General features: G+C 55.5%; 5 protein-coding genes and 1 long non-coding RNA gene across 11 annotated transcripts; 5 read left to right on the forward strand and 1 right to left on the reverse strand.

The window, feature by feature from the left end:
• The first annotated feature begins 1,063 nt into the window (after nt 1-1,063).
• Nucleotides 1,064-10,103, forward strand: LOC104639788 (AN1-type zinc finger protein 5). Of its 3 annotated transcripts, none has more exons than XM_075776413.1 (7): nt 1,064-1,223; nt 1,725-2,026; nt 3,159-3,332; nt 4,767-4,860; nt 5,602-5,720; nt 7,365-7,475; nt 9,309-10,103. In XM_075776413.1, exons 3-7 carry the CDS (start codon nt 3,182-3,184, stop codon nt 9,455-9,457), a joined length of 624 nt encoding a protein of 207 aa, XP_075632528.1. In that variant the 5' UTR covers nt 1,064-1,223; nt 1,725-2,026; nt 3,159-3,181; the 3' UTR covers nt 9,458-10,103. The 3 variants fall into 3 exon arrangements, with proteins under 3 accessions (XP_075632528.1, XP_075632530.1, XP_075632529.1); XM_075776415.1 differs by having other exon boundaries at nt 1,067-1,223; nt 1,634-2,026; XM_075776414.1 differs by having other exon boundaries at nt 1,079-1,223; nt 1,629-2,026.
• Nucleotides 10,104-12,460: 2,357 nt separating this feature from the next.
• ABHD17A (abhydrolase domain containing 17A, depalmitoylase) lies at nt 12,461-19,679 on the forward strand. The gene is made up of 5 exons (XM_075776461.1): nt 12,461-12,598; nt 14,342-14,857; nt 16,807-17,001; nt 17,627-17,806; nt 18,715-19,679. Exons 2-5 carry the CDS (start codon nt 14,544-14,546, stop codon nt 18,938-18,940), a joined length of 915 nt encoding a protein of 304 aa, XP_075632576.1. The 5' UTR covers nt 12,461-12,598; nt 14,342-14,543; the 3' UTR covers nt 18,941-19,679.
• Nucleotides 19,680-26,669: 6,990 nt separating this feature from the next.
• Nucleotides 26,670-67,751, forward strand: REXO1 (RNA exonuclease 1 homolog). Of its 4 annotated transcripts, none has more exons than XM_075736383.1 (16): nt 26,672-27,012; nt 40,211-41,994; nt 45,307-45,408; nt 47,819-48,020; nt 48,700-48,863; nt 50,724-50,861; nt 51,739-51,862; nt 52,954-53,067; nt 54,242-54,379; nt 56,312-56,425; nt 57,079-57,152; nt 60,599-60,709; nt 61,091-61,206; nt 61,347-61,485; nt 64,032-64,152; nt 64,855-67,751. In XM_075736383.1, exons 1-16 carry the CDS (start codon nt 26,811-26,813, stop codon nt 64,941-64,943), a joined length of 3,732 nt encoding a protein of 1,243 aa, XP_075592498.1. In that variant the 5' UTR covers nt 26,672-26,810; the 3' UTR covers nt 64,944-67,751. The 4 variants fall into 4 exon arrangements, with proteins under 4 accessions (XP_075592501.1, XP_075592500.1, XP_075592498.1 ...); XM_010311420.2 differs by lacking the exon at nt 26,672-27,012 and adding an exon at nt 32,889-33,017; XM_075736385.1 differs by lacking the exon at nt 64,032-64,152 and having other exon boundaries at nt 26,671-27,012.
• Nucleotides 67,752-69,795: 2,044 nt separating this feature from the next.
• On the forward strand, nt 69,796-94,360 carry ATP8B3 (ATPase phospholipid transporting 8B3). Its single transcript, XM_075776657.1, has 30 exons — nt 69,796-69,943; nt 71,039-71,694; nt 76,805-76,879; nt 77,509-77,600; nt 78,178-78,291; nt 78,764-78,862; nt 79,331-79,392; nt 80,000-80,072; nt 80,178-80,248; nt 80,810-80,892; nt 81,499-81,657; nt 82,173-82,261; nt 83,135-83,328; nt 84,007-84,215; nt 84,630-84,644; nt 85,571-85,593; nt 86,019-86,172; nt 86,573-86,761; nt 86,887-86,999; nt 87,376-87,540; nt 87,845-87,956; nt 88,286-88,361; nt 88,804-88,945; nt 89,372-89,639; nt 90,142-90,365; nt 90,967-91,050; nt 91,354-91,593; nt 91,804-91,942; nt 92,215-92,345; nt 92,993-94,360. The coding sequence occupies exons 2-30, from the start codon at nt 71,259-71,261 to the stop codon at nt 93,227-93,229; spliced, it is 4,068 nt and encodes a 1,355-aa protein (XP_075632772.1). The 5' UTR covers nt 69,796-69,943; nt 71,039-71,258; the 3' UTR covers nt 93,230-94,360.
• Nucleotides 94,361-98,406: 4,046 nt separating this feature from the next.
• Nucleotides 98,407-125,751, reverse strand: ONECUT3 (one cut homeobox 3). The gene is made up of 2 exons (XM_075776680.1): nt 124,692-125,751; nt 98,407-103,315 (listed from the first exon to the last, which is right to left on the reverse strand). Exons 1-2 carry the CDS (start codon nt 125,719-125,721, stop codon nt 103,023-103,025), a joined length of 1,323 nt encoding a protein of 440 aa, XP_075632795.1. The 5' UTR covers nt 125,722-125,751; the 3' UTR covers nt 98,407-103,022.
• A 3,772-nt stretch (nt 125,752-129,523) lies between these two features.
• On the forward strand, nt 129,524-133,690 carry LOC142605302 (uncharacterized). The gene is made up of 4 exons (XR_012838997.1): nt 129,524-129,890; nt 130,389-130,482; nt 132,776-132,877; nt 133,595-133,690. It is a non-coding gene; the product is annotated as an uncharacterized LOC142605302 (long non-coding RNA).
• The last annotated feature ends 2,951 nt before the right edge of the window (nt 133,691-136,641 follow it).

Raw genomic sequence — 136,641 nt, forward strand, 5'->3', positions numbered from 1 at the left:
TAAATCAAACTGCACCGGGAGGTGCCTTTGCGCAGCTAGAGACGGCCCCAAAAAGTGCTCCGAGAGCAGAGCCCTGCCTGTGCCTCTGCCGCAAACTCAAGCCAAGCAGAAACCCCGCTCCGACACCCTGCCCAGGGCTTAGGGCAAACTCACAAAGTGTTTAGTAGCCCCCCAGGCCGGGGAGAGGTTGAGGACACAACTGAGCAGAGCTCTGCAGTGGCTTCCCAGCAGTTTTGCTCCTGGGTGTTTCCCAAGCCCCAGCGCGGTCGGGACACGGGCGCTTTCCCTTGCGGTGATCTGCTGCGGGCATCCTACGATCGCCAGCCCTGGGCATGGGCACACGGGCTCGGAGGCGAATCAGCCCCATTGCAGGCTGGGTCATGACAACATCTGTGCAAAGCTTTGATTAAAAACAAGCCAAAACCATCACCCAGGGCTTGGAGAAGAGCAGCAGGAATGGTTTGCAGCCAGGAAGCCCTTCCAACCAGAGAGCTCCAGAGCATCCCACCCTCCCTTTCTGTTTGGGATGGCAAGGTTGACCCCTGGGGGGGGTCTCAGGGCTGCAGGGAAATGGTCTGGGGTGAGGCTGAGAATGAGTGTGCACTCGGGTCACTTCATGCTGTATCACAGCAGCAATGTACGGGGGGCACCCCTGCCTCCTGGCTCAGCCCCTATAGATGGGGCACAGCCCCGGCCCCGAGAGGTGGAGGCGGGGGGGGGAAGAGTGTTGCCCACCCTCTCCTCCAGTGGCTACAGATGGGGACATCCCCAGTCCTCTGCCCTACAGCTGGACTCCAGCCAATGTCTCAGCCCCTATAGCTGGGGAGGAAGGTCCCAGCTCCTTCCCCTATAGTCAAAGAATATCTTATGTCCCAGCCCCGACAGTGGGGGCTCCCAGATCCCTCCTCTATAGCAGAGGCTGGCTGTGTCCCACCCCTTATACTCGCAGGGGGGCTCAGCCCCCTGCCCTATAGCGGGGGCACACCTCTACCCCAGCCCCTATACCCAGGCCTCTCCGGCCCCGCCTGCAGGCGGTGGCCCCGTCCCGTCCCGTCCCCGCCGTCCCGCCCGGGCCGGGCCCTCCCCGGGGGAGGGCGCTCGGAGGCCGCGGTCCCGCCGGCAGCGCCCGCCATGTTTCCCGGCAGCCCGCCCTGTCCGCAGCCCGCCTGAGCCTCCCGGCGGCCGGCTCGGCCCGGCCCGGCGGCCGCCCGCCTCCGCCTTCGGTGAGTGGGGCCCGGCGGGGCCCAGCGGCCCGGCCCGGCCCGGCCCTAACCGCCGCCGCGCAGGCCGCAAAGCCTCGGCCTCGATTTCCACCGCGGGCGGGGAGCGGAGCGCGGAGCCCGGCCGCGGAGGGCGGGGGGAGTGTGGGCGGACACGGGGAGGCTTCCCCACCGGGGCAACGCCGGCCTTCGACCGGGCAGCGGCTAGGGCAGCTCGGCCGGAGGGTGACAAGGTGGGCGGGTGGCCTGTGGCTCTCCCTGGCCAAGCGGCGGGTTACGCGGCTGGCCCCGGCCTGCCCGGGCTGGGGGTGTGGGGCAGAGCAGCGGGAGAGGGAGCGGTTCGGTTTCCCCCGCGGATCATCATTTCAGCTGGTTTTGCGGTAAAGCCGTGTGCCGCTCGGCTCCCAGCGCAGGTCGCCCCGGGGCTGCTGGCTAAGGCTGCTGCTTCATGAGGGAGAGCTGAACTCGTCCAAAGTGGCAGCAGTCATCTCCTCCTCTCTCCAGGCACGCTCAAAATCAGAAGCAATTCCATCCGTGTGTGGCATTGGTTACCATCCAGTTACCTCCGTGGGGATTCAGCCTGCCAGGTCCATTCCCAGCGCGTAGGAGGCTCCCGTGGCTGCTGGTGCCGAAGGAGAGGTCGGCTTGGGCTGGGAAGGACTCCTGGTCTGGTAATGGGAACATTGGTCTGAGCTCTGCAAGGGGAGCCCCAAGTGCAGAGCAGAGATTTGTATCATCCAGCTGAGGACAAGGAAGAATAAACCAGAACTGATCCCCTTCCATCCCACGGGAGTGCTCCTGGGAGGGTAATTATTTCATGTTCCTGTTGTTTTATTCCCTTAGCGGAGCAAGTTTTGTAGGAGCATTAAAGAAAGCAGCAGAGTTAGCTGTGAAGTGGTGGATCTGCTGTGCTGGGAGAAGGGGATCGCTGCTGGGAACTCCTGGTAACGAGAGTCTTTGCGCCCGAGCTGGAGCCACCGGCACGGCTGTGGTCCCGCAAACATCCTGTCCCCTTGTCCTCTGCCAAAGCTGGACCGGTCGCAGCCGCGTTGTTCGCACACACATGAATCGGTGTTTGCTGGTGCTGGGAGTTTCTGCTTACAGTTCTGGTTTAAAGGAGTGCAGCGCAGTCTGGCCGCGTAAATGCTATGCCATGTGTGGCTGGAAGGGGCCAGTTCCTGGGTCTGGAGGCAACTGCACATGATCCAGAGTGAAATTATTAGGATTAATTTTAAAAATAGGTTTCACTGTGTCTGCTGTTTCCCCCAGGAAGGTGTTCCAGAATAGCATCGTACTGCTGGAAAGAAACCTTATTCTTATTTCCAGCCTAACTGTGCTAATGTTCCCCTTATCTGCCAGCATACGTCAGGAAATACACAAGTATGTCAAAACTGAGAGTCAATGGGTTCTTTTTGCATCACTTACATCATCTTCCTCAGAACTAAAAAAGTAAAACAGGCTTAAAATGAAAACAAACGCCACTAAGTGTAAAATGTAACTAATTAGGCGGGATGCCGGCCGTTTGAGTGCCGTTCTTTGTTTCAGTGTTTGCAGGAGTCATTAGTCGCGCCGTGATGGCACTTCTTGTTAGCGTTGGAGGGCGGATCGTTCAGGTCTTACGTGCATGTCTTTCACCAGGAGCTTAGGGAGCCTCGTGCGAGGGAGTACCAGCAGCCGGTTCCTGTTGGCTTTTCAGCCTGGCTCTGGGCAGCCTCCTGGCAGCTGAGCTCTGGATGGCCCAAAGCCCCAGGACCCGGATCCTGTGGCTGCTTACAAGCCCCGAGTATCGCTTGCTCAAGGGACTTGGATTGCGTTGTTGTGCACGTGCAGGGACCGGACTCTCTTGGGATCCTTTGTGCTCCTTCCTGATCAGCTGCAGCGTACAATGAGCGAGCACTCCGGCCCTAACGGCTGTCTCGTTTTTATTCCTGTTTGCAGCTTGGCGCCTTGGAGGAGAGAGGATGGCTCAGGAGACAAACCAAACCCAGGTGCCTCTGCTGTGTACCACAGGCTGTGGGTTTTATGGCAGCCCCCGGACCAACGGGATGTGCTCCGTTTGCTACAAGGAGTTTCTACAGAGACAGCAGAGCAGTGACCGGATAAGCCCCCCAGGTAGAGGATTTTTGTCCGAGAAATCTATTTTATGTGAGTGCCTGGATGCAAACTACGTTAGGGAACTGGAATAGAGCCTGGTACTGGCTGCCAGCAGATTTACTCCCTCCTAGAAAAGTGATGTCTTTCCCTTTTCATGTAGACTCAAGCCTCTAAATCAAAGACCCGAACCTTTGAGCACTTCTGTTCCCCGTAAGGAGTCAGTTGGTTCTTTCCCAGTCCTGGCTGTTTGTGACGCCCCATCCCAGTCAGCACTTTCCACTAAACCGTAAGACTTCACTTGCGCTAACAGTGGCCCAAATTTCTCGCTGTTTCCTGAGTTATGTGCTGACTGCTGGGAACCACGACAGACCCCTCAAATGAAATTTAACTTGGGAACAATTTGACCTTTTCAGTTTGCATAATTTTCTTAGCTTAACAGGGTTGACAATGAAAAGCAACAAAATAAAAGGTTTGTGGCTTGCAGCTAAACACAGCTAAACGTATCACTGAGCTGGGAGGCAGCTAGATGCACAGAAAGAAAGCTCTTTCCATCATTAGCAGGATTTTCTTTTGCTGAGATGCCCCACGTACAGGCTTCGCGATGCTGGTGAGAAATGCCTTCTAGAGATCTTTCGCAGTTTTGTTCCTGAGTGTAATAATGGCTTTGCTTGAATTACCCACCCAAAATATACATTGGGAACACAGCTCTTCCCAAGAAAGGGTTTTTCTGAATTAGATCCTTGGCTGACATAAAGCAACGTGTTTCTGTCAAAGCTAGTTCTTTTCAGCAGATGAGGATCTTGTTCTTTTACCTTGGAGAAGTTGCAAAGTAACGTTGGGTTCGAGGTATGTTGGTGACCACAGCGTTTTCCTTTGTACTGATAGGAGAATATTTATGCTGATGCAGAGTTTGCAGTGCTGAGGAAAAGAAGGGGAATCAAAGAATGATGGAGGTGGCATGGGTGCCTGAAGTCAGATTTTACCAGATGTTACAAAACCACACAGTAATGGAAGGCATTCAGCACATAACTTCTGCAGACAAACCCTCATCCCTCCAAAGGGAGCTTGCAGATCCTGAGGAGCTGAACAGGTCTCCCTAAACAAGGCCTGCAGTTCTCAGGAAGACGAGCAGATAATTTCAGAGGGATGTATATGATACAAGGAGTCGTTCCTGATCTCATGTAAGAATAGCTGCCCTGGGTCATCGTCAGGTCCATCCAGCCCTGAGGTGCTGTCCCCACAGAGACCTGTGCACAGATTTGGAGGGGAGAGTACAAGAATCAGGGATCTAGGCGTGATCCCAACTGGGGGGTGTTCTCCCAGCTCCTGGTAGGGAGCAGGAGGTTAAAGCCTGCTGAAAGTGCTCATCCTGCTTTCTCCTGGGCCGTCAAACACCCGAGGAACTTGCTGACGTTTTTAAGAGTTTACCAAGACTGTGATCTTGTTTTGTAGCACCCAGTGGTCCCAACAGCAGCCCCATGGCTTCAGATTCAATTGCAGGGCAGCGTGCAGAGGGAGACTCCACGCCTGAGGATGCGAAAGCCAGGTAGGGCCATAGTCTATGGGGGAATGGGGGGGGATCTACAGCCATGCTGAAAACCAACCCTGGGACACGAGGTATGCTCTCATCCTTCATACGGACAAGGGGATCTGTAGAATGGACTGGATCAAACACTGTTCATTGTCACCACAGTTTGTCTGGAAGATTGAGATGTCCCTGATAAGGATGACTGATGTCATCAGAGTAGAGCCAGGTACCAGAGGGTTGGTAGAAAATTAAAAGCTGTAGTAAACTACACGGCATCCTGGTTCTCATAGAGCCAGTGCACCTTGTCTGTCACTAGTTGCGTTAAACTCTTGGGTTTCAACTCAGTCCAAAGTGAAAGCACGTGCTGATGATCCAGTCTGGAAGCTGCAGCAGCAGGATTAGGGTCACGTTTGAAAGGAGGGAAGATACTACTGCATTGAGCTCTACCACTGCATCACAGTCCTGACTTGTAACTGTGTCCCTGGACTTCTTTGGATGGGCTGTTGCCTCGGCTTTGAGATATAATTGGGTTGAAAAGGAAACTGAGATCATCACAGATTCATTCCATTTGTGTCTATAAAGAACTTTGATCCCAAATCTCAAGGGGAATTGGCCTGCTGTGCTCCTGAGCTACCTGTGAGTACAATGAAATTCACTTTATGGACTGAAAAACTCTCCCACATAACTGTTCATCAAAAGAAAATACTTCTGTTTGCTCTATGGTTGGTTTGTTTGTTTGTTTGTTGCAAATGCTCCCAGTGCTCAGACTCCTGTGACCCATCAGATGACAGCCATGAGCATATCCAGAGAAGAAAACAGCAGTGAGACAGAAGAATTCATCAAGACAGAAGAAGCCTCATCAGCATCTTCCTCATCAGGTAGACCGATTGGTTTGGCCTTTGCACGAGTCTGAATGACACCGGTCTCGCAAGTCGGTTTGAGCAGCAAATACAGTACTGGCCAGTAACTCCAGGGGACAGTTGTTGCCTCCCGGCAGGAAAGGTACACCAGCAAGAGAGCTAAGGGGAAAACAGTTTGTTTCTGAAACAGGGAGGAGAGAAAATGCTGTGCCTGAGGGCAGGCCGATAGAGATTGCTTTGTGGGCTGAGGGCTGAGTAGCTGCCAGCCCTCGACTGGCTGGCAGGAGGATAATCTTCCATGACGCCTATCCTAGTGAATGGCAGAAAGCCCGGCGCGTCCCACAGCCTGCTGCACGGCTGTCGTTGGCTGCAGTTCCTGCCATCTCTGAGGCAGGAAAGGAGACGGATCCAGTGTAGTCTTGGGAGAGAAGAGACATGTTTGTGACGGTGCCCGAGGGGCAGCTGCTGGCCTGTGTGATGGGATGACACAGGATGTGTGTCCCTCAAAGGGGAGCGTTAACGCTGTCCCTTTGTGTGCAAAGCGGGTACCTTGAAGTGATAGCAGGGGTGTGGTGTCCCAGCAGGGTACAGAGTTAGAGGGTGAGCCGTCGTGTTGCAGTGGAGCTGTAACTGAGTGACACTGCATTGGAGATACCCTCCTTTAGCTCAACTGACACTTTGCTTGCACTCAAAGCTAAAAAAAAACCCCAAAACCCCCAAGAGTTGTTGGTTGCTAAAAACCCCATGAGTGTGCTTTTTGCATTTGGTAATCCGTGGCCTGCAAACCCAGGAGACAATTTACAACAGGCAGGTGAGAGACTATTTGGTGAAAGAGAGGCTTGGAAGAGCCTGCTGCTTTCTTCTGCTTGTGGGATTTTTAGAAATTTGTTTAGGGTCAGACCCACAAAGCTATATCTGCCTCTGACTGTTTGTCTCTTTAGCCTGATTTTCAGAGCAGCATGCACTGCAGGTGTGTATCTACTAGCAGTTGGAGCTCCTCCCTCCTGTTGACTTCTCTAACCTGCTTAGGTACTGTAGGAAATCCTGCTAAGCATCAGTGACCTTTAACAATCTGGCTTTCAGAGCTCAGTTTTCCTTTTGGTAGATTAGAGACAGTGATGAGTATCTGTGTAAAGCATTCTGAGACCTACATACGAGGAACAGTTACATAAGAGTCAGCAAAAATAATTAGTAGTACTTACAAGGGGTTAACTCCCTCCCCCCACAAAGATTAACTCTAGGCTCAGCTGTGCAGCTGTGTTACTGTGTATCAGCTAAGCTGCAGTGACTATCCAGACTCGTGCTTAACCTATGGCAAGCACCAGGGAATTTTACTTAGAATTACCTTTTCTCAGCAGGAGCTAAATGGCGTCACGTTAACTTACGTATGCCTTGGCTAAACCGTAGTATCTCCTTGGTGTTCCTGAGCCTTGGACTTAAGGAATTTGAAACAGAGAGAAAACATGAGACTCTGCGAGGTGGAGATCTCTGTGGAACAAGGCAAATCTCACAGTTTGGGGTATGTCAGCCAGGGCAACATGCACACAGAGGTGTCTGGCACAGACCCAGAATCGGTGGTAGGGCCCCAAGGAGCTCCTTAGTAAAACAAATGTGTTGCTTGGTTTATCAAGAAGGATAGCAAAACTCTTGCCTCTGTTTCAGGTACCCTGCTTGAAATATCCCAGAACACAGCTGAGGGCAAGACAGCTTCAGAAAAACCGAAACAGAAGAAGAATCGTTGCTTCACTTGCCGGAAGAAGATAGGGCTAACTGGTAAGAGCCTGGCTGTGGGGAAAACTTGCCTGTGGCCTAAGTAGTCTGGTTTCGTAGCCGTGCGAACAGATCTCCTTGCGCTGTGATGCTGCCTGGGTTCAGAGGGTCGCTGTGGGTCAGTGGTGGGAAGTACCCCTCCAAAAGGTACTTTACATCTGCAAGATGTGGTGCTGCAGGGGAGGAGGGAGGGGAACTCCGACCTGCGAGCAGTGCTGTCTGAGGCAGTACCCTGGAGAATCTGCTGCTCACTGTTGGGGTCCCTGCTAGACCTTGGACGCAGGATTGCAGAACTGGACGGAGCCGTGCCTCTCGAGTTATTTCTGCCACTTGGCAAAAGCTGCTTGTAGAAGCAAAGGCAGTGCTCACTTGGGATCTAATTCTGCTCCTATTCAAGTCAGCGGTAAAGCTTTCGTAATAGTGACATGAACTGAGCTAGACCCAAATTGAAAATCACGCTCCGGGACTCAGCCCATTTGTTAATGTTGCTTGACTTCTGCCGTTAGCTTCCTGAGAGCAGGATGGCACTCAGTGTTCAGCCTGTAAAGCTGAAGAGAGAGGTGCTTAGATTGCGTCAGGTGACTGGTATCAATGGCAAAACTGCCCCGGGAAAGGCAGTTCATGAAGCAATTAACTTGGCTGTGGTTTGTTAATAAAAACATCATTCCCCTGAATCGACTCTGGCATTTAGTTGTTTCCCTGGAAAAAGTTAACTCTAGAGCCATGCAGGTCTCGCTGTTCTAGTGAAGCGCTCGCCTCTTTAGGGTCCTCGGTGCGTTCAGCCAGGGACTGCACACACACTTCTGTTTTTATCGATGTTAGCTGCTTTGGCAGAATCTGGCCAGGAAGGTTTGCCCAGCACCTGGCACTGTGGAACCCGAGCTTGCCTGGAGATTTGAGGGGGCTGTCGTAGACTAAATGTGCGTTTATAAACCTGGGACTGGGCAGGGTACTCTGTGCCCAGCCTTCAGATCTGCAGGGAGGATTGTTTTCCTGCATGAGTGTTTTCTGAAGAGCTTCAAACTGTGAGAAGTTTCCTCTCCTTTAGGAATCAACTTGCAGAGAACTTCTGTGAATTCAGGGCGTTTAGGATAAAGTAAGTTTTCTCAAACAGGAGCAAACTGGTACCTCATAGCAAGATGTTTAAGGTCTTTACAGCCTGTAGTTGGAAAGACGTGAAAAGAAAGAGCTGATCTGCTGTCCTGCAGCAACCCCCCTTCCTGCTCCATGTCTCAGTTTCCCAGTGTGCTGTGATGACAATAGCTCTTCTGAACAGCATTGTCTCCAAGTGAAGTGACTATATTATGAATTTTGAAGCCTAAATAGCTCAAAAGTGATCCTGATGAGGTGAAGGTTTTGGGGCTCGTTGGCTTACTGCTGGTCAGTCCGGATGCTGCTGTGTGACGCCTGGGGAGCCAGGCTGGCTCGGAGGGCTCGGCTCCAGCTCAGGCTGCCTGCTCGCTGCCTGGGGAGCCTGGTCTGGATCAGCAACCTGGCACTCTGCAGTCTCCGGCGTGTCCCTTGTCCCCAGGGAGTGCGGAGAGCAGCTGCTCCGGGAGCGTTTCCCACTGCTGTGACAGCTGGGGCTGCCCAGAGCACGTGTGCGCTCGTGGGAGCGGCTAAGCCAGAGGAAACCAAAGAGCCACCCATGGTCTTCCCCCACATCGAGAGACCCTTTTGCCTCTCAGGGACAGTGGCCCCTCTCCCTCGTCTGCCCCCCTTTCTGCATTAGGGGAGTTTCCTGGCCTGGCAGGAACGTGCGGGGGCCCTGCTCCCTTCCCGTCCGGCTGGACAGGGACTAACGGATCTTTCTTTTTCTGCTCTTCCTCCTTTCAGGCTTTGACTGCCGCTGCGGGAACCTGTTCTGTGCCGTTCACCGGTACTCCGACATGCATGCCTGCCCCTACGACTACAAGGCAGAAGCTGCTGAGAAGATCCGTAAGGAGAACCCCATTGTTATTGCTGAGAAGATCCAGAAGTTGTGAAAGGGGCTGAGCAGCTGGAACTGCAGCCAGGTCACCTGGTGCTCTTCCCCTTCCTCCCAGCCTTCCTCCTCTTCCTCCCAGCCCCATTGGTGGTGCAATGGGGACTCCAGCAGCACACACGAACCAGCACCCGCACATGCAGACTCCTCACACTTCTTTGGCAGACAGTTGCCGTTCCTTCTCTCCCTTCCTGCCCCTCCGACGGCCACAGCTCAGCTGATCCGTTCTTGACCGTCTTCCCAAAGGAAAAGGGACTTTCCTGCCCCACTGCTGCAGTGCTAAGACCTTTGGACTTGTCTTCTGCCGGGGCGGTTTGCACGACATGGTCAGCTGGGCTCTGCCGGGCAACCTTTCCCTTCAGCCGGCAGCTCCGAGTCCTGCAAACCTCCCGGCACTCGCGGCCGGAGCCCCTGAGCTGCCGCTGGACTTTGTTCCCTCTGCCCCACTGTAAAAGCAGGACCTGGGGAATCCTGGCCGCACGGCTGCCCTCTGCTCTCCAAGAGGTGTTTGGTCTTGGTTGCAGAAGAGGATTCTGTAGTTTTAACACCCCAAATACCCCTCCCCTCCCTTTGAGACGCTGTTGTTGAAGCATGGGGATAGTTAACCAGCAGAGTACTCGCACAGTAAAGTTATTTTGTGGCTTGAAGTGATGTAGACGTGCTCCGGCTGCAGGCCGGGACCTTTAGGAAAGTACGGCTCGCTGCCTCATGCCTCCTGCTGCAGGGAGGGAGCCAGCCTGCCGGGCTTGCTCCATCCGGGGCCGTGGCTGGGCTGAGGGACGCCCTCGCACTGGCCTCCTGTGCTTCACCACCCCGAGTAACCGCTGGCCGCTTCACTAGCGAGGTTTGTTGTAACACAGCGGCACCTGCGCCTCTCCGCTCCCCGCCTTCTGCCTTAAACGATTCTTTCTCGTCAGGGTTGTGCACAAAGCTCAGGTTGCGCAGGGACCCGTCCTGCCCCGTGGGTCTTGCTGGTTGTTGCTGAGAGCCTTTCTGCCCTGTGAGTACCTTGCCTTGGGAAGCCCACCCAGTCACCCTGCTCTCCCACCTCGCTGCTTGTCCCTGTGGGACAAGAGGCAGGGCCAGATCCCCAGGAGAAGCTCCAAAAGCCAGACAGAGGGATCTGGGGCACAAGGAAAGGCACGTGGAGGGCTGCGGGGCGTGTGGAAAGGTGTGAGGGTCCTGGGGTGCCTAGAAACACATGTGAGGGCTTTCAGAAAAGCCCATGGGGTCCTGAGGAGCCACGAGAGGCACGTGGGGGGCTCTAGGCCCACTGAAAGACTTGTAGAGGTCTTGGGGGTGCTGGAAGACTCCAGGAGGGCTCTGGGGTGCAAGAAAAGGCAAAAGGAGAGCTTTGGGGTGCACTGAAAGCACTCAGAGGACTTGAGAACCCTCCAAGGCACCCACAGAGCTCTGGGGCACGCACAGATGTGGAGGGCTCTGGGGTGCAGGGAAAGCCAAATGCCGGGCTCGATAGCACTCAAAAAAAACCCCAACACGTGGAGCCTTTGGAGCTGTTAGAAAGGAAAATGTGGGGCTCAGGTACACAGCACAAGGCAGGCGGAGGCTTCTGGGGCATGTTGAAAGCTGTCTCCGCACCACGCAGGGTCTGCGCCCACCCCAGAGCGGCTCTTCCTCCCTGGGAATGCCGGGAGCAGGGCTGCAGCCACAGGGCTCTTGGCGGTCTCACAAACAGAGAAGCCTGGACGGGTCCCAGGGGAAAAGCAGCAGCCTCTGCCCCAGTTCTGGCCGTCCCACGCTTTGGAAGTGTTTCCCTCAGCATCGGCTCATACAGGGGTGTTGGAGAGCGGAGCCACGGGGGCTGAACCGACAGCCGGGAGCAATCACAGCGGCTCCTTCCAAGCGCTGGTTTCCTCCCAGTTACGGCAATTCTGCCCTGGTGATTGCAAGGGGATTGTTCCAAAGGCTTCATTTTTTCCTGGTGTCAGCCAGAGCAGCGTGTGCCCTGCGGCAGCTACTGTCATACGGCGTCGCCAGGAGGATTCAGACCTCCAAAAATGCTGTAAATCCCCCGCCAGCGTGGAGTGGAGGCGAGGCTGGCTCTTGACAGCCTTTTCCTCAGATTTTTTGCTTCTGGGCAGTACCAGCGTCATGTCTGGAGCATGTGAGTGGTGGCACGTTTTAGTGCCAGGATGCACCTGGGCCATAAGCGCGGTGCTGACGGTGTGGGGCGAGGCTGGGTTTCGCCATTGAGGTGTTGGCTGAGAATGAGCCATCGCTCTCAGGGGGAAGCCGTGAGAAATTGCAACCACCTCTCGCCTTTGCATTCGCGTGAAAGTCGCGAGCCCCTGGGGAGGCGAAGCAGCTCCCATGGATGCGACAGGAAAGCCCACACAGCAGAAGGGCAGCCGCCTGCTTCTCCATCACCTACCTTTTCCCTTTCGTGTCCTTCCTCTTCGTAAAGTGTAAATATTAATAGTTTTGTTTGCTTGGATGCTGCGGATGGTTCATTATGGGCACGGATGTGTCACGTGCCGGTGCCGGCTCAGCTCTGGGCTCTTCTGGGGTGGCTGTGGGGCTCTGGGCCTCGGTTTCCCCATGGACAATAACGAACGGTGCCCGGTGCTGGCAGCGGTTAGGAGCGCCCCACTCCAGGTTTCTCTTCCTGCCACCCCGGTACACAAACTGCGTCCTGGGGCCGTATCCGGCACCCCTAGGCGCTGGGAGTCTCGATTTCCCTTGGTGGGGGAGCTGCTTTCTCCACCCGCGTTCGCAGGGCTGGAGCTTGCGACCCGCGGAGGGGGTTTGGGCCTGGGCCTAGGACCCGCGTGGGACCGACCTCCGAGGTCCAAACCATCCTTCCCGGTGTTCATTTTGGGGGACCTAGGCTGGCTTTGTCATCTGGGGAGTGGGGAAATATCCTGGCCACGCGTGACCTCCGTGCGGGGGGACTCCTGTCCCCCGTCCGCCATGACAGGAGGCAGCTCTAGCGAAGGCCGCGCCGTTCCCTTGGTAACGAAGGCGGGCCGAGAGCGTCACTTCCTGGAGACGAGTGGGCGGGGCCAGCCCGTCGCCGTGCAGCGCCGCCCCCGCCTCGGAGGCCCGTCGCGGCCGCCCGTCCCTTGGCAGCCCCGAGCGCGGGGGGGGGGGGCCCGGCCGGGCCGCGGCGGAGCATGTCCGGGTACGGGGGGAACGGCTCTGTCTCGGCCGGGGAGTCGGGGGGAGGCACGAGTGGGGGGGGGGGGGGGCGTCGGGGGGGGGAGGGGGGGACGGGACACGAGTCCTGTGGCGGAAGGGGGGGGGGGTCCCACAGCGGTCAGTGGGGGCGGCACACGCGGGTCAGTGGGGTGGGGGTGTCCCACCGGTGGGTGTGTGTTTGGGGGGGGGGGGTCCCACACTGCTCAGTGCCGGGGGGGGGAGGCCCACGCCGGTCAGTGGAGGGGTCCCACGCGGGTCAGTGGGGGGGGGGCACACTGGTGAGCATGTGTGGGACCCCCCCCACCCATCAGTGTGTGTGGAGTGGGGGGTCCCACACCTGCCAGTGGCTGGGGAGGCCCACGCCGGTCAGCGGGGGTGGGGGGGGCACCCACCGGTCAGTGTGTGGGGGGGGTCCCACTCAGGTCAATGAGTGGGTGCAGCGTGGGTCCCCCACTCTGGCTGCGGGCGGAGTGTTTGTGGGTGTTGGTGGGGTCAGTGCGCGTGGATCCGGCCCCCGCGCCAGGCGTGGGGTGAGCGGGTGTGGGGTCAGGGCGGGTGTGTGTGGATCCGGCCCCTGTGCTGGCTGCGGAGCGAGGGCAGCCGGGTCGGCAGGGCTGCCTGCCCACGGGGTCCTGCCCGCGGGGTCCATGCCCACGGGGTCCTGCCCGCGGGGTCCTGCCCACGGGGTCCTGCCCGCGGGGTCCTGCCCGCGGGGTCCTGCCCACGGGGTCCTGCCCGTCCCCACCCGGGGCCGGGGTTTGGCCCGGCGCGAGCGTGACACATGGCACCTGCGCCGCCGGCAGCTGCCTGCCTCTGCCTGCGTGGACCCACGCCCTGACGTGCCCGTGCAGGTGTGCGGCCGCCGGACACCCTCGTCTGCTGTGGGTGCGTGTGGTCCCGCCGGCACGCAGGGTGCCAAACCCAAGGAGGGCCTGGGCTGCCATGTGCCGGGTGCTGTGCCGGCCCTGGCACTGCTGCGGGTGGCCGCTGGCCCGAGGGCAACCTGAGTTCGGCCCCAGCCCCTGAAGTGCGGGGCCTGCAGCCGGGCCGGACACGGGACATCCCTTCGCTCTGAATATTTGGGCGTATTTCGGCACCGCGTGCCTTCCCCTCCCGGCTGGCCGGGAAGCCTCCCCCCTCCACCCTTTCCTCCCCTTTCCCAGCCCTTCTGAAGCAGATGGAGTGAATTCCTCGGGGTGTGGGCTGGTTTGACATTCCTCAGCTCAAGCCTGTGCCCAAACTTGCAGAAAATAGTTGCTTCCCCCCCCCCCCCTTTCTCCCCCCTCCCCTTTTTCTTCAGGAGCTCGGTGTTCCCGCCACACACTTGTGTGGCCAGGCCTGTGCCGGCATCTGAGGGGGTTCCTGGAGGGGCTGTGTCCTTTGTACCGCCAGCCGCACGGCTGTTGTAGAGCATGTGTGTGTACGTGTGTACGCGCCCGCCGTCCTCGCCTCCTCAGCGTGGGCCTGCACGCGGGGGCTGCGGTGCGTGGTGTGGGAGTGTGCGGGCTGGGAAGTGTTGAAGGAGGCTCGGTTTGGGGGGGTGCGTGGGTTCAGTGCGAGCGTGGGGGCTGTAAGCGGCGGGCGTGTGTTGGAGGAGGTTGCGGTGAGTGTGTTCGCTGGCGTGTGGGTGTGCCGGGGAGGTGCGTGTTTGTCCCCGGCCGTGGGTCGCGCGTGTCTGTGGGGGTGCCCGTTGCAGAGCCCTCACTGCTGCCTGACCTGCCCGCAGGCCGCCGCTGCTGCCCGCAGACGGACGGATGGCAGCCGCCCCAGCCCCGACCAGTGTCCCGGCCCGCAGCGGACTGCCGGCAGCAGCCGTGCCGAGGGCTGGCTGAGGACGGGGCCTCTCCGGGCCGTCGTCGTTCCCAGCATCTGCCTGATTCGGATCCTCCCTCGCTCCGGGCACAGCTGCCTTTTGCCTCGCTACCGTCATGAACGGGCTGTCGATCAGCCAACTCTGCTGCCTCTTCTGCTGCCCTCCCTGCCCCAGCCGCATCGCTGCCAAACTGGCCTTCCTGCCCCCAGAGCCCACCTACGCCGTGGTCCCCGAGCTGGAGCCCGTGGGCAGCACCAGCACCGGCTCCCTGCGCGGCGGCGCTGCGGGGCGGTGGAAGCTGCACTTGAAGGACCGGGCGGATTTCCAGTACTCCCAGCGGGAGCTGGACAACATCGAGGTGTTTGTCACCAAAAGCAGCCGAGGGAACCGCGTCGGCTGCATGTATGTCCGCTGCGTGCCAGGTGCCAGGTGAGTCACCCGTGGACGTGCCGGCCCGATGCCGCTGCCGGCAGTTTGACACCGTCCTGCTCAATGTTGGGCCGGTGACGTGCTGGCAGGCATGGTGCCGTCCTGTCCCCTCCTCCCCTTCAGCTGGGTGCCACCTCCTTGCCCCGACCTGACCCAGCACCTCGCTGAAGGAGGTGGCCCTGCCACGGGGGTTTGAGACGTCCCGCAGGACGGGTGAGCGTGGCTGCCGGGACCGGTCTGGCTTGTGGCTGCGGCTGGAAATGGGGTTAAACATGGAGCGGAGGCAAAGCTGGAGGCTATAGGGACGTAAGGGATTCCCCGAGGCTGCCTGCAGATCCCCCCTGATGTCATGCTGGTGATGTAACGCTCCAGTTGTGAACTGAGCGTCTGTGCAAGGCTCTCGGTGAGCACTGGGGGTGCCTGCGCCGGCCGCTCGCCCTCTGTCCCCAGCCCTGCGGTGACCACATGGATGGTCAAGAGCCTGTGCCAGCCAGGAGAGGCCTGCGGCAAACCAGGTCTGCGCGTTTAGTCTAATTCGCGGGCGCATTTGATTCCTCAAGGAGAAGAGCGATAGGAGTGAAAGCCAGGAGGGGCTGAGGCACAACCTGCTGCTGGTCACCCCCGTGGGTCTGTGAACTGGGAAGCTGGAGAGGGGCAGCCCAGGGTGCGGGACCGAGACCCCCTCCCGGCTGCCGGTGGTTAGGCACGAGGGGATGGTGCGGGGACGGGAGGGGACTCGGCAGCTGCTCCCCGAGGCAGTGGCACAGCTTGGGGGTTGGGGTGCGGAGAGAGGCCAGGTCCCAAAGCCTGCAGCACCCCAGCTGACCCCACACACCGGTATCCGCCCGGGAGCAACGTGCCCTGCGAGGGACGGCATCCGCCGAGACCTCTGCGCGGGGGAACGCAGCCCAGATCTGCCCTCGGCTTGCTGAAGGCTTCGAAGCGAGCGGGTGGGCTTGGGGGGAAGGCTCTCGCGGGGATGGAAAGCTGCGTGACAGGAGGCCTCCGCATGCTGCCCGGTAGGGATGTCCGCTGTGTCCCTGCGTGCATTGCAGGTCCCCGAAGAGAGGAAACCATCGGCAGGATTGCGCTGTCTGCACATCCTCGTGTCCGTGCCCTGCTGCGGTGAGGCTCGGCGCTGGCCCTGCTCCCAGCCGGCCTGCGGGAGCGACCGTTTTGCCCAGGCTGCAGGGCTGGAGGGAAGGGCCTGGGCTGGGGGGGATTCGGCCCTCCCAAACCCCCTGGGGCATCAGGTCTGTCCTCCCTGCAGCTCGTCCTGCCACCGCCTTCCTGCCAGGGCTTTCTGGGGTGTCCAGGCTGGGACATGGAGGCTCAAACTGGCCGCAGACTCCTTGGACCAACTGTGGGGGCTCGGCAAGCAGCAGGTCTTGCTCCCCCCCTCTGGCAGAAGAGAGCCAAGCTTCCATCAATGCGCTATTAGTGTTAATTTTTATGATTAACATTGTTTTTCCCCTTATGGTGGAAATTTCTTGTGCCTTGTCATTCCCACAATTCACTTCTCTCCCCGCGTCTGGTGTCTTGCCAGACTCAGGAGACAAAAAAATCCGCTGTCAGAATTCTTACTTGAAATCCCCATTGGGCAAACGGCCCCAAATCCTGAGCTTTTTACCAAAAATAGACTCAAAAACTTGAACAGAATCGCTCTGCCTTCGGGCTGCCTGTTTCTGCTGGTAGCGAGCCCCTGGCCCCGGGCGGCAAGGAGGGTCTGGGCATCTCTGGGGTTGGACCGGGGGTGTCGCGAGGACTTTCCTTGGCGGCCAGAGTTGTGTTGGCCCTTTGCGTCCTGGAGTTTGGTTTTCGGCCTCTGAAGCAGACATCCTGGCTGGCACTGCCCAGGCGCGTCCGTCCCTGAGCCGCTGGGCAGCGTGATGGCACTGCGGCAGAGTCCCCGATTCACCTGCCACGTCTGTCTCTCCCCGGTGCTGCAGGTACACGGTGCTCTTTTCGCACGGCAACGCCGTGGACCTGGGGCAGATGAGCAGCTTCTACATCGGGCTGGGCACCCGCATCAACTGCAACATCTTCTCCTATGACTACTCAGGCTACGGTGTGAGCACGGGCAAGCCCTCGGAGAGGAACCTCTACTCCGACATCGATGCCGCGTGGCAGGCGCTGCGGACGCGGTGAGTGGGGCGCCAGGCAGGGGGAAGGGAGGACATCCAGGAAAATCCTGCAGGCGGGCAGTCTGGAAAACAGGAAATCTCCCGGAGAGGGAACCTGAGCCGCTTGTAACAGGAAGGTGTGGCTGGAAAGCAGCTGCTGGGGGAGCAGGCCGGGGGACCCGGAGGGGCAGGGATGCTGCGGGGGTATGACCTTGCTTGGGAGTGCTGGCACAAGCTGTGCTCCCCATCTTGCTCTTCCCAAGCTCTCCCCTGCCTGTGCTCAGCCCCGGTTCCCCAGCCGGGCTCGAGGAGCAGCCCCGTGACGGGCTCTGCCTCCTCTGCCCTGCCTGTGGCTGCGGTCCCGGGTCCGTGAACCCCCCTGTAACCCTGCTCCTGGCAAGGGTGAGCCTTGACACCCCCCAGCTCATCTGGCAGCTCAGCCCTGGCTGCTGCCTGGTCCTGCTGGGGGTGCAGGGCAACTGCTTTGGGCACAGCACGAGGAGCTGGGGGAAGGTGGGGGACAGAGTCCCATTCCCACCCCACCCCAGGAAACCTTGCAGGGCCAGAGCAGGGGGACCCCCTGGGCTGTATCTCCTGGTGATGTGACTCTGGTGCTTGGGCGCTGACCTGCCCTCTCCTCTCCCAGGTATGGGATCAGCCCGGAGAACATTATTTTATACGGACAAAGCATCGGCACGGTGCCCACAGTTGATCTGGCCTCCCGCTACGAGTGCGCTGCCATCGTGCTCCACTCCCCGCTCACCTCTGGCATGAGAGTCGCCTTCCCCGAGACCAAGAAGACCTACTGGTTCGATGCCTTCCCCAAGTGAGTGGCTTGAGGAGAAGGGACAGGGGTCAGCCGTGGAGGGGCAGTGCCCAGCCCAGCTCTGTCCTGAACACCAGCCCTGGCCACAAAGAGGGGTTATGGTGAAAACTATGGACCTGTGATAGAGTTAAACATGTCCTTGCCTTGCATTGGTCCCCTCTGGGGGACCGTAACCCTCCCTGGCGTCACTGTGCTCCCTCCTGAGGGCCATGCCATGTCTGCACCCCGTGTCCTCTGGTGGCATCACCTCCTGGCCATCCTGTCCCAGTGTCTTTGCCTGTCAGCTTTGGGGCTGTCCCACTGGCCCCTGGCCAGGTATCACAAGCCCCAGGGGTCCCCAGGACCCCTCTCTCCCTCAGGGATAATTTCTTGGACTGTTTCCCCCCCTCTGCAGAGGGCAGGGATGGTGGCACAGAAAGGCAGCGCTGAGGTGGGATGAGCTCTTCCTTCGCCTTTCCCTTGCAGTCGGGCCCAAGGGATGGTCCACGAGCCGGAAGCTGTGGCCGGGAGCCACCAGCCCACGCTCTGCATCCCGATGGCCTTGGGCGGCCTTTAGGGCCAGGCCGAGAACAGCCATGCTTCCCCTGCTCAAAGCCCGGCACGGCTGATCCCGACGCGGGGAGGGCCTGGGCTCACGCTGTCCTGCAGCACTTCCCGTCAGCCCTGCCCAGGTCCCACGGGGCTGTTGTCACTGCTGTCTGGTCCTTGTCTGTCACGCCAGGGAGATCTTGTCCCGGAGCTCATCCTTGGCAGAAGCTCTGTGTCCCCGTGCTCTGCTGCGATCAAAGAGCATTTCGTAGTCCCTCTCCCCGAGGGGATGTGTTTTGGGGGCAGGAGGAATGGGGGGGTGCCTTGATCCCTGTACTTACCCCCCTCTCTCATCTCTTCCCCACCCATCTTCTTGGCAGCATCGAGAAGATCTCCAAAATCACCTCTCCCGTCCTCATCATCCATGGCACGGAGGATGAAGTCATCGACTTCTCCCACGGTCTGGCGCTCTTTGAACGCTGCCCCAAGGCTGTGGAGCCGCTGTGGGTGGATGGGGCCGGGCACAACGACATTGAACTCTACAGCCAGTACCTCGAGCGCCTTCGGAAATTCATCTCCCAGGAGCTGGCCAGCCAACGCAACTAGCCGCGGGGCGGGGGGGACGGGCAGGGGGTTTCTGCCTGTTTGTCCACTTCTCCCAGTGCCCCTCCCCAGTCCCTGCTGCTGGAGGTGCAATGAGTTTGTACAGCCTCAGCTCCAGCCTCAGGAGAGAGCAGGAGGCCCTGGAGTGGACGGTGCATTTCCTCTTGGACACGAGCACAGCTCTCCTCCCTCCCAGTGCCAGCTCCGGCACTGCTGGCACCGCCGGCTGGGCTGGCAAGAGACGGCAGCTCCCTCCTTCCCCCTTCCCCAGAAAGACGAGAGCCCACCCTCTTGATGGCGAATCCTCGGCTTCAGACATGTCCTCGTCCCCTCTCCTAGCAGCGAACTCGTGAATTCCTCCTCACTGCTCTGCTGCTCTGACTATAGCAATAAGGCGAGTTGGAGAGGGGCTGGGGGCCCGGCTGCCTCCCCGACGTCGCTCCGAGGCCAAACAGAGGAGGTGGCAGCTCCTGCTCTCGACGGAGCTTTTCCGGGATCAGCGCCGGTGGTGGTGGGGTGCCTGGTGTTTGCAGAGCTGTGTCCCCAAGGGAAGTGTGGGGACGGTTGGAGGAGGTGCCCCCCTGCTCCACACCTCCTCCGGTCTGGCCCTGCTCTGCCTTCTCAGAGCACCCCTGTGTTCAGGTCACCCCTGGAACACCTCCTCCCTACCGCTCGCTCGCGGTGTGCTCGGGAAGCGGGGCGAGGAAACCAGGCACCCAATAAAGAGCAGAGGTTTAACGTTTCCCCCGTGTGCGCCCTTTTCCCTGGCTACGGCTGGGGCTGCCTCCCTGCCACCCAGCCAGGGGGACCAGCCCTAGCTCCCGGGGGGTCCGGCCCCTCGGCGTTCCCCGCTGGACAATGCCTCGGCTGAATTGCGCTTGTCACCTTCCTCCGGGGACCGGGCAGCCCTGAGGCACCAGCACGTGGGGAAGGAGCTGTTGGTCTGTCTCTTCGAATCGGGCCGTGGGGACAACAGGGGCCCGTTCCCCCACCAGCGCCTGTCCCGTTTCCTTCGGAGATCCCACGGGATCAGCCTCCACGGGGGGCTCAGGTGCACTGCAGGGAAGCGGGACGTCCCCAGGGCCTCCCAGCGTCATCGCGAGGAACGCAGCGTGGCCCTGGGGGGAGCAAATCCTATTTTTGACCTGCTGTGGTCCCAGCCGTGCTCCTGGCTGCAGGGAGACCTCTGCGATGCCTGGTGCGTGCAGGCCGTGGGGGCTGGCGTGTGGGGCACCCTGCTGTGCCCTCCTGCCGGCAGACGGGGTGTTCTGCGCCCCCAGAAAGGCAAACCGCTCGGGTTTGTGCTTTTTGGGTCAGCACCTGCTCTGACACCACCCCGGGAAGAGCTGTTCAAAGCGTCCATGTGTTTTCCTGCCCTGACCCAATCAGCAAAGCACCGTTCTGCCCCTTCCCCTGCCCACGGGGACCCTCGTGGGGCTCCCAGGCACTGGTTCCCCCCTCCACGTCCCTGTCACCCTCGTGTCCCCTCCTCCCCAGTGGGAGGCCATGGGGCCCGGCGGGCTCATGTGAGGAGCGATAATCTCCTTAGGCGGCTCTCGGAGGGGCTCAGGGGTCTCGTGGTGGGGCCTTGCTGCGGCCCCGCGCTCGGAACGCTCAAATGCACCTATTGTTTGGGGCTGGGAGCTGGGGAGGGCCGAGGCGGGGGCACGGGACCCCCTGTTCCCACATCCCTCGCCTCCCCCGGGACCAAGACAGGGTCCTCCAGCGGAGGAGACGGGACCCTCCCTCCCCTGGCTCTGCAGGAGCTAGAAGAGGATTTGGGTGTTTGGGCTCTGAGCGGTCTCCCCCTCTTTTCCGGGGGAGTTTGGGGTCCAGGAGCCGGGATGTCTGGGTTCCCCCCGAGCATTCCCCCAGCTCTCCCCTCCTTTCCCCAGCTGGCTGCACGCAGCTGCCGGGTGGTTTTAGAGTCTTTAGTTCACACGTGTGCTGGAAGCCAAAGCCACTGCGGTCGCCCAGCCCGGCCCCCCTCCAGCCCAGCCCCGATTAGCGGGTCTGGAGCAGCCCCCGGCGCCCTAATCCCGACACAGAGACGTTTTGTTTGCACCAAGGGTATTTTTATCCTCTTACTGCTGCTTGTTTCCTGTTGAGCTGCGGATGCTTTAGAGCGGCTCTGCATCACCAGCAAGACATCTCAGGGCCAGTAGTTGGGTTTGGGGGGATATCGGGGTGACTTAGTATTTACTGTGTCTCCATTTTAAAAAAAAAAAAGGCAAAAGGAGATAAAAGTTCAGCCTGATCCCTAAAATTTAGACCCAGCTTGGGTATATGGGATCCTGGTGAGGCAGATATCACCAGCTGCTGCCCCTGTGATGGGGACCTGTGGGTGTGACCCTTCGTCACTGGGGATCAGGGGGCTTTTTGGGTCTGGATCCTTTGCTGCTCCCGGCCTGAGAGCGCTCAGGCTCCATCTCACCCGGGCACGAGCAGCTGGAGTGACACCGGAGGGAGAAGCGCTAACCCACACATGAGCTGCGGGGTCCCCAAAAGGCACGAGCCAGACCTGTCCCGGGGGTCCTGGGCACAGCATCCCCCACCGGTGGGGCCACACCGGGCTGTGAGCCACCGGGATGGCACTGCTGTCCCCACCGCTGGTGCCACGGTTTGGGAGCACCAGGAGGGGACGGGGAAGGGAAGAGGCTGCGTTGGGGCCGGACCTGGCCGGGGTTTGGTGCCCGGAGGGGGACTCGGCTGAAGCCGCCGTCTCAGGAGGGTGTGGAGGAGGGGAAAGGCAGGGTCAGGCCTCCGAGCGTCCCCAAAGTCCCTCCCGCAGCCACAGCAGAGAGGGGACAGGGCAGGCATTCCCCCAGGTCGTTTTGAAGTCCCCAGGCGGAAGAGCTGGGGCCCAGGCGGCTCCTGTTCCCATCGCTGCGGAGGCGCAGGCACATGGCTGGGCTGGGGGGTGTCTGCGTGTGCCCCCACGTGCCCTCGTGTGCCCTCGTGTGCCCCTGTGTGCCTGCGTGTGCCTGCACGTAACGGCCGTGAAAGGGGACGACGTACGGCTCGTCTCAGGGATCCCGCGGGGGAAAGGACGGGATTCCCGCTGCGATGAGCCCTCGGCAGAGGCGCGATGCCGGTGCAGATGGGGCTGCGGCTGAGGCCAGGCATGGGGGACATGGAGCTCACCAGGTGACTGGCCAAGAGGGGTTTAAGTCTCTTTTGGGGCATAAATGAGGCTTTTGATGGCCGGGGCCTGCGTGCCACAGTCATGAGACCCCGTTCACAGGCCGAGCTCAGTCATGGGATCCAGGAAACTGAATTAAAGCGTCTTAAGGAGCTTTTTTCTGAGCTCTGCTCTGGTTTTTCACGTGCTTGTCATATGAACAAAGATGGTATAAAAGGGCACAGGGGAAGGATCCCACCCGTGGTCAGGCTCTGGAGAGGGGAGGGCACCGGAGGAGGGATGCCAGGGTGAGGGGCTCTGCATGGCGCCGGCTAAGATGGAGGGAAGGGGACAGGAAAGGACAAGGAGAGGAGAGGATGCATCGGCAGCAGCCCCGGCTCTGCCCCGCCAGGTGAGTGGGGCAGCGACGTGGGGCCGGCGGGGGACAGCTGGGGACAGGGCCAGCGGCAGGGCTGGGGGAGCAGAGCCCGTCTGCCCCCGCTCCTCCGGCGGCACGGGCGCTGTGAGCATCCCAGCGTGCCCGCGGCTGCGCCCAGACCCTCTCTGGTGAGGGACGGCAAGCGTGGCATGGCGTCACGGGGAGGAGGGAGCGTGGGATGCAGGGGGGCACCCGCCACCCTGCGCTGCCGGCGGGGACGGGGGCGGCGGGTGCCCAGTGGTCCCCGGGGTCCCCCTGCGCCGGGCTGGGTCCTGGGAAGGGTGCTGGGGCCTGGCTTCTGTGGGTGGGTAACCGCGGGATGGACCCACCCAGCTCTGTGCCGCACATACGCATGTGCACACACCCACATACGTGTACGTACACACACGTGCACGCAGACGAGTGTGTGCCTGCAGACACACACACACGCGTTCACACTTGCACACAGACAGCCAAGCACACAGCGATGTGCACACGCACACTCCTGCGCAGGCTTGCATGTGCATCCAGACCCACACACGTGCACACGCACCCACACACACGTGGATGTGCACACACCCCCGTGCACCCCCACGCTGCCCTTGTGGCGTTGCACTCCCCACCCCCTCCGGTTTGCACGTGCAAACCCCCACATTCACCCACAACCCCCCTGGAAAAGCCAGCGCTCCCCGAGTGCGCGGCCCCGCTCACACCCTGCACACCCGCCACGTCCCAAACTGTCCCCAGCGGGGATAAGCAGTGCCGGGGCTGGCAGGTCGCCCCGCGGAGATCCGTGGGCTGGTTTTCACCTTCCTGCAGATGCGGCGCAGGCTGGGGACCCCCCCAGCTCCCCTGGGGTTCCTGCCCCCTCCCCTCCCGGCTCACGTCTCTCCTCCGTCTGCAGGAGCGCTCGGCGGGAGGAGTGCGGGGCCGCGGCCCCCTGCCCCCTGTGAGCTTCCCTTTGTCATCCTATGCCTGGACGATGCCTGGAGGCTGGGACGGTGAAGGGAGGCCCACGGGCTGCCACAGCCCTGCGGCCATGACGCCTGGACAAGCACATGCGGCACCACACGCCTGGGGTCCGAGCCCTGGGGAAGCTGGGAGCACCTTCGGGGAGCTGGAGCATCCTCCCCGGGCTGGCTGATACCCGGCGGGTTGGGGCTGGGCAGCATGGGATGCAGCGGCCGGGCCGTTGCCCCAGGATGTGGATGGGGTTATGGGGCATCACGGAGCACCCCTGGCCGTGGCGGGAAGATGGGGGGGGTCAAGCGGGATGTTTGGGGGTACCAGGATGGGGTACCAGGAGTTCTGGGATGGGTATCGCCCTGCACACCAACCCTTCCCTGCGAAGAGCCGACCCTGCATGAAGATGTTTTAGCAGCTCAGGGGAAGCCCCTGTTCTCCCAACACCTGGTTTCTTCCTCCAACCTCACAAACCGCCCGGCTGGTGCCTTGTGCCGGGACAACGGGAAAGTTCCTACATGGATGCAGAGAAAATCTGTAAAACCTCACCATGAGGAGAGGAAATTTGCCCCAGGAGGTGCTTTTTTACAGTGATGCAAAATAAGAAGCATGGAGCACAGGTCTGCAAGGTGGGAGGCTCTGGCCAGATGAGCATTTCCGGCTGGTTTCCTTTATTTTTTGGCTCTTTTCCCCCAGAAAACTGCTCATTTCCTCCCAGAAACTCCCACAGATCCAGTCCCCGCAGAAGAGAGGCAAAAACGTGGAGGGACGTGCGCTGGTGCATCCCTCACTCCCAAGGGCATCCTAAAGCCTCAGGAGGGAGGGCTGCGCCAGCGCACAACCCTCCGCGCTGTCCCTTGTCCCTGTGACAGCCCTGCCGTGTGTCCGAAACCTGTCCCGAGGTTGTTCCCCTCCTTAACTTAAATTGGGATATTCAGCGGTGGGATGTGAGCCGTGCCAGGAGGCAGAGCCAGCATCAGCGGAGCACCCCAGGGACAAGTGGCTGGGAAAATCTCCCCTTTTCTCTGCGGAGGGGTCTGGAGATTTTGGGCAGGGGGATGAGGTCAGTCTCAGGGATCTGTTAGTTGACCTGGGAGGCTGCGGTGGGGGGGGTTCAGGTTCTTGGCAGGGTTGGATCCACCAGGATGGGTGAATTTGGGGGTGTGTGTTCTCAGAGGGGCTGCCTCGGAGAGTGCAGTGACCCTCGGGAGCTTTCCCAGTGCTGCTAACTGGGAGCTGAGCGAGTATCCCAGTTAACTGAGCTGCCCCTTCCCATGTGGGAAGCGGAAGTGTAGCCAAGATCAGCCTGAATCGATTTCAGGCAGTTTTTCCATGTGGGGTCCTCCAAGTCTGGACAGAAATGAATGGTTTATTTTATATTATTTTATTTGCCAGCTTGTGACTTAAGTAAGAATGGGGCAAGAATTATATGGAAGGGAAACGTTACTCAGTGTGTGTCTATGCGTGTGGTATTTCTACGGAGTCCTCTCTATTACAGCTGAAGTTATATAAAATAGATTTATCTACATCATAAAAATAAAAATGCTTTCTTTTTTTTTGGGCGGGGGGAAGAATAGCTTGCTTTGCTAGCACTCGTGGGAGGCAGGGAGCTGGCTGGCAGGAGCGTGAGCGGGGATGCTCGGTGTGAGCCCTCCCTGGGTACCTTGTAAAGCACCGTCGGCAGCACCTTTCTGCCGGAGGAAAGGCTGCTGCTCTCCGGGTGTTTCGTGCTTTTAAAAAGCTTTTTATTGACTATTTGGGTTTCCCAGGGCCGGCAGGCGCTAACCCCCAAACCTCGGCAGTGCTGGGGCATCGGTCTGCTGCTCGCCATCCCCTGCGCGCTGGCCGGGCACGGTGGTGGGTTCCTCTCCTCATCCTCAGCTCCTGGACCTGCTCTGCTGGGACACCGTGGGGGAGCGATGGGTAGGGAGGAGGCAGGATCATCGCCTTGTTGTGGTGCCCTATTTGAAAATAAAGTGTGGGTTTTTTTTTAAGACTACTATGAAACATGACTTTTGTAATCTTTCCCTCGGCCTTCCTTGGGGCCAAGGACGACTCCTCCTTGTGCACATTTCTCCACACCATCTCCCTGCACTGCCCCATCGCTCCGTTCACCAGCAATGAGGCGTTCCTGGATCAGCCCTTCTCTCCGGGCTGCAGCTTCTGGCTCCACTTAACGGGGTTTCTCCTCGAAGGGCTTGGTCACTCGCTGCCGTCCCAAAACAGCCTCATCTGCTGAAGGTGGAGAGTCCCTCCTCTGACAACTCAAGGCAGGGTCAGCGCTGGGTGATTCCCAGGAGCTGCAGGTGCCCCTCCGTGCTCGAACCCCCCAGGGTCAGCTCCCAGTCCCCGCGCTGGTGCCGACTCAGCGCAGACAAATGGCTGTTACCACGTTTCCCCAACAGTAAATACAAGTGTGACAATCGCCTGGGCAATGGAGGGAGGGCCGGCTCTTCGTGGCGGGGAGCAGCGCAGGACAAGTTTGCTCGTCTGCGTGGCCTCAGGCGAGTTATTTCTGCCTCCGGTCCCTCTACCAAAACCTGGCTGGTGTTCTGCTGCTTTCCCGAAGGCCGAGGCTGTGCCGGGGGCCAGCGGGCCATGCCGGGCACGGTGGGCTGCAGCGCAAGGAGCCGGGGCCGTCCCTCTGGCCGCAGCAGGAGGGATGTGGCGGTGTCGGGGTGCAGCAGGGCGGCCCATCGCGCTGTCAGGCAGCAGGATGTGGCGGCCGTAGGGCCAGGGCCTGCACCCTCCTTCCCCAGCACCTCCCGCTCGCTCTGCGGCCGTTTTGGGGGGAGCGGGCCCAGCGGTGTGCCCAAAGCCAGCGGAACTTGGAGATATTCTCGACAGCATCTCCTACAAACTGGTCACACGCCAGCTGTGGCTCCAGCAGAGCCACGGGTGACCGACCTCCAGCCCCGGGGGTCTGACACCCTGCGGCCGCGGCAGCCCCTTCCTGAGGGGGAGACCCGCGCCGGGCTCCTCCCGCGGGCACGCCGGTGCCCCGAGGCCTGCAGCCGCCGGGCAGAAGCCAGTCAGACCCCGGCACCCCGAGGGGAGCGGAGGAAGGGGGCCGGCAGCCGGGGCTCCCTCTGGCCGCCATTTTCCTCACGCTCCCGCCGCCCCCCCCCCCGCCCGCACTCTCCCTTAGCCCCGCCCCCGGCCCTGGCCCCGCCCCGCGCTCCGCTCAGGCGCGCCGCGGGCAGCCCTGTGCGGGCAGCGGCCTCGCGGGGGCCTCGCCGCCGGGTCTGGCGCTTCCAAGATGGCGGCGGGGCCGGCGCCGGCGGTGTGAGGCGGGAGCGTGTCGCCGCCGCCCGCTTCTTCTCTCCCCCGCCCCGCGCCCCGGCCCCGCTCCCCGCCCCGCAGCCGGCGGGATGCTGAGATCCACCGGCTACTTCCGCGGCATCGACTGCCCCTTCCTCAGCGCCGGGGGACCGGGGCCGGGCGGGGGGCCGCCCTGCCGCCGGCCCTACTGCCACTTCCGGCACCCCCCGGTGGCGGCGGCGGCGGCGGCGGCGGCGCGGTGCGGAGCCTCCGGCGGTCCCGGCGCGGGGGTCGCGCTCGGCCACGGCGCAGGTACGGCCCCGGCCCGGCCCGGCGGGTCGCGGTACCTCCTTCCCCTTCCCCCGTCTCTCCCCTGCCGGGGTGTGGCTGGTCCCGGCCCTGCGCCGCCGTCGCCGCCGGCACTGCCCCCCCAGCAGCAGCATGTCCTGCCCCGGGCACGGACGGGCCCGTGCCCCTCCTCCTCCTCCCGCCTGCCCATCCTTCAGGGCCTGAATCTAACTCTCCTGTAAATGCCACCCGCGCCCAGGGCTCTGGTATTTCCCCCCCCGCCCCGCCCCGCCCAAGTCCTTCTCGAGTGGGATGTCCCCACGGGGGTCTGTCAGCATCGTGCGGGCGGGGCAGGTGAGACCCCCTCGGCCCCGAGCTCTTGTGTCTGTGCTCAGGCCCTGCCTGGGCTCTGGGCCTCTTCTTGCCTCTGAAGGAGGGTCTGAAGGCCTTCTCTGCCCCACCGGCTGAGAGAGATGGGTGTCTCCTCGTCGTCATCGGTCTGATCTCACAGATGCCATCTGATGCAGGGGTGGTGGAGAGCAGCTTTCCAAAATGTGCCATTGCCTGAGGACAGCCTGTCTCACCGCCGGGATGGAGGCTGCAGAAGGGCAGCTCCCTTCCTTTGTCCCTCCAGGCACCCCAGCTCACACGGCAGCGGGGTGTCAGGGCAGGCTTTCAAACCTCTGCCGAGGGTTGCTGTGCCGTCACAGCCCTTCAGAAGGTGTGTGGGGTTTGGGAGCTGGAGGCGATGTGTTCCCTGGTCCGGTGCTGCCAGGCAGGTCCTGCTGGTGGGGTGTTATGGGGGGGCAGCGATGAGCTGGGCCCCCTCCTAGTGAGGGACTTGAGTAAGGCGTGGAGTGCTGCCAGGTTTCTCAAATGAAGCTTGGCTACAAAAAAGAGAGTCAGCTATTGTTCTGCATTCTTCCAGCAGCTCATGTCATTTTACTTACATGCATTATTTCCTGATCTGCTTTGGAGAGGAAAAGCCTTCGTTCTTCTCCCTAGTAGAATGCTTGCTTTCTTTTTGTTAAAGCTTTTTTGTTATTTCAGTTGCTAGTGTGCAAGCTACACGCTTGCTAGTATGTGTGGTCTCTAGCAACCTGAAGCAGAAGTTGTCAAAATTAAGCATAACTTGCCATATTTTTTGTGTGCTTGCTTAACTTTGGGTTATTCGCAAGTTTGGAAGATGATTAATTTTTTGCGTCCCCTGGTTACCAGGTCAACTTACCACGACTGTGGTTTAGTTAAAAAAAAAAAAAACAAACCACCAAACCAAAAACCAAAACATACTCAGGGCTGTCCCAGGCAGACAGATACCTTATTAGGAAGACAAAAATTTTTGCCTCTTTCAGTGTTCTTTTGAATTGGAAAAACCCTTCGAACCCTTTAGGATGATCTCTAGATGCTTGGTATTATAATTATCTTTCAGTGTACTATTCCTGTTTGTCTTTAAATATCTGTAGAGTGTTGGTTTTGGAACTAGATTTGCTCATTTTGTTCTGCCACCTGAAACAGATGCGGCTGTGCTAAATAAATGCTGGTGCTGGTTTTGATTTTCGAAATGGGGAAGTGAAGGTTGGCCTTTAGTAAAACCTCCTGGTGCACCTGGAAAGTGCGTGCAGCTTCTAATACTGTCTCAAAAGCGTTAATTTAAGAGCTGAGTGTGAATGACAAAAAAGAAATGATCCCAGTGCTATCTTTTTAGGCCTGGCTTGGACGTGTTAGTGACCCAGGAGAGAAAGCTTGTGTTTTGGGGAGTGAGAGCGGTTTACTTACTGTGTTACGGCTCTTAGAGAAACTCTGGCTTTTGTAAAGCAAAAGCTATAAGCATGGGCCTAGTTTTCCAAGGTGAAGTGTCTGCCACTTGCGAAAGAAGCAGGATCCCCGAGGCTTAACTTCCAGCCCGCTGCCTCCCACTCCCCCCAGCCGGCTCCTGCCCTCTTTCCAAACTCTTGGCATCTAATGCATGGCACAGCTGTCATAACCAAGGATCTGTAAATTCCACCTCAGCTTAGTGTTGGACTTCAGCCATTTTTTTCAATTGCAAAATGGAAAATGAGTGATGAACCTGCTGCAAAACGCTGTCTTTTAGGAGGATTTCAGCGGAGTTGTGTGAGGCGTCTGATTTCTATAGGAGCAGAAGATGCTTTTGCAGTTATTTTTTAAGTAGTGCTATGGCTTAGCTTCATCTGAAGGGTTCAGGTTGAAGTGCTCCTGTCTTTTCCTCTGTCTGTCTGAAGCTCATCTAGCCTGGAAGGATGTATTTAAGATTTACACTAGAGGGTGTAGTAGTTTAGCTAGCAACCAGGCAACCATCTTCTTGGAAGCGTGTTCTCGATCCAGCATAAGTTGCTCCCTGTCAGTGAAACTGCCTGTCTTGTTTTAAAGTAGCCTTATAACAGTGCACTTGGGCATTTTTGACCTATTTAATCATGTCACTTGATAAATAAGCTTTAAAAGCATGAATTTTTTTGTGAAAGCAGGTGGGTACCTACACCAAGAGCTACGGTGTAGATCTGAGTTCTCTGGGATAGTGCCCAGAAAAAAGGACAACATCTAAAGAATCAGCCTGCTAAACATATTGATTCAAGGCTGATGTTGACTTTGATGTTTTTGGATCACCGTAGGACTGGCAGTAACCCCAAAACTCTTAGTAGATCTTCTGTAGTCTTGAAAATAGCTTTTGAAAACTGAGCAGTGGAGCTGGCCTTGCCAGGTCGTGGTGGGAGGAGGCTGTGGATACGTGCCAGACGGAGCAGCGAGGAGGTGAAAAGAGGAATTAGTGGGATGTAGCGCTGTTCCCCTTTTCTTTGCCCACCCTCACTGTTCCAGACTTCCTGAGAAGCATAGTGTTCAGATGCTCGTAATAGATGATCTTTATTTTTCATAGAGTTCTCTTGTGGTCCCAACCATGGGGAGACAGCGGTGGAGAGGCCTCCATGCCTGTTAGGGGATCATCAGCACCAGGAGGCCGGAGTTTTCCTCTGTCTGCTGCTGTTTCCATGTGCCAGGCGTTCCCTTCTCTGCCCCTCTGAAAGCAGCTCAGTAAATACAAAGTTGTTGGGTGAGGAGGGAACCGGCGTGATGTGTCCGGTCCATAGGGCACGTTTGAACTGAGTTCTGAAATGTTTGATACTTCATGTGGGAAATCTGTTCCGGTGTCTTTACTGTAAGTATTTGCCCGCATGGTAAGAGTGTGGCTACCTGGGGGCTTGTGGAAATTCGGTGCTGGCTGAAAGCTGAGGAGGTGCTGGGGCAGTAGCACGCACCAATGTGGCATTTCCACGGTGCTGTCGGTGGGCTGAGAAACATGAGCCTGTGCAGGACTGGGAATCTGGAGATTGCAAATTCTGATCTTGACTTGGCTGAAGTGTTTTTTCCATCTACAAAATGACTAAAACCCACCTGCTTCAGAGCAGGATGAAAAGATTATTGAATGTGTGTGAAGTGCTTTGAAAGCGTGCTGTGTAAGGAGGAGGGAAGAACTGCCTTCAGTCTTAAAAGCGTCTCTTCAAGAGCTTTAGAGGAGAAAAATAGGTCTCTCTTTAAAGTCTAGGTCCTGAGTATGCTGAAAGACATAAAAGAAGCATAATACATCTCTTCATAAATATCTTAAGGAAACCGGCGCTTTGGTTTGCTGGTTTTGGTAGTAGCTGTCAGGAGATGCTTAAGAGGTGGATGTTTTTTGAACGCAGAGCAGAAAGCTGTGTCCAGGTCTGGAGGTCTGAGTTCCTCTTTGTCTGCTCTGATCCAGGTGTTAGCCTGAGACGGGAAGAGCCAGGCTTTCAGCACCCTGCCGTGAAATAACTTTATTCTAGAGCGGTGCGTACTGACAGTTGCTCAGCAGTTTTCTGGTATCGTCCCAAGCTTGTGGGGCGGTTTTCTTGCTGTGTGGATTTTCTATTTGGACAGGCAAGGCTTTTAAGATTAGATCTAGATCGCATCTTTCAAAGGTGACTGGATGGGTTCGTGTGGTACCGTCCAGCGATGGAGTTTTTCACCTCTGTGTGATTTACACTACCCAACCCACAAGTAAGCCACTGCAGTGCTGTTTGGCTCCTGTTTGGCCAGGTCAAGTGCGGGGAAATCCTTGGGCTTATCTCCCCAGCTTTGACTCTGTTGATCCTGTCACTGATGCAGGAGGGCACTTCATCTCTCCCTTCTTCAAAGTCTTCAGCTAAAAACCAACCACGTAGGATGGCTGTGACTTGTATATAAAACACTGTGCGAAATTATACTTGGTGAAATCTAAAGTTGCTCTTTAAATGTTAAAACCCAGTTTTAATCATCCTCAGCCCACGCGTCACCATAGGATCGAGGCCGTTGTCTTCTTCCCCGGTCACGTTCCTCGTACAACACGTTGCCGACGGGCTGCGCATGAAACTCAGCCGTGTTTGGTGGGAGCAGCTTCTCTGCGTTGTCTGGGATTGCCTTTGTAGTACTTACGTTTCAGTGCAAGTTCGTGCCATGTGTAGAAGGGATGAAAAACCGTCTTTAACAGATGTGTTTTCCTTCCCGTAGTTGATGTTGTGCAAGATCAGCTCTTGTAGGAAAGAGCTTTTGTTACTGCATTTGCTACAGGGAAATTGAGTAGAAATAGAAGCTTATGAACTGCTGTCAGTATTTCTTCACCGAGAGAGGAAATCGGTGTTGGGTGCTCTAGTCCATGAACTGCATGTAGAGGGCATTGCTAAGACGACTTTTTTCCCCACCGCATTTGTGTTTAGGACAGTAATTACCAAAATGTCACTGGTAAGTGTTTTTTTTTAACTGAGTTTTGAAATGAAGAATAGAAAACTCACTTGACAGTGAGGTTGGGAACGTGTCTTTTCATGTAAATCAATGTCATAGCTTTCCAGCCGTTAGGGATTTCTTGTCATTTAACTAAATTGTCAGTTATGGCAGGTTTCCTGTGGGTGGGCAGGTGCAGCTGCTTTATGTGTCGGGATTTCAGTGTGGGCTGGCAGGGCGCTTCCGATTTTTGCTCTTTCCGCAAATGGTAGCGTGGCTGTGGGGGGACTCAACCCTCAGCTTGCACATGGCTCTTCCTCGCTCTGGTTCTCCTCTGTGTGAAAAGCAGGAGAGGGGAGCAAATCTTCTCTGTCACACCGGAAGGATTTCGAAGGCTGAAGGTGCAGCGACCTGTGTGGGTCCTGGAGGCGGTAGCCTTGTGCTGGTGTTTGCGAGCTCCCGAGGCTCCTCTCTGCTTGCTACAGGAGCCCTTTGTCTGCTCTTAACGCATTTCTCTTGCCAGTGTAGGATATCTTACCTGACATTTAAGGATTTCCTCTGATTTTCTTCCTCTAGTCGAACACCGCGGTGCTGCATTAGTGCTGGAGAAGCAGAAAGCACAATTCATTAGTCCAGGCTTTCCAAACCACTTTCCCTGGGCTGCTCTGTGCTGGGCGAGGTGGGTCAGAGGCGCCGGGGCGGCGTGTTGGCTCACGTCATGCCGGGGAGGCAGCAGCGCCGGGCTGCAGGCAGGCACACACCGACAGGCAGGGCCCTGCCTGCAGCTTCCATCCCCGCTGGGACCGAGCGTGGGCTGGGGAGGTGGGGTGGGTGTTGGGCTCCGGTGGGGGAGCGTGCTGCTGGGGGGGCCCAGCGGGACAAGGGGATCGCTTAGCACGACCCTGGGGAAACCGTTGTGCTTGCCGGCTCGTGTTGCTCAAATTCAGTAAAAAGCAACGTGTACAGCTGGGAAGTGGGGAAAGTATGATGCCAAAAATTCCCCCAAGATGATTGTTGTAGCGCTAGGAAAGAAGAAAACAGTCAAAAAGTCCCTGCAGACACTTGAGTAAAACTCAGTCCTACTTGGGAGTAAATGAGGGTGAAGGCGGGACTTTGGGTTGGTAAGTCCTGCCCTAATTATCTCTGCAGCCCAGAAAGTGCTGTGTCAGCACATGGTCAGCGGTATCGTGCCATAAGCCTTGGCCGGAGTGTCTTAGCAGTACCAAGCAGATATTAAAAGCCTCAACGGTACAACATGAACAAATATCTGCAATATTTATTAACCGCGGGGAGCTCAGGTAATTCTTTGAAGTTTTTGACTTACTGTGGAGTGAACTTGTTTTTTCGTGGGGGTTGCAGTACGTGAAGGAGCAGCTGTGAGAGAAGTGTCTTCTCCAGGGAGGCTTTCACATGCTCGCCATTCATTTAACGTGGGACTTTGGTCCTCAGGGTTGTATCTGTCTCTGAAATATATGGACTATGCAGAAACTCAGCTCTCTTTTGATGGGTTTAGTTGCACAAGGGTTTTAATTTCTCTGTAAGATCTAGCCTTTTTATTAAAGAGAGGATCGGTGCTGAGAACCGGGGGAGTGTGTTGGGTTCGCTGGTTAAGAGTCTGCGGAGCTGCAGGTGTCTGAGTCGTAAAGAAACTGCAAAGTATTAATTCCAGCTTTTGAGTTAACTAAAGCCGGACAGGTTTTAAAACCAGTTTAAGTTTTGGGTTTAGTCCTTCATAAGTCACAGCTGAAGTTATAAAATGTAATGTAGCTTGAAAGGTGCTTTTCTTTACTTTTTAACTTTGTTTTTCAAAGTGTCCAGTTGTGCCTGTATTGAAATACCGTAGGTTGGGGTTTTTTTTTTCTTAAATGGGAATTCTTCAGCCGAAACAGTTAAAGAAATAAGGCAGGTGTTGAGAAGATAACTTATCTTGAGCAAGCCGGAGAAAGGCTGGAAAATGTAATGACTGGTGGGTGAGGAATAGTGTAACTGCTCGTGACCATGCTGGTCAAAGTAAGTTTTCAAGGCAGAGTTGAATAGAGAGAAAAGAAGACACCAGAATACTTGAAGTATTTTTTTTTTTTTTTCTCCTGCTTCTTTGAAAAGAAGACTTGGTCTACTAATTAAGTTTTGGAGTAGATCCTTAGGTTTACTTAGCACTTATACAGGAGATGTGGAAATGTCTTCTGGTCTGTCTTTTTCTCAGAAACAGAAAAAATAAATCTCCATTGTTTGTTTGTTTTTTTTTTTCCCAAACGGAATTTCAACTTTTCTTGTATATTGAGGAATAACTTTAAAGCTAAAATGAAATGAGAGAGGGAATGGAAAGATCTCCAAAGAATCCAAACATTGAATATCCACATTAATGTATCATCGATTTTAAAACGGTGAGACGCCTTCTAGCCTGTGTGATGACAGGCTGTGGGGTCGGGGTAGCAGCCTGGGGAGCAATCATGATATTTTGGGGTGCCAGCCTTTGCTTTCTGCCCCTTCCTCTGGCAAATACACCAGTTGTTTCTCACGTTCCTTCCCAGGTTATGGGAAAAATGTACCGATGGTGTTATTTCCCCCTAGGAAAACATTACATTTATCACAGATCTTGACATGCCTCTGATGCTCTTTGCCTACCACTGTTGTTTTAGCACTGGAGCGGATGGGATTGTAAATCACTGTGGCGATAGAGGAATGTAAATAATGGCTTTTGCATGGGCCAGACCATCTTGTTCTGGCTCTTGCATCTTCGGATTTAACTAGTGTTGCTGTGTGAAGCAGTGGCGGTCCCAGCTGTCCTCCAGGACTGTCTGTGAGGCTATCAGGAGGGTGTAGCTACCGTATTTTACCATATTTACTCGGCTCAAGGACCTTTTAGATGCCTCTTCTGCTGCGCCGGAGGCAAAACTGCACAAGTTGCATTTTCTTGAACAAAATTAGGTGTGTACTGTTTCCCTGGATGTTGCTTTCTGAGCTGCTTTGAGCGGTATGCACTAACATCCTCTGGTCAAAGTGAGTTTCCTACCCAAGCGAGTCATTCCCTGATAATGCTGCCTGCTCGGGGGTGACACAGTCCACGTTGGAGCTGCTCCCTTGCTGGATTGAACCCACTCGGGCAGGTCCGTGTCTCCTCTCCAGCCGCAGTGTGTCAACAGTATTGGGCAGCTGAGCTGAGAAAATGGCTTATGGCTTGTACAAGGATGATGTCTGTCTGCTCTTGTCCCTTAGTGTGATCCACCCCTCCCTGTGCTGGTTGTGACACCCTGTGGCGAACCCCCTGGCCAACCAGTTCATCCCATCAAGATGGTCCTTTGGTGGCACCGAGCTCTTACGGTGGCTGACAACATCTGGTGAAACTATACCCCGACCTTAAGCAGGCTTTGTCAGAGCAGGTTTAAAAATACCACAGTGTGATGGATGACTGTTCAAACCTTTTTCAGCCTTGCTAATATGAGACTTTTCTCGTATTTGCTTCCTTTTTTTCCACTAAAGAAATGACCGTGTTGGTTCATGATGTACTTTGAGGCTGTGGCATCGAAGCTCCTCTCACAGAGTAACAAATGCAAGGAATGGGGTGCATAGGGAGAGGTATTACCTCTCAAAGCTTGCTTCCCTGATGTTCTTAGGCCAGCAGAAGGTTATCTATGCTTTTAATAATTATTTTTAACAATTAAATTTACTATTTAAAAAGAGAAAGAAGCCGAAAAAAAAAATCATTAGGACTAGGGTTACAGTTAAAGTTGAAGAAATATTTCTCTTAGCTCCTCTTAGCTGCCCTCCTAACCCATTTACTCTGGATAATTATTTGAAATGCACTATTTTAAATCTCAGTGTTAATTATTTCCAAGTGGTTGGATATTATTGTTAAATTAATTGTTGGAAATTTGCTTTGGGTTCTTGCAAATGAGGTCTGCACCAAAAACTGCCATTTCTATTGCGCTGCTTAATTACTAAAGAGTGGCAAAACTCAGCCTGGTGGTAAAGCGTTTTGAAACATTTTGTTCTTGAGGAACCACTCTCTCTTTTGTGAAGCATTAAATGAAAAGCTTACGGTAATTTTCCAATGGTGATAATTTTTCTATAATTGCAGAGGTTCTCCATTTGCTGAGTACTGGCACTGTAAACATGGGCAAGCTGTTAAGCTAACAAAGCTGTTCTGATGACGTTAAAATAAAAATGCCTTTCGTTCTTTTTTTTTTTTTTTTCTTCTCTCCGAAGAGATCTCCCAACAGCTTTCACCTTCCCCATCTCCCGATGAATGCACCTTTTGTTGCCAGCTCCAGGTGACCCAGGAAAATGGGTGACTTCAGCAGTGGCAGCTCTTGAAAATGTCCGCTGTCTTCTGGCCTGTGCTGGTCCCTCTGCAGCTTGCCCAGCAAACCCTTCCGTTTTGAGATCTCCGTTGCCGTAAATTTGAAAGTTTCTAATTTTTGCCTTGCTTTTGTTTAGCAGCAGCAGCTGCTGCTTAGCAACTCTGTGTTATATCTGGAAGGAAGGTAGTTGTCATCCGTGTCCCACATATGTGCAAGAGCTGGACTTCTCTTCCAGAACCTGCAGGTTGACAATGAGCAGTACCCGTCATACGTTTAGGCTTTTCTGTATTTAAAGCATCTGAAGTATGTGTTGTGGTAGGGTGTTGGAAGAAAAGACATCTTTTTCTGCAGAATGATTCACTGTAAAATAAGTTTTGACATCAAACAGGTGACCTTGTACTCCCATTATTCACTTAATGTCAGCCTTTGTTTACTGCCTTTGCCTGTTGCACAAACTAGAAGGACCAGTGCACGGCAAGGAGTCGTTAGCTTACAGAAACTCTGTAATAAAACAGCTCCACCTCAGAACCGAGGCCTTGTTTCCCAGAATCAACATGACTGTAACCAGGAAAAAAGCCAATCAACCTTGGTTTTTTGGAAGAATCTTGTTTTACGCTTCTATATACTCTGTGCAAACCTGGCTGATTCAAGTGCAGTTCATTTTGGTGTGATCTGAAGTAGTTCTAGGTTAAATAAATTGTTCCCTGAGGTCCTATGTAAATTATTAATACCTTGTTTTGTATAGTGTTGATGTTAACTTCACCTTTTTGTGTCTCAGAAGGACTATTTCATATGTTTGAGGTGTATTAATTTATTAAAATAGTTTGTATTTTAAAGAGTGTCCTGATAGTTCAGTTCACAATCCTATAAGGAGTTGTCATCTCAAGTCTCATTATCTCGTGATTCTCAAAGGACAACGTAGACTCTCAATTGTACATCCATCCAAAAAGTTATTTCACTACGTGTTGCCTCTCACTCATTTTGCTTCAGCAGAAATACTGCGGACATCTTGTATATCAGAATAGCAAAACCAGTGTAGTTCATCCTGTAGTAACCTTTCTTTACACCGTGGGTATTCATTTTAGTGTTTGAAATGTGGAGAAATAAATGCAAAAGTTGAAGACAACTCCTTTGAATCTTGTGTCCAGGTTGTAAGAAGGGATGCGTGGGCGTAGCTGGGTGCCTGCCTGCGTGGGACTGGGCTCCGTCATCCCAGAGACCTTTTCATCTCCTGGGTTCCTAGGAGTATAGTTAGGCATCTGAAAAGGTGGCCTGAGTTCAGATAGCATATTTCATTTCTCTGACTTTGGAAACATCTATATATGGCTTTCCGTATATAGGGGTGGGTGGATGTATATACATACACACATATATATAAATAAAATCCCCTTCTGCTTATGTTTCCACTACATTATCTGCAAATGCATCATGGCCAAAGGTGACAGTCTTGATTAGCATCGTGGAGCACATTTACACAAGTGTCTTTCATGGAAAAGGTAGCCTTTGATCAGCGTTGCTTGGGTAATCCATCAGGCCTCCTACACACTTACAAAAGAGCTCTTTCATGACGCTATCTCAAAGCCTGCTGGCATTCTCAGAGATCATAATGTATTTTCACTTCTGGTCATTCCATTGAAAGAAAATGTGCAAATTAGTTTTATACTGTAGATAAGCAGCAGAGAATCAGACACCAGGTCTTCTACTTTCTCTGTATCCTGATATGTTTAAAATAGTTTGCTTTTCTGCATGGACAAGATGTCTTTTTGTGTAGTTTGGGTTGTGAGGGGTTTTTTTGTGCGGTAGTGTAGTTTTTTTAAATTTTATTTTGGCGAGTCTTTGGGTCCAGACTCTGTGTTCTCACCTCCGCTAGTTTATAGGCCACCTAATACTTACCTCTGCCCAAGCTACCAGACTTTCAGCTGTTCCCCTAACAATGCTTGTGCTAAATTTTAGATCTCCATCTTGAGTTAGAGGGTAATAGCTGACTCCTCCAGAGTTCACTGCGCTGGTCTTCTCTACCACTACAGACTTGATGTTTCACAAAGTGGTGAGAAATGAGGTGGTGGGTATGGAGAGCTCTCTGTTCTTTATCAGTTGTTAGGCTAATATTTATACCTAATTATTTTATTAATCTGTGTATATATACTAGCCTTGATGATGATGCTGTTTGCATCTAGGTTTGTTCCTGTTTTTATCTTGTACCTGCATTTCTTCATGGTTTCTTTTTCTAACGAGGCTCTGGATATCAGTCTGTCCGGTGGGCACCGTGTGCCGAGATCCTCTGGTTTGCCACCTCCTCCCTCCTGCTGTCCCCAGCCTGTGAGCTGTGCTGGGCATCGTACCGAGGAAGAGCAGACACCAGTTTCGGAAATGCTCTTTGTGTCTTGGTTGTAAATAGGTGGAGGGGGAGCTAGTTACAGAAATATACCACCTTTTCTCCCCACATTTCTGGTCCTGAGCACAGCTCTGACTGTCCTTAGGAAGATGGTGACATCATGCTGCGAGTTCCCGGAGTCCCTGCTCAATCAGGAGCTAATTGGTTTGGAAAAAACCTGCAAACCCAAGAGGATAAAAAGTGTTTTTATGAAACCAGTGTCTTTTTTAACCCAGTCTCTATTATTCTGCTTGCTTGGAGGCTAGTTCTGTCAACTGCTAGACAGGTTCTTTTCTTATTACCAAAGGGAGCTGTGCATTCAGGAATCCTCTCAAAAAAAAAAAAAAAAAAAAAAAAATCCAAGAAAAGGCTCAGGCTTGTGAGAATGGTAGAAACGACTCCTGTAATCACCGTTCGTTTCTGGCTGTTACAAGAAATTCTGTCATCCCTTTTAGACCTGGGAGTTTCGGGGTGTGTTTTCTGTCTTTTATCTCTGCTTACTGTTTTGTTCTTCTACATATTCATGTTGGAAAGCCAGTTTTACTACTGTCCTTCTAGCAAAGAACAAAATGTTCCTCTGGAATAGCATCATCCAGACACACTATGATAAAAAAAGGATTGAAAACTGTTCAAAGCCAAAAAGCAGCCATTAACTTACCTGTAGCTTCTATTAGCTTGCTAAATGCAGATGTTTTTATTGCTGTGTTCCTCCATTGCTATTCTAATTTTTCAAGGTGAAGTTATTTTCCTGCCCGTTCTTTGGCAGGCAGGGTGCCTGTCACCTCACACGTGCGTGAATGACATCCTTTTCCCTTCCTTTTCACCATGAGTTGGAAAGGTGCGTGGAAGAGTTTGGGATACCATGGCAGAAAGTAGAGAGCGTTCATGCTTGTGACAACTGTTCCCGTGTCCTTTTTAAGATGAACGTTACAAGATGAGCTTTAATGGACTCTCCAGTTGTAAGTTTTCCCTTGGACAGGTTGCTTTGGCATTTCCATGTAGTTCCATAGGGTGGACCGTTGCTCACCAAAAGCTGTCCTGTAGAGCTGTGGTGGGAAGAGCCATGCAGCGCGATCAAAGCATATCTTCTGTTCGTAGTCCTAGAAATGCCTGTGTAAGAGACGCCACCGAAGGGACTTGTCTGAAGAGAGACATGTGAGATTGGAGTTCTGGGGTGTTTAATGTTCCTGTCTTGGTGGTCGTTCTTTGCAGTTGGGTTCTGTTGCTTTTGGACCCGTAGTTTCTTTCTGACTAGCAGCACGCAGTTTGTCAGTCCAAATAAGACTGGTTTTCCTGCAGCTGCCGTAAAAAATACTGAGCTTTGAGGAATATTGGAGGCTTTCGGTAGGCTTTGGGCACTGGCATCCATAAACGAGAACCTGATCCACAGGTTTTGTACGGGAATCCTCTTTCCTCCTTTGTGCACTTTGTTGAATTAAGCAGATAATTCTGCGCATACGCAGCTTCTCTTGGTCCTAATACAGTGATTATTCTTTAGTGCCCTGAAGAATACTGAATTTATGGAGCTTTTCCATGAGTAATAAAAGCATTTTGTTAATAGATCTTTAGTCCTTAAGGCCTGTGAGTAGTTTGTAAAATCTAGTTGAGCCACACTCCTGCCACTGGCCAGAGAATGTCACTGGTAGCTTTCAGTATGCCACGTCTGTTCTGTGGTGACAAGAGGACGGCTTTTGGTAGTGTCTTTCAGTATTGGGTTTTGATGAGAGCATACCTTAAAAGACCTTTTCAAAATTTTTCTCCAAAGAAAATTTTAACTAAATTGCTAAAAAGTTATTTTTTTCCTTCTCTTTTACAGATCGGGGCTATGATCCCTACAATCCAGAGCTTCCAAGGCCCTCGTTGGAGACGGAGGATGGTGCTCTGGCTGACGTTAGCGATGTGACACCCGGTATTTTGGAGCTGGAGCTGGTCAACAAGGCTATTGAGGCAGTCAAAAACGAAGTTGAGAGAGAGCAGAAAAAGTATGAGGAGCTACTAGAAACGACAAAGGAGTTCAGTGCTTCAGAGGCCTCCTCACTCATTTCAAGTACACCCGTGTCACCTGCTGGGACACAAAATGATTCATTTACCTCCTTAGAATATAATCCAGGTAGCTACAACTTTAATAATAACTCGGACTACAACCCTACTCCTCTTGCTGCTGCTAGCCGGTCAAGTAAATACACTCTGGATGCATCGCGATCTAAAGGTAGCTCACTGGAATATGTTCCCAAGGCTGTAGTACAGAATAAAAAATACAGTAGCACTGTCACTAACAATAAATATGTGATTGATGACTCTAAGCCTTCTACAGACTTGGAATATGACCCGCTTTCAAATTACTCAGCCAGGCTTTTGAGCAAAGCCGCAACAAAAGAGCCAAAGGGGTCTAAAAGGGGTAGAGTGTCTAGTTATGAGGAATCTTATTCACCATCACGAAAGAAACTCTGTGAAGTACCCGATGACTATGAGGTGTATGCCAGGTTCTCTTCCTCTGAAGATGAGGGTGATGTGGAATATAAGCCAACTTCTGTTAGTTCACAATCAAAAGCTGGTTCTGAAAGTGAATCAAATGACGGGTTATCCAAAAAAGAGCAGAGCACCAAACCAGATCACTTCGCTTCCCAGGACGACAAAGAAGTGGCAGCGCAACATGGCATGGAGGACTTTCCAAGTTCACAGAAAAATCTTGCCAAAAACTTATCAGACAAGAATGCAAAAGCAGCAAAATTGTGTTCTGGTAAGAACGACCAGGAAATTGAAAATAAAAACAAAGACTCAAAAGACAAAACAAAAAGGAAGAAATCAGATGTTAGTAAAACACCCGGCCTCAGTGAGGTTGTTAAGAAGGAGAAAAGTAAAGATACAGAAAAAGACAAAGTGCTCAAGAAAGACGAAAAGTTAAAAACCAAGAATGAAGAAAAAACCTGTAAAGATAAAAGTGTCAAAGTAAAAACCGATGGAAATTTAAAGAAACCTGAAAAACAAAAGTCAGAAAAAGTAGATGGGCTTAAGAAAGAAAAATCCAAGTCTGGCAGCAGTTGTTCAGGGAAAAGCAAGAGCGAGGGTGTCATCAAAGGCTCTAGTACTGAGAAGCTGGGGAGCAGCAAGAAAGACTCCAAACTGAAAGCAGCTGACATGAAAACTGGTAAAGAAGCCTCTGGCCGTAAAAACAAAGAGAAAGGGACCAAGACTCCAGCACTGGAACGAAAGAAAGAAAAGGTCAGTTCTACAGAAAAAGGAGATCCAAAGAAGGGTCGGAAGCAGCAGAGTTTGAGTCATGTTGACCTGTTTGGTGACGAGAGTGGGGATGATGATGACAAAGGCCGGCCTTTGCCGTCCACGATACTTGACGTGAGCTCAGACTCTGATGGTGATGACCGTGGTTCAGACTCTGAGAGTGAAAATGAAGGGACAAAGAAGGTGAAGCGCTCCAAATTGTCAAAGTCATCGTCATCTTCCTCAACATCTGATGATATTGATTATTCCATCCTTGAGAAAGACTTGGACTTTGAGTCAGATCCAATGGAAGAGTGTCTCAGGATTTTTAATGAATCCACAGATGTGAAAACTGAAGACAAGGGAAGGCTGGGGAAACAGGTAATGCTGGTTTGGGTTGGTTGGTTCTCTCACGTCTAAATGTGAAAGGATTCTGGTTTAGTTTAGTGGTGTTGCTTATTTCAAGTAGCTGAAGAGGGCTACGGAGGGAGACTCTGTACGTTGGAAGAATCTCATCCTTGTCCTGACCAAGTGCTTTGAAGAGTTTGCACCTGATTTTACCTGCTGAATTGAAAGCTGCTGTGAAATGTAAGGATTCAATTACCTTTTGTGTGGAAGGCCTTTAGCTTTCAGAATTATCAGTTACTTCTGTCTCCATCTGGCCTAAGAACCATGGTGACCTGGATGGCTGGAGAAAAAGCTTCAGAGAGCATCTTGTGGGTGTTTCAGAGCTAATCCAAGTTTGCTAATCTGGGCAATGCCTTCTTCTTGCAGCATAGTTTAAGGAACGTAGCGGCGGGTAGAACCAGTACAATGTGTTGGTGCAAGTAAGTCGATGTAGTTGGCACTGGATGCTTCAGAGACTCCCCGAATTACTGTTTCCCATTTTAAATGCATACTGCAGATATTTTATGAGGATCTCAGGATAACTTGTAGTGGTGCAAATAAGAAACGGAGGGGAAAATGTCTTCAAAAGGTACAAGGGGTTTCAGAATAAGGGGGTACAAATAAGGTACAAAGACAGCATTGACATAAAAAGGCTTCTGCCAGTGACTGTGAGGCAGTCCCCAGAGGATGCAAGACCCTTGTTTTCGAAGATTAAACCAGAACAGAGCAAATGTAAAAGGCTAGAAAGCAGGTCCTGGCAGTGATCCTCTGACAGCCTCTGGGGCAGGAAAGTCGGAGCAGACAAAACTCATCCTTCATCTTCTGACATCCGAGTTCGACTGGGCAGCAAGAACAAACCCTCGATCCCGGGAGCGGCTGCCTGTTGCATGGCAGGACTGTCTGACCTGCCATCCAGCCCAGCACGCCCAGGTTTTCAGCTTGGGATGATTTTGTTTGCGTACAGAGCAGGTATTCAGGGAATTGGATTGGAAAGAGCTTTAAATAAAAGGAAAAGGTGACAAATTTGGCAATGTTGAGAAAACAGCCCAAACTTGTATCTGGCATTATCCATCTGGCACATCTGAGAGCAGAGCTGTGTTACCTGGGAGGCTTAATGGGGCAAGGTGACAAAAATCAGGTGCCCTCTGTGTGCTGGGGGACAGGGGGTACCAAAGGACAAGTGTGTCCATCTGAGGAATTACTGAGTGGCTTCAGCTGCAGCTGTCCTGCATCCAAAAGTTAATGGAGGTACTGGGACTCCATCAGGACTTCCAGTAGGTTCCAGTTTAGACCCCTTCGAAAGCAGCAGACTCCTCTTGGGATTATTGATCTGAAGGAAGGGCCGGGTGAGTGCAGCAGGAAAGGCAATTTCTCCTGGTATGATTGATTAATGACTTTTACTCTAAAAACGGCATCAGAAATTAGTGCTGGTTTTTAGGCTTTTGTTAGTTGGGTGGGTGAGGTGGCTGTGAACAAAATTCTTCCGTTCATGACCATCCGTATGTGGAGGACAAAGTGAGCTGGGATCTGCAGCATGGGGAGGAGAGCTGATCTTTTGAAAAGAATGGCTGGACTATTAAAGCTTTTTGCTGAACTTTCTGTTGCGATAACGTCCCTGATCTGTTCGGAGAGAAGTCTGTGTTGCTGACAAGTAAAGACCTTTTTTACACTCATATGAAATGCCTTGGTTGAAGAGACTATATAAAGCAGTTGAGTGTAATGATTTCCTTCTGAACTATTAAGCATTACTTGATTTTGCTTGTTTAAAATTCAGCTGTTAGTTCTTCAGTGTTTAGTGTAATTCCCAGCTAGGAACGAGCGCTTTATTTTTGGCTTTGTTTCTTCAGATTGACTGGTTTAAGTGACAATAGTATAAGGGCACGCAATCTATAGTGGGAAATACTAATCCATTTAGAGCTTTCCAAATACAGGATGATTCAAAATGGGCTGAATTCAGAAAGTGCTGAACCTGGGGCTGCCACTGACTGCAAACAGTTAATTCTGGCATGGAGTGGCAATGTCAGATGTCAGCAGCCACGTGTGTTTCCTTTGCATGTGCTTTACCTTATATCCCTGCACTGAAATTTAATTTGCCCTGTTTTGGAAAGCGAGGACCAAGCATTGCAGCGGAGGGGTCCTTCTTTGAGAGACTGGTGTTTGTAAGTAGGTACCCGCTTCCCTGCTGTTTTCCTGGTGGGTGGGATTGCTCATGGGGAATTTTTTTGTTTCTGGAATAGTTTTGTAGATGGAGCCTGTGTCATTTGGTCTAAGTACCATGCTAGTCTGGACGGAAGGTACGTGTGGGCAGTGCGGTACTTTTCCACTGGGAAGGATCGCTTTGTGAGGGCATTTATTAGGGATGTAACTGAATTAACAGACTTGTCGGGTTCCTAGAGAGCGAAGTGATTCAGTGTGAAGTGCTCATCCAGAATGCCCGTGTGGTGATGAACACCAGCTCAGCCCAAGCAGAGTCTGAGCTCATCCCCAAATCCAGCCTTCAGTTCTGTCGCTGAATTTCTAAGAGATTGTCAGGCTCGTCTCAGCTCAGAGCTTTGCCAGGGGCCGCGTTGGAAAACTGAAAGCAAGATTGACTGGAGAGCAGCTAGAGTTTTGAAAAATGAACCTGTGAAGTGTGTTTTGTATAAATGAACAGCCAAGTCAAATTCAAAGAAGATTTTAAAGTGGTTTTCCTGCCCCCCAGGAGCAAGTCTGAGATGTTAGCTCGGAAGTAGCTTTAGCTGGAGAGGTGCTGTTACTTCCTCCTGGCTTTCTGGCCGTACAAATGTCACCTGGGGATTTGTCACCACAGATATGGCTGTGGATAAAACTGCAGAGAAACGTTTTCCTACGTGTGGAGTCGGGGCATGGTGGTTGGATGTTGAGCAGGTTTTCAGGACAGGGGCAGAAATGAGTCAGCTCCCAAGTTGTTACCAAAAAAACCTCAAACCCCCTGGATTTTAAGAAAGCCGTGAAAGATGAGGTGTGTAAGCGGGTGGCAGGAGAAGGGTGTTCAAGTCTCTCGTGGTGGGTAGGGGCTGTCCTGAATCATGCCGATGCTGCTGAGCGCATAGCTCGTGGAGTGGCTGCTTGGCCGGGAACTGTAACACTGCTGCTTGTTGGCTTCATTGGTGGCTCTTGGGTTCAAAACAAGGTTTGTTTTAGTAGTCCAGCACCTGGCCGCGTGTTGTTCTCCCTTGCCACCTGCAGGGGCTTTCTGTTAACCCAGGAGGAGACTTTTCAGAGCTTTTCATTGAGAGGGATCTTCAAGTCTATTCAATTTTGGAAGCTTGTTCTTTTGTTTTCCAGCTATCCAAGGAGGAAGGAAATGAAGAAAAGACAGAAGATAATTTAACTACCTTGTTTCCTGGCCAAAAAAGAAGGATATCTCATCTTGTCAAACAAGGAAATGTAAGTGCAGCTTTTAGAAGCAAAAGTTTAGATTCTTTAAAGTGAGGATTTTCTGTCCTGTTACGACCTGGAAAATGGTGCAGTCCCAGGCTCAGGCAGTAGTGTACGAGTTGTTTGTGCTGGAATCCGTCTATGTCAGATTTCTTTCCTCCCCTTTCTGATTTCTGAAAAACGTGGTGAGGCTTCTGTTACAAATGGCAGCAAAATTCTAATAAACTTCCATAAAACCAGGGGTGAGCTGTGAAAGAGTAAACCGATTCTGCACCTTGTAACTCATTGGGATAGATGGAGATGTTCATTTTTCTATAGTCATTCAATTACTTAGATAAAAATTAGCTGGACACAAGGTCAGTCTGTGTCTGATAGTACTTTGCTTTGTCTTGTGGACCTAAAAGATAGCTGTAGGAATTTTGTCAGATGTTTAAAACTCTTACCTTACATCTGTTCTGAATCAGCCAAGATAGCAACAGTATCTTGTTTGATACTCTTCTTTCACAATTGTGAAAATACTTTAAATACAGAGGAGAAGGGAAAAAAAAAAAAAAGACAAGGAAGACATTCTGATTTTTTTTATTTCTTTCTCACTGGGATTTTAATTCATGTTTTCTCTGAGGGTTTAATGTGTTTCCCTCCAGGTGCTGAGCACAGATTAGTCAGTTTTATGTTCCAGCAGGATAAGAGTAGAGACTTACACACTGATTTGAGCTGGGTAGTCCAAATTAATTGTTCTTCCTTTCCTCTCTGCCTAGAAAAGGTTTCTTTGCTTTTAATAATTTGAAGCCCTGAGGTCAATACAATGCGTTTTATTTAACTACATATCTTCAGCCAGTTCATGTGTTTTGATAAGGGCCCTTTCTTCCAAAGTGAAGAGATAAGAGACTGAAGCAAATGGGTTGGAAATTCATTACCTCAAATATTTATTGTAAATAGGTGCCTTTTAGACATGTACAAATCTTTAAATACATTTTCTTAATGTGACAGCTGATCCCAAAATGCTTTCCAAAGATGTGAGCCCCAGCACAGCCATTGCATGGGCAAACAGAGCCGATCTGGTGTGCTCAGCAGCAGCTGCCGTGCGCACGCACCGGGACGCGCGTTCCCTGGAGTATCTCAGCTCAGCGCTGCTGCTGCCGCCGCCAAGTCTGTTCAGGAGGTGCCGTAAGACCTGAACTGCTGCTTTTATGCACAGCGTGGAGGGACAAGGCAAAGCGCGAGCCTCCGAGTAGAATATTTGCTCAGTCTTGCTTGTGATTTATAGCTCAAGGACTGAGCAAGCAGCACAGGAGGGAGCTGAGTTCTGGTATAGTTGTTGGGGGAAATGGTGGGCCAAAGGAATTGAAGGTGAGGCAGCAAATGAGTGACCTGTTCTGCTCGGAAGTCTGTAATTATCATTTAATAGCTGACTGCACTCAGTTTGGTATCCAGAAGCTGGTGTCGGCATCAGAGACCAGGAATGCAGGAGGTGCCAGCTTGCCCCCAATTTGCGGTCTCAGAAACGCCACGTTACACGTGGGCTGTGTGAGTGCACTCTTCTCTGAAGAAATTTCGGCAGGGAAGGCCTGTTTCTCAGATTTCAAAGGTTATTAAGTAGTGTGGAGAAGTTTGTACTTCTGCTGCTAGAAAACTTCTCTCTTTGCTGACGTAATTTCTGGCACCTTTCCTGCAACCTAAATTTGAACATCAAAGAAAATGCATGTATAACTTGTTTGTGTCAGTAACGGCTGAAGCAGTGAAATGCCTCCAGAAGTAGGCAGGGGCAGAGCCTGTTTAAAATTCAGAGCTCAGTTTATGTAATGCTCTAATCCCATAAATACATATATGTGAGACTTTTAAGTAGTTACAGGAATTAGAGACCTGAAACAAGGCTGCTGAGAGGTGAGGAGCTGCTGTAATGCAAGGGTAGGTGGCACTGGTTCTTCAGCATGGGAGAGACAGGGAGGCAGAGAGCTGTGAAACTCCGCATCGTGTAGCGAGGGGGACTGGAGAAGAGTTGGTCACTTTTTCATTGCAGCATAAACTAAAGCAGCGCGCAGTAGGCAGTACGGGGCTAGATTCGTTTTCTGGTGCAAGGCTAGAGCTGAGAGTATTGACAGAGTCCAGAAGTGGGTTAGGCACGGGGATGGGGAGCATCATGCCATTAAACAAGCAGTTTACGTACCACCTACCAATTTAGGAACGTGCTAGAGTGCTGGGAGGCCTTGCAGAGGGTGAATCATTAATGTCATATTTTTTCATGGGTGACACTAAATATTTTGTTCTGGAAGATGGTTGGGATCATCTTCTCTCAAAAACCTGTATTTGCTAACGGATGGGGATTGAGGAAAAGAGACTTTTCCTGGGTGAATGGAAGCCAGAGGGTGGGGATTAAGCAGGAGAGCATGGAGGCTCTAAAACCTTTTTGTCCGTGCAGGCAGAGGTCCCGAACAAGCCCGTAATCCGGCCGTACCGTCCCCCCACCGCTCAGGAGGTCTGTTACCAGAGGATCCAGCTGGCTCAGCAGCAGGCGGCACAGCTGGCTGTGGCCGTTCAAAAGGCCTCTCTTTCTTTGCCAGGAGAAAAGAAGAGGATTGCTCACGTGCCAAATGTAGCCCTTTCTGCTGCAGCCAAACAAAGTAAGCCAGCAGCGTTATTTGGGATTGCTATCTTGTCCTCCCCCCTGTTAAAAGACACTGCCTTCTGTTTAAATTTCTCCTGAGCAGATGTGAAACTATCAGGAGATATGTAGCATTGGCCATGACGTGAATCTTTGCTGATAGTGAGAAGTGGAATGTCTTTCCCCTGAGAAATTCCATCCTGTTCAGAAAAGCAACAGATTAGACGTACAGCCCCATTTCCCCACCTGTCTCACCCAGCCTCCCTCACTTCAGCCTGTTCTTTTTCTGTTTCTTCCTTGGAGTGTGTTTGCTCCTCTTTTGTTCTTCCATTCAAGCCTTCAGAGGTGGCACGAACAGGGGGGAAGTACCAATTTATGCTGGTTGGTATCCCTTTGTAGTTGGAAGGACTCAGAGCTGACGTGATGGGCACTTAGTGCTTTGTAGCTGACAGGGTTACCTCTTTAAACTCTGCTGACTCAGTTACCCCAAAGCAAACAGAAATGAGGCGTGTTTCCTGGCAGAAGGTTCCTTCATCCTTGCCTGGAAGGTGGTAAAATTACCCAATTTGTATCCCTTTGGAGGCTTCCGTTCGAAAAAATCACAGCTTGCAGCATGGGCCTTTTACAGTAAGTTCATTCTGGCAACTTGAAGCCCAGTGGCAGGATTTCTGCCTAAATACGTTTTCTGTTTCTTGCAGGCCTTGTGAGTAGCAAGACGAGTGTTGCTGGCAGGAGTGTCACACCTTCCAATGACTCTGAAGCACCCACCCTTTCTCTGAAGGCTTGCACCTTAGCTGGGATGGCTTCAAAGACCACCAGCACCGTCGTGCCGAAAAGGATAGCACATGTTCCCTCCTTACAGGTAAGAGAAATTTGAAATCTTTCTGGTCATTCCCCATTGAGGGTGGTATGTTTAACTATGCTGCTCCAAACTTAGCGCTCTCTGAAGAGTGATGTTTTGATTAGGTTGATTAAATGGGTTTGTTTCTTCCTGTGGTTTTCCTCGATAGCATTGTATAAAAAATTAAACACTTGAGGGGTAGGAGCTTAAAAAGACAGAAATACTTAAGTGCTGCTCTGATCTCTTTGAATATTGATCACTCGTCTTCAGTTTGAGTCTTCTCTTGAGCTGTCTGGGTAGGTGTGCAGCTGTTTGTGTCAGGGACTTGGAGCCTCTCCTGTTCAAAAGGTGTCGCTGGATTCACGGCCTTCCCGGGCTTTGTGGGCTGTACTGAGGAAGGTGGTTATGAATAAAGTCCCACAGTGACCTATATAGTTCAAATGTTATCATTTAAACTTCATGTTGGTGTTAATATTTGGGAAAAAAACAATTTTTTTTGTCTTTTCTGGGATACCTGCCCAGCCTTTGGGTACTTGTGCTATGAGTTCCTCAGTGAAGAAGTCCCTTCTTTCCCCACGAGCGCTGGGGAACATGTTACTTGCTAAGACAATACAGAGTAGAGTTGCTCGTGTAGCAGCGTGTGGATGGCATAGGAAGCTGTTTGCTGGAGCGACTGGCAAGGAGTGTGGTTAGTGCCAGGAGTTGATTAAAGATATCTTTATTGATGATACCTTGTGTTAAGATATGTCATAACGCACTCATTATTTCTGTAGGAGTGAAAAGTCATTTTCTTCCTTCCCCACCCAAAAAGCCACCATAGTAATATATATCTTGAAGCTGATTAAAAATAAAAGAAGCAGCTGAAAGGATAAAATATTTACCAGTGTTACAGAGGTGCTTAAGGGTATCATAGCAGAGGATGAGAAAAAATACATATGTAATGAAAAGGAGCAAATCCCCTTGAACAAGGCATCAAAGTGGAAGTCTCATGAGCAAAACGAGCACTCTTCCCATTGAGATAGGACTAGTTGCTCGCTTTTGAACATGCTCCTATCTTCTGTAGAGCTGTTTTTATTACAGATTGCAGCAGGTGGTTTGGTTTATGGATATCTCTTGGGTGGGACAGAGAAAGACTGACAAAAAAATTGGGTGCTTTAGGGGTGAACATACAGTTTCTTCTCAAAAAAAGACGCAAATTACGTGATTTGGTGGATAAACTGGTGTTAAATGGAAAACTGCAGTGGTAGGTTGTAACTCAGTCCAATGTGCAGGTTTTACGCATGAAGAATATGTCGTTCCATTTAAGGGGGAAAATCCATTCAGGAGCATCATGATACAAAAGAAAGAAAAACCCCAATGCAGTAAAGTGACAGGAATCCCACGGAAAGTGGGATTTAGCTGGCTGCCAGCCTGGCAGGAGTGGGCCTCCCATTCTTTCTTCACAACCGGAGTGCTGAAAAGAAAACCATGACTGTCATCGCACAGCTGGTGTCATGTGTTCATGTCTCCAATTCAAAGCGTGATGTTGGTACCATCCTAATCTTGAATCTCTTAATGTAAACGTCATCATTTTCGTGGTCTGGAATGCTTGTATGTGTAAATGTAGCATTGTGACTAATGCCACTGGGAGTCCTTGGCTGCTGGATGAGTTGCATAATGAAACATGGTTGTCTTTTGAAGTAGTTTAAATACTGAAGGTGGCATAAAAGCTTCAAGTGGCGGTTTTAGTACCAAAAATGATGTGTGTTATGTTTAGCTTTGGGCAGATTTTTAGAAAGGAAGTCATGCCGCTATTAATAACATAGCAGGAAATGTGAGAGTCTCAAAGCAACATAGTTAAACCCTGAATAGCCTCTTTCTCTCTCTCTGTCTCATCTCTAGAGCACCAGCTTACAGAGGCCTGTTATTCCCACAGAATTTGGTGCTAAAGTCCCAACAAACATTCGTCAAAGATATCTCAATCTCTTCATTGATGAGTGCCTGAAATTCTGCTCCTCCTCCCAGGAAGCGTTTGACAAGGTCTGTACTGATGCGTACTTCTTATGAATAAAGTCTGCAGCAGAGAATAACATGACTGAGATCTAAAATTGTAGCAAACTCATAAAAACCCCTCTCATATCCACATGCAATTCTGTAGAGGAGACTGGCATGAAATAATTCCAGACTGGACAACAGAAAGTGTAATTCCAGTGGGAGGCCTTTTGCTGTGTAGAGCAGCAAACACCTCCTGGAATCTAAGTGTTCGGCAGAGGTAAGTGAGATTAGATGTAATTGGTAAAAGTTGCTGTTTATGAACTGTGAGGGTTTTAAGGAGCCTTCTAGCAGTAGGGAATAGTACAGTAGGATTTCCAAAAGCAGAGTTGAGAAAGTAATGCATTTTCTTGGAAAGCTTTGGCCATTAATGTTAGTTGGGTGAGCATGGGACATTGCGTGGTGTGTTTTGTAACCAAACCAGACGCCACAAGGATTTCTTTTGTGGGATTTTACCTTCGCGGTGCCCTAGGGGGAATGTTCCTGTTGCATCCAAGGAGTGACTGTTTGCCAGACTTCCTTTTCTTTCCAGTTAAGATCTTGCACTGCCACCAAAGTGGGGAAAACAGCCTTTCCCAGGCAGTTCCAGAGCTGCTTTGTTAATCTGTCAGGGAAGGTTTCACATGAAAATGCTTCTCCCAGCACTTTTTTTAAAAATACAATTTATTTTTTTTCTCTTACTCTTCCAAGCAGGCCCCAGAACCGGAATGTATTTGTGCCATGTTCCACTTTATTGCTCAATTCCTTGACAGGCAATTCTTTTTGCTATCATACTTGGATTCTGTATTTTAAGAGCCAACCATGTCTTTTCTCCAAAAGCAGTAGTGGAAAGAGAGTATGTAGTAATGAATTGCATTATTTGCAGGCTCTGGCAGAAGAGAAGGTGGCTTATGAACGTAGCACCAGTCGCAACATCTACCTGAATGTGGCAGTGAACACCTTAAAGAAGCTCCGAAGTCTAGTGCCCAATTCCCCGTCCAGTACGAACAGTACGTACCACGTTTGTGGTTTAATAATCGGAGCCCTGCTTGGATTAGAAGCCACGGAGAGGAACTTGTTGAAAAGACAGACCCATTTCTCAGAAGCATTATGCTGAAAGGCAAACAACTCCAGTTAGCTTTTTATAGTCTGGCAAGCTTTAATGGGCCTTCAAGAGGCAAGTCCTGCAATGCTTTGTTGGCTGTCTGAACCTAAATGGAGATAATGCCACATGGATTTTTTTTTTTTAGCACAAGTTCTTTAAAATGAAAAGCCCCGCTAATGGAGTAACTTTCACATGATGCCTTCAAAGTGATAGACTCGTCCATCACCGCAGAAATCTGTTACACACATTAAGCTTCAAGAGAGAAACGAAGAGGGTTAAGACATTTCATTATTGGCTCTCGAGAGGGTACATTAAACAATCAATTTGTGCTGTTCTTGTGAATTTTTTTTTCCTGGTCTCTTCCCTTTTCTCCCCTCTGTCTTCATTACCTTCATGGCCATTAGTCAGAGCGGCTGAACTTGGGAGGCTGGCCTTTCGGAGAGGGCTGCCAGTTAATGATTAGTAAAAAGCACCTATCTGCCATTATCTGATGTGCTGAGCATATTCTAGAGCTCTGAAGCTCCTTTCTAAAGGAAGCTGAAAGATTCAGTGTGGGAGTCCGGTCTGCAGGGACCTAACAACCAAGCTGCTCGCTGTGGGTGGGTGATCCCACCATACAGCACATGACTGGGTCGAGTTGCTTCTGTGCTTGGTCCTGTCTTGCTTTTGGTCAGAAGGAGGGCTTGCTGTGCAGAGTAGGCAGGTAGAGCTACCAGAGTTTCCAGGGGAAATGTGAAAATGGCCTTGCTGCTCTTAAAAAAAAAGTTCCTGTGGGCTGACAGTGCAAACAGAAAGCTCCCCATAGTGCTGCAGTGAAAGTGCTAGGCCACTACCTTACATGTGCCAATTTCTGGAGCAGAGCAAGAATTCAAGAGGATAAATGCAGTCCTCCTTTTGCCGATGTGTTTTGGCCCAGTCTCTAGGACTGAAGTCACTTTTACTCAGCTGGGTACTTGATGTCTGTCCTGTTTTGCTTTTTCTGTCTTCTTGCTGCAGAGACAAGTAACAAGAAAGTGGTGTCCCATGAAGCTGTGCTGGGAGGGAAGCTTGCTGCAAAGACGAGCTTTACTCTGAACCGGTCAGGGAGCTTGAGAGCAGAGGATTTAACAGGTAAGACCTTGCTCCTGCGAGGCTGTGACCTGTAAATTAGCTGGGGGTATAACTGGGGAGTTATACCCAGTGACTGGGGAGAGCAGGATCTTGCTGATGCATGAAGTGCTGTGACTTATCTGCGGGCCAGTGCTATGAGTTGTTACCTGGCTGCAGACTCGCTCGGTGAACGGTATGTCCCTCCGATCAGCACCTTCCTTACTTCTCCACTTTGGGCTGCGAGTTCACTGATGTGTCCGTGTGGCTTTGATGTAGCATCAGTAACTGTTCAGAGCTGCCTCTTGTGTTTTGGGTATTACTGACTTTTGGGCTTTTATTTCTGTCCGGATTTAACTTTCTTGCCCCGAAGCAGTCTTTTACAATGTGCCTGTCAGATTAAAAGGCAGACTTACAAATATCTCCATCTCCTCTGCAGGGCTCGTTTCCACATTTAGGAATGTCATAGTAAGGTCGTATCGTAGCCAAAGGATTGTGCCACAAGCGTTATTCGTGTTGGCTCAAATTGGTTATGGGTATTTTGGTTGCCAAGAGATGTAGGCAAATTGTGGAGGAGATCAGAGAAGAGACAAGGAGGCCACAGAGCAGAAGGAATTGACATGGAGAAAGCTTAAAAGGGCTGGTATAGCTCAGCTAAGCAACATCAAAGGGTACACAGCAATATTGGAAGGGTTTAACGTACCAGCGAAAGGAGAGATATTGAGCAGAGTGCAAGAAGTTTATAATTATTCTGTGAAATGAAACAAGCAGCCTGAAATCAAGAGCAAGAAGATAGCTTCTGATAATGAATTTTTTAGCTAGCCTTGTGGGTGGCCTTTGAGGGGTGTTCTTTGGGCTGTGTTACAAATTATCACTTAAAGCATTTAAAACGTGAAAATGGGAGAAGTCTCACATTGGTAACAAAAGGCCTGAAGATGGGCCCTTTGGAGGAATTCTGTTTCACCTGTTTCCCAGACTTAATGCTGGTTGTTAAAGAGGTTAAAAATCAGCTTGTGCGCCAGTGACCAGATTTTAAAAAACACTGTCCTGGCAGCTATTTCCCTGTCAATCCTGAAGGCAGTGGAAGCAAGTTCAAAATAGTGGAAGTCCCTGCCGGGAGGCTTGATAAAGTGAAAAACAGTTAAGAGAAACGGCCCAAACTTAAGTGATCTGACTTCAGCATCGTCTTTGTGTGCAGGAGCTGCCTTGTACCGGCGACTAAAGGAGTATCTCATGACTGAGGAGCAGCTAAAGGAAAACGGTTACCCAATGCCTCACCCAGAGAAGCCCGGCCGCGCTGTCCTCTTCACTGCAGAGGAGAAGAAAACAACTGACTGTAAGCTCTGCTGGCTCTTTCATTCTGCAAGGTTTGCTAGATACATTACAACTGGAGACACCTGTCCTGCTTGCTACCGGTCTTTTTCTGTAAAGATATTCTTGGTCTCAGTGTGGAGCAGTTTGCTCCTGGTGTGATGGGTCTCCTTGGCTGTGACCTTTGTCTCTGCAGGCCAGCCGGTCGCAGAGGAGAGGAGTGTGGCTGCAGAAGTCTGCCGCGTTTCTAGAGGGCGAGTTTCTTCAGCTTGCATGTCACAAGAATGTTATTTTGGACACAAGGTTTATAGGTTGTGGCATGTGGGGCTGTGAGGACGAGTGAGGTTTCTAATTGCTGCTAACGAATATGAATTGGTTGGATCTCCTCCCTGGACAAGCTGCCTTTGGCCACCCCCTGCAAGGGCATGTGTTCTACGCTTGCTTGCTCAGTGCAGGTTTTGACTCCAATTTCATTGTGCTAACCTGGAGGCTGCCTGCTGCTGTTGCAAAGGAATCGGTTGGAGAGAGGCTCCTGTTTAGCATCTGATGACACTCCCCTCTTCCAGAGGAAGGATTTGTTTTGTGTCTGTGCGTATGAACTGCTGTTACGGTGTGATAGGGACCGACACTGGGCCAGGCTGGTTTTGTGGTGAGTCACGCCTTGCTGGTTGGGATTGCACAGTTTTCTGCTTGATCTCTTGACAGTCCTGGCCAAGTAGTTCCCAAAAGCACTTTTTGCAACTGGACAAAATGATCCCCCAGGTTTCCTCAGGACAGGGTGAGGTCCTCTCTCTGAATCCTGTGAACTCCTGTAGCAGGATTTATGCTTCTCAGACACTGATTAGACCAGGCTGTGGTCCAGCAGGGATAAAACACACACTTAGGAGATGTTTTGAGGTGCCTTGCCACACTCCTCTGAGCATCTCTTTGGAGAGACCTTGCTAAAATGTGTTAAGTGCTCATCCATGTTAACACCTTGTGTCTACATTTGTCCTGTGGTTGCTGAAGCAACCTGTACGAAAGCTCTCTTGCATTAACACTGTCAAGTACTGTATTTGTTAGAGCTATTTTCTCCAGTTAGCCAGCCAGCTCCTTTATATGATTCTAAGATCATGTTCTTGGTTCTGTTTCTGTAGTTTCCTGCAGATGTTGCAGGATCTTTGAATTTGTTCTTATTTAACTAAAGCTATTGCTAGTCTGTTAATGCTGGGACCATGGTCAGTGGACAAAAATGGTCTAGGCTGGTGTTATGCAGAGCTGGGAATGTGCTAGTAGCTCAAATGCTCACACTAGAACTCAGGGAATTGCATGGACGTCAGAAGTATGACAGTCGACTCCTTTACTGTGGCTTTTTGCATCTCCCTTCTCTGAATTGTGAGCACTACAAGCACAGATGACAGGAGAGAGAAGTCCGTGGCTGCCCCTCAGTGGGCCAGGCTGTGCTGTAAGCATTCCTGGTTTTAGGTGCTGGAGAATCCGTACAGAAAAGCTGTGCTCAGGAAGAGCTTGAATGTCATTTGGAAGTGACAAGGCACAGATCCCCTGGAAACCAGGCTTCATTAGCTCTGATGTCCAAAGAATGACTTATTTATCCTGTTCCTTAAAATAACTGTGTTAGAGTACAATGTAATTTGCTGTGGATGAAGAAACAACGCAGCAAATGTTGATGTGAATTGTAGTGGAGCTGATGCCACACACCAAAAGCACTAGTGAGTGGCATGTTTGCCTCTGAGAAGCGTTTGGGGGGCAAATGCTACTGCACTGTGTTTTCAGAGGGGTTGCTGTGTCTTTATGGGAGTTTGAAACAACATTTGGAATCCTTTTTAACAAGAAAAATTGTTTCACTGGTGTTTGAGGCTTGGGTGATTCTGATTTACTCGTGTTTTCACCAAGTTTAACAGGTAGAGGATTTCTAATGACCTGACTCTTGCTTCTTTCTCTCTCTCTTCTCTTAAAGCCTCCTGCAGGATTTGTTGTCGCTGTGGTACTGAGTACATGGTCTCAGCCTCAGGAAACTGCATTCGCAAAGAGGAGTGTGTACATCACTGGGGAAGGCTACGCAAGCAGAGAGGTATATCTCTTCAAAGAGGGCTTTGTCACATGCTAGCTCTGCTCTAGCTCCGAACACAGAGTCCACCTCAGGTTTGAGTTGCTGTGGAACATTTTGTGGCTCTTGGGGCTTGTCATGCTCACAGATTGTGGCAGTTCCTAGTTTTGTCACTGGGTGGCCCTGCTGCTGCTGAAATAGCCTTGCAAAGAGCTGCTGGGAAGTAATAGTATGGTCCTGAAAACGTGACATTGGGGCTGGAGCAGAGCTGGTTCATCTTTGTTTAAAAAAAGTAAAAGTAAAAACAAACCTTCCTGTGCCTTTTGAGAAAATCAGTCTTTTTAGGAGGCTGACTTGGGAGAACTAGATGTCTGTCACTGCTCAGGAGAGTTTACTGGTCTTGGTTGAATTCATTTGCAGCAAGACTCTAACCTAGTTTGAGCTCTGCCGTGGTTTTCCATCAGAGCATCCAGGTGGCTTCTGGAGTTTGTCTGGCTGCGTACGAGAGACTTAAACTCTTTAGATTGCTCTGTGCGAATCCATACTTATTTTCCCCTTTGTTTGACACATTATTGTCGCTGCCCTCATCCAGGGTATCTCTGCATGTGAGAGCTAAAGTTTAGGTCTCTTGCTAACAGGATTCTTCTCTTTTTGACTCTTATCTCTTGCTCTTTCAGTACCAGGTGGATGGGAAACTCATTACAGCTGCTGCTCAGGAGCTGTGGGTTCACCAGGCTGCCAGGTTGCTAAAGTAAGTTACTGAGCAACACCTTTTTATTCTCAATGACGTTTGTCCTCTGCTTACAGTGGTGATGGCTAGGTAATCATTGCTTAAGCCTTTAGAAGAATGGTGGCTTCCCTTAAGGGGGGAAAACAAGTACTTCTGAAATATCTTTTGCTACGCAAAGGTAGGAAAATGCAATGTTTGGCAGGAACGAGGAAACTCGGCTGTCCGGAGTGAGGCGGTTTCATTTATTCTAAGCAAATGCCAGTGGAGTAAGCTTCCCAGCAAAAGCTCAGATGCAGACTTCTGTAGGGAAACATTGAGGAAGTGAGAAATAAGGAATTTCCTTTTAAGGAGCAGTCTTGGGGCCTTGACAACAGTGTGCCAAAACCTTTTCCCCATATTTTACTTTCCCAGATGCCTGTGCTAAGGTAACTTTCTGCTGTAGGCCAAATCTTTTCTTAGTTTTCTGTGTGCTGCACGCCCTTTATTGTATTAAGGGGAGGAACCTTCCCAAGGAGCCTGTTGTAACTCATAAATATTACTTCTCTTCAGGAGGGAGGGGTGAAAAGGATCCCAGCACTAGAAATCAGAATGAAAAACCTACTCAGGAATGGAGATTTGGCCCTTTGATAGACCTGGGATACCTTTGCACAGCTGCTTTTTTTTTATTTATTTTTTTCTTTAGGCCACAGGAGAGTTGGCTTCCCAGCCTGGCATTACTGGTCCTCTTGAACCATTGACAGAAGGGAGCAATCCGTCTTTTGCTGCTCCCTCAGGTCTCTGGGGATTCTCCTCGTCACTTTTTTCAGTGGCATTTTTATATTTGACAGCTGCCGTGCAGGGGAGAGGAGCATGATGCAGAACCAAGTGAGAGGGGATCTGTAAGGCTCACGTCCAGTGGAAGGGACTCCCAGAGCACATCTGTTACGAGGCATCTTCTTCTCCCACTGTTTGAAAGACCTCAGGCGATACAGGGCCAGCAAGGCTGACTGTAGGCTCTAGAAGGGTGTGTGTCCTTGTTCTGGCCAAAAGCTAGAGCTAGGAAGGGAATTCTGGGGCAAAATTCAAGGCTTGTTAAAATAGGAAGAATTGTCTGTATGGGCACCCTAAAAGCTTGCCCTGCACAGTCTGAAGCATGAATGGGATCAGGCAGGCTGCTACTTTTCCTATTTCTTTTTCATGTGAAATTAGGATCTCTTTTTAATTAGTGTTCCAAAAAAAATCCACCAGGGAAGTCAGGAGGAATTGATGGCGCTATAAAAACACGACATCTCCGCATGTTTTTACGTGGCTGTTGTAGACCATAAAACCTCATGGCCTTTTAGGAAACATACAATCTCTCTAATAGCCTCATACTCAATGAAGCATGCCGCCCGTGCTCCAGGGCTCAGGCATCCTTTCACATCTGCCTCCTAGTTGTTGTGCTGCTACAGATCACTATGCTCTGGCCTTCTTGGGGTTTTTTTTCATCCAAATGAACGAGTTTTGCAGCATCCTTTGATAGCTTTAAGGTTGGAGTCCGCAGCCTGCTCAGGATGAGAGTATGCAATGAGATGTTTGGGCTACTGGGGAGCACAGTATCTTTCAGCTTTGAAGGAGAGCATTGAAAACAGCAAATATTTGTAATAAGAAGCTGTTCTAAGAAACTAGATCTGTAGCTGGTTAGAAAAGCATGTCTGTCTTTTCCTTCCAAATACATTTGAGTTGTGCCTGTCTGGATTATGCTGCAGTTAGCCAGTGTGGCAGGAGATGGCAGGATGGAGCTGTGCTCCTACCTATGGTTCCCCAGGAGCGAAGGGGTCTGGAGCTGCTGTTCTTTGTGATAACTGAGTCTGCTTCTTTCTCTGGTCTGAAAAACAGAAGCAACTTTTCTGCCTGCCTCTCAGAGCAGTTGCAGAACATCAACTAGTGTAGAGAAACACAAATTTATTTTTTTCTTTCTTTCCTTCATTGCCCAGTTACATTGTATTACAGAGGGAGGGAAGGGATTAAGCTGCAAGGGAGAGTAACATTTACTATCTTTTGGCCTGGTAATCTGCTCTACCCAGTTCTTTAGCAAAATAGATTCATGGGCATAGATGCAGAATGGACAAGTGTGGCCTCTTGCTCCTGGGAAGCGATGAAAAATGAGGCCTTTGAGCAGTGCTGGCTTTGGATGCAGGGGGAGATTGGACTCAGTCTTGGCTCAGCTGTCTCATTAACTTCAAATGATGCAGTTCTCTGTACTTTGGCTGCACCTGCAGTAATAACCTGTTGAGGAAAATATGCAAATCCTTGCTTTGGTTATCCTTCTGCCTACAGGTTTCAGCTTTACAAGTGCCTCGGTTCGTCTCCAGCCTTTCTATCTGAGACAAACAAGTACAGGGTTTTTTTTTCCCTTGTAGGGTGAGATCTGTGAGAACCACCATGAAGGAGGCTGTGCACAGGCTGCTGTGATTGTGTGCAAATACAATGAGATTTAGGGATAGACAAAACAAAAAACCCCACTGGGGAATAAGGGAGAGAGACCTTCACCTCTGGGTGTGGTGCAGCAGTTTAATTTGACCTAAAACCATGTTAGTGGGCAAAAGGGCAGTTGCAACCTCTGCTTTGCCTTTGATTATGTGTCCTGCTTCCCCACGGGCATGGTGGTGCAGGTAACTGGATCTGTTTAAAACTCCCCCTGCAAAGAAGGCTTTCAGGCTGACCAAGTAGGGTGGGATCTGCGGAGGAGAGGAGAGTGGGAGTGCCTGTTACAGCAGCGGCTTAGTCTCGCATTGTCTTAAGCCACTTGTGAAATCTCTCTCTGAGTTTTCCTGCTAGCTCGGGGAGCTCTTTGTGCTGGATCTTGTTGACCTTAGAGCTTTAGCTGTGGATAATGAAGAGTGGTTGGAAATACTCTCTATTTATTGCCTCAAGTGCTGGTAGGCAGTAGCTCCTGTTTGTGAACTGTCTGGTTTTGGGATACAGTGGCTTTTATTTGTTAGCACACGTTGACGTTTTCTGGTACTTCATTACACCAGTTTCTCATGCCATCTATGGGCTATGATACACCTGACGCTAATGCTCAAACAGGGATGTCTGGGATTAGAATCCTGCACCTGGGCATGTCTTGGCCGCAAGCTAAACCAGGAACGAGCAGCTGGACCTAGATCAGTGTACGACCTCAGTGTGACCGTTTCTGAGTAATTCTACTTGGAATTAAAAGTCAAAAGCTTCTTGTCCCTAGATGTGTGATGTCTTGCTCCTACGTAGCTGTCAGTATGATGCCAGTAGCCCTGATCTGGCTTTGGGATCAAGGGGCTGTTTGCTATGGTGGTGAACTTCTCAGACCTACTGGTAGGCAAAACTTATTCCTCATTAACCTTTAGAAATGATTAAAAAAAAAAAATCTTTTTGTTTAAGTGGGAGGTTCTGATGAAATGGACTTTTTGGATTCTTGTTCCTACCGTCAACAATTCTCCTTTTTTTTTTTTCTTTCTTTCTTTAAGCAACATGTCCACGATGGACGAAAGGAGAGCCTTGATGGCTTTGTGAAGACTTTTGAGAAGTTGCCTACAACGGATGGCTACCCTGGAATCTACGCGTTAGACTGTGAAATGGTGGGTCCCTAATGATAGGGGCAACGTACAAAGGAAATAAAGCTTTTTGGGGATGGCCAAGGCTGTGATACTGAAGGGCTGAAGGAAAGCTCTGTTTCCTTACCATCATCTTTCCTTTCTGCTGTGGACTGTAAATCATATCGGTCCTGTACATTTAAATTAGCTTTTATTAGTTAGTTTTAGGAATGTGTATTTCTGGGGACTGCGTGCACCCTTGAAAAGTTGTAGCTAGCTGGTCGATACTGAGCAGCGTTTGCTGGCTGGCCTTGCTACACTAGAGATGCTGCATTTTGGGAGCTGCAGCACTTCAGTGAATGGCTCCATTGATACCAAGTTGTGGTTGGCATGCACTTGTCTTCATGTCTGCTCTGTTGCTTCCAGTGCTACACCAAGCAAGGACTGGAGCTGACAAGAGTAACTGTGATCAACTCTGACCTGAAAGTGGTATATGACACCTTCGTCAAACCGGACACCAAGGTGGTGGACTATAACACCAGGTAAGGTCAGAATCAGGAACGTAGTGCTCGGAGCACTTGTTGAGACTCTGCTGACCACCACTTCCTAACAGCTGAGACGCTTTGGGCCTTGAGGTATTCCTTTAGTGAAGGAAGCCCTCCTTTCTGCTCTTCCTTTGCAGATTCTCAGGTGTGACAGAAGAGGATCTGGAGAACACTAGTATCACCTTGCGGGATGTCCAAGCCGTCCTACTCAACATGTTCAGTGCAGATACCATATTGATAGGGCATAGCTTGGAAAGCGACTTATTTGCACTAAAGGTAACTTGCATATCTCTCTGTTTTTTTCCCCACTCTGGTGTGTGTTATACGTCTGCTTTAAATTTAGGAAGTGTTTCTTTCCAAGAACCAGGAGGACACAGTAGATCTGTCTTGTCTGTGAACCAAGGGAAGCTGTCTGTGCAGGGGACTGGGTCATTGTGTATCACTCATGGTGTCACCCCAGCTTTTGGTGACTGGTACTGCCCAGAGTGACAGACCTCTAGAGGTGACTGGAGAGGGTGAGTAGAGCAGGGCTGCTCGGAAGGACTGATCTCGAATCATTTCCCTTGCACCTCTGCCATATAGTCAAGAATCCTCCGTTGGTGTCAGCATCCTTTGACTTTCAAGGATGGCTTTGACTTTGAAGATGCACTCAGCCAGGGTCAGGGCATGATCAGGGCAGGTTCTGGAGTCCCCTGTGCCCTCTGGATGTCCACGGTACCTATTTTAGAAACAGGACAAGCCTCTTTGTTATCTCTGCTGCTGGAGATAATTATCTCGTGGTTTCTCTTCTAATGTTAACATGTCTGGTTTTTTCTCTGAATGAGGTTCTCTGCCTCGTTTGCTGTGATTTGTGGTGTTACTTTGATCAAGCCATTTTCACCTTTCATCTGTCTTGTCTCCTGCCTGGCCCTTGTCAGTCTAGCCTGTGTATCTCTCAACCATCTCTGCTGTCCTGCGAGGGAGGGCTGTCCTCTCCCCTTGCACTCTGAACATAGATCCCAGAGAACTTGAGCTGAGTCTTCAGTGTGTGCTCACAAGCCAGAACTTCCTCCAGCCATTCTTTATCATGCTGCTGCTTTGATGAAGAAGCTGTGGCTGCCAACTCACGGCAGTGGTTTGGAAGCAGAAGGTTTTAATGCCCGCAAAGCGCTTTACCTCTCCATGGCACCCTTTATCCCAGCCTCTCAGAGAGTTCATCATCATCATAAAAAAATTATTTACAGTTTTATCAGCACAAGATGACTGTGTTGGCCTCTTAGAGGCATGATTTTCTCTTAGCATCGCAGACACTGCCAAGAGAACGAACCCGAGAGCAATATAGCAGAGCGTGACAGGCAGTGGCATGTCAAGTCATAATGTCTGAAGGCTGTGACAGTAAAGTCGACATCTCGCTAATGGCCATGGCAAGCTCCAAATGGTGATAGCATTTCAATTTTTATTTAAAGCTATATTATCCTGTTTCCTCAGTCTTCCTGATCTACATAAGTAATTATCATTGTGCCTGGGTGGGTGCCAAACTTGACTGCAGTCTAGGAAAGATTATCCATAATGTTGGCAGTTTTATACTCCAAAGAGCCTAGCAGGTTGTTTCTGTTAAACTGCAGCTGTTCTCGGGCATTTACAGAGCTGGCCTGTGAAACTATTAACGACGAAGTTACGGATTGTCGCGCAACATTAGCTGGTGCCTAGGAAGAGTCGAGGCAGATGAGGAGACTGGATTATCGGGGTCCTGTCCGAGTCATCCTGACTTGCAGAGCTGCCTTTTGGTCAGGCATACAGGTTTATCTCTTAGACCTTGCAATTTACTCCTGTGTTTGTGATGTGGGACTGTCTTCATCCACGTTCCTTTATCTCTCACTGAACATGTATTCTTGGCAACACAAGATTAATTGTGTCTTAGCCTGAGAATAAGAAATTACTATTTTAAAAAAGCCAGCTTACCCACCCTGTGTTTATGGACCCTGTCAGATGTGGCCTTTTGGTCCTCCACAGGGCCCCTGGGTGTAGGGGAGGGAGCACGTTGACCCCTTCAGCATCCTCAGTTCCTCCAGCATGATGACACTTCATACCTAGAGGACAGCAAACCTCTTGCCTCCCCTGTGTGCCCAGGCATTTCGACCTGGACACGGGAACAGCCAGGGCCTCCCTCCCATCCACCATGTAGTTCCTTACGCCCAGAAGTACAAGACCTCCTTGTCCTATTTCATCTTTTTTAAGTCAGTGCTGGTTAAAAACTTCCTGTTGACTCATTGCTGACAGACGGGAGGTTCTCAGGTTGGTTTGCACCTTGAAGGTGAGGCCTTTTCTCTAGAAGCAGTGTGACGTACAATGGGTTAAGTACAGTTTTGGCTTGCACATCCTTCCCACTTCTGTCCACACCTTGAGAAGCAGCTGAAAGGTGCTTTGTGGGGTCAACTGGTTCCTCGGCTTAGCTTTTCATTGTGAAAGACACTCTGAGAGGAATGCCAGCTTCTCCAGGCCACGGTATTAAGGATTGATGTGTCCTGTCATTTGAGTTATAGGAACTGAATCAGCCCTGAATTTCTACTGCTTTGAGTGTGCAGCTAGGCAGGGCTTTCAGGGCAGGCGTGTTGGCTAGCAGAGCACTGGGAAGCCAGTGTGCGTGCACCTTTCAAGGGAGAGTCATCTTTGATTCAGCCAGAGCCTCTTGCAAGACTGGCTGGGTTGGAGCTTGGTGACAGCGTGACATAGAGCCTCAGAGGCTGACCGGAAGATTACTTTAGCATGGTTAATCCTGAGGTGTGTCCGTCCCTGTGGGAGGGGGAAAATAAGCATGTTTCTTTCCTGCTCCTTCCCTCCAGCTTATCCATGGCACAGTGGTGGATACCGCGATCGTCTTTCCCCACCGGCTGGGTTTGCCTTACAAACGGGCTCTCCGGACGCTGATGGCAGACTACCTCAAGCGCATCATCCAGGACAATGGTGAGACCAAGGAGGAGCTGAGAGTGAGGGTCTCGTGTCCCGACCCACCTGGATGTGGGCTCCTTGGACCTGCCTTCCGCTGCTTTCCCCAAGCCCCGTCCTCTTGCTCCTAATCTTTTTTTTTTCCCTGCATAGCGTCTGGCAGTAGCTGTGAACGGGCCAGTATATGAAGTCTCTGCGACAGGCAGTTTCAGTTTGAACCCTGTTCCGAGGGCCAGCAGTACTTGCTTCTTCCCTCCTTGTGCTAAGTGGGGACCAGAGAAGTGGTGTGAGAAGGCCAGAGGTAGTTCTGCCAAGGCCGTGTCCTGCCCTCCCTTCTCTCTCTGGCAAACCAAGATTGACCTTTCTGTTTGAAGCACGGCATGTTCCTTTCCGTCTTCCTTGAGCACGTTGTAAACGTGCTGCTGGGGAAATTGAGGCCTCTCTGACCGGCTACTCCACAGCCCTTAATTTAAACAAGGGAATGGTGTCGGGCTGAAGTCCGGCAAAAACTGTGTGTAGTGGAAATTCTACGTTAGATCCATCACGGTGGCTCACGGTGGTGACAGATGCAGCAGTGGTTGCTGAGGCAGAGGGCAGTGAGCAGTGTGTCAGGCAGGACCTCGTCTCGGGAAGCCTTGCTCTGTGCTGTGAGCAGTCGCTGTGCAGCGAGGGCTGCCTGGGCCGAGGAGGTAACTGCCATCCTTGTCTTTCTGTCCCCAGTGGAAGGACACGACTCCAGCGAGGATGCCAGAGCTTGCATGGAGCTGATGGTCTGGAAGATCAAAGAAGATGCTAAAGTGAAGCGATGACTTGCGCTTTCTCTCTCTCCTGTTCCTCCTCCACCTCTTTGAAGCAGTGCAATAAATGCTCAGAGTAACACTGTCCACCTGTACGCAGCAGCATGCTACCCCAGACTCCCCGTGCACTCGCAGGTATCTATGGGACTTAAGGACGGCTGCTGGTGCAGCTGAACGGCACCAGCTCACTGCTTGCAGGTCCCTGTGTCCAGATAGTGGCTCTCAGATCCTCTTTACTCCACCTGAGGGATACTCTGTGGTACAACAATTGCCTTGTAGGCATGGCAAGGTGGTTTTGAGTAGCACAGCCAGAGAGAACTTCTTGGTTCGTAGGAGAAGCTTTTAGAGGTAGGTTGGATATGTGCAGAAGGATCTTTCTGGTTCAGTTAAAGGTAGATCTTCCCCCCCGCCCTCCCCCCAATATAACTTACATTGCCTCAGTACTTCAAAGCTGATAGATTCCCGCAGTGTTTGGAGAAGGGGGGAATGGAAGAAAGTTGGGCAGGAAGCTGTAAAGTGAGCGGATTGCATAGCTGGTGTGTGAACGGCGAGCAAGGGATGGTGAGAGCCGAGGATCAAGCCATCTGGGAGGAGATCCTAGTGCAGTCCCGCTGTGGAGGAGAGAGCCAGAGCTGCGAGAGAGGGAGGCTGGCTGAGAGCATGCGGTGGGAGCAGCAGGTTGGAGACCATTGAGATGGGGTCAGGGGAATTACCGCCTGCTGTGACCCAGGCGATCTCTTCCTGGTTCTGCAATCGTTGCAAAAGGAGGAAACCACAAGTGTCAGACCTTGCCCAGAGCTCAGGGAGCCCTGCCTGTAGGAGCAGGGCTGGGACAAACTGGGCTCCCAGCACGCAGCGGCAACTCGCAGCTTTCCGGGGAGGAGCTGTGTTGGGGACAACAGTGGTAAGAGCAGGCGTGGTGTCTTTGCAAGTTAAGCTTTCCTTCCCCTGACCATCCAGCATGTCTCCAGCGAGCTTCTATCTAGGGATGAAGGTTTTTGCGGGGACCTAGATGCAGCTAGATCACACCTGAGTGTGGCCCCTAGCCGTCTGCAGGCCTCTCCGCCAGTCTGTCCCTGACAGCAGGGACTTGCTGCAGGCAAGAGCAAAAGCAATAGATAAAAGTTATCCTTTTAACTAGTTTACATGTTGGGTGTTTTAAGAAGGGCAAAAGACCCAGTTATTTTCTGTCTGCCTCCCTGCACAAAAGCAACTGTTGAGAGTTGCTCTGTCGTGCTAGCGGCGACTGGGGCAGGAGCACAGGCAGACTGGGCGGCTCTAGTGGTCTCTCTCCGGGCAGGGACCAGCAGAGCCGATTGCAACGGTCCCTGCTAGATGAGGTCTGTTAGCTGAGGTCCAGGCAGCAGCTCAGCCCCGTTCGTAGAGCAGTGACCGCCTCACCCCCCCCAGGTGGGACTGGCATTGCTTCCCAGTGGTGGCTGGTGTGGTGCTGGCCCCGTGTCCCTGGCATGGGCTGGCTGAGTTGCTCCGGTGGCAGTGGGGCAGGGGAGCTGCTGGGGTTTGGTTCCCGTCGGAGCTGGGCCCGGCTCGTTCCTTTGTACCCCCGCTGGCAGCGCTGGGCTCGGAGTTTGGGGACGTGCTGCGTGTCCCCCGGCACGTCCTGCTGACCTGTCCCACCTCCGTGCCCAGCGTGGCGGTGGGGAGGAGCGCAGGGCTGGGCTGTGTGCCACGGGCAGCGCTGTCCTGTCAGCCCCTCTGCCTGGGGCCGGAGGGTGCGGGAAGGTGCGTGAGCCCTGGGAGGCTCTTCCCGTCCCGGGCTCCGAGGCTTCCAGCACCTGACCTCTGCCAGGCTCTGCTGAAGCCCCCAGGAGAAGTGGGAACCGTAAAGGCTCCTGTTATTGCTGAGCCCTTCTGTGTTTCCTCTGGCGGGCAGTGCCATGGGCTCCCGGCCTGTTTGTTACCCCAAATTTCGGGCCGTGCAGCTCTGTGCCGCTCCCCCAGCGCTCCGTAGGGCACGTCCAGCTCTCCTTGCAGCCTGCCTTTGCCAAGCGTTGCAGCCGCCTCTTTCCCTGCCACGGGGCTTCCATGTGAAGCGACCTCGGGACGCCTTGTCTCATCCCCCTCTCCCGTGGCCTGCAGGGAACGATGCTGGTCCTGCCCAGGCCGTGGGAGAGACGGAGACAAAGTTCAGTGCTTCCTAACCAGGGAGGGAAAGTTTATTCCCGCTTCTGCCTCCTTCCCTTGTTTATCCCCCTGTTTATCTTCACCCCTGGCTGCATACCTGGGGCAGCTCGCCGATCTACTGTGCCGATTAGATTTCAAAGCTGGCTTTTGCCTTGAGGTTTCCCTGTTACTCGACAGGCAGTCCCGGCTCGCCAGCCCTCTCCCGAGCAGCTGCCTTCCCTGGAAAAGCCGGCACGTTTCTAGCGCGGATCCGGCGTGTTGGTGTCCTGCTTGGGGAGCTGGTTGCTTGGCTTGACCCCACCGCCTGGGCTTGGGGAAGGCAGAGCAGCACCGTGGGGTGCGTGTCCCCCCCGGCATGAGTCCTGCCGGGCCAGGGGACCTCGGTCATTTCCCCTTCCTTTCCCCACAGTTCAGCTGAGACCCCCGAAAATGAGGCTTTTGGGGAGGGGGGGGGGAAGTTGCCTGTTTTGCGGGATGTTGGTGGGAAAGCGGCCGCTTCTACCCGTGCGGGTCAGAGCAAGTGTTGGACCCACGGGCTGCCGTCGCCTCCACCCCCGGGTGCTGAAACACTGTAAAACCAGAGGTTTGTGGTTGGTAAGAGGTTTTTGGGTTGTACATAACTATTGTAACCTGTAACTTTTTGTAATTGTTTTTAATAAAAGGGTGTTGACTAGACGCATGCTCCTGAGTCTGGGTCTGCTCTGCCTGCGGACGGATCGAGGAGGATGGGTGCTGGAGCCATCCCGGAGGTGGGGAGGGCCTGGGCAGCCTTCCCTGGAGCATCCCTTCCACTTGCAGCCGCTCTTTCTTCCTCCGTGTCCTCACAAAGTGGCTCTGCAGCAGAGCCCGGCCCTGCCCCAGCGCTTGTCAGCGGCTTCGCAGCTCTCAGTGGTCCGTGCCTCTCGGCGGCACATCGGCCTGCCGGGCGAGCCGAGGAGCTGGAGGAAAGAGGGTGACACCGGTGCCGCCCAGCGCCTGCCCGAGTCCAGCTCAACCCTCAGCCTGCGAGATGAGGCGATGCCCGCGGTGTCTGGGGTGGCGTGGGCCGTATCCTCGCTCCCTGCAAACCCTTCTCACCCCCGCGCCGTGCCCTGAGCCGTTGGGCAGCATCGGGGCAGGTCCCGGCTCCTCTCGCCTCTGTCCCGGTGCTGGGGTGAGAGCCCGGGAGTGCTGGTGCCCGTCTCGGCGTCCTCCCACCGCCTGACCAGGCTCCCCAGAAGAGCCCGTATCAATCTTACAAATGGGGCAGGAATTAAAGTGCCAAGTGAAGGAGCTGATTCAGCACGGAGGAAGAGGTGAAGGTAAAAAGTTCAAATAAAAAAATAATAGGCTATTAGATGACCTCACTGGCAATGTGTTTTATTTAACGTGCTGGTGATGGCTTGGTGATGGCAGCGGTTACTTAGGATGCTATAAAAGTCACGGCTGACCTGTGTTCTCAGCCACCTTTATGGGCATTTGAGGTGCTGGGTGTGCCCAGCTGCGGCGTTACCCTCCCGGGTGCCATCCCCTCCCCTGCGGGATGGTTGGCCCCTCTCCTCCCGCCACGTCCCCCTCTTGCAGGTCACCTGCGCGGTGGGGGGGTGCCAGAAGGGGACTGACACCCCGAGGTGACACCGGCTGTCGGGGAACCCCTGTAGTACCTGATGCGTTTTGCTTTGCCGCTTTTTTGGAGCGTGAAGGGTGGAAGCGACCCTCTTCTGCGTCAGGGGTTGAAGCAGGTGGCATTTTTAGGATGGCGAGAGCCCTGGTGAGCACGGGTCACCCAGCCTTGGGTGTGCGGAGGGACGCCTGGATGGACAGACGGACACCAGCGCTGCAGGTTGCACGTTCAGTACCTGGCCCTGGAACACCTTGTACCCCGGGGCAGTGCCGGAGCTGGGGCATCCCCGCAGAAACCGCAGCGAGGTTTTCTTGCTCTCTGAAACCTTTGGGGTGCTTCGCCTCTGACTCGAAGCGTGGCCCCGGGGCTTGGCACTGCCTGGCCCCTGCCACCACCTCCGCTTTTGGATGCTGCAGCTGAATCTGGGGAAGCAAACGAGCAGGGAGCACCCCATCACTGTGGTCCCTTGCCTCCCGAAACCCCCTTGGGGGGGGCCGGATGGGTCCAGGCAGCCCCTTTGGGGCGAGCTGAAATGTGGGGAGGTGAAGTGAAGCAGCTTGCTGGATAAAAAGGCTCCATCTCCACTCCAGCAGGAGGAGAGGGGCTAGTTCGAAGGTGCTGGTGCATCACAAATCCCCCCACTTTGTCCCCCCTTGCTGGGGGTTCGGCCCCTGTCCCTGCGCGCTGTGTCCGTATTGATCCGTGGAAACAGTCTCTGGCCTCCGTCCCAGTCTAATTCTCTCCTTACCAGTGAATTGGTGCCACTGGGCTGGCCGTGTCCTCGGAGCTGCCACAGATGCAGCGACCCGCTGGGTCCCTGGCGATGCTGTCGGAGCTTGCTTTGGCCCCGTGCAGGGGCAGTGAGAAGGGGGGTCCCTGCCCCGCTCCTGCCTCTGCTGCGCCCGTTGCAGCTCAGCTGTGCACTACTGCTTCCCCTTGCCTGCAGCTTCCATTTCCCAAACAGGGAGGGAATTTCCAAACCCAAATCAAAGCAGTCTCGGCCCTGAACCTGCCCCCTTGCGAGGGGGGAGAGGTTTTGGGCAGCCTGGGGTCTGGTTGGGCACGTGGGGGGTCATTGCGTGTCCCTCTTCCGCAGCTGCAGCTGAGACCGGGCAGCTCATCACATGCAACCCTGCCTTCACAGCTGCTACAAGGGTTTGCTCTGGACCCTGTCTCATCCCAAAGCATCATTCCTCAGCGAGGGGCATCCACAGGGCGTCTGTGTGTCACCCCCTGCCACCGAGCCACCCGGCGTGGGTCAGAGGTGACTGCGGTCATCGATTCTCTCTTTAAAAAGCTTTTTACTGCGGTTTGTTGGGACCCTCCGGGAGGGCGAGGGCCGGGATCGAGGCAGGGGGGGCAAGTGTCGATCGCACGTCGGGGGTTCCGCAGGCAGGAAAGCTCCTTACGTGGTGACGTTGGCGCGGCGAGGCCCTTTCTGCCACGGCTGATGGGGACAGGGACCTCGCAGCAGCCCCTGTGCGTCCGCACCCTCTGCGCTCCTCCCTGCTCCAGCCTTTCGCTTGGCTTGGACCCAGGGTCGGTCCTCAGCCACGGCGCTGAGCCTGGCCGCCTCGGCCGCTCTGCCCCGTGCCTCAGTTTCCCCCGGGGCGGCAGCGGGGGATGCCCGTGTCCCCTCCCATGGCCACAGCCCCCCAAAGTGCCGTGCAGCGCAGGAGGGTCCCCAGGCACAGCGGTCCCTGTCCCCAGCCCTAAACCCGCAGCAGGGCAAGGTGGGTGACACTGGTGTCACCGCAGGGACCGGGGTCCTCCTGCACCCCCCCGGCCACCAGTGAGAGAGGGGCACTGGCCACGCAGAAGGGCTGGGTCACCCAGGGTGGCCAGGAGCAGAGGAGGAGGAAGAGGAGGGTGCGGGTGCCGGGCAGGACGGAGGGTGGCTGCTGACTGGTTGTGCAGGTTTGGGGGGGGGGGGCAGTTTTTGGGTGTTGGAGGCAGGTGCCGGGTGCCGAGGGCATCGCTCGCTCCTTCCACCGTCTCCGCGTGGGGCCGTTCTGGTCCGGGGGGGCTCGCGGGAGGCAGCGGCCGAGCCCGCGGGCAGCGCTGCCCGTCCATCCTGCCGTGACGGCCCCCGCGGTGGCATCTGGAGGATCAAAGTCTGGGGCACGAACGGGAACCCCGGGGAGGTGCTGGCTCGAGGTTGGGGGCTACACGTGGGGCTGTTCCCAGGCTGAGAAACAACCTCTGTCCCGCAGGGAAACGATTCTAAATTATTATTATTATTTTCTCCGAACAAATGGGGCTTTGTAGCTGCTCGGCTGGTTGGAACGGGGCACCTGGACCTGCTCAGTCCGCAACCAAAGGTAAAATCCAGGCTCAAAGGTTTAACTCTTCCCTGCAGGCGCGGGAGGCTGCGCACAGGATCCAGCCGCCACTGCCATGGGGCAGCCCCCACCGGCGTCTTCTGCGCCCAGAGAGGGGGGACACGCCGGGACGGTCATCGCGGCGCCCGGAGGAGCATCCTCCATCCCGGCTTCGGGCTGTGCGCGGCCTCCCAGCGTTCGCTTAATTGCACTGGCGGGGGGAATCAACTAATTGCAGGGGCTGATTGATTGGTAGAAATGTCATCTTCGCCGGCCATGGTTGCCAGGGTGACCTCGGCCGTTCTCCGCCAGTGTCATGAGTTCCTGGGTGCCCGAAGCCACCCGCCACGTGTCTCTGCGGAGACAGGATGTGGAAATCTCTTTCCTTCCTCCGGATCCGGCCCGCTGCTGCAGGAAGCAGCGAGCGGCTGTGAAAGCCGGGGTACGCAGAGGTTTGGGGCCGGGGCCTGTCCCCGCCATGCCCAAGTGGCTCCCGGCCCTTCCCGGTGGTGCCGGTGCCGCCGTCGTCTGAGGGTCTTCGCAGGGCTCCGGCGCTGCACGTGCTGCGGGTGCAGAGGGAGCGGCGGGGAGGAGGCGGCGGGTGAAGGTCGAAACACGGAATGTCCTCGTGGATGCTGCTCCAGGGCCGGGGGTCAGCCCCACGGGAGCTGCCGGGGAAGAGCAGGCGCGAAAGGCAAGCGATGGGCTCGGGGGGCGGGAAGGGAGAAACCCCACTTGCGTTGGAAGAGAGGGGCTGGGTTAGCGTTAACCGTCATGGTCTGGGGCTGCAAAAACACAAAAAATTGCTCCTGGCAGGGCTGGCCGGACCCTGCCGCGGTCGAGGATGGAGACGCCCCGGCCCCGCTTCAGCGTCTGCCCGCTCTCACCGCTGGTGTTTGCTCAGACCATCTGACCAAAACGTCCTGTCCGACGCGCTGGGCCGACCTCTCCCTTGGAGCTGAACTCCTTTTGGCAGCCACCACGTTTTATTTCAAAATGACCCGTGCCACCATTCTCCAACTCTGCATGAGAATTAACAATAACTCGTTAATTTGGCTTCTGTGACAGCACCAGCACCTTGGGTGAGGTTTTCCCCTCCCTTTTCAGGCGGTGAGGAGCAGCCCCGGCATGGCGATGCACCCAAATCCACCCCCACCGCCGCAGTGTCACCCAGCGCCCCGTGGGGACGTGGGGACACGGGGACCTGGGGACGTGGGGACACGATGCAGCCGCGTTGTTTATGGACCTCAAACAAGTTCTTCATGACTGCGCAGTAAATGCTTTATGGACTGTCGGGCCAGCGCTTGGTTAATTGCCTCTGGGTTTCTGTGGTTAATTGCAGGGAGCAATTAATCTAATGATGGCTAACGCAGGACCACTACGGTGGGGCCTCTCCGCGGGCGTGCGGGATGAGCGTGGGGTGGGACGGGAGAGCTGGGAGACACGGGGCTGGCTCTTGTCTCGTTAGCTGCCGTCACTAACGAGGCGGCCTCTGTCCCCCACTAACGAGGCGGCCTCTGTCCCCAGCTGGGTTTGCAGTCCCGGCGCCATCACCTCGGGGCTGCTCGGAGGTGGCGGCCGTTTGTTTGTGCCTTCGGCCTCCTCTTCCTCAGCTGGCCCCTGCTCGCACCTTCCTCAGTCGTCAGGGCACGGCCCGAGCCCCGCGGAGCTGCTGCCAGGCCCCGGGGGCTCTGGGGGGGACCGAGCACTCCCCAGTGACACCAGTTCAGCCTCAGCGCAGCCTGACACCCCGCTGCCCAAGTCTGCCTTGCCCGCTGCCTCATCACCGCCCTGCAGATGCTCGTGCCCATCCTTTGCCCTCGGATCCGGCTCAGGACCACCCGCCTCCCCGCTGGGATGGCGGCGGGGACACCGTGGCCGTGACACCGTGTGCCTGTCCCCTGGCAGATCCCACGGGAATGGCTCCTGCAGCAGCAGCAGCTCCGGGTTGTTTTGAGCCGAGCGGGTACGGCAGGGCAGGGTTTGAGCCGTGCCCGGCTGCCAGCGGGCAGGGGGAGCCCGGGGGTGCCCAGCCGGGGAGCAGCGGGCAGCGAGGGGCAGGCAGCCAGGATGGCAGGCGGGCAGGGCAGGGCAGGCAGGTCCCTGCGGGAGGCCGGGGCTGGAGGTGTGGCGTGGGGCTGTCCCCACGGTCCCTGCGTGGGGCCGGACGCGTGGCAGCAGTCCCGCTCGCCGTGGCGGTGGCAGGAGCTCGGCGGGTGCCCGGGGCTGCGGGCAGGATCGGTGCAGGTACGGGGACCCGGGGCGGGAGGGAGCGTGGCACGGCATCCCCCCGCCTCAGGGCAGCAGCAACCAGGAGCCGCCATCCTCCTCCTCCTCCTGCTCACTTCGCAGCACCCATGGGTGCTGCCCGGGACCTGGGGGGGGTGGGGGGGGGGCTTCAGAGCTCTCCCGGGAGCTGCATCTCTCCCTGCGGAGCCTGGGGAGAAGGGGGGAGCCCGGGGCAGCCCCCCTGTAACCACGCTGCGGTCAGCCGCTGCGCACGGAGGAGCGTTTCGGGACTGGGGACGGGGCAGCCGCCTTTTCACCTGGAGTCACGTCAAGACAGGTGGAAAAACAGGGCGAGCAGGGGGAAACTCACGGCCCAGGCATGTCCTCCGAGCTGGGGAAAAAGCCCCGAGAGGCTTTCAGGAGCCGTGATCCACCTGGCCGGAACGCGGGGGTGTTTCCGGCGTGACGAGGGCACGAGGAGGCACGAGCTGGGTGCTGCCCCACGCGCCCACGCGCCGCTCATCGCCCGGCCTCGGCCCGTGTCACCCGACGGCTGCGGCGATGCGGCCGAACCTGGGGCGCTGCTGGAGCCGTGGCAACGAGGGGTTGGAAGCAAGGGGTCCCTGGGGCGGCAGGGCACGGGCGGGGGTCCCACGGGGACGTTGCAATTAGGTAAACAACAGCGGCACTAACGAAGCTGGTTACAGCAGCACCCCCCAGCTCCGGGCAGGGGACGGGGGGGTGAGGCTGGTCCCATCCCCCCCTACCCCCCCCTTTTTTTTTTTTGCCTAGGAAGGAGCAGGAGGGGCAGAGGGTGACCAGACACCCCCCGCCCCCCGCCACGGGCACTGGCTGTGCCGGGTCTGCTGGGTGCTCCCGGGGAGCCCCACGTGTCTCACACGAATTCCTGTACTGAGCAACAGCTCAACATTTATCCTGAGATTTCAGAAACAAAACTGTCACAGAAACCCCGTGGCAGCGGGTCGGATCAGCCAACGACATAAATCTCCGCGTGTTTCCCTAACTCGGGCCAAACCCTTGTGGCGCGGTGCCCGTTCCTGCTTAAACCTGGTTTATTTGTGGTCAGCCATGCAAACCTCCGCTAGCCTAAAACTATGATTTTTTTTTGGGGGGTGAGAAAGCCCCGCTTTGGGTCTCGTTGGCAGCCGGCAGCACCGCGTTGCTGCTCTACAGCCGGAGCCCTCGGGGACCAGCGGGACAGGACGTTCCCCGCCGGGCTGGGTGGAGTGGCCGGTTGATCCCAGGCGTTGAGCTGGAGGAACATCCCGTGGGTTAATAAATCACTGCTGGTCTAGGCGAGGTGTGGAGCAGCGGTCAGAGGATGTCTCGGTCAGAGGATGTCTCGTGCCTTTGGCCAGCGCCGGCCCTTGCTAGCCCAGGGCTGGGGCCGGCGCGGGGTTTGGCCGCCCGCCCGCGCGGCTGGGGCTGGCAGGGCACCCTGGCACCCGCTGCCAGCCTGTTCCCGCCTGCCCAAAGTGCCATTTTTATTTCTAATTGTTAAGGTGATGACTGAGGTGTGCGGAGAGGTTTCTTGGAACTGAGGTTTCTTGGATACCTCCTCAGAAGTATTTTTCCAGTGCTCTGAATCACTTTTTTTTCTTTTTCTTTTTTCTTTTTTTTCTTTTCCTTTTTCCTTTTCTTTTTCTTTTTTCTTTTCTTTTTCTTTTTTCTTTTCTTTTTTCTTTTCTTTTTTCTTTTCTTTTTTTTCTTTTTTCTTTTCTTTTTCTTTTTTTTTCTTTTCTTTCTTTTCTTTTTTTTTTCTCTTTTTTTCCCCTTTCACCCTGGCCCTGGGCTCTGGCAAGGGGCTGTTTTCCTGGCTGCGCTGCGGAGGGTCCCGCATCTGCCAAGTGCAGTTAATCAGCTGTACTTTGGTCTGGCATCGCCCGGGACCGGCGGTGCTTGGGAGCAGACGAGCGGCACGCAGAGGGGTGATGGCCATCGCTGCTGGGTACAGCGGGGCTCAGCGGTGCCAAGCGCAGTGGGGACATGGTGGATGTTCAGCTTCAAGGCAGATGCTGAGTGCAAGAAGGACCTTCTGAAAGGATGACCACAGACCAAGCCAAGGTCTTCCAGCGTATCTCAGGGAGACTCGGGGCAGGGCAGGTTTAGACCGTTTGATTAAAGCGATTTCACTCTTTGCTGGTTTGGAAGTGGCGAGCTCAAGCAAACATCTTGGCACACATCACTGTCAGCCTCAGCTTTAGTATTACTGTCCCGTTGGAGCGAGTCCAGAGGAGGCCACGGAGATGCTGCGAGGGCTGGGGCACCTCTGCGATGGAGACAGACTCCCTGCAACCCTTCCCTCCTCCTCAGCCGTGCTGTGAAAATACAGATGGGCCCCAAATGAGTTCATGGTGTCGTTTAGGATCCAAGTACAGTGACAAACGTCGAGTCCTTAGTGGCAAAGAAGGATGACGGTGTGGATCGGAGCTTTGTTTTTGGGCAAGCTCTCGGACGCCCGTGTTGCTGTTCGGGGTCTCTTTGAACGGGGACGAGGTGACATCTGGCCCAGCTGGTGGCAACCCCCAGCAGCTCAGGGCAGCGTCGTGTGTCGGGGCAAACCAATGTCAAATTTGCCTCGTACCACGAGGACCAACAGGGAGAGAAGCAGACACTTCAGTGAAAGAATGGAAAAAAGGTGTGATCAAAGGAGTGAGATAAAAAATAATGGCAGGGACAGACTTCTGTGTGGGATTATTTAATAATAAGGTAATTAATGCTTTATACCTCACTGACTCCTTTCATGCAAGGATCACAAAGCGCTTCACAAACATTAATTAATCTTCCCTAACATCCCTGCAGGGAAGGTCACTGAGCTACTGAGCATGAGGAAAATCTTGTCATTGATGAAAGTGGCTGCTCTCTAGGCATGACGGATGCTCGGGTGTGATGGCAGGACGGGGAGAGTTTCTCTTCCTCGCTGATGACTTCAAATGATTTCCCATAACTTCCTCAGAGAGGAAAATGTCTTTGAGTTTCATGGGCAGCCAGGACCGGGCAACGGTGGGTCTGAAAGATGACCCGCGCCAAAGCCGCTGAGCATCCCTGCGGGCACTGAGAAGGCAGAAGTCAATCCAGGCACCCTCCAGCACCAACGCCCACGCAAGGTTTGAGTAAGCGTAAGGGGCCCGTGAAGGGCAAATCTGTGACTGTTGGAAAAAAAATGCCAGGGGGAAGTGGATTTCAATTCAGACTTGAGCTGTGACCGGTCCTGCAGAAGGCAGGGCAAGGAACATCAGGTGTCAAAGGGAGAAAGACATTTTCTGATGATAAATATTCAGCCTGATGTTACTGATCTGTGACACTCAGATGGCTACAAAGGACTGTGTGTGTCAATGTGGAGTTTTACGTCTCCAGGGTAGTAAAAAGGTGTAAGTTAATTTGCAGCTCTGGGGAAGACACTCATCCCCACGGTGCCCAGAAGAGTGTCCCTTCTGCATGATGTCCTGCCCTGGAGAGGTGGAGGCCCCAGCTTTGGGATGTTGGAGCATCCAGGTGGGATCGCGTTGTCATTGCGCAGCGTTGCAAATATCTTTGGTTGTCCTTGTTCCTAGATCCTGGTAGTGGTGCCACCATGGCTGCGCAAGACCCTGCCTCAGGCTGCCTCCATGGAAAGAAGCAGCTGCCAGGTCAGTGTGCAATGAGTGTGGTCTGGGTTTGGGGTTTTTTTCCTTTTTTTTTTTTTTTAGATAGTTTATGAGAGAGTTGAATGTGGGGCAGGATCGTGAGATGGGGAAGAAGCAGATTGGAGGTGAATTGGTCTGGAAGGATTGAGAATCAGCTGGGGTACAGGAGTTGGGGAACATGGCTGGGATGTCCCTTGCTTGGTGGCATCTGTACTGGGATAACAAAAATGAAATCAGGAGAGGAACGACCAGCCTTCAGAATAGCAAAGACTGTGCTTGGAGGAGTCATCCTTCACCTGGCCTGATTATACTGCTAAACCAAAACCTGAGCCCAGATGGTTGAGGCTCAGAGGGGAAGTGTGTGCAGCAGTCCTACATCTCTGGAAGCTTCTGGCCTCCCGCCCTCTCTGTCCACTCTGTGGCCCAGCTGACCCCAAAGATCCAGCTCTGTCCCAGTTGTACCTCCAGCTGCTCTCAAGGTGTAGGTGCACGATGGAAAGCCCATCTTGCCAGCAGTGGGTCACCATGAGCCCAGTGGCACCATCGCTGGTCCTTGTGTCCTTGGAGGCCAGAGGCTGATGGCCAGGGCCTGGCTCTGATGAGAGCTGGTGGATATCCACTTCCTTTTCCAGTTTTCACCTGGGAGGTGAAGGCCAATGACCGAAACTACCACATGCAGTTCAAGAAGAAAGTTGCCTTCTGCCTGACCAAGAAGAAGTACGCGGTGAGTCAGCCTGGGCCAGTCCCGGATCATTTCTCTACTCAGTCCCTGATTCCTGAGCTGGTGGTGGTTGGGGGTGACGTGACAGAGATGCTGCAGATGGATCTGCAGTAGGATGGCGAGACATATGTAATCCTCAATGAAGAGGAAGGGCTGCTCCCTGCCCCGTGCCCCAGATGCCCTCTGAAGCTGTCGGACAAGGAGCAGAACTCTATGAAGGATACTTTTTAGTCTGATGGTCAAATCAAAAGGAAGATTTTTGAAAAAAAGTTTTGATTGAACAAAATCAGAATTTTTTTTTCCAGATGAATGATGACCATCTTGTGGGGGTCAGTTGGGTGTGCTTTAGGTGATCAGAAGCAAAATATTTTGTTTCAGTTTTAAGTCATATGGCCCTTTGCTCTAATAAATCTTTTTTTTTTTTCCTTATGACTTTTGTACATTTTTAAAGGCATCTCTTATGCCATAAAAAGTTGAGAAATCCTAAAAATACCAGAATATTTTTGGCATTTTCAAAACACATCCTTGATTTCATGTGGCTGAACTCCTACTGGGGCTTTGACCTGTCTGTCTTCTGCAGGGCAATGCCATTAAGACAGCCAAGTACAACATCTTTACCTTCCTGCCGCTGAACCTCTACGAACAGTTCCACCGAATGGCCAACGTCTACTTTGTCTTTGTTATCCTCTTACAGGTGAGATGGACACCACGGTAAAGAGCAAGTGTGTGTGAGACTGTCTAGCAAAGGAGGGTTGTCTGGTGTTTAGGGTAGGGGACTCTGGTCTAAAATGGTGTCAAGGATGCTGCTTTTCAGTGGTGCTCATCGTCTTCATGAACTCTGAGGAGGAGTTTAACCTACGTTAAGTTCGATTACTTTAAACTGATTGGATTTGGATGTAAGCTAAGCTCATGTAGACCACACCTAAACAGAAACCAAATCCAAATTTAGTGACACCCCCCCCATGCATTTCACGCATCCAGTTTAAAAAGAGGTGGAAATTCGACAAAATAGTTCTGTGTAGACAGAGATGTTGATTTGATTCATCTTAGATGGGTTCCTGCCATCCTCAGGCACTGGCTGGGGTGAGGGGGAGTTACTCAGTCACCTGACGTGTCCCGAGGTAGGATGAAAGTTGTGTCAGGGGTGTAAAATTCTCCTTCTCCAGACCGTCCCTGAGATCTCCACACTGCCCTGGTACACTCTGCTGTTCCCCCTGAGCTGCCTTCTCACCATCCGAGGTCTACGAGACCTGATTGATGACATTGTGAGTAGGGGTTGGAGCAAAAGGCTGTGAGTGGTGGGTGTAGGTCCTGTGGGGGACAGGCAGCAGAAAGGTCACCCTTTGCTCTGGGGTGAACTGAAAAGCTTGGGAGTTGCTGTCATTTGTCGTTCCTGAGGTACCATCAACTCTACCATGTCCAAAACACTTTGTATTTTCCCTTGGGAAGGATGTGACTGGCCGGTTGGTTTCCCTGGGGTCTAGACCTCCATCTCTCTCATCTTTAATATCTTAGCCAATGGTTATATTCCCAGGTTGGTCCCCAGAAATTCCTTGGGAGAATTTTGCCTCTTTATTCACCAGAATACATCTTCCGATTGCTTCAGGAAGCACATCTTGCCCTGGGGCTGAGGAGGCAGATTGTGGCATTAAGAGGGTTGTTTTCATGGGACAAGGAAGTCTGGCATGGCCCATCCCTTTCTTTTGGCCTCTTTTTTTCTCTCCTCCATGCAGGGCCGTCACCAAAGTGACAGAAACATCAACAGCAGACCATGTGAAATCCTCTCTGGGAAGAGGTGAGGGGCTTTGGGAAGCTGTACCTGTGTTTTCCAGGTCTGTGTGGAATGATGGATCACCTGAAGTGCTGAGCATCCTTGATCATCGCAGCTGAGAAGGGTTTTGGTGTGAATGTCCCTGACTCTGCAAACTCCCATCACCTCCCAAAACCTGCTGCAGGTCCAGCTGTTCCCCTGTAGGAATGATTGTATCTCAGTCTAAAAAAGCCCTAATTTGCTGTGATATGCTGGGAGGAGGGTTTCCTGGCCACAGAAGTTCCTTCAGTTCTTCATATCTAACCCATGGAATCCCATTCCTGCTGAACACTGGTCCAGGGAAGGACCAACATTTCCCACCCGTGGCCAGGGGGCCGAAAGTCCCTGCCACCCATAGGTACAGGGGATATGGATGTGACAAATGGGTCCTGTGCCATCCTTGGTGCTCAGTCACCCTTCAGTCATGCAGATGGTACCATGGTGGCAGAGATCTCCAACAATCTGGAGACCCAATTCATGGAAGAAGCTGGGACAGACACAGGCTGGTCCGGAGGACAGGAACAGCCACAGCCCCCATTCCCACTGCTCTGCAAGGATAAAAATCCTCCCCCCCCCCCCAATTCTCCTGCAGCTTCCGCTGGCAGAAATGGCGTGACATCTGTGTTGGGGACATCGTCCGCCTGCGTAAGGAGAGCTTCGTCCCGGTGAGTGGTGCCCTGGAGCTGGCTGTGCACCGGGGCAGTGAGGGGGGGCAGTTTTGGCGAGGAGGGGCTCAGCCTGATGCTCTCTCCTCCTTTTTGCTCTTCAAGGCCGACATGCTCTTGCTGTGCAGCTCAGAGCCCAGCAGCCTGTGCTACGTGGAGACTGCTGACATCGATGGGTGAGGAGAGGGGCAGGGGACCGCTGTCGCCGTGGGGGGAGAGGGGCAGAGACATCCCAGCCAACGGCTGAAGCCTCTAGTTTTGGGGACACCCCGGCACTGGGGGGTCAGGCACGCTGGGAGGGCTGCAAGTCCAGCAGAAACCATGGGATGTGGGGGATCCTGAGAAAGCTAAACCTACAGACACCCCAGAAATGGGATTTGAGCCCCAAATTTTGAAAATGGAGTCCAAAAGCACTTTGTGGGTTTCCACAGGTGACCTCGGTATCTGTCTCCATCTCTCGGCTCCCTCCCAGCCAGGCAGAGGACAGCAGCTGCCCGTCCCTCCCACCTCCATCTGCAGGATGATTTAATGGCAGGGTCTCCAGGCTAGGGCTCTCTCTCTGCATGAGTGCTCGATGTCTGGCGCGATAGGTCCCTATCTCTCTTTTCATTGCCATCACTCATGTAATCACCTGATAATTAACGGCCGTCTCTGTCCCATGGGTCCGACAGCAGAATTAACAGCTCTGTCACCCCACAGGGTTGTTTTATTTTTCCCTCCCTGGCTCTTGCTCACAGGGAAACAAACCTGAAGTTCAGACAAGCCCTTCTGGTCACCCACCAGGAGCTGGTGAGCGAGGAGAGCATGGCTGCCTTTGATGGTGAGTCTCCTGGATGGGTGAGGAGGTGGTCATCCCACCAGGATGGGATGGTTTCAGCCTCGGGAAGTCGCTGTCCCCGAGGCACCGAGTGCCATCAGTCCAACAGGAGGTTGCACTTGCTCCTGCCTGCAAGGAGCCAAAGACCTTGCGTGGAGGCCCTTCCCCTGCAGAGTGGCTCTGTGATGGGTCCGTCGGGGTTGTGTACCTCCCCCCTGCACTGGGTATTGATTTTCCCACTGGAATCAAGTGCTTGGCTCCCAAACCTGAGCTCAGAGCCTGGATTTTTTCCCCTTTGGTCCTCTATAGTATGCAAAGTCCCCTCTCGGAGGTTCTGGGGATGAAGGCGGTTGTGTTTCTCCACCTGTATAGCCCAGTGTGGTTCCTGGACTGAGCACCCTCCCAGCTCTGCAGGATGGTCCTCCAGCTTAGCCTTAATTGGAACCATCCATATCCCAACTGCGTCTGGAGATGCCCTGACAAAACCTGAATCTCCCGGAGAAGCCCCCAGCACCCCTCTTTAGACGGGGCAGACGTGGTGGGTGAGGGGAGAGGGAGGTCCTCTCGTTTCCCCCAAAGCCATCACCTGAATCGTGCCCTCTGCTCAAGGGAGAGTGATCTGCGAGGAGCCCAACAGCCGCATGCACAGCTTCACCGGCACGCTGGAGTGGAGGGGCGAGACCTACTCGCTTGACAGCGAAAGGATCTTGCTGCGAGGCTGTAAGCTTCGCAACACTGACGTTTGCTATGGCTTGGTTATCTACGCAGGTGAGTGCCCGGGCCCAGATCCGGAAGGGCAGAAAACGCCCAGGTCCTTAGGGATTTTAAGCTGTCCAAGCACTTCTGGCATCAGCAGGTCCCGTTCTCAGCTGATAATAAGCGGGAGGACCTGCCACTGTAACCAAGCCCCCAGAAGTTTGTCCTAAGCTTTCCTGGTGTTGAGCTTGCTGGGAGATGATGTGGTGGTACCAAACCTCTACTCATCCCAGGTTATATTTCACCTGCATCACGTCCTGCATCACTCCACTTTGTGGCCAAGTGCAGCTGAGAGCTTGGCCACGAGTAGCTGTGGGTAGAGGGGAGGGGGTAAGATCTGGTGTAAACAGCACTTCTCCAAGTGTGCAGCCATGCCTTGATAAACCACTGATCAAGAGATGCAGTCCTCTGAAGTCTTCAGAGGTGAGGAGATGTTGTCGTGGAGGAAACCAGCATCACTTAGCTGCAGGCCAACCTTCTGGGGGCTGTGGACTTGTGTGTTTACTTCTAAAATGTTTCTCATCCAGGATTTGATTCCAAAATTATGAGGAACTGTGGAAAGATCAAGCAGAAGAAAACCAAGCTGGACCGCATGATGGACCGGCTGGTGATCATAGTGAGTGTGGTGCAAACGCCTCCTGCCCTTGGTCTATTGGCCTCCTGGGGTTGCTCACAAGTCTTATCACAAGAGGCTGCTGGCTTGGGTGATGCTGATTTTCTTAAGCTTGCAATATTTTGCACAAAATATCTTGGGTTTAACTTGTAATGGGCAAATACCAAGTGATGTTCCCAGGAAGTGGCACTTGGTGGGTCTGGAGCAGTCTGTGTGGTGGTTGTGTTGCTTAAACTCTGGACTCTGGCAGCTCCGAGTCCTCAGCTCTAGAGCAGCATCTTGGACCAGCCTGTTTCAAACAAGGGAGATGGAGTATTCGGGGTCTCCAGCCCCTCCTGGCCTGCCTCACTCATCCATAACCACACAGGTCCAAAGAGGTGGTTTCTCCTGAGGGACCTACAGGCTGTGGCTCAGCACAGAGTAGACGGAGGACAGGGAAGGAGGAACCTTTCATCTGGGGAAAACAAAGTAGCATGGTCATAGCAATGAGTTGGATGGCTCTTATTCTGGTTCCTGGTAGTTGAGCGTCATCACTTCTCAGACTGGTCACTAGCGTTCCTCTGTTTGCTGGTAACTTCAGCAGGAAGGCTGCAGGACACCCCCGTCCAGGGAGATAGTGTCTGAGGCAATTAGGAGGGTGGGAAAGTTGGGGTTTGCTCTGCGTGTGTTGCGGATGTGTCAAGCTGAAATACGTGCTGTGATCCTTCATCTCGGCCCAGGATGAGCTCTGAGAACCAGCTTCAGGCACAAGGACACCTTTCTGCTGGTTTACGGCTAAATGAGACAAACAATATGGAAAGGGTAATGGTTGGTCCTAGAAAAGGGTATGGTGGGCTCTGTGTGATGGGATGTTCTCATCCTGGCTTCCCATCTCAGATCTTCCTGGTGCTGTTGGTCACGTCGCTGTGCCTCGCCATTGCCTCTGGGTTCTGGGCCAGGACGTTCCAGGAGAAGCACACCTACCTCTCTGCTCTCTACAAGCACACGACTCCTGCCCAGCAGGCCTTTTTCAACTTCGGGGGCTTCACCATCCTCCTGAGCATCATCATACCCATGTCCATGTATATAACGTAAGAACAACAGAGCTTGCAAGTGATCAGGGATCAGTACCTTGCCCTTGGCCATCATCTAGCACCTTGGCTTGCAGCCACAAAATGGGGCTGCACAAAGATCCGGTTGTAGCCCTGAGCAAGTCATGCTCCTGTGTTTCCTTAGCTGTAAGAGAGTAAGGATGGATGGAATGTGTACCTTACAAACATTGATGATGTGCTTTGAGATCTTCTCAGAGGAAAGCTAGAAAAGAGATGCAAAGACATGTACGGAGGTTAGAAATTGTGGCCAGGCTGAGGATGAGACTGGTGAAGGTGGTATTTCCCCACTGAGCAGCAGAAGGGTGGGGAAGAAATGGGCACAGCCCACAATTTGTGCTGGAAGAAGCAGTTCCCAGATTTTTAGGCCCTTCACTGAATCTCCAGATCTATGAATTTTGCCATCGAGGGCCAGATTTCCAGAGGGGAGCCCAGTTGCCTGGGACCCAGTAGGCTCTCAGTCTGGTGTGATGAACGTTCTGAAAAACTGTCCATGGACAATGCAAACCTTCTCGCTTCCCCCCAAGCTCAGAGCCATAGGATCCAGGTGGGGAGTTCCCCTCCGCCCTCTCTTCCTGTGTCAGATCCCCAAGACCCCCTGGGACGTGAGTAACGCGATATCTGTTCCCGGTGTAAGTTTTCTTCTACCTGACTCCCTAGGTTTGAATTCATCTATCTGGTGAACAACTTTTTTATCAACTGGGATCTGGAAATGTATTACGCTGTCAAGGACATTCCAGCAAAAGCCAGAAGCACCAGCCTCAATGATCAGCTTGGCCAGATCGAATATATCTTCTCAGACAAGACTGGCACCTTGACACAAAATGTTATGAGCTTCAAGAAATGCTGCATCAATGGGACCATCTATGGTAATTTTTGGTGGTTGCAAGTTTGTAGAGAGTGAGGTAGACCTGGAATTTAGGCCATTTTGGTTCTTTCCACTCCTCCCGTCTTGCTGGGAAGCTTGGGGCGTATGGATTGATCTTGGTGGTCCGGTGTGTAGGCAGAAGCTGTAGGAATTCAGCTTGGTCTCACCTCCCATGTTACGGGTGCTTTGCAGGGGCCACCACGCCTGCGGTCACATCGGTCTCGTGCTCCCAGCGCTTGGAGTCAGGGCACAGTTCTGCCCTCCTAAAATGGGTGCCTACCTCTCAGGAGATGTGTCATGCCCCAAACCCAGCTGAGATCAGCTAGGTCTGCCCCGTGCCTGGGCTTAGGAGCTCAGCACAGCTACGTCGCAAACACGTAGTCGGAGCGAGGTGGGTCCCGCTTGGAATAACCAGCCGATGCTGGCCCAGGTGGCCAGGACAGGGCAGGCAGAGGAGCCACGGGGTGATGGGCCAGTGAAGCCCATGGATTTTTATTTTCTATGAAGGTCTTGGAGAGAAAAAGGAGGTTTTGCTTTTCTTCTTTGCATCGTTTATCTGGTGAATCTCCAGCTTGGTTTCCAAATCTGGGATCTTTGAGACTTTCAGGTGACCTGTGGAGGAGGCAAAGAAATTATCGTTCCCCTTATGTTGTTTCTTTACAGTGATTTATTTGTAATTGCTCTTTGCTCTTTTTTTTTTTTTTTTTTTTTTTTTTTTAATGATTCTGCTTGGTTTTCCCCTTAGAAACCTGAGAATTGCTACATCCTTCCTCTTCTTACTGCTACACTTACTCCAGCTCTGGTTCTGGGAACTATCTCAGTGCTTAATTAGTGAAATTTAGCGATCGGGGTGGGCTAGAGCTTTAGCATGGAGCTCCTTTTTCTTGAGATAAGTATCAGGCATTTGAGACAAATGGACAGTGATAAGAGCAAAGAGGAGGGGAAAAAAAAATCTAGCAAAGTTTTTAAAGAGGAATAAACCCAATTTTCCCCTGCCCGATGTATCGTGCTGCACCTCTGTGACAGCAGCATCGCCGTAATCCCGCCAGCCTCTGGCCAGCTGCAGAGTGTCCCAGGAAACGTGGGTGAAAGCTTGACCTGAATTTTTAACATTAAAAACATGTCGAAAGTCTGAACAGCCCAAGAGCCAAGTAAATCAAACCCGGATAATCCTAACGGAGCCTGGCTCATGACCGACACCGAGCAGGCACTGCAAACCTGTCCCTTCTTGCCAGCCTTTTGGCCAGCAAAAGCAGCAGTCCCTTCTAGAGAGACTCCCCGAAGCCCCCACTAGTGATGCTCCCTGCCAGCTCTCTGTTAATTGAATTATTTTTATTTTGGCAGGTACGAGCACAGGCCACGAGAACAAGCAGCCATCGGTGCGTAACTCCCCTCTCCCATGCCACGTGGGGCCAGACGCTGCTCCTCATCGGGGCCAAAGCCCCCGCAGTTACCGACTGCGCCGGCGGCAGGGCCAGTCTTTTGTCCGGGGGCACAGCTCGCTCGCAGCGGGGCCGCGTGCTCTAAGAGAGCAGCGCGTGTTTCCTTGGGCTGGCGAGTTTGCTGGTTCTCAGCTGCCAGTTAAGGACAGGGGATCCGGGTGTATCAAATAATGCAGTCCTGATTTTTATTTTGCTTTCATTCCCAACCTTTTTATACTCACCGCCTGGGTGAGAAATGCAGAGCTCAGCTTAGGGGCTCTGATCTGGATAGGACCGTGCCAGCACAGGGTACTGCAACCCAGCAGCGTCCGCGGTGCAGAGCCCCGTGCCCGGGTGCTGCAGCCTGCCCGTGCCTCTTGCAGGGATCGGGGTTGACCCGGAGCCACCACGGGGAGAAGTTGGACTTTTGCGACAAGACGCTGCTGGAAGCTGCCTGGCGTGACGACGACCCCGTGCTGAGGGAGTTCCTGAGGCTGCTGGCCCTCTGCCACACCGTCATGGTGGAGGAGAAGGGCGGTGGGTTGGCCGCGGTGGTTGACGTGACTTGGAGCAGGGTTGAGCTGCTGTCCAAGGCATTGAGGCTGCGATGGCTTTTCCATCGCCCAGCAAAGCTCTGCTGTGGGGGTGCAGGTGGCGTGAGAGCCCAGGGATGTGTTGGGCATCACGGACTTGTACATTTGGGTTTGTTTTAAAGCTGATTAGATGGAACAGAAGTACAGCAGGGATAATCCATCCCTGTCTGGGCACTTGTCCTGCCTGGGGCAATGACCAAAAGAGATGACACAAGTAGGATTGATTTTCCCTAGCCTGATGGGAACCAGATAATGTTGGTGCTGGGCAAAAACAGTGTGTTTCAGATGTCCAAGAGTTGCTTGGCTGGGAATCTCCTTGTCTAACCTCTACTCCTCTTCTGCAGACCAGCTGGTTTATCAAGCAGCTTCCCCAGATGAGGAAGCGCTGGTGTTGGCAGCCAGGAACTTGGGGTACGTCTTCCTGGCCCGAACACAAGACACCATCACCATCAGCGAGCTGGGGATGAAGAGGACGTACAAAGTGCTGGCCATGCTGGACTTCAACAGCGATCGCAAGAGGATGTCTGTCCTGGGTGAGCAGGCAGAAAAGCACCAGCATACCTTGCGGTGCCTTCTGCAGCACGGCCATTGCATGGGGACACCGATGTGTGGGAGCCTTCTCTCTGGGTACCTAAGCTGTCCTTCCCCTCCTTCCCAGTGCGAGACCCCCAGGGCACAATCCGGCTCTACACCAAGGGAGCTGACACAGTCATCCTGGAGAGACTGCAGAGGCGAGGGCCCAATGAGACCTTCACCGAGATGGCGCTGGATGTGAGTCCCACGCCAGCCTGGGGTGGAAAGGGCTGGTCTCCCTGCTGCTGGCTTTGTGCTGGGTGTCCTGGAGTCCCCTGCTGCTCTTTCTCCCTCTGGCTTCAGGATTTTGGTCCTTCTTTCTTCCTTCTGCTCCAGGAGCTTTACCTGCATATGGGACAGGGACTAAGAGGGTATCAAATCCACCTTCGGTGTTCTTCATGGACCAGTTGTATTGCAAGGACACTCATGGGGATGCTGTATATGGGGGAGGGAGTCAGAGCCCAGTGGGAGACCCTCAGATCCTGGAGGGTCTCTGGCTGGCTGGCATGATGCCCTGGTCCACCACGACTCATCCTGGTTGAGAGAAGGGAGACCTGATGTCTCATCTCTGCAGCGCTTTGCAGAGGAGACACTGAGGACTTTGTGCCTGGCCAGCAAGGAGGTGAGCGAGGTCGAATACAGCACGTGGAGCAGGAGGCACTGCGAGGCCAGCATCCTGCTGCAGGACCGCGCACGGGAGCTGGACAAGCTGTATGAGGAGATGGAGCAGAACCTGCAGGTGGGATGGGGCCAGGTTTTAGGATGAACCGGCTGTGCTGGTCCCACAGAAGGCAGGAGTGTGGGGTTTGGCTCTCCGTGATGAGAGGGTGAAGCATCCAACGCAACACCCATCCCCTGGGTGGGAGGGCAGGTGGAGTTTCCTCCTCAGTGGTGACTTTGTGACATGCCAGTAGACACTGGATTAGATATCCATCGGGTTATGTCCACCCGTGGGCAAGGAGCCCTGGCTGGATCCAGGGGCAATTCCCATCTCCTTATCTTGCCCTGCCCCATGTCATGACACCCACTCACCCTCCTTCCAGCTGCTTGGGGCCACGGCCATTGAGGACAAGTTGCAAGATGGAGTCCCTGAGACCATCCAGCTGCTGAAACTGGGCAACATTAAAGTGTGGGTGCTGACGGGAGACAAACAAGGTCAGTGGAAGCAACCCCAGACCCCACCAACACATTGCAGCTTCTCCCCTAACCAGGACCAAAGAGGAGATATGAGACCTTGGGAGTGGGCAACAACCATGTTCTGCTGTTCCCATTAATACAAAATAATAGCATGTCCCACAGATCATGTCACCCATGGGGAAACTGAGGCAGGGAAAGCCATCTGTGTGATGGCACAGAGCTGGAGCAGAGCCCCCAGCAGCTGCTGCCCACCAAGGGCTGTCGGACCCGAGGGCTGAGGGCTGTCCTGGCAGCGTGGGGGACAACACCATGTGGTGGTGTTGACTGTTGGCACCTGCGTGTTGCAGAGACCGCAATGAACATCGGCTACGCATGCAAGCTGCTCACGGACGATATGGAGATCCTGGAGGAGAAGGAGATAAGGTGAGGAATCGTGACCTCCTGGTTCAGGACTTTGTTGTCCCCGCTGAAGACATCCGAGGGCATAGAAACCTGTGCAGAGCGGGTAGAGCTCAACTCTGCCAGACATGCTTCTCCTTCCCTGTCCCAGCCTGGATGTCCATGGCCCTCATCTGCTGATGCTTTTCCAGGCCTCCCCATCTGTTCCTGCCCCTACAGCATTCTCCGCCTTGGTGGGCTTTGACCAGAAAGTGCTTAAGCTGTCTCTCCAGCCTCTGAACCACAGGGACAGAGGCTGATTTCTGATATCAGTGAGCCCTTGGGACCTCCTCTCTGTCCCTTCTGTTCCCACCACTGGGTACCAGCCCCACCTCCCTGGAGACGCCTTTGAGATGGCAATGGCCAACTGTAGGTCTCAGTCGAAGGCAGGCAGCACGCTGACTCCAGACACCCCTTCCTCGCACAGTGAGATCCTCGAGGCTTACTGGGTGAGCAGCAAGAACCTCAGCAGCCGCAGTGAAGCCCTGTGCGGCGGCCGCCTCTCCCAGCAGCACCCAGAGGCTTCGTGCCACAAGAAGAGAGCTCTCGTCATCAGCGGGGACTTCCTGGTAAGGCGGCAGGTGGATGCTCTTGTCTGCTCCCTGCCTACCCTGGTGCTATCAAATTCCTGGGTGACACCAGCATGTGGAGGAGGTGGTGCCCCTCCTGCCCAAGGGGTGGGAAAAGCCCATTTTTGGGCTGGAGAATGAAGAGTGGAGAGGGGGACACCCTTGCACGGATCATTTGGTGTCGGGGGGCTTTGACCACACCTGGTCTTCTGGGATGACGCAGGCTGGTGGGTAATCACATGCTCTTCTGGTCATACTGGGACAATCTGGTCTCATGGTCACAGTGCCTGCTGCATGCTGAACTTGGCGAAAATGGGTCACTTTTTTTATAGCACCTACAAGATTTAAGAGCATTGTTGAGGAGCTGGGGGCCTCATGCTATGAAGGCTATGGGTGAGGTCCCAGCCACATTTGCTCTCCCCTAAGGACAAAATCCTCCACACGGGAGAGGTGCTGAAGGAGAAGAAGGGGCGGCTGTGGCGGTGGTTGGCTTGCTGCAGGGCTACGGACTCGCAGGAGCAGGGCAGTCTGGTGGAGAAGGCCTTCGTGGACTTGGCCACCAGCTGCCAGGCGGTGATCTGCTGTAGGGTGACCCCCAAGCAGAAAGCCCTCATCGTGCAGCTGGTGAAGAAGCACAAGAAAGCCATCACGCTGGCCATCGGGGATGGGGCCAATGATGTCAACATGATTAAAAGTGAGGCCTGGGGCAGCGGGGAGTGTGGGTTTTGGCTGGCGCATCCCACTGGTGGGGAGTGGTGGTGCCCCATCTGCCATCTCCACCACCTCACCCTCCCCTTCGAGGTGAGGAGCTGGGAGGGGAACTCCCAACCCATTCCCCGTGTTGCTGTGCTGGGAGGGGACCAGGACCAGCCTGGCACAGGAGCAGGATGGACCACTTGCTTTAGCAGCGGGGATGTAACGTGATGAAACTTCAAGCCCCAACCCGGGCAGCTGGCAGAGACCTCCCTGCCCCTCTCCACCAGCCCCAACGCGGGGCTGCGCTCTTCGCATACCCAACCATGCCTGGCACGTCACTCCCGCAGCCATGGCATGTGATGGAGGGAGCTTCTTCCCTTTGCCCTTCGCTCCTGGATTCACCCTCTCCCATCAGCCTGGGGGCAATCCACAGGGAAATCAAGCACCCAGCTCCCCGAAAACCTCCCCACCTGTATTTCACACCCTCCTGTCCTCTGCAGCCGCTGACATCGGAGTGGGCATCAGCGGGCTGGAGGGCATGCAAGCCGTGCAGTGCAGCGACTACGCCCTGGCACAGTTCTCCTACCTCCAGCGCCTCCTGCTCGTCCACGGCCGCTGGGCGTATCTGCGCATCTGCAAGTTCCTCCGCTACTTCTTCTACAAGACCTTTGCTGGCCTTATGGCCCAGGTCTGGTTTGCTTTCCACAGCGGATTCACAGCTCAGGTGAGGGATGCTGCCTTTAGCAGGGGTCACAACCATCCCGTGGAGGTCTTCACACCGGTGTTGCAACCCCCCCCCCCCGCTGAGGACCCTGTGCAGGTTTTGTGCCTGGTACTGCCTGATGGGCACGTGTCCACATCACCGCCGTGGTCTTCTTTCTCCCTTGCCCTGGCATTGGACTGTCCGATATTTTTAGGGCTGCCTGGCTGATTATCTGCTTTTTACCTGGCTGGATTGGGAAAAGCACCCTGGGGAGATTTGGGATGTCCTTGTGAGCTGCAGCTCAGTCTTGGGCAGATGCAGGGAAGGATCTCATGTGCATTAAGCTGGTGTCCCCCCCCCAAAATGGGAGCTATTATCCCAAGGACCATCCATGTGACTTGACCACCACTGCGTGGTTCCAGCCCCCCATCTCCATCTGCAGCACGGCCCCACAAGCCCACCAATCGCTGCAGACAACACGGGGCTGATGCAGAGCCTGGGGCAAGTCCATGGGGACTTCCCCAGTGTTTGGACATGAGTCTCTTGGACTCATCCCTGGTGCCTGGGCATCCTTCCTGAGTCTTTCCACTGCAGCTCACAAGCACTTTCTTCTCCCTTCTAGCCTCTGTATGAAGGCTGGTTCCTTGCACTCTACAACATTTTCTACACCGCCTGCCCCGTGCTGTCCATGGGCCTTCTGGAGCAGGTACGGGTTCACCAGGCTGCATCCAACCCCTGTGCCTGGAGGGTGCATCCTCGGTGGGTATGAATCAGCCCGGTGGCCTTGCACCCCACCTACATGGCTCTTTGTGCTGGGACATGGTAGCAAGCAGCTCAATGGGCATCTGGAGGTCACCACCGCTCCTGGGGTGCCTCTGTTCTCCATCACCCCAGAGCAACCAGGTGGAGGGTCTCGCTGCAGCTCTCCCATAGGATGTGTTGAGTGGGGCGGCCCAATCCTGCTCCCTAGAGTGGGTAGGGAGGGTGATGTTTGGTGTCCTCCTGGCAGGACGTGAGTGCTAAGAAGAGCCTGGAGTTCCCTGAGCTCTATGTGATTGGGCAGCAAGATGAGCTCTTCAACTACCGCGTTTTCAGCGTCACCCTCCTGCACGGGGTCAGCACCTCCCTCGCCAGCTTCTACATCGCGCTCTGGGCCTTTGAAGACCACGTTGGCAGCAAGGTTGTCGGTGACTATGAGTCCTTCGCTGTCACGGTGGCCACGTCGGCGTTGCTGTCAGTCCTCATGGAGGTGAGAGATGATCTGCCCTTCCCCATCCTGGCCCCAGGGCAGATGTTCAGGGACTGCAGCCCTGGGCTCTCTGACACCATTCCCAGCAGCTTCGTGGCTGGGGGATGATCTCCCTCGGAGCAGGGGAGGAATTTGGGATGAATGGCCAAATGGAAGAGAAGTCCCCGCAGCCTCCATGAGATGCTGTGTGTTCTGCCCTTGTCCCTGCAGATCATCCTGGACACCAAGTTCTGGACGGCGGTGTCCTTCCTGATGGTCACAGCCAGCCTGCTGTTCTTCTGCTTCCTCTCCTTCCTGACCCAAAGCATCGATGCCTTCAGGATAGCCCCTACTGTCTTCTGCTTTCCAGGTGAGATGCCCTGGGGATCCCCATGGTCCTTACCTTCCCAGAGCCAGGGGAGCCCAGCCTGGGCTTGGTGCTACCAGCTGTTTCCCACCTCGTAGATCATCTCTTTGTTGCCATTTCTCAATCTTGCTGTCTTTATTTTTGACTCCAGTTTAGATGCCATCTCCTCTTTAGACCCCTCAACACCTTTGTGGGTGGGGCCTCGTCCCCCAACAGTTGTTCCCTCTGTCCTCTCCACCTTCCCTACATCACCCACCGACTTCTTGCATTGACAGACGCCAGCCGGAGTGCCCTGACTGATCCCTATGTCCTACTCGTGGTCCTGCTGTCCCTGGTGGTGAACACCATCCCCTCGCTCACCATCCGCTTGTACCGCACCATCATGGGCAAAACCACCATCCAGCAGGTGAGGGCTGCGTGGGGGCTGGCACGGGGAGGGGTCTGCCTCCTGCCGGCATCGGTGTCCGGGGCTGGCCAGGGCGCTGCTGGTGATGGGAAGGGTGAGGATCCCCAGGGAAGCCACTGCTTGGGCTGTAGCAGTGGGATGTCACCGTTCCTTGGTGGCACCACTCAGTTGGTGGTGGTCTGTCATGACCCCAAGTCTGGCTCCAGGGCCCTCTCCCCAAATCAGTTCATGGCCCAGCAGGAAGTCCTGAGGCAAGAGACCTGCTCCAGCTCTGGGAGAGGGTCTGCTTTGGGCTGCCGTAAGGAACTGCCCTCCAGGACTCCCTGGAGCTGCCACTTAGGAGGCACTGGGGTCTGGTGTAGGTCTTGGTACCACCCCCCAGCCTTGGCAGAGCTCACCTCCATCCGGGTTGTGGGTCCCAAAGGAGAGCAGGGCTTGGGATTGTGCTCCAGAGCTCTGGGAGCTTTGAAGACCCCCATGAGGGTCCCCACGTTATGCATCCCATCCCATCAGCTCAGGTCATGGTGGGGCTGGGACCCAAACTGTGTCTCAGTGGAGGGTGTCCCTGCTCGCCCAGCGTGTCCTTCCTTGGGCTGAGGGCTTGCCTGGGAGCTGGCCACAGCCCTGATTTCCCCATCTCCTTGCAGAAGATCCGCCTGAAGGCCAGGCGGGAGCCGGAGCCCTCGGTGGAGCTGCGTGCCCATGTCCCTCGCGGCTCCTTCCACCGCCGCTCCAGCTACGCCTTCTCGCACCAGGAGGGCTACGCCGGCCTCATCACCCGCGGGGACAGCCTGCGTGCCGGGGCCACCCGCAGCACCGCCCCAGGCCTCCTGCCCCCAGAGACGACGCCGGCTTTGTCCTCCCTCCCCAGCCCCTCGGAGTAGCTGCCCTGGCTGGCATCAACCTCCCACCACGCTGGGACAGGGGAGGTGCCGTCAAGGCGCAGAACTGGCTGGCTCCCTCCTTTTACGGGCATTTTTTTAATCTTATTTGGATGGTTTTGAAGTGTGGGCAGCCCCCCCATGGCTGCAGAGGGGCTTGGCCCAGCCTGGGGGGGGCCGCTGCTCCGGGCACTGAGCCCTGGGAAGTGGTCCACCAGCAGCTCCATCTCCCCCACGCGGCGCGTGCACGGGCTTTGCAGGAGCCTGTAAAGCTCTGAGAACCACCAACTTCTGCCGCCACGCTCGGCCCCTCGCCCCGCGCCTCCCCGGCTGGCACCCCAGCCCCCCTCCCTCTGCCGAGCCCCCTCAGAGCCGGGGCTTCCTCCTGCCTGAGCCTGATCCTGCTCCGGGCCGGACCCACAAGCAGCAACTCTGCTGCCCCAGGCTCGTTATTCCACCTCTGAATTAATAAAATGCCCTGATGCAAGCCCAGCGGCGGGGCTGGGTGGTGGGTGCAGCCCCTCACCCCTGCTCGCTCTCTCGTGCATCGGGGGCCGAGCTGCGGCGGCTGCACGAAGACCCTCGTCTTGTTTTCCCACGGCCGCCCTCCCCGCGCAGGGCTGGAGCCGGCACCCGTGGCTTCCACGTGCATCGACCCAACAGATCAGACTCGAGCAGGGTAATTGTAAAATGCCCCCTGTTTTCTGGAGGAGGACCTGCGTATGATTGATTACCTGCAGGTTTTTCTGCTGCAGCCAAACCAGCCCGGCTTCTTGCAGCCTCTCCCCGCCATCTCCACCTCCTTGTCTTTGCCGTCCCTGCACGAGGTGTCCACGTGCCATGGCCCGTGTCCACATCCCACGCCCCAGGACTGATGTCCCCATCTCTGGGGACAGCTCGTGGCCACAGGCTGTTTGCTGCAAAGCCCTGAAAAGTACTTTTGGGGAGAGGGCGAAGCATTTGGGGCGACGATCATCAGCTCTGCCCAGCGGGCACGGGAGCACGCGTCCTGCGGAGCCGCGCTTTTGGGGACAGCAGCAGCGGCTGCGGGAGAAGTTGTGCGTGAACAACTGACCGGTGATCGGATCACACTTTTTATTATTTTTATTTTTTAATTAAAAGGACTTTAGCTGTTCTCTCCTCTCCTGTAAATCTCTGCTGTGCCACCAGGGGAGAAAGCTGCACGGAAAGGTCCTGTGGTCCCTCCATGTGTGCCACCAGCTCTTTGCCAGCTGCCAGCGCTTGTGCCGTGGCAAAATACACGGTAGGATGAGATATTCGGGTAAAAAAATAAGTAATTAAATCAGCCATGGGGGGGCTTGGACCTGCCCGCAGCGCACGCGACTTGATGGGTTTGTTTAACAAGTGCTTTGGCCTCATCTGCACCCAGTTTGTGCGAATTAAAGTGCGTTCTCTGGGCTCTGGCCAGAAGAGTGCTGGACGGTGCCAAGAAATAAAAGTATCTGAGGCTTCCTCCGGGAGAGCTCTCACCCCTGCAACTACCAGCTGGAAAACTGCGGGGGGGGGGGGGAGAAACCTTTCCCAGATCCCATGATCCCCAGATGCCCCCCGCGATGCTCTCATGAAACGGGGCCGCTCCTCCCACGCACCCCTCCTGGCCCAGCAGCTCCGGGGGCAGCGGAGCCGCGGCGGGAGGGAACCGACCCACCGGCGTCACCACGGGACACACGCACGCCAGGGTGAATGACTAGAAAATAATTTATTGAAGAAACAGAAAGCTGCAGAAATACAACACAGTCATGACCAGTAGAGGATGAACAAATAGAGATTAATTTTTTTTTTTTTTTTCTCTTTCAAAACCTGTTGACAGGCTGGAGTTAAGTTTCCTGGTAATTTCCCCTGCACGAGTCATTGCAAAGAACAAGGAATAAACTCCAGAACACACAGCACAGTTTGGATAAAGTGCCTGACACATAAGACTCTTTTTTTTTTCTTTTTTTTTTTTGTTTTTTAACGTTTGTAAATAGCTTAAACAAATATAGTTGCAAGACACAGAGAAGTAACAATTGCATTTCGCTGTAGAGTAAAACCTATCCCATGAGAGTAACAATGAAGCAGCAGCAAAAAAATAATAATTCAATTTAATTAGAAGGAAAAAGTCATTTAAAAACTGAGAGATGCGGCCCTCGGACCGCGTGGGACGAGGGCGAGCGTCGCCTATTGCTATACAGAAAAATGAGCGATGTTTGCTGGAGGTGGCTGAACTGGCAAACCCGAGGCTGCGGGTTCTTCCTGGCCGGGATTAATTCTGACTTCTTTTTTTCCTTTAGAAATTTAAGGGGAAAAAGAAAGGAAAAGAAAAAAAAACCCAAACCAAACAAAAAACCCCCTGAATTTTGTTCTTTGCATTTTTAATTTCCTCTCTTTAAAAACCCCTAACAAAGAAAGACACAAGAGGAACCGGATTCTGCGCAGCAGCGTCTGTAGGTCCAGCACCGGCTGCCGGTGCCACCTCAGCTGCAGTGTCCTCTGAGACAAGGGAAAAAGCCGATTTAACGCTGGGGACGCACGGCGGTGATGAGGGCGGCCGGCCGGCGTGGTGCCGGCAGCCACCCAGCCCAGCGGCATCTTCGTGGTGCCCAAAGCAGGGTGGGGAGAGAGGTACGGAGGAGCCGATCGTCTTCCCCATCTGGACTTGGAATGCTCAGGAAAAGGGATGAGTGGTGATTGTTTTTTAAATTTTTTTTTTTTGCAAAGCCATTTCTCGGCAGGGAGAAACACCGGCTCCTGGTGCGCTCTGTGCCGATGTCCCGTCAGCAAAGCCGCGGTTAGAGCAGGAAAAGCCCGGCTCTGGCTGTGCCATAGCGAGGTGACAACAGCCAAAACCCAGCCGGGTGTCCCTGGAAGCCCACGCTCCTCCTGCTCGCCTGGCGGGACGGGGACAGTGCTGCCCCGCTGCCAGCGGCGGGTTTTCAAAACGCAAAAGCCCTCGGTGGAAAACCTCCACCCCAGGTAGAACCGGAGTGTGTCACGGGTAATAAAATGACCCAAATCCCTGAAAACTTCCACAGCTGAAGTAGGACAGGATGGCCAGGCTGAACCAGCAGGTCTCAGTGGGAGAGCCCAGGTCCCCTCCTCACCCATCTGCTCTCCATCGCCCTCAGAGGTTCCCCTGGGGCCCCGGCTTTGCTCCTGCTCCCCACAGCACAAAAACACCCTTCGGGGGCAACCCTGGTCAAGAGAATTGTCGTTAGGACAGAGCTCGGATTGTCATTACCTGCAGGGGAAAAAAAAAAATCTTTGGTATCGTGGCAAGTTGCTCCTCAAGGCATTTTGGTAGATGTGGGCAGCAGGCACGGCCAGATCCGGCGTGGGGCAGGGCTCAGCCTGCCTGCGGTTGATCCAGCGAGTCCTGGTGGGCTGAAGGACAGAGGGACCGCTCGGCTCATGGCTTCGCCGGGGGTTCCCAAGCCACTCGGTTCATGCTCCGTGATGGAAACCAGCTGGTCTCTAAGGTCCAAGGACTTGTGGGTTGCATCCAAGCCTGGTGAGACCTTCTTGCGGTTGGAAACCTCCAAGCACCAAAGCTTCTCATGCTGGAAAAGGTCTTGCGGGAGGAAATGGGACACAAGGGAGATGCAGAGCTCCCCGGAGCACGGGAGGGGTGGTTAGCAGATGAATGGTGCTGCTGGAACAAACATCATCTCTTCCTAAAACCCAGGTCCTTGGTCAGTGGGTCCCATGTGTCCCACCACCACCTGGTACCGAGCATCTCAGTGCTGGCCACGAGGACGACGAAGGCGGCAGGGACACCGCATTAGACAAGAGATGCAGATTAAAAAAACCCCAACACCCTACTTTTTGCTTTTGGGAGCCACTTTGGCGGGGCCCGAAGAAGCTGGGATCTCTTTCCTCACAGTGGGCTGAGCTTTGGGGCCACCTTTAGTGATGGAGGCGAAGGATGGAGTGGTGAAGAGGCTGGGGAGGGCCGAGGAATCAGCATTTTAAGGTAAATGCTCTGGTAATGGTGGGGAAGCAGAAAGAAGTAGGTGCCATGGCTGCCTCCAGGCCCCCATCACCTTCCTGACCTCCAAAGACGTGACTCCTTACTGCTACTCTCCTCCCGTCTTTAAGCAAGGAGAGGAGGAGGAGCAGGGGGAGGAAGGAGCCGGGGATGCAGCCCTGTTCAGGGGGGCTCTCTGGACATTTGCAGAAAACTCCCTGGCTGTCTAGGGCAGGCAGGGAGACCTCCCGAAGTCCCCTGAGACCTGCCGGTGGGCTGGGATCCTCCGGGACCTCTTCCACTGCCTGGACTCTTCTTCTTCTTCGTCTTCCCCCTTCAACCAGCGCAGGTGCCTCCATGCAGGGTGAGAGCCAGGCTGGGTGGCACGGGAAAGCCTGGCAGGGGCAGACACGGTGCGCTGGGTGGTGCCACTCACCCAAACCACGTGCTTGGGGAGAAAAACCTCAGAAATGGGTCACTCCAGTCCATCCCCGGGTCCGGGTGGGCGTTGATGCAGCACCGTCTTCAGCACCTTCCCATGCAGGGCAAGGGCAGAGGCAGATCTGCGAGGTCACCTCGAGGGACGGGGGGCTTGGGCGCATCGCCTGGAAAGGTCTGAGCCCCGGGGGGAGGTTTGGGGTGACGGGGGCCATTTCCCTTGTCTCAGAGCACACGAGGAGCCCCGCGGCTTTGCTGGCTCAGGTGGTGGTGGCTGATTGTCTCTCCTTCTCTCGTCTGCACTTGGGATTTGACCCACAGAGCTGGATAAAGCAAAAAAAAAAAAACAAAACCCAAAAAACCCAAACCAAACCAAACCAAAAACCAAACCAAAACAAAAAACCAAAAAAACCCAAAGCACGGCGAGGAGCTGGACCCCACAGCGGTGGGTGGGGTGGGTGGGCACGCACGCCGGGGTCCCGTGCCCCAGATACCCTTACCCTGTTTGCCAGGCACGGGGCCACGCCGTGCGCCCCGTCCTCCCCAGGGGCCCTCCGAGCAGCCCCCGGCCTCCCCGCGTCGCTGCCACGTGATTTTTCAGGGTGAGGAACGAAGAAAAGAGGCGAAGGAAGAAACCGAAGGGATAAACGACGACTCTCCCGTGGTTGCGTGAGTTGGAAAAAAACCGTGATCCATGCAGAGAAGTTCTCATCAACTGAAAACTCGTGGACAAAAAAAGCACAGTTTGTCCCCTCCCGCTCCCACCCGACCACCCCTCCCCGAATAATTATTACATTACTTCAAGAAAGAGTATATTTTTTTCATGCATAAATCAAATTCTCATCTTGTCTTTTTTTTTTTTGTCTTTTTTTTGTCTTCTTTAAATTACATTTGAACACAGAACACATATAATAAATACTCTTGTACGACATGACTCAGAGAAAAGTAACACATCTGAACGCAAAGGTATCATCATCATTATTAGTTTTTCTTTTTTTTCTTTTTTTTTTTAAAAGGACTTGTTTAAATATGAAATCTGTAAACTCCAAGGGTCCTTTTTTTAATCTTTCTCTCTCTCTTTCTCTCTCTCTTTCTCTCTCTTTTTTTTTTCAATCGTGAAACTATCCAGCTTTCATTTCCTTAACATTCAATATGTCTCCCATTGAACGCGTCAAAGAAATAAGAACATGCCGTCTTCTGCAAAATTATAATTTAACAGTATAAAGCTTCAAGTCACAAATTCCAAAAACTAGCTAAGTAATTTTTTTTTTTTTTTATCACATAAACTATACATTAAATATTTTGAGGTATTTCAGAGAACATTGTCAAAGGCTTGTAAGGTCTGTGCTGGGTGGAAAAGAAGGCTTTCTCCTGCATAGAGAACGTCTTTGGTATCACAAGCCACGTGGGTATCAGGTAGAAGTGGGGTGGCGCGGCCACGGGGTCGGGCGAGATCTGGCCAAGGCAGTAGAGTGGAGGGGGGGGCAGGGGGACGATGGGGCTGGGGACGCTCTGACCCGCTCTGTCAGGTTGCCCAGCGAGATGCAGGACCCTGCGGGGGTCCCGGCCAGGCGTGCTGTCACCGGGGAGGGGGGTTGGCCCTGGGCAAGTTTGGTCCAACTCAAAAGGAGTCGCCTTGGCCGGAGCCTGAACCAAGTAGGTACAATTCAACCCAAGATTTCCCTAGATTGATGCTCTGGAGATTGCGTCTCCTCCAGCGGGTCCTCCCGTTCGTTGCCTTTTGCTAAAGCTGAGCGGTGGAGTGGGGCGGACCCAGCTGAGCCCATCTCCCCCAACGAGCCAAAAATGCCCCTTTGGGGGCCTGGGAACAGTTCCTGCTGAAAGGTTTCACCGCTCCAAACCATTCCCTAAAGGAGGGGTTTGGAGAAAGCCCAGGGAGAGGCTTTCTGCCGTCCTTGCCTTCCTCTTTCCAGCCAGCAATGCCATGAACCCTGCCTGCGCCACCAAAAAGGGAAACCACAGCGCGTGTCTGAGCTGAGCGAGGAAGATGATACACCCCACGACGAAACCCACGACTTCATCTCCTGGGCTTCTGCGGGGCCCCAGAGCCAAGCCAGGCTGGCGAAGGACATGGAGCGAGGCCTTTCCCGGGAGCGACGCCCGTAGAGAAGGGACCCAGACACCAGGTCAGTGCCCCTGGGGCAAGTGGGGCTGGATGGAGGGACCCTGGGGACAACACCAGGTTGGGGGACACAGGGACAGCTGAAAGGGGGGGACATGCCGAGGAACCAGCACCTTTCCCGCAACGGGCAGCAAGGGGGATGCTTTCTCTTCAGTTAGGACAAGGGTTGGGTTTCTTTCCTTCATCCCAACACCCAAGGACTACAAGGGTTACCAGAATCCGTCCCTTTGGAGAGCTGAGGTAATAGTGAGTCTTTAGGATCAAAGCAGAGGAGCAAAGAAATGGCCACACACCTTTGGTACAAGAAAAAGGCACTCATCTACCACGCTGCCATCCCGGGGTCGCTCGCTCGCCTTCTCCCTCGCTCTCTGGGGACTCGACAGGGCTGTGGAGGGGGTCTGGGGGCAGCGGGGGGCTCTCGGCCGGCCCGTCCGCGGGGAGCAGGGAAAGTGGCGTTTCCAGCACAGACCAGACAAGGCAACAAAATCTTTGGTATCAGACGTGATTTTCAAATCACAAAAATTGAAAACTCAAGTGAGGTAGCCTTTATTCTCGGGTTCTCACTAGAAATGTCTTTGCATCCTTGAGGGCCTGTGGCGTTTACTCTTTTTTTTTCTTTTCTTTTTTTTTTTTTCTTTCTTTCTTTTCCTTTTTTTTCCCATTTTTTTTCTGTGTGTTTTTCACTTCCCAAACCAAGGCCCCCTTCCTGGCTTTTCAGCCCTTGAATACTACTCGATGGGGTTCAGGAATCCACCACCATCGTCACCACATCACGACAAGACAAGAAGAAACAACGTTAGGGGAAAAAAATAAAATCAGTGGCGGGGAGCGGGGTCCTGGGGCGGGGGGGGGGGATGAGAATCGCTTTGCCGTTAGTTTTTGGGTTGTGGTTGGCAAAAATACGCTGCGGCACCTGCCCCTTCCCGCTCCTTCCCTCCCTCCCGCCCTCTCTTTCCAGCAATAAATTGGTTTAGTTTGGTGTGACCGTGTCCAGTCTGACACCCCCAACCCCTCCACCGCCCACCTACCCCAGGAGCTCTTTGGTTGAAGACGTCCTCTAACCCCGCCAGTGACCGCGGCCGGTCAGGGCTTCGTGTGCAGGGGTTTTTTTTTTTCTTTCTCTCTTTCATTCTTTTGTCCTTTCTTTCCTCTTTTTTTTTTTGGGGGGGGTGCTTTTTTTTGTTTGGTTTTTTTTTTTTGGTGAACACATACACTTTTTTTCTCCTTTTTTTCCTTCTTTTCAACAAGGTGCCTTCCTGTTACACAACAGATCGCTCTCAAAGTAAAGTGAATCGAAGAAACCATAGCGCTAGAACACAGATGGTACTATTTTACCCGCATAAATTCAATAGTGTCCCTTATTTTTTTGGTTTGTTTTTTTTTTTTTTTTTTTGGTTGACGGTTGGTTTTGGAGGATTTTTTTTTATTATTATATTTTTTTTTCCTCAAGTGGTGTGGGGAAGGAGGGGACCTTGCCTCCCCTCCATCCCCAAGCCTCTCCCAGCCCTTCGCTGTCCCCGGCGGCACCTCCTGCTCCTCCCGAGGGCACCCCGGGCTGGCAAGGAGCCCGCGGGGCGGCTGGGACGAGGGCTGATTGTAAGGGTTTGGCCTCGTGATTGCTTTTTTATATGGCACAAGTCACCATCGAGAGCTCGGAGGAAACAATCGTTTTGAAGCTAGTACCATTGCTCCAGAAATTCGCATTTTAAGGCAGGTTGTTAATTGGCACAAAAAAAAAAAATCTGGCGTCTTTTTGGTAAGTTGCCGGTCTTTGCGTTGAACTTGTTTGGTTGTGGTTTCTGTTGTTATTCCGGGTTTTTTGGGGTTGTTTTTTTCCCTTTCGACCTCGTCGGGGAGTCTTCCCCCTTCTCACACCCAGGGCTGGATTTTGCCACCAGATCCCTCGGATTTTTCCTTTCCCACCGTGTACCAACATTGGTTCCCGGGAGGGATTTTTGTTGTTGTTGTTGTTGTTGTTGTTGTTGGGTTTTTGGTTTTGCAATTTCTTTGGTAACAGAGATGAAGAGGGGGAACAGGAGGGGGCAATAGTGTGTGTCGAGGGGCGGATGGGGCGAGACACAAAGCCAACAATCTGCTTTGTCTGAGTCCATTCCTCAACCAAAAAGTGAACCAGAAATCCAGCGCTGAATGGTGGAGCCAGTCACCAGGAAAGATCAGATCCTTCACTCCAAGTCTCTCCTCCCGTCTCCTTTCAAACAATTATTATTTTTAAATACCCGATTTCTGTAGCTAAAATGTGCTTCTTTGACCTGCTTGGGCGCCAGGCGACGCGGTGCAGCCGCGGTCCCCCTCCGGCTGTGGGGCTGGGGGATGCTCGGGCGCACGGAGGCGGGCGGCCACGGCGAGGCATCTCCTTTGCCGTGGAATTTCTCTGGGAGGCATCCGGGGACGGGTGCTCTCGTGGGTCGGGGTGCGTGTGTGCATGGGGGGCGGAGGGGTGTGGGTGCTCTTGGGGGTGTCCAGGGCGGGGGAGTCGGAGGAAGATGCCTGTGGAGGAGACTGGAGCTGTAGGAATGCCCTTGACCAGGTTTTCAAAACCTTCAAGGGAGAGGAACACCCATGTTTCAATGTCAGAGGGGGTCTGCCTGCCTTGGGGAACCCCACTGCACCTCGGGGCGGGGAAAAACTTCAGCAGCCAGAGACCTGGCAGGAGCCTGGGGTCACCCTCCAGGCACACGGGCAGCGTTTTCCCTGCTCGTCCCCCTTTGAACCATGGGGGGGGGGCTGTGCCAGAGCCCAGCCCCACGGCTCCACCTCTCGTATCTCCCCCACCTTCACTCCTCCACTGTGGGAGCCATAAGGGTGGCTGTGGCAGAGATCGAGGCTGGTGGGGGGGTCAGGGGTGCCCCTCTCCCCAAAGACCCTGGTGGGCAGGTGAAGACAAGGTTCTGTGGTCCCTGAGGACCAGGGATGCTTCCAAACAGCACCTCACCCTCTCCCTCCATCCCACATCATCCCTCGCTCCACAGGGCTTTCCTCCGAGCCCTCCTGGGGACAGAGCTGACCTGGTTGCAAACCCTTTCCCTGCTCCACGAGCTGGGAGGACGTGGCAGCAAGATGTGGCACGAGGCCCACGTCCAGGGGTGACGCCCAGCTGAGGGTTTGGGAGGCTGATGGACCCGCAGCATCCAAAAGCACCCACCCCGGTGGGCTTGGGACATGAGTGTGAGTCTGGGGTTGGCTTTGTCATGAGGAGGATGTCCGGGAAGGGGCAGGGAGGGCTGGGGACATCATGCTTTGGAGAAAGTGCTTGTAGAAGAAGAAGGGACTCCAGGGTTGGTGCCTGGCTCCTCCTGCCAGCGGTTCATACACCGCCGGCGGGCATTCATGAAGAAATTGCTGACGGTGTTGAGCTCCAAGCCCAGCTGCTGCGAGATGGTCATCTGCATCTCCTTGGATGGACGCTTGTTCTCCTTGAAGATGGCGATCAAGGTGCGGCGCTGAAGGTCCGTGAAGACCAGCCGTTGCTTCTTGGGCTGCAGGCTCCTGTCTTTCTGCTGCTCTTGCTCTTTGCGTTTGCAAGCTAGACGTTCAAAAGAGAGAATAGGGCCATTAATTGGCGCTCACCACCCTGGCCCACTCGCAGGTTGCCTGGCTGCCTCCCAAAAACCAGGCCCTTCCCTCCAGTAAACCTGCTGGCTTGTTGCCCACCACTCCCTAGGTTCTACCTCCCTCCTCTTCCTCCCTGTGCCTCCTGAGCGTCTGCTGAGATGGGACGACAGCCTCTTACAACATCAGTATGAAAAAAGCCTGGGTAAAGCCCAAGCCTCATCATCTCCAGCTGACCCTGGGACTAGAGACCGAGGAAACTCCTGGGCTGACCCTGCTCCCACAGCCTGGCTATTGGGACCTGCTTCATCTCTAAATTTTGGAAGTCATCCATCAGCCTCCCTCCCTTGCTGCACTCTGGCGTGGTCTCCCTCGCCTCCTCATCGCCTCTGTGGATCTCGCTGAAGAACTTAGGGAACTGGTGTCTCTTGGCCATCACGTCCAGCTGCCACTTCTGAAACACGGGGAAGAGCCAGGGACCAGGGACACTGTGAAAAGGCTGGTCTGCAGCCACCACGTCCCACGGCAGACAGCCTGGAAGGACCGTTCGTGGTTCCACCTGCTCTGGGAAGGGGTTTTCTCTCCTACGTGCCTTTGCTACTGGATCCTGTCAGGTTGAGCCAGCACCAAATTAAAAGCTTCCCCTACAGATTTGGCTCGAGCGGTAGGTCGGGACAGAGGTGCTGTCACACAGGGACGGGCTGCTGGGAGCCAGGAAAGCCCCCCTGACACCCCCACGCTGCGTGAAGGGAGGGACGGAGGGCAGTACGCACCTTTTGGTAAAGACATGAATTTTAACTGTGGGAATATTAAACACGCTGTTGGTGGAACGGGTGAGAAAAGGAGCCCTTTGCTATGATATGTTTCTAGAAAATTATAGAATAACTGAGGTTGGTGGAGGTTGCTGGTCCAGTTCCTACTCAAAGCAGAGACGACCTCAAAGCTGTCAAGGTTAGATCAGGGACTTTGCTGGGTCAGGACTTGGCCAGACATGCGCGGGCATTACAGGAGCCCAAGATGCCCATGGGCAAGGCAGGGCACGGATCTGGCCCTCCAAGGCTGGGGACACACCGTTTCCTCCTGAAAAACTCAGAAAACAGTCAGGAAACTGTGGGCTAAAGACTTTCTGAGGAAAGCCCCACTCTGGCCCCCACCAGCAGCAGTTTTCAGCCTTTGGGGTTTCTTGGTTCGATCTTCCAAAGGATTTTGCAGGGAGGGCAGAGGTCCTTCAAGACACTCGCTGTTGGCATGTTGCTGGATGACAGATTTCAACTTGCTTCTCTCAGGCATTTCCAGGAGCCTCTTCGACCGGGCGCGCAGACCTTGGAGGGGCCAGAGGCCAAGGCTGAAAGCCCCTGCCGCAGCAATGGGACAGCATCTCGGCTCCACGGGACAGGTATGCCCTCAGGCTAACTACCTGCCTGCGACACAAACACACCTGCATGGCCAGGCTGAGTAAAAGGGTAGGCAGCCGTGTAACCTAGGAGTAACAGGAGGGTGTTCGAAGTCACTTCTTCCTCACTAGAGAACAAACAAGGTCTTCCTCTGGTTTTTCTTCAGCTGCCCTGCACTACGAGTCCTCTTTACATCACCTTGAACTAAGAGAGAAGGATGACGTCCACCCCTTCCACCCCAAGCAGGGGAAATCTAGAGCTCAGTGAAGCAGATAATTTATCCAACAAATTTAGCCTTGTTTCCCCGGTTGCTGGGTTGGGTCCTTGCCCCGTCCCCACGCGGGTGGTGGGAGCCGTTGGTTCTGCTCCCGCCGGGGCAGGGGACAGGAGGCACCAAGCTTGGCACAACCAACCACACACAGTCAAAATCAGCCGTCCCTGGTACAGACGGTTAGTGGAGAGCCTGACCCTCCCCTTCTCCCCCCGCCCAGGGCAGGTTTGGCTGCAAACCACTGTCCTTAGGGACAAGGGACAGTCTGAGCTCTGGTGGGGGACCCTGTCCCGGGGGTACCTTACTCAAACAGCCAGCAGAGAATGGTTTAGTGGAAACCTACCCTATGACCATCAGATGCTTGCAAAAAGAACAAACAAAAAAAGCCTTTATAGAAAATTTGACGTTTTTCCAGACATGAATTAAAAAAAGAAAAAAAGACCCCCCCCAAACTCCCCCCAAACCAAATAACAAACAGAAAAAGTCCCCCCCCACACCGTGCGTGCACATTCGGAGCAGCACGTCGTCGCCCTGCCAGACCCCTCGCTCGCCCGCCCGCCGTGCGCCCTCCCGGCATCCCCCCCGGCATGCTCGGCTCCAGCCCCGTGCCAGCGGCGCGGGAGGGACCTCGTGTCGGTGGTGGGCACCTCGCACGCTCCCTGCGAACACGGCTTTTGCTCTGTGTGGATGGCACTTATACTATAGCTCTCTACTACCTATACACCAGGTACATACAACCGTGTGTAGGTACACGTAAATACATCCGTAGCTGCATGGGACATGCGGGGTGATGTGCTGACCCAGCTGTAACCCTAGCAAAGCCACCGGGATCCAGGTTGTCCTCTCGCTCTCCTGCCTGCTGGCACCCATTCCCACCAGCGGTGCTGGACAGTCAACCTGAGACCCAGCGTTTCAGCTTTTCCACCTCACGCTCCCACCCGCCCTGTTCAATTTTTAGGAGTAATTATTACAAACCACTCATCCATTAATAACTCAAAGCTCTGAGGCAATCGCTAACCATCAGAGTCTTGCTGGCAAAACTGTGGTCCAACATTTAAACCAGTGCCGAGGATTGCTTAGACAGAGGTGACCCCCTGCTCCGCACCCCTTGATACCCCTGTTATTTTTGGCCTGCGACGCCGGTGGCGGACGCATCCCACATTTCCTGTGCTCATTTGTTTATTTATTAATTTCTTTTTCTGCTGACGCAGCCCAACACCCCTCTTCCCCAGTTCAATCTAATTACAGCTCCGCACAACAGAAATCGATAATGACGCTGGTCAGATCTATTTATGGCGGCCATCAACCCCCCCAACGGAGGATCTTTTTCCTATTCCACATCCCCCGGGCGCTGCTTTCCCAGGCAGGCTGGCAGTGGCCGTCCCCGTGTCCCCGCAGGTGGAGGGAGCCAGGGACAGGGGATGGCCAGGGGCACGGCTCCGACTCCTACCCAGGTCAGCACAGGGTGAGGGTTTTACTCTGTGCTTCGAAATCCCTTTTTTCCCAAGTCCCAAGCTCCAAACGCCTCATCCTCGGCTTAATGCTGTTCTTCAGTCACGTCCCTCCGGGGTCTCTGGGTCTGGCCACGGTCCATGGGAATAGGGACACACTTCAGGGCACCTCCACCCCCGCTTCCGCGTTATCTCCCCAGCAAGCACCCAAAGCGCGGGGTTTATTCCCTGGCTTGTCCTGCTCCCCGCTCCTCCTGGGGCACAGGAGACCCTGGCAGTACCAGGACCGGCATCCCCTGTGGCCAGGGGGAATGCTCCGACGGCCCGTACGGGGCTGAGCTCGCCCACAATGGCGGTCTCTCTCTCTCTCTCCTCTCTCCATCTCTCCCCAGCTCATTCCACAACGCGGGCACCTCTGAGACCTCCGCGGCTCAGCCGGGCCGGGCTGAAACCAGCCAACAAGCGCAGGAGTGACAGGGAGGGAATGCCAGGCGCAGCCGGACGGGGCGACTGTACGGAGTGCCTTCCTCCTGGACACCGGGCGCACGGCCCCAGCGGTGTTTCTTCCCTAAGGTAGCTGACCTGGCTGCGGGAAAAAACACTGGGAGCAAAGGCAAGGAGGAACCTTGCGGGGGAGAAGGAGGAGGAAAGACCTCTGAAAGCAGAGGCATCCCGCCCGCTTCCCCCCGAGGATTTCTGCTGAGGGTTTCTGCCTCCCTGGAGACTTATGTCAGAGGGAGCATGTTTTCCTTGACTTAACCTTGACAGCTCAAAGCAAAATATCTCCCAAATCATTTCTAAAGGGACATAATAGAGACAATCAAATGGCTGCTGTTCAGAAGCTGCGATTATGCCTCGCAGCGTGAACTCCGAGAAGCATTTAACTAATACCTGATGGCTTCGCAGGCTTCCGCAGCCTGCCAGACACTGGTTTCTCTATTATACCCGCAAACCTCTGTTTTCTCAGCCCCAGCGTGCTCTCCCTCTCCATTCACTTGCAATACAACCTGTAATTTTCTGCCCACTTTGCTTAAGTGCTGGCGATTTGTTGAAATCACAAAAGACAGCCAGGGGCTTTCAGAGCCAGCATGCTGGCTGTAAGCAGGTTAGGGGGGGGGAAAAAAACCCCCACCAGCTTTTCTCTTTTTCTCCCTGTCAAATCGGCTCGCAGCGGTACAAGGGGACCGAGGAGCTTGGAGGGGCTCAAAGGGAGGTGGAGGAAGGGATGGAGAGGGGGGACCCGGACGTGGTCGGCCAGGTCGGGACAGGTTTCTTCAGCGCAGAGGTGGGACGGGCTCTTACACTGGTGGGCACTGGTGGGAAATGGCCCTGAGCAAAGCTGGCTTCTCTCCGTGCCTTTGAGATGGGTCTAGCTGCTGGGCTGCCTCAGTTTCCCCCTCTCCATGAAAGGGCAGAGGGATCTCAAGCTCCTTCACAGAGAAGGGGGGCTGGGTGTAGGGTTGGGCAATGGGCTTTACTGGTTCAGACCCTGCCCTGATATTCTGGAAGGTTTTGGGAGCTGCAGCTCTGAGCAAACTGGGATGAGCCCAGCGCCTCCCACAGCAGAGCGGTGTCTGATCCCGAGTTGAATTAACCTCACGGCATCTGCTCCCCCAAAGCTGGAGCAGAGTCTGGACAAGGGATCTTCATCTGCAAAATAGAAATCCTTTGGTCCACAGTTGGGCCGGCCAGGATGCTCAGAGCTGGGGCAAAAAGTAACTGCAAAAAGTTTGTTTGACTTTTATCTTTACATTGTAGGAAAAGAGCCCAAAGAGATTTGTCACAAATAGGCTTCTCCAGCAGCAATTCAGGTCTTCTCTAGCTGGGAAGACTCTGTGCGGACGGCAGAGCCAGCAGAGTACAACGCAGGAAGAAAGAGCGCTCAAAAACCAAACCCCAACTTTCCTTTTGCCTTTTTTTTTTTCCTGAAACCTCATATGATCACAAAAACTAACAAACACACAAGCAAAGGGGATGCGGTGTCAACCACACAACCACCGCGGCAGACCCTGCCCCGCGCTGCCCATCCCTGCAAATGCCACCCTGCCACACTGCAACCCTGCGATCCCCCAGACTTCAGCAGCACACGACAAAAAAAAACAAAACCCAACAACAAAACACAACCTTCTGGGCTCCAAAACCTGTGGGCATTTTGATCGCTGTGGTCCTGCAGCATCCAACGGCTTCAAACCACGCCGTAGTAAAAACTGCCCTGCTCTAGAAACCCTCAGGTTTGGAAAACCGTGCGTCAGAGGGCATCCAGAGCCCCAGGGATGCGGTTAGGAGCTGTGACGTGTCTGCTGAGCTGCAGCCTCACGGTCCTGCCGGGTCAGAGTGACACGGTCCGGCCAGAGCTCCCGGCCCTGTGTGTGTCCCTGTGCCATGTGGCCCTGCCTTGGTGAGGACAGGCTTCCCCGCTGGTGTCCCTGGGAGCTGCCGGAGGATGAGTCCCGAGGCCCGGGGAGAGCCCCTGGTCATTGGTATGCAGCCTGCGCGCGGCGGGGTGAGCCGTTTCCCCGAGCCCAGCAAATTAAATCTTCCTCTGAATGCTGCAAATGAGGAGATGAGATGAGACAAAGCGCTCGCCTCTGCGTTGCTGGGTGCATTTTCCTTCCCTTGTGAAGGGTTTCGGTGGCTCCTTCCAGCGAGCGGCTCCGACTGACCCGTACGGGGCTGCGAGGCATCACCAGCTGCCTGCACCGCCTTCCCCAGCCCATTCCCCAACAGCCCAGGGGCTTTCAGAGCAGCACAGGTTGGCAGGCGGAGGGAAGAGACTGGAAATGAAAGCACAAGTCCTCGGTCCTCCTCTCGGGTCCCTCCTGAGCAGGGGGTTCAGCTGGGACCGGCGGAGGCTGGAGGAGACCAGCGGAGCGGTGACACCAGCCCCGCGGGACATCTCGTTTTGCCTCTCCTGCGCTTAGCAAGCTTTGGGTTTTTCATGGCATGGCGTTTTCAGCTTTTCCGGTGCTGAAGCAGATGAGTTTGGCTGGTCCGAGGGCAGGTGAAGGGACACAAAGAAGCTGTGGCAGCTGCAGATGTGCTTCGCCCCATCCACATTTGCCCTATTTTTATTCTTGTCCTTTCCAGGTAAGCTGCTACCGGCCTCGCCAGAGACAGCCCTGGGCTGAGCCAGCTGCATCGGACTCCTCTCACGGACACAGAAATAAACAGTTGCAGACTTCTCAAAAACGTGCGTTTTGTTGTTAAAAGCATTTCCTTTCTGCAGAGGTTTAATTTTTCATTTGCTTTTCTGGAGACTGTCACAAAGGAAGACCTGGTGCCCTGCTCTGGTCTCCCCACCACCCAAACTGGGCTCAACCCCCGGCTCTGCCATCACATCTGCCGGCAAAGTCGCTTCCCCCGTTTGTCCCGTTTCCTCCCTTTCTAGGCTTTTTTTTGGACCAGGGTCAGCTGCTTCTTATCGTCCCTGTGCAGACCGCTGCTGTCACAAGCTGCTCAGCGCCCATGCTGCCAGCACGGCCCGGGACCGGCCCAGCTGCCCGGTGTGAGGCAGAGGTGCCCTGGGAGTCCTCCCTGCTGCTCTGTTCTCCTTACTCTTTCCCCCAGTCATCGCCACTTAGTGTGACGAGAGCAAATTGGTGCTAATGAAGTGCTGGAGTCAGGCAGCACAGCAGGCAGAAGCCGGCAGCGCCGCGAGGGATGGCAGTGGCAGAGGAAGGTCGTCGCCTTCTGGGAGAGAGGGAGGACATGGGGATGGGGGGGGACACAGCTGGAAACCCTCCAACCCCTGAAATAAGTTTTTCTTGGAGTCAGGGACACTTGCTCGTGCTCAGCTTTGGCACGAGAGCCCCAGCTGCAGAATCCAGGGAGGGGGGGAAAAGAGTTTGGGGTTCGATTCGTGCCACAATGACAGGGAGAACCAGGTAACGCTGGAGAAGGAGCCTCCCCGCAGGAGTCTGGCACAAGCGACATCCCTGTGACCCACGCGGCTGAGAGTCCTGCGCAGTCCACCTCCGTCCTCGCTCCTTCGCGCAGGAAAGGAGCAGCAAGGATCTCCCTTCGGCATCAGCACGGGCTACTGCTAAGTGACTCTCATCAGCCCGTTCCTGTCAGGCTCCTCCTGCCCAACTCCCGCCGCCTTCAGCAGCTCCCTGAGCAGGGGCAATAAAGGAATTCAACGATCAACGAAGTGTATTTCATCATTGAAACATCACATGCTGCTCCCGAGCCGCTCTCAGTGGAGAGACAGTGTCCAGAGAGGGCCTAGAGCCGTTATCGGACAAAGAACGTTTGCTGGAGAGAGGGGAAAAGCGGTGGGGGGGAAAAACCAACAGTTTTTCTGCATTTCCTGATTAAATCTGGTCTCAGGTGGATTTATCGGGTGTGAGATGGGAAGCTCCCTTAGGGTTTGGCCGACTCAATTCTCAGATGGCTGCTGGCTTTCTTGTTCTGCGGTGCTGTGAAAAACAGGAAAAATCTGTAATCCTCCGGATTGGGGTGCTCGAGGTTTGCTTCGCCAGGGTGCGGGACGCTCTGAAAGCAGGCGGGAGGGCCTGAGCAGGGACACCGGCTGCTCTCAGGCCATCCCTTCGCTCCAGCAGCGCATCACAGGAGGGAGCTTCCAGATTCGAGCCCTTCCCCACCACCAGGCCCCGCTCCGAAAGGCCCCGGCGCTCTGAAGGCCATTTCCAGCCCGACCTCGACGGCGGCTGCAGCCCGGCTCCGAGCACAACCCGATTCCCGGCTATTCGCCCAGGCTGGTCACCATGCGCCGAGAGGTCTGGGGACAGCAGCGGCCCCCCATTTTGCGGCTCAGGGGGAGCCAGGGGGTGCTCAGGGACCGGGGTGACGCGGGGCAGCCGCTCGGACCCCGCGGGGGGACCCCGCCGGCTCCCCTGTGGGGAGTTCCCCCCGCCAGGCTGGCCCAGGCCTCGGGTAACGCCAGGCCGCCCTCACCCCTGGCCTGGGCAAAGGGCCCTCGGCCGCCCCTGCCTCTGGGCTGGGCCGTGAGGGTGTCGGGGCCGAGGCGGAGCAGAGGGGACTCCCTGCCCCAAGGCCCCCGCCAGCCACCGAGACCCACTCGGCCCCGCCGCCCCGCCGCCATTTTGGAGCGCTGGGCCCCGCGCGGTGCCCCCCCGCACGGCGGGGAATGGTTCGTTCCGCGCCCCCCCTGCCCCCGCAGCCACGATGAGCCGTCCCCGCCGCGCTGGCGCCCCCCCGCGGACGGACGGGCGCATTTCCCCCCCCCCGGGGGGCGGTGGCATGGCTACAGCTCGCCCCGCCCCCCCGCCGCTGCCCAATGGCGCGTTGCGGCCGCCCCCCGCCACGGGGACATGGGCTATTCCCACACACACACACACCCCCGCCCAGAGCCATGGGCCGTTCCAGCCGCCCCGAACACAGGGGGCGCGCCGGGCTGGAGCGGTCCACTCGCGTCCCGGAGGGGGGGGTGGGGGGAACGGACGGACGGGGCCGCTCAGGCAGCCGCGGGAATGGCACGTGCCGGCCCGGCTGCGGGACCGCGGACCTCCGCCTGCCCCACGGCCTGGCCTGCACTGCCCCACGGCCACCCCATGGCCTGCCCTGCACTGCCCCACGGCCACCCCACGGCCTGGCCTGCACTGCCCCACGGCCACCCCATGGCCACCCCACGGCCTGCCCTGCACTGCCCCACGGCCACCCCATGGCCACCCCACGGCCTGCCCTGCACTGCCCCACGGCCACCCCACCGCCTGCCCCACGGCCTGCCCTGCACTGCCCCACGGCCACCCCACCGCCTGCCCCACGGCCTGGCCTGCACTGCCCCACGGCCTGCCCCATGGCCTGCCCTGCACTGCCCCACAGCCACCCCACCGCCTGCCCCACGGCCTGCCCTGCACTGCCCCACGGCCACCCCACGGCCTGCCCTGCACTGCCCCACAGCCACCCCACCGCCTGCCCCACGGCCTGCCCTGCACTGCCCCACGGCCTGCCCCACGGCCTGCCCTGCACTGCCCCACGGCCTGCCCTGCACTGCCCCACGGCCTGCCCCACGGGCTGCCCTGCACTGCCCCACGGCCTGCCCCACAGCCTGCCCTGCACTGCCCCACGGCCACCCCACTGCCCCCCACCCCGGCCACACAACCGCTCACCCCCCCCGGGCGGCTCATCCCGCCCCCCCCCCACGCGTGGGGCTGTCACGGCTGCGGCCAGCGCTAAGCCAGTGGCTCTTAATCCACCGCCCCGGCGTTACCGGTTCAGCTCCCAAGGTGTTCCCGCAGTAATTGCACTGATCTGCCCGGGATTACGCGCTCCCGCCGTAGCGATGGATGATGTTTTAATTGGAGCCGGGGGGGGAGCAGGGCAGGGACCGAGACCCCCACGGCCCGGGAGGGGACACGTGTGCCCGGCTGGACACCCTCGCTGCTGGCGGGGGGAGAAGGGGCTGCGGGGTGAGGGCCCGCGGGGTGAGCCACTTCGGGGCTCTGCATCGCCCCGCCAAGCAGCCGGGGATGCTCCGGGGGGGGGGGCCCTTCCCCACTCCCAAATCACTGCTCTGGGGGGGGGGGCAATGAGCAGCCCGGGCTGTGCCCGCTGCTGCCGCCCCCCCGGGCCCCGGGCCCTGCTCCCTGCCCCGCTCTGTCCCGTCCTGCCGGGAGGGAAACTCCGCCAGGAAAAGGGGGTTTGCCCCTTCCCATCCGAACACGGCAGAGGAACTCCCCCCCCCCCCGATGTTACCTTTAAAAATGCCCCCCACGCAGAGCTGTTCCGTCTGGCGAACCAGCAACTCATCACGGCAAGCACGGCCTGGATTTGTAACCAGGTCCCCCATCCCCAGCACCCCCATTTCACAGCCCCGGGTAGTTTTCCTGCCCCCCCCCATGTGTGGGGCTGGGGCCGGCGCAGCCCATTGATCCTGCCCGGTCGATTTTATTGAAACTCCCACGAGTGGCTTTAACTGCGCGTTGGATATTGCTGGCACATCAGTTTGATGGCTACGTGACCGGCGAGGAGCTCGCAGGCAGGTTTGCAGGGAGAGAGGCGAAGGGGAAGGGGCTGCAGGAAGGGGGGATTAATCCTGATGGTGCTGGGTTATTCCCTGGGTGGGAGCTGCCCGTCTCCAGGACTTCTGTCCAAAGGTGGGAGAGCGACAGGTAACGGCGTGGCTGGCAGGGGAGTGTTTGGGGGGTTGGTTAAAGGGAATTCGAATTTCTCTCGGCCCGATTTCGTTGCTGGCTGGGAAAGGGGCTGTTGGGGGGAAAAAAAAAGAAAAGGAAAAAAAAAATAAAGAAAAAAGAAAAAAGAAAAAGAAAGGAGAGAAAGGGGGGGAGAAAAAAAAGGGAAAAAGAAAGGAAAGGGAAAATATAAAAGGAAGAGGAAGATAACAAGGAAAAGGAGGAAAAAAGAGAAAAATAAGAAGAAAAAGAAAAAAGAAAGAGAAAATGAGGAGAAGAGAGAGAAAAGGGACAGAAAGGAGAGGAGCGAGGGGATCCCAGCCGAGCGTCACAGCTGTATCCAAGCCCAACGCCCAGCAGCCCCTTTGTTTTCCCTGCGTTCCCGTTCCCCCTTTCCCTTCCTGCCTCTTTTCTCCCGTTTTTGCAGAACAGGAGACAGCCAAGGGGGGGTCCCTGCCGGGTGACGCTGCCTGGGGGGGTCTCCCCCTTCCGCTGCCAGCACCCCCCGGGCACCCAGGCCGGGCTCCGGCACCTTCGGGAGCATCAGAGCAAGGGGTGAAGGAAATCATCATCCAGAGGAAGTATAAACCCTGGAAAAGCTCCCGAGCAGGAGCCCGAGGGGGACATCTGAGCCCCCCCCCGATTCACCAAATGTCCCCCTGAGGTCCCTTTTCCGGGGGAGGTGACGGTGCTGTAATGGCACCCCTGGGGCTGAAGGTCCCAGCTCTGCCCGTATCGGTTAAGCAGCATCTTGTGCAGAGAGCGGGGCCGATCCTCCTCCAGCCCTGGGCACGCGCCGGTGGGGCAATCGCCTCGTGACCGTGCCAAAAATCAAGGCAAATAAATAATTTGGGGGTTTTTTGGAGGTGTTGAAGGCAGGGGAATGGCTGGGAATCATCAATTCAGGGCGGAAAAGGCTGCTTCTGTTTTGCAGAGATGCTTTCAAATTTTCTCTGGGAAAAGAAAGCTGGTTTTGAAATCAGCATTATTTTGAATAAATGCCCTGATTTGGAGGACCTATTTTTCAATTTCTTTTTTTCCTCTTGGCATGTAAAGCATCCAACGATACCCACACTCGCCTCCTTTCACCCCATTTCTGACCCACCCGAACTACAACCGGCTGCAACACAGACGCAAACACCCACCTCACCACAAACACCCGGCAGAAAGCAAATTAAATGCCCTAAATCAAGCACGGTCCCGATTCTGGCTGCCTGTGTGTGCAGGCAGGCGGGCGAGTGGATTTGGGGGGGTCCGGCAGGAGCCCCCCATACAAGAGGTCCCCTGGGAATATCAGGGTAGGGGTTCACTGCCTTCCGCGTGAGAAATGTCATAAAAATCCTGAAGTTCGGCCCCAAAAAGGGAACTAAGGTGGGCGTTGATCCACAGATCCATTTCCCTCCTCCTCCTCACCCCTGCGAGGCGGATGGGGAAGTGTCCCCCCCATCCCGGCGGGGTTTTGGAAGCACAAACCACCGCAGCATCGACCCCACCATTTTTTTCGAGCGTCGCACTTGAGCCACACCAGGCCAGCTGCTGGTCCATCCACCCAGCAACCACCGAGCAAAACCCAACAGAGATCCATCCCCCATCCTGAGCTGGAATTTATCTGGGGGGATGCCAGGTCCAGGGCAAACAAGGGACCCTCGGAAGATAGGAAAAAAAAATAAAGAGTAGGGCCAGATCTCTGGAGGAATTGCGAGGGATGGGATGCAGCTTGCAGGCATCGGTGTCACTGCCAGGCGTTGCTGCGCTCCCCAGCCCTGCCACCGGCAGTGAGCGCTGGGGTCTCCGCTGCTCCGCAGTGGGAGCAGCCTTTCCGGCGGCAGAGCGGAGCCGTTGATATCTCTGTCAGCCCCTGATACCATCGCCCGTCAGCAGCTCCCAATACATTTGCAATTTTATCCCTAATGGAGAGAGTTTGCTCATTACCTGCTCCTTATCGGCCGAGGGTGGCGTGACTCCCCCAGAGGGGCATTTGCTCTCTGGAGCTCCTCTTCCAGCTTAAAGGTTTGGCCTGTTACGTGGCATCACTGAGTTCCTCGGCTTTAATAACCCACCGCTGGTGTCTTCGTACACTCTGGAAAAGCAGTCAGCCCCGCTCGTGCAGGTGGGGAAACCGAGGCACGGAGGGATCTGCGGATACTCGACCTGTCAACCGACGGACGAGTCGCAGCTCGTGTCCCTTCAGCCGCACGGTGGGGCTTGGCGTGGGGAGGGGACATGAGGCTTTGGGACGTTTTCCGGTGGCCAGAGCCAGTTTTGCCACGGCTCTCGGCTTCCCCGGGCTGTCCCCTCCCCGTGCCGGGCATCGCTGCGGGGGCTCCTTGGGGCGACCATCACCTTCACAGCCCTTTGAAGACCGTGAGGTGTTTCCTTGATTTTGGTCCACTTTGGGTTTTTTTAGGGTCTCTGACAGCCGAACCTGATGCATCGGGTTCCCGGCTGTGCCCTGCAGAGCCGTGCGACGGCACCGATCCCTCCCAGCACACCTCAAGCCCCCCGGCCCCCAATATCTGGAGCTCCTCAGGTTCGTGCCAACAGCAGGAGACCTCGCTTCTCCTCTGAGCCGGGTGGGAGAGCAGCAGCCCCCCGCTCCCCTTGCTGCCTCCTGCTGAGGCCGGGGCTCAGCAGAGCTGGCTTGCTTACCACTGCCCGGGCCATCATCAACAACAACAAAAAAAAAAGCTGCAATTTCCTTTTCCTTCATATTTTTTTTGTCAAGATGTCAGGGTTTTCCCTGCCGCTCTGCAAGCAAGGAGATGACAGCCAGTCCCAGGGAGTGCCTTCCCATAACCAGCCCCTGCTTTCCCCTCAGCAGGCTCCCGCACGGGGATTTTCTGGCTCCTTCTCCCAAGCCGGGCAGAGCCGAGACACCCCCAACCTGCCAGGGGTGACAAGGTTTCCCGGACCCTCAAGGGCTCACTCCTGCTTGGTGATTTCTATACCTTGGATTTGGGAACAGAAGAAGAAGAGGGATAATCACAGATACAGAATCGAGGCAGGACGGCGGGTCCAGGTCTCCCGACGGGGACGTTATCCAACGCAGGGCAGCGGTGGCGGCATCTGCCATTCCCCAGGTTAGAGGCCAGGCAGCACGTTCGCCCCCCAGTTCCCCAAACTCAGCTCATGGCAACACCGAATCCTCCCGCACGGAGGAAACCAGGGCACGGTTTGTTTGGAGCGACAAGGTCCTGCGGTGCAGGACAGAAGGCGAAGGAAAGGACCATCACCGATCCCTAACAAGGGGGCAAAAAGTCGGTACCCACAGCGGGATGGGCCCGGGGAATAGGAGCATCCTCGCTGCAGTCCTGCCCGTCTGAGCCCACCACCTCTGCCTGCATCCCACCCGTCGCGGGTGTAAGTGGGTGCGCGTCCTCTCGCCGTGCGGCACCCCTCTTCTGCTCCAGCAAAGCGTTGCCTTCTCCGTGCCTTAACTTCACCACCTGTGAAACACCTTGAACTCCACTGGATCCCTGTTAAATAATTTCTGGACCTCCCTGCCTCGCACTGCAGGAACCACCAGTACTTAGAGCCATGGTGCATGTCTCTAACAGAATATATATATATATATGTTAAGATACAGAGTTAAGGTCATTCTTGAAATCCTAACCATGCCCATGCAAATGTGTCTCGATATTAATATTGGGTCTTTATTTTTTAAATATCCTGGCCCTTCCTTCCAGCACCAGAGAAGCCAGGGTGCCTTTTTGCTTTGCTATTTTTTAACAACCCCAAATATTTTAAAAATCCATCACCCGTTTTGCCTGTCCAACCCTGTCTGGGTTTAAACCTTGCTGGAGATGCTCTGTATCATTTGAGGTCTTAACGAGATCTTTGAATTTCTGTTTCATCAGCAAAATCAGCCACTCGATGGCCGCGGCCCCGCGCAGAGCCAGTGCACTCGGCTGCCCAAACCTGCTGCCGGCTGCTCGCCAGCCCCTCGCCGCTCGGGCGCAGACCTGCATCGCTCCCGTTGCGTCCCCCCCAGCATCGCTTTTCCCTGCAGGCGGGTGGGCTGGAGGAGAAAAATTTTGGCTCCAACTTCCCTTTTTGACCAGTTTTCAAAGCCAGGGGCTGACCGCGGCCCCTCTGCGCTGCTGTTGGTGCTGCACGGGTGGAGGGCGATGGCTAAGAGCACGTCCCGGGTTGACGGGACACATCCCGGGCTGATCGAATCACAGAGGCGGCCTCGGCTCGATGCTGAGCTGTAGGGTTTGTGCTCCTCGTGGCAGCTCAGCTCCAAAAAGGGAGCTGGGGTCGAGCCGCGCGGGTGCGTGGATGCGGGGTTAGGGCAGGTCGAAGCTGCCCAATGTCTCCATCAGTACTTGGGGGGCCAGGTTCCCTCTGCCCGAGCCTGTCTGAGAAACCTCAAGGAATCGGGCAGCAAGGGGAAAAACTCTTTCCCCCCCCCGCCAGCCAACAAGGTACTGGGGCTGGGAGGTGACGGCTCCAGCGGCCAGGGAGGCAGCGATTCCCACGGGAAACAGCCCATCCTAAGGCAGCGGTGTCCCAAACTGCACCCCAAGGTCTGGAGCAGGAGACAGGTTGGGTCTTCAGATCCCCACCGAGCTGCAAAGCCCCAGTCCTTTCAAGCTAGGCTCTGGTGTGGGGTTTGTTTTTTTTTTTTTATTTTTCCCCTTATTTTTTTGTTGGTGTTGCACGTCGACCATCACCGCCCTGCCACGCGCCCTGCGAAGGCTTCGCACGGGGAGCCTCGCGTGCCTGGGAAGTTTCCGTGGGGAATTTCTAGTTCCTCTACATGCAGGCGATGCTGGAGGCGCGTCAGGGAGGAGAGGTGCCGTGCCCAGGGCAGACTGGGATGTACAGCAAAACCGTCCGCGATTTTCCAGAAAACAGGCGCCCGGGCCCTGCCTCTGGTCTTCTCCTGCCTTCACCATCCCTCCCCTTCCTCCGCGTTGGCACACCCCGCGTTTGTCACCGGTTTTGGCGTTCGGTCCGCGGCACCAGGGAAGCCGGGCAGAAATCTCTGCGATGGGAGCGCAGGCAGAGCCTTCCCCGCAGCCGCTTCCCGGGGGGACGGCTGCCCTCTCCCAGAGGCGTACGCTCCCCAGCCCTGCAACCGCATCTGAGCAGAATGAGAAAATATTGGATTTGTTTTCTGGAGGGGAAAAAAAAAAAAAAAAAAAAAAAAATCCAATATTCTGTCTGCGATCCCAGACTCCGCGCCTGGTTATGGCAGGAAAATGCTGTAAATCTCCCCTTTCCCCACCAGCTGGGGAAGAAAGACCGATTTTCTTTTAATATTCTTATTTTCTCTTCTGGTTTAAGCCCCATCATTTTGCAGGCAGCTCTGCAACCTCTTTTGTTGACCAGGGCTTAAACCTGCTCTCCCAGCTCCCCCGACCCCAGGAAGGCGCCTCGCACACCCTTCCCAGCAGCTCCCAGGCAGCGGCAATGAGATTTTAATAGATGTATTTTCAAATTAGTTCTGGGCCTTTCAAGACTTATCAGTTAAATGAGGTTTTTCAAATTGATTCAAAGGTCACTCCGAGAGTTTTCTCTTCTCTGTTATCTCTCCCTTATGGTTTCAGTGGCGATTGACAGGACAGAGAAAAAAAAAATATATCACCCTCACGTTGTATGCCCAGAAAAAAACAAAACAAAAAAAAAAAAAAAACAAACAACAAAAACCCACCCAAAATGTGCAGCCGAAAATGAGGAGGTGGCAAGACAGACCCCGAGTTTGGCCCCCGGCGCCGGCTCTGCTTGGGGTTGGGGGTCCCTCCGGGGCAGGCGATGAGCAGAGCCCCGGGGAGGATTGGGGGAGCAGGCTCGGGGGGAGCAGCACCCCACGGCCACGGGTGGGTTGTACCCAGAGCTGCCGCCCCGCACGGAGGGGAGTTATTTCCTCCTGGGGGCGGGGGGAAAAACCCGATTTAATATTTAACCGATGGGAGGTTTATTGGCCCCTTCTGACGCGCAGATTAGGAGCAAACAGAAAAATAACCGCGGGCGGAGCGGGGCGGCCCCGGTGCGCTGATAAGGGCGGGGCGGGGTGCGGAGCGGTGCGGGATGGTGCGGGGTGCGGGGCGGAGCGGGGTGCGGTGCGGAGGTGCGGAGCGGTGCGGGGTGCGGGGCGGGGTGCGGAGCGGTGCGGAGCGGTGCGGGGTGCGGTGCGGGGTGCGGTGCGGGGTGCGGAGCGGTGCGGGGCGGGGTGCGGTGCGGTGCGGTGCGGTGCGGGGTGCGGAGCGGTGCGGAGCGGAGCGGGGTGCGGGGCGGGGCGCGCAGTGGCCGCCCCCGCGTAGCCGGTGGCGCCGGCTGGTCCCGACGGGCAGCTCCGGCGGGCGGCTCCGCGCTGGCGGAGAAAGTTGCCTGTTATTAACGTGGTAAAAAATAAAATAAAATAAAATAAAAAATAAAATAAAATTAAGAAAAACCGTAGGAAACCTCCCCATCATTGTTGGGTTTGGGTTTGGGGTTTTATTTCTTTTTTTTTCCAACGGGGAAAACGGTTTCTCTCCTTTCTCGCTTTCTTTTCCTGTATTTTCTTGAGGGCATCTCTCCTGCGCCGAAGGGGGAGGCGCTGGGCGCCCGCACCCCCAAATCCTCGTTTGCCCCCATCTTACGACGGCGAAATAATTCTCTCTCCAACCTACAAACCTCCCCCGAGGCCGAAGCGCGGTTTCCCCGCCGCCCCTCGGACACGAACGGATCGAAAGCAGCGAAACCGTCCGGGATTTTCCGCCGCTCTCCCGGGCCGGGGCCGCCCCGGTGCCCGGTGGCCGCTGGCTGAGAGGAGCCGTCGTTGGGCCAAAGTCGTTTGAGAGAAGCTGAAATTGAAACAAAACTCGTGAAAAAAAATAAAAAAAAAATAAAAAATTCCCGAGTTTTTCCGCATCGCAGTCTTGTTCCTGATTCTGGCGATTCTGTGTCTTAGTATTAATTAGCGGCATTAATTATTGGCGCTGCCAAAGCTCTCGGGCATTTGCCTTGGCCGAGTCCCGCGATCGTGCTCGCAGTTTCGGGGTGGTTTCGGGTTTTTTTTGGAATAACGAAGCGTCGTGGTGCGGCGGAGAAAGCCGCGGGGGGAGAGGAAAAAAAGAAAGGAAAGGAAAAGAAAGGAAAAGGAAGGAAAAGAAAAAAGAAAAGAGAGGAAAAGAGAAAAGAAAGGAAAGGACAAGAGAAAAGAAAAAGAAAAAGAAAAAGAAAAAGAAAAAGAAAAAGAAAAAGAGGAAAGGAAAGGGAAGGAAAGGGAAGGAAAGGGAAGGAAAGGGAAGGAAAGGAAAGGAAAGGAAAGGGAAGGAAAGGGAAGGAAAGGAAAGGAAAGGAAAGGAAAGGAAAGGAAAGGAAAGGAAAGGAAAGGAAAGGAAAGGAAAGGAAAGGAAAGGAAAGGAAAGGAAAGGAAAGGAAAGGAAAGGAAAGGAAAGGAAAGGAAAGGAAAGGACGAAAATAAAATAGAACACGAAAAGAAAATGAAAACAAAAAACGAAAAAGGAGAACGAAAAACGAGGGGAGAAAAGGCTAAACGAAAAAGAAAAAGAAAGATGGGAGAGAGAACGGGAAAAGAAGATGTGACAGAAGAAGGAGGAAACGAACGCGCTGCCCAGGCGCCTCGGCCGCAGCCCCCGCGTCCCTCCCGGTCTCCGGCTCCCACGGGCAGCGCGGCCGCGGTCCCCGGCTCTGCCACGGGAAACCCCTTGGGGGAGAAAGAGCCGATCCCAGGTGCCGCAGAGCCCACTCGGGACCGCGCTGCCTCCCCGGGGTGCGGGCAGCGGCCGGGTCCCAGCGGAGCCAGCTCCTCTGGGCCGGACTGACACCCCACTCGCGGCCCAAACGCTTCACGCAAGCGGGGGAATTTCGCGCACAGACACGCATCTCGGGGAAAACCACGGGAGGATGGATCAGCCGAGCGCTCGTTCGAGTCAAGGATGAATGAAGGCGGAGAGCTGCCGTGTCGCGAGAGGGACACAACGATGTCGTCGCCGTCCCGAGTAATAATCACGAGCGAATCTCCTAGTCCCGAGTGTCGGAATAAATCTGTGGCGGGGAGGGGGTTTCCACCGGCGAGGTCTCCGACAGGATGGGAGCGCACCCACAGACACGCGTGGTGGGAAGGCACCCAGAGACCCGCACGTTTGGAAGGCACCCACCGCCCTCCGCGGACACGCGGGGACGGGAGTGCAGGATGCCCCCGCTTCCCACATGATCCCACGAGAACGAAGCCGGTGCCTTTCTCGCCGCCAGGACACCGAGGGACCGGGATGGCGGGTGGAAGGGTCGCGAGTGGGGGGCTCGGAGCCCCGCTGCGCCGTGCAGGGACCCCGCAGAGGTCCCACTGTGGGAGCTCCCTGCCTCCCACGGGCCCTCGCAGACCTCGGGGGGGGATCACGAAGTTTGTAGAGCTGCATTTGGGGGGGTTGAGCGCTGCGGCCGTGACAGCGGGTCGCAGAGATGGATGGCCCGAGGGGCCGGGCCGGGCCCCACCAGCTGCTGCCCAGATGTTTCCCCGTGGGACACCCCCTATTCTGCGGAGCCCCGCGGGGGCAGCGGAGCCGGAGGGAGCCCGGGGTGGGAGAGAGGTGCAGCCCCCCCGGCTGCGGCGCTGCCCGGGTCCCGGCTGAATAATTAATGGTTCATCTGCGGACGGGGCGGCGGGAGGGGGAACTGGAGTGGAAAGAGGAGAAACGCGGCAGTTGCCATTTATAGGGGCCCGGCGTGGTTATTGATCCGGGATTTACTGACTCGGACTAATCCATCAGACGGGCTCCTGCAGCCCGGCGGGACCGGCACCGGCACCGGCACCGGCACCGGCACCGGGACCGGCACCAGCCCTCGCCCCGGCCGTGCCCCCCGTTTAACACTCGTTTTTTTTTTTCGCTTGCCTTGGGAGGGCAAAAAGCCGATCACCGCCCAGGCGGGGCCGGGGTCCTTTCCCTGCTTCCCCGGGGGGGGGGGTCGCAGCCCTCCGAGTCCCTCCAGTCGCCCAGGCCGGGGCGGCTCCGAGGGACCAGCAGCCTCGATCGGCGTCCCCGGGGCGCGTCGGCCTGAGGGGAACTCGCCCGCACCGATGGCGGAGGTGGGACACGGCCACCCCCCCCGGGCCCAGCGTGACCCCCTCCCATACAGCCCCACTTTTCGGGGAAGCCGGGCCGGGGCTGAGCCCGAGGGGTTTAAACCTGCCCCACGCCCGGGCCCGGGTGGACGGAACGGCGGGGAGCGAAACGAAAGCGGAGCGGCAGCGGGGCCGGGAACAAAGCGGCGGGGCCGGGGGAGGCCGCGGGGAGGGGGGGTGGCCGTGTCCCCCCCCGGGACTCTCCATCCGGCCCGGGACTGGAGAGCGGCCGATACCCCGGCACGGGCCGCTCGGGGCGGCGTGGGGTGGTCACGGCCCGGTCCCGCGTGGGGAGATGGGATTCAACGCGGGCCAAGTCATGGCGGGGCGGTTGGTTTGTTGGGGATTTTTTTTTTTTTTTTTTCCTGTCTTCGCAGAAAGTAAAGAATTAAACTCTGTCCCCAGGAAATCCGGGGGGTTAATTTCCGTAACTAATGCCTCTGAGGAGCCCCTGGGGCCGAGGGAAACTCGGCGCTGGGGAATAAAAACCATTTCGGGGAGAATAAACCTCCCCCGACGCCGCGGGAGGAGGGAGCGATGGCAGCGGGCACCGAACCCGAGCGGGGCCGGCGGGCAGAGACCTCCCTGAGCCCCCCCCCCCCCCCCAGCCGGGGCCGCATTTTTATCATCACCATCACGGTTATTATTTCGAATTTTGGCGAGTCAGAAACCAGCCACCCGCTGCTCAATTAGCCCGAACAACGGGGGCATTAAACGGCCGATCGCGGCAGTGTTTAAATCTTTATTTACCAGAACCTTGTAAAGCCAGGAACAATTTGCATTCTATTAACTGCTTTTCAATAGGGCATCGACTGGAACTAAAAGATGCCACTACCCTGCCCTAATTAAAGAGCAACTGAATTACACTAAATACATATGAACGCCGCTCTCCTCCATAAATAACGGCGGGCGCCTGGCCGTGCCCAGCACCGGCGGGCCGGACTCTGCCCCGGCTCCACGGGGAGCTCGGATTTCTTTAAAAATAAAATACATTTTAAAAATACACGCGTGGTTTTTACCCCACGGCCACCCCCGCTTGGCCCCGCGGAACCCCGGCGTGGCTCTGCCGGGGCCGGAGCGGAGGACGGAAGGGCCGGAGCGGCTCCGGGTGCCGTGGGGTGGCGGGTCGGGCCGGGCACGTCCCGGCTCGGGGCTGAGCCCTCTGCCAGCCCTCGGCACTTCCCCCCCCCCCCCCCTCCAACCGAGGCGGCTCCGCGCAGCGCGGAAGAGCGCGGAGGAGCGCGGAGCCGCGACCCCCCCGCAGCCACGGCGCGGCCGCGCAGAAAACCCGCGTTTCTCCGGCAAACCCTCGGCCCTGCTCGGTGCTGCGGGACAGCAGCCGGCCCCGCACCCGGGCCGGGAACCGGGGGGCACGGCGGGGATGTCGCTCCTTCTCCCCGCGGGCAGGCGGTGCCCCGGAGGGAGCGGAGCGCAGCCCCGGCGCTGCCCGCTTCTCCCCGGCCCCACAGCCGGGCTCCGGGCGGGGAGCGGTGGGGCGGCGGGAGGGCGGACCGGAGCTTCCCCGGAGCGCGGCTCCGGTACCGAGCGGCGGTGCCAAACCGACAGCGAAGGGGCTTCCAGGAGCGGCCCCGGGGCCGCGGCTCAGCCAGCACCCACGGGCGGCAGGCAGCGTGGGCCGGGGCTGCCAGCGGCTCTCCGGGGTCCGCCCGGGGGGACAAGGGGACGATTCGGCGGGCGGGACCGAGCGGGAAATCACCGCCGGAGCCAGAGGCAGCCGAACGGGCGGCGGGGAGCGGCGGGGAGCGGCGGGGAGCGGCGGGGCAGCCCCCGGCTTCCGCCACCCGGGATCCCTCGTTTACCGCTGGCAGGGGCAGGCCCGGGGAGGGGGGCATTCGCCTTAAATATCATTTCCTTTCCTTTCTTCTAAAGGCTTCGAATCGGCTGGGTAACACCCGGCCCAGCCCTGCCCGCGATGGCTCCCCGCGAGCCAGGGGTCCCCACGCGTGTCCGTAGCACCCCCTCACCCACCCGCCCGGAGCTGCGGGGCGGGCGGCCGTGGCAGCGGACCGCGTCGTGCCCTACCTGCCAGCCTGAGCGCCGACATCCTCTGAAATTCCGGCTCCTGCAACCATTTCCACATCCTCCGGAAAGTCTCCCGGCCCGACTTGAGCTTACTCCAGGGCTTGGGGTTCCGCAGCAGGTCCGAGAGGGTCCCCTGGGAGCGGCACAAGATCCTCTGCGCGAAGATCGCCTGCGGGATGCTGTAGCGCTTCAGCTCGGCCGTGATCCGCTGAGCCACCTCCTTGGTGTTGATCTCCTCCACCTGCCCGGAGCCTCCGGGCTGGGAGCCGGTGGCCGAGGCCTGGCGCTCCCGCTCGCCCAGGAGGGAGCCGCCGGGCTGGGCGTGCGGGTGGCCGTGCGGGTGCATCCCGTTGAGCGGCGGCATCATGGCCGAGCTGGGCGCCGCCAGCCCCCGCGCCAGGTGCTCCTCGCCCCGGGACAGCATCGCGGCGTGCGAGTCGAAGCCGTTGGGCGAGAGCATCTTCTCGTTGGGCAAGTGGCTCCCCGGGCCGTAGGGGGCCAGCGGCTGCTGGGCGTTGTGCAGGCTGCCCAGCCCGTTGGGCAGCGGCGAGAGGGGCTGCCCCATGGCCGGCATGTCCTTGGGGTAGTGGCTGTAGAGGTTGCCCATGGAGGCCAGGCTCCGCTCGTCGCGCATGAGGGTGAAGCTGCCGCTCACGTTGCCGGCCAGGCGCTGGTGCGGGTGGTGGTGGTGGTGGTGGTGGTGCGGGTGGTGGAACTTCTCCGAGACGGTGGAGATGGGCGGCAGGTGCTGCAGGGGGGTCAGCGTGGTGTAGGTGCTGCTCAGGCTCATGCCGGAGGGCGACTCGCAGGACATGCTCATGGCGGGGTGCAGCGGGGCGGCCAGGCTGTGCTCGGCGCGGTAGTCGCCCCCCTCCAGGATGGAGGCCATGCCCGAGACCATGGCGGGCCGGCCGTGCGGCACCAGGTTGCGGTGCGAGCCCTGCCGCCCGTGCGCCGGGCTCAGCAGCTCGGCGGGCTGCGAGTGCGGGACGCCGTGCAGGCTGCCCAGGTTCTCCATCGCCAGCTCCATGGTGGCCGCCGGGCTCTGCCGCTGCCTCGCCCGCTCTCTCGCTGCCTTCCTCCCCCACCCCCCCCGCCGCCGCCTCCTCCTCCTCCTCCTCCTCCTCCTCCTCCACCGCCGGTCCCCCCCCCCCCCGCGCCGGCTGCCTGGATTAATTCAGACTCCGCGCTCGGGGGATCGATCTCCCGCACCCGCGCTCAGGCCAGCATGATGCGCCGCGCCCGCCCGCCCCAGCCCGCCTCGGTGCGCTGCGGTGCGGGGGCTGCGGCCGAGCGGGGAGCGGGGCGCGGAGCGGTGCGGAGCGGTGCGGAGCGGTGCGGAGCGGTGCGGTGCGGTGCGGTGCGTGCGCTCGGGGCGGCTGCGGCGCGCCTCGGCCGCCGGCTCCCGGCAGCCTCGCTCTGGGCCGCGGCGTGACGTCAGCGCCGCCCCGCCCCGCCCCCCCCGCCGAACCGAGCCGCACCGCCCCCCTCCCCCCCTCCCCCCCCCCCCTCCGGTGCGGGGGGGGCAACGGGCGGGGGCAGCGCGGAGCGCAGCCGGAGGCGCCTGGCACACGGCGGGGCCGCACCGCCCGACCCCCGCACCGGGGTGACACCCCCCCCCCGCACCGCCCGACCCCCGCACCGGGGTGACACCCCCCCCCCGCACCGGGGTGACCCCCCCCGCACCGGGGTGACACCCCCCCCCCGCACCGGGGTGACCCCCCCCGCACCGGGGTGACCCTCCCCCGTACCGGGTGCCTCCCCGCTCGGAACGGAGTGACGCCCCCCCCCCCCCCCCAAGCACCGACGTGACCCCCCGCAGCCGGCACCCAGCACATCTGGCGGCGCTGCAGCACTGTGCCCACCTGCGCCCCCGCACATCTGGCTGACCCCAACCCCCCCCGTGCACACATCTGGCTGCCCCCCCCCCGCTTCCCTCCCTCTGTCCCCTCCGGGGACCTGGCTGCCCTCCTCTACCCCGAACACGCCTGTCCCCACACGCCCGTGTTTCCCCACGCGTGTCCCCTCACCTTTCCCCCGCCCCCCGGTGGGCGCTGCCTCCCATTCCCGGGCAGCGGAGGCTACCGGGAGGTGGGGGGGGGGGGTGTCCTCGGCACGGGGAGGGGTGACAGGTACACGCGTGGCGGGGGGGGGGCACACGGCTCTGTGCTGCAGGGCCCTGGGAAGCGGTGGTGGAGAAGGGAAAAAGGAAAGAAAGGGAAGGGGAAAGGGAAAGGGAAAGGGAGAGGGAAAGGGAAAGGGAGAGGGAGAGGGAAAGGGAAAGGGAAAGGGAAAGGGAGAGGGAAAGGGAAAGGGAGAGGGAAAGGGAAAGGGAAAGGGAGAGGGAAAGGGAAAGGGAGAGGGAAAGGGAAAGGGAAAGGGAAAGGGAAAGGGAAAGGGAAAGGGAAAGGGAAAGGGAGAGGGAAAGGGAAAGGGAAAGGGAAAGGGAAAGGGAAAGGGAAAGGGAGAGGGAAAGGGAGAGGGAAAGGGAAAGGGAAAGGGAAAGGGAGAGGGAAAGGGAAAGGGAAAGGGAGAGGGAGAGGGAAAGGGAAAGGGAAAGGGAGAGGGAAAGGGAAAGGGAAAGGGAGAGGGAGAGGGAAAGGGAGAGGGAAAGGGAAAGGGAGAGGGAGAGGGAAAGGGAGAGGGAAAGGGAAAGGGAGAGGGAAAGGGAAAGGGAAAGGGAGAGGGAAAGGGAAAGGGAAAGGGAAAGGGAAAGGGAAAGGGAGAGGGAAAGGGAAAGGGAAAGGGAAAGGGAAAGGGAAAGGGAAAGGGAAAGGGAGAGGGAAAGGGAAAGGGAGAGGGAAAGGGAAAGGGAAAGGGAAAGGAAAAAGGAAAGGGAAAAGGAAAGGGAAAGGGAGATGGAGGGGAGGAAAACGGGGTGAAGAGACGACGTGAGCCGGGTTTAGGCCACCGGGCGGGCTGGGACGCGGTGTCCTTCCCAGGCACGTTTCCAGCCGCCCCGGCCCCGCCGCACCGAGCCGGGCTCCCCATCCCCAGGGGCGGCGGGCAGCGCCGGCGGCTCCCGGCGAGCGCCGGATGAAGCGGGTCCGGCATTTCCCGGCCGTGGCCGCTCCTCCGGGCCGGGACCAGCCGGTTTCCGAAGCTTTATTGAACAGACCGAAAAAGTAAAAATAAACCCCGTAGTTTTCCCCGAGTGGGCCCCGCCAACCCCGCGTGGGCTGCTCGGTGCCCGGTCACTGCCGGGCTCCAGGGCTTGTCCGGTCGGGCCTGGGAGCTCCGGCGGGGGGCAGCTGCAGCAGCAAGACAGCAGGGCCGCTGCTCGGGGTGTCACCGGCCACCCGGCTTCGCACTGAATAATTCAGCAAAAATTAACCTCCCTCAGTGCGTTTTAATCCATCCCATCCCACTCCATCCATCCCCTTCCATCCCATCCCCTTCCATCCCCTCCCACCCCATCCATCCCCTTCCATTCCCTCCCACCCCATCCATCCCCTTCCATCCCATCCCATCCCCTCCCACCCCATCCATCCCATCCCACCCCATCCCATCCCATCCATCCCCTTCCATCCCATCCCATCCCATCCACCCCACCCCATCCATCCCATCCCACCCCACCCCATCCATCCCATCCCATCCCACCCCACCCCATCCCATCCATCTCCTTCCATCCCATCCCATCCCCTCCCACCCCATCCATCCCCATCCATCCCATCCCACCCATCCCCTTCCATCCCATCCCATCCCACCCCACCCCATCCCACCCATCCCCTTCCATCCCATCCCATCCCCTCCCACCCCATCCACCCCACGCCAGCCCATCCCCTCCCATCCCACCCGGTCCCATTCCGTTCCACCCCCGGGAAGTCACGCAGTTCAGTGACATAACGCCCTGCAAATTCCCGGCACACGGCCGCGGTGTGGTCACCCGTGGGACAGAGGATGAGCCGGGGGGGAGCAGCGGTCCTCCCTCAGCGCCTGTTCTGCCCCTGTAACCCCCTTACACCGCGGTCCAGCCCCCCGGAGCCGGGACGGGCCCGGCCGAGCCGGGGTGTGGGAGGAATCCGGCCCCCCTCGGTCCGCGCCCCGCTCCCCGCTCTCCCCCCGGTGCTCCACTGCCGGGAGGGTCCGCGGGCCGTGAGCAGGACCCCGGCACCGGGAGGGAGACGCGTCCCGGGGCCTTCGGCGGGGATGCGAAGTCCCTTCCATCCAGGTGGGCAGTGGGGGGCTTCCAGGCAGGTAACGGGACACGGAGCCGGGCAAGGACGGGCAGGGGGTGCCCGGAACCGGGCAGGAACGGGCAGGGGGTGCTCGGAACCGGGCAAGGACGGGCAGGGGGTGCTCGGAACCGGGCAGGAACGGGCCGGGGGTGCCCGGAACCGGGCAGGAACGGGCAGGGGGTGCCCGGAACCGGGCAGCGCCAGAGGATGCTGGGGGGGGTGGGGGGTGTCGAGATGCGCAGCGAGGAGGAGGAGGAGGCGGGGAACAAACCAGGGATGAAGCAGCCGCGTCTGGAAGGGTTTCACTGAGTGTAATAATGGCGATAGCGCATCGACCGGCCCATCGACCGCCCATCGATAGATCTATCCCTGCAGCTGCCCAGCGCGCCCGCCGTCCCGCACAGCGTCCCCGGGCCGGGCTCACTGCCCGCCCCCCCCCAGCATCGCCGGGGCCGCAGCACCGGGGCCCCCCCGGGGCAGGCGCTGGACTCTGCCCTCCGCCGGGCTTGGCACCGAGCAAACAACAGAAAAGAGAGAGACTTTTTAGTAATTAGTGCGACATAATTGAGTAATGCGGTAGCCCCGCGCCCCCCTCCCACCCCCCCCCGGTTCTTCCCCGATCGATGCAATATCATTAGGCGAGAGGCACCGAGACACGCGGGGCCGGGGGAGCGGGGAGGCGGCGGGAGCTCCCCGGGCCGGGCCCCGGGAGCCGGCCCCGGGCCCAAGCCGCTGCGGAGCCGTGCGGAGCCCGGCGGGGTTTGCTGCCTGCGCGGCGGCCCCAGCCCCGGGGGAAGCTGCTCGGGGCGCCCAGAGGCTCTGGCGATGGGCCGGGGCGCAGCGCGGGGGAGAGGCCCGGTCTCCATTCGCCAGCTGGATGCTATTGATCCCTTCCCTCGCCTCCTCTTTCTTCCTGAGCTCCCTCTCCCTATTTAATTCCCACCCCTCTGCTCCTCCGCAGCCGCCCGGGCAGCGCTCCGAGAGGAGCCGGGCAGCGCCGGCACCCCGGGGGCGGAGAGCGGTAAGTGCGGAGGGGGAGCGCGGCCCCAGGGCAGCCTCCACCCGGCCCGCCCCCCCCCCCGCAGCCCCCCCGGAGGGACCGACGCCTTCGCTTAGACGGGACGAGCGGGGAGAGAGGGGCAGCCGGGCGGACCCAGTACCCCCCCCCGCCCCCCAAAAAACCCAACCCCAACCCAACCCCCTGCCGGCTCAGGACCCCGCTCAGCACCCCCCCGGCTGCGCCTCGCTGCCCGCCGGGCGGAGCGGGGCTCTCGGGGCTGCCCGCACCGAAGGGGCGGCCCCGCTCCCGGTCGGCCCGGGCGGGAGGCAGCGGCAGCGGCGGGGCAGCCCCGGAGCCCGGGGGAAGGAGCGTCGGAGGCAGGACTCGCACTGCTGCCCGCTCCCTGCCTGTACCCCTGCCTTCCGGGGCCGTGCCGCTGCGCTGCACCGGGGTTGGTTTGCGCTCAAATCTATTTCATTTTTATTTTTCTTATTTTTATTTTTTTTCCCCTCCACTTAGGAACAGCTCGAAAGCCCAAACGACCCGGCCAGGAATATACCCAGAGGAGCGGGGCGCGCACCTGCGGGCAGTATTTATTGCAGCCGGCGACCAGGTACCAGGCAGGGGATAAACCATTTTGTTTTGCCGGGCAGGGAAGGAGAAGGAGCCGGCAACGTGGCTCCCGCGCATCCCGCCATAGCACTGTTCCTATAGGAGCCCAAGTTCCTTAAAGTTCTTTAAGGCTTCAAAATAACAGCACCATCGCCTGGCAGGTGAATTATTTAGTGCCTATGGATTCCTCGCAAACCCTTTCATTTCGGTTCCAAATCTTCCCCAGCCCAGCCTGTGCCTATGGATGTCTCGATTTTACAACAATCAAGAGGGAGGCAAAGAGCGTGGCAATTTCTGCTAATCGATTTTCCATACAATGGGCCCCAGATGATGTTTTAAAATGTGAGAAACTAAAATGTGTTGGTTTAAATAAGACTTTTGCAATCAATAGCTTTTAAAAAAAGAGACTTTGATACCGGTTTTTGAAGGGGATTCAAACGCTTTCGCTTCCAAAACAAACCAAGGCAGGAAAAAACAGCGACGCCGGAAAAGTTTCTCCCGGATTTGGGGTTATTAAAGCGGGATATGGGGAAACCCGCTCCGGGGGGCGCAGCCCCAGCACCCCGGTCCCCAGCCCCGCCGTTCCCGTTGCGCCCCCCCCCCGCCCCGGGGCTCCGCGCGGCTCCGCGCTGCCTCCGCGCATCCCAGGGCGGCCGCGGGCGGCCCCGCACCTCCCGCCCTCCCCTCCCCGCCGTGTCCTGCGTTTTCGGGGCTCATTTGCCCTTCCCCGATTTCCCCGCGGCGCCCAGCGCGTTGCGCCGGGGTTTGTGGCAGGGATCCAGCCGGGCAGAAACTCCGGCCCTTTCCCCCCCCCCTTTTCTCTCTGCGAAAAATCCCGAGCGCCCCCCGCCCCCCCCGCCCCGCTCTGCCCCCTCGGCGGCTTGGATTGTTTTAAGACAATTTTAGCTGCAAGATCAGGCCCTTTCCCCGCCGCTCCCGGCTTCTTTTAATTTTCCTTTTCCGGGTTGATATTTATATTTTTTTATATATATATATATATATTTTATTATTTCTCCTCCCCGGTGAAAAATTTCCCGGGGAGCCCCCCCCCTCCGCCGCCGCCCGCCCGCCTGCCCCGGGCTCGGTGGGTCGGGGCCGAGCTGGGAGCGGGGAAAAGCGGCAGCAACGGGGGGAAACCAAACGGTGGGGCGGCGGGGATGGGGTGGGGGGGAGAACCGGCCCCGCCAAAGCCTTTCCAGAGACTTCTCTCGTTTACCCCGAAACTTTGGGCCGCCCCGAAACTCGGCGGCCGGGAGCGGCGGGGCCGCGGCGGTGGCGGGGAGCGGGGCCGGGGGGGGGGGTGTCCATCCAATTTTGGCCCGGGGGGGCAGTTTGAGGACGGGCGGTTGCTCTTTTCGATGTAACCCCCACACGATTCACCCGAACGAAGCGGCCCCGCCGAGCTCCGGCGCAGCCCGGGCCGGGGCCGTGCGCCCCCGGGGCTCCGCACCCACCCGCCACCGGGGGCCGGGCCGGGCCCCCCCCGCTGCCCCGAGCTGCGGGAAAATCAACGGGGGCCTCCGGGAGCCTCTTTCATCCGCAATTTGTTTTCAAAGTTCCCGGCAGAGCAGCCCTGAACTTTACACCCTGGCAGCGGCGCGGGGTGGGCTCGGCCCCGCCGGGGCTTTCGGGGGAAACCCCTTGCAAACGGCTGAGATTTGGCCCGGCTCCGAGGGGGGATTTTTGTTTGTTTGTTTGTTTGTTTTTTCCATTCCCCCCCCCCCTTCCCTCCCGTCCCCTCTCCGCCTTTCCCCGGTCGGGCCCGGCCGTCCCCGAGACCGGGCTGTGGGGGCGGGTGGATTTATAAACCACGACGTGAGACATGCAACGAGTCTGTCGGTGCTCTGCGGGTCCGGGCGGTTGTCCCCCAGACCTCCAAAACGCCCCTCGCCGCCTCCCCCCGCCCCCCCCGGCCTCTGCCCTCTTCCACTTGTCGCTCCTTGTGCCTTTCGGGGACCCTCAAGCCCGGCTCCCTGAGCACCCCAAAGGCTCCTCGAGGCCTCGGGGGGGGGGGGGGCAGAGTCCGGGGGGGTCGTGAGCGGGGGGGGGGCCGGGCCCGAGGAGCCGGGGCCGGCGCGGTGTGAAACATCGAGGAACCGACGGATCGGGCGCTTTCCACCGCGCTGCTGCGCGATTCTGCATCGCGCCGTGCGCTGAAACACGCCGGTTCAGCGGAGGTATTTTATCCGCAATGTATATCAGGATGTAGATACAGAAAGACGCCGTATTTCTTTTACATATTTGTGAGACAGATATGTGTGTATATATTCTCCGCTTGTCTGTATTTCCCGCAGGTGTTTTCCTGCCGCCGCAGGGCTCCTTCTCCCGGCTTCTGCCTCTTCCGAAGGATCCCGATTTTGGGGAGTCTGCTCCTCCAGCCCGAGGGCAGCGGGAAGGTACGTCCGGGCCCCCTGCGCCATCCTGCTCCGGCTCGGCCCCACCGCGGAGCGGGCCGGGGAAGGGCTACGGGGGGGTGGGGGGTGCTGCCGGGCCCGGACCCCCCCCACACACCCCGGTTCCTGCCGCTCGGTCCCCGCAACAGGTAACTCCGCTCTCCGGGGGCTGCGGGCACCCGGCGCGCCCCGAGGCAGCGAGTCCTGCGGCAAGAGCCGGGGGAGGCAGCGGTGGGGACGGGCAGGGACGGGGGCGGGCAGGGACGGGGGCGGGCAGGGATGGAAATAGGCAGGGATGGGAGTTGGCAGGGATGGGGACATGAGGCAGGGACAGGGACGAGGCAGGGATGGGGACGAAGCGGCATCGGGGATAGGCAGGGATGGAAACGGGCAGGGAGAGGGACAGGCAGGGACAAGGACGAGGCAGGGGTGAGGGTGAGGAAAAATGGGAAATGAGGCAGGGAAGGGGACAAGGCAGGGACGGGGACGAGGTAAAACAGGAACCGAGGCAGGAACGGGGGACGAAGCCGGGATGAGGCAGGGACCTGCACACCTCCAGCCAGACCAAGCAGCCGCCCTGGGCTCAGCGGGGATGGGCAGCGGGTCCCTGCAGGATGGGGCGCCCGGGCCTGTCCCTCACCCACCCCGGCTCGCTTGGATCATGCTGTGCTTGTCACTAAAATAATCCAAAGCGGCTCATATCCACCCACCCACCCACAGGCACACATGCAGAGCGCTGGCCGGCCACGGCCGATACCCATCGCCCAGACCTGTCCAAGGGAAACACGTGCGTCCGCTGCCCCCAACCCTCCCGACTCCCATCAAACTCCACTGCTGCCCTGGGCACAAAGCCACCCCCACGGCAGGTGGTGTGACCCCCACGGCAGGTGGTGTGACCCCCACGGCAGGTGGTGTGACCCCCACGGCAGGTGTGACCCCCACGGCAGATGCTACCCCGAAGGCAGGTGCCACCCTGACGGCCAGTCTGGCTGGGGCGCGAGGCAGTGGCACCCCTTTCCCCGTACCCGCCTCTCTCCCGCAGCAGTAATTGCTGCTGTATTTATCCAAACTAGGAGGGGGTGGCAGAGAAAGACTTCGAAGAGTAATTTTCCGGGAATTCTCCTCGGTGTAATTGTCTTGATAATAAATCCAGACGCTTAGCCTGTGTATGAATTGCTTTTTACCATTTTCATTTATTATTGAACACAGTGGGGAGAAGGGGAAACGCAACAGGGCTCTTTCTTGTGAGAGAGAAGGGGCGAAGGGGCTGAGGAGACGATTTCTCTGCAGATCCGGGAAATCTGTATGTCTACATCATCTTGTTCTCCGTTGTGGGTTTGGTTGGGGTTTTTTTTTTTTTTCCCCTTAATACTTAGCCCATTTCCCCACCCCCCACTTTTTTTTTGGGGGGGTATTGAAAACTAATTAAATAACCCGTTAGCTAACACGTTAAATTAAGATCCACTCTTGGATTTAATGATGTCTCCGGAAGAATTGACAGAAATGTGAAGACAGACTGTCAATAGATTCCTTCCCCTGGTTACACTGTATAAATGTGATTAAAACAGATCTCAGAGGGTGTCCCGGCATGGCGCCCACACAGGGACGGAGCCACCGGGACACCCGTGGGGCTCTGGAGACAAACGTCTCCCGAAGTGGGTGCTGAATGGGGAGATGGATGGCGGGACAACGCTGCTGCTCCCCGGGGTGGCCGGTGGAGGACCGGGGATGAGAAACCACCCCGAGACATGATTCAGGGCAGAGTACGACCCTGGCAAAGGCTCGTGCCTCTGGGGAAGGGGGAAGCATCCCTCGGCCGACGTCCCCAGCCGTCCCCCCTGCAGCTCCGAGCGATACTGGCCAGACGTGCTCCTTCATCCCCAGCCCGTGGAGCGGTCCAGGGCAGCCCTGTGCTATGTGGACGGATGCAAAGCTGAGCCTTTGCTTTGTCCTGGCTCCAGCAATGCAAACAGCGGCTGGAGCGGTGAGCATACACCCATCGCTTTCTGCTTAAGCTCTCAGGTAAAGGTTACCTTAGCATCCAGGCTGAAAAAAAATCAATGGCTGATACAGCACGAGACTCAGAAAGACAACATACATCTATCACTTAGGGATTCGATGGGCTTAGAATAGTCTTGTCAACAAATGATTGTTTAAACAGAATATCTCAACTGTTTATGGCACCCTTAATCCATACATCTAAGCATCACTGTAACATGTCGTGAGCACGGATTGCTCTGTAGAAACCTCTGTTGTTAGGTCCGGAGCTGTGGAACACTTAAGCATGTGCTTAAGTCTCTTAGACTTCAAATTAATCATGTACTTAAGTGTTTTGCTCGACTAGGCCTGGCCTAAGAACAGGGAAATACCTGTCACTATGTTAATGGATGAAGTTTTTGTTTCCTGTCCTTCATTGATATAGCATATAAAGGGCTAAATGCACACACCTTGTGCTCCGGACACCGAGTCTTCTGGCTGATTTATCCAGCCGGTGCACAAACAGACCCAGTGCCGCCCAGCCACGGAGGTTATTTCGCAGCTCTTCTTTCTCCCCTGGGCACTGAAGTCCTCGACGCGGCATTTCGGGGAGGCTTTGGGCCAGCGGAGCCGACGGCGGTGGGTGAAAACCCCCCAGGGGTTGTGAATTAAATGATGCAGAGGGAAAGAGAAGAGGAGCAGATGGAGAGGGCTAAAAAAAAAAAAGAAAGATGCAGAAGAAAGTGAAAAGCAAAAAGAGGCAGGAAAAGCATCGCAGAGCCAGAGCAACAGCTACTACGTCCAGAGGGACCTGCGCGGGGAAAGCGAGGGAGGCTGGTGCCAGCAGCCCCGCAGAGCCCCAGCAACGCCCGGCAGTGCGGACCTGCGGGGAGCGGCTGCGGCCGCCGAGGAGATGCTGCCCGAGCGGGTGCTGGCTGGCACCCAGTGTCCCCCCGCTCCCCGCGCAGGTGGCTTGGCCGTGACCTGGGCAGCACCCCCAACGTTGTCGTTCCCTTCTTGTGTTTGCTGCCTGCCCAGGCTGGCTCTGAGGCCGCCGGGGCAGGGCAGATGATACCTTGCTGTGGGCTCCGCTCTCAACACTCGTCTCATGTCAATTATGGAACAAATTTAAGTGTGTTGGGAAGGGGGAGCTGCTGTTTCCTGCCCCCAGAGGAGTGCAGCTTCAAAGCAAATTTGGAAAGAGATTTTAAGGTGTTTGGGGGGGACGCAAGGGGACAGGGGCTTGTGAAAATGCGGGACCTGCAGAACAAAAAATACAGCAAGAAAGAAGAGAGAGCGAAATAAAGGAGCATTAAAGCACGTATCAATATTTCTCCTCAAAATGTAGAATGCATTTTCTTTTCTGAAAAATTAATAACCTCACTTTGTCAATGGATTCTCTCCCCCTTCCCACATTCCCTCCCTCCCTCCCTCCTCCTGCTCGCTTCCCCTCCTCTTCCTCCCTCTCCCTGCCTGCAGAAGATATTCAATGGAAAACAAGCAGAGAATAAAAAAAGCCAGTTAATCCTCAGCAATTCCAGACTTGAGCTTTTTAATGGCCTCTCAGGGTTCATCTCCCAGCCACGCAATCTCTGCAGAGAAGGGGAACCCTCCCCGCCAGCTGCTGGCTCCGGTTCAGCCGTGCATCTTCAGACAGCGCAACACCCGGCACGCTGCGTTCAGGCAAATCAAAGTGCGTGGCCTGAGTTCCCCAGGAGGGTGTCCCTGCGCAACCTCGGGGCGGTCCGACGGAGGTCGCGGGGAGACATGGGGTAATTGCCAAAAGGATT

This window comes from Balearica regulorum, chromosome 26 (genome assembly GCF_011004875.1).
Source record: "Balearica regulorum gibbericeps isolate bBalReg1 chromosome 26, bBalReg1.pri, whole genome shotgun sequence".
NCBI lineage: Eukaryota > Metazoa > Chordata > Aves > Gruiformes > Gruidae > Balearica > Balearica regulorum.

Bases quoted from the DNA above. Each gene is read 5' to 3' on its own strand.
- LOC104639788 (XM_075776413.1), top strand. From the start codon at position 3,182: ATGGCTCAGGAGACAAACCAAACCCAGGTGCCTCTGCTGTGTACCACA. The intron at 5,721-7,364 runs GTAGACCGATTG...CCTCTGTTTCAG, and splicing joins ATCAGCATCTTCCTCATCAG to GTACCCTGCTTGAAATATCC. The intron at 7,476-9,308 runs GTAAGAGCCTGG...TCCTCCTTTCAG, and splicing joins GAAGAAGATAGGGCTAACTG to GCTTTGACTGCCGCTGCGGG.
- ABHD17A (XM_075776461.1), top strand. From the start codon at position 14,544: ATGAACGGGCTGTCGATCAGCCAACTCTGCTGCCTCTTCTGCTGCCCT. The intron at 14,858-16,806 runs GTGAGTCACCCG...CCGGTGCTGCAG, and splicing joins CGCTGCGTGCCAGGTGCCAG to GTACACGGTGCTCTTTTCGC. The intron at 17,002-17,626 runs GTGAGTGGGGCG...CTCCTCTCCCAG, and splicing joins TGGCAGGCGCTGCGGACGCG to GTATGGGATCAGCCCGGAGA.
- REXO1 (XM_075736383.1), top strand. From the start codon at position 26,811: ATGCTGAGATCCACCGGCTACTTCCGCGGCATCGACTGCCCCTTCCTC. The intron at 27,013-40,210 runs GTACGGCCCCGG...TCTCTTTTACAG, and splicing joins CGCGCTCGGCCACGGCGCAG to ATCGGGGCTATGATCCCTAC. The intron at 41,995-45,306 runs GTAATGCTGGTT...TTTGTTTTCCAG, and splicing joins AGGGAAGGCTGGGGAAACAG to CTATCCAAGGAGGAAGGAAA.
- ATP8B3 (XM_075776657.1), top strand. From the start codon at position 71,259: ATGTCATCTTCGCCGGCCATGGTTGCCAGGGTGACCTCGGCCGTTCTC. The intron at 79,393-79,999 runs GTGAGGGGCTTT...ATTCTCCTGCAG, and splicing joins GAAATCCTCTCTGGGAAGAG to CTTCCGCTGGCAGAAATGGC. The intron at 91,594-91,803 runs GTGAGAGATGAT...TTGTCCCTGCAG, and splicing joins TGCTGTCAGTCCTCATGGAG to ATCATCCTGGACACCAAGTT.
- ONECUT3 (XM_075776680.1), bottom strand. From the start codon at position 125,721: ATGGAGCTGGCGATGGAGAACCTGGGCAGCCTGCACGGCGTCCCGCAC. The intron at 103,316-124,691 runs GTAGGGCACGAC...TTGAACGTCTAG, and splicing joins GTCGGCGCTCAGGCTGGCAG to CTTGCAAACGCAAAGAGCAA.